Raw genomic sequence first — 144,179 nt, forward strand, 5'->3', positions numbered from 1 at the left:
GTTAGTTAGTTAGTTGGTTTGTATTATTTATTCGGACCCTCCGTTGAGAGGGCGAATTTTGTAATAAGTGTGCGTGCGTGTGTGCATGTCTTCCAAACCCTACGCCTTTCTCCATTTTACTTAACCGCTTTCAATGGTTAGTTTTAGGGCATGTTTCAGTTAGCATCCTTATGCTATGCATGTTTGCATCATTCATCTGTATTGCATGCACCAGGCTCAGCGCATCATACTAACCGCGTTGTACTTTCAATACATTACTTGAATACATGTTCAACAACATGTTATCAAGTCGCATTTCATATGCCATCGTAGAATAGCCGAGCCTATTTCTAGTCGCATTTTGCATGTGTTGCATTAGCCATCTCAACATGAACTAGGATCATGCATTGATTTCTAACTAGTTCTTTATTTTGGCTCGGAGTACGCTGTGAGTGTTTACGCTTTAGCATACTGCATGTGTGTTATTGATTGCCATGAAAGCATGCTTGCCATGAGGCTAACTGCTTAGTTGATATAACTGCCTGAATGCCTGTGGGTGAAGGTTAGATTGCTTGAATTGGAACAATTCATTGAAATCCTCGATTTAGCCTACTTACGAGTAGCAAACTTCAAACCATTTTCCAAACAAAAATGTAATGCTTTGTTTCAAATTAGGTGATCTAGTCTATACTTGTTTTGCTGTGCGTATCACATAGTAATTCTAGCTAATTAACCGGAATAAGAACGCATGTGTTTTCAAAAACAAGATATCATGTTTAGTACAGGCCGATCTTTGATCGGGCGAGCGGGGGTGCTCATAGATGACCTTCCCCAATCATACCCAAGTTTCCGAGCCGAGACAACTTTGGTGATGACGGAAACGTGGCCTTAGGCACGAGTCAGGGTTTTCTAAATTCTTCCAAAATAAAATATTTAGGTGGCGACTCTGTATCTGGCAAAGCAGTCCATGTTTGGTACTTCTTTCTAAAAAATCAATTTTTCAAAACGATTTGCCGGATTTGGACTCTTTGGTGATTTATCAATCTCACATTGCACATTGTGAGATCAGATTAAGATCCGTGACATTATTTGAGTCCGAACTGTAGCATGAGGCCCAAGGGCGCGTCTAAAATATGTTCCATCACCTCAGTTTGCCGAGGTAATAGAACCTAGAAGGCAGTTGTGGGGACATATTTTTAGGTAGTCCACGTGGTCGAGGTTGTTAGTCGAAGTGCCACGTGAGCGGACCATGGTGCCGAGATATGGTGCGATAATACCGAAATTTGAGATATTTGGATAGAGGACTAGAGTCCTAGATGACATCAAGCTACCTATTTGGATAGAGATGGGGCTCTTAAGGGAGTTCATCTTAATCTGAATAGCCTGAATTGTGATAAATGTTATCCTTGTAAATGATAGAGTCCTATGAAGTAAGACTTCTAGAAGAAGTTGGACACTGATCATTATAAAAGTAAGGCACCCTCGTGGGTCTAAGGTATGCTTTATTTGAGATGCTTTTATGCTTTCATTGTTGAAGTTTAAGTACTTGTATTGATATCTGTGAGAGATAAGATTACTGACTTGATCGTCAGAGTGCCCCCGGGTGAACGAATCACCGCGGTATTCTCATATTCTTATTGGCAGGTGTTCGGGCTTAATCTATTCTGCTGGTGCTCTCCAGCTAAGTTCCCTGTTTGGTTATGTGGTCGAAAATTAACACCCACAAGTTTTTAGGCCTATATTCTTTTGTCTAATCTTTTTAGGCCTATGTTCTTTTATCTAATCTTTTGTGATTATATAGATTTGCTACCAAGTGATTTGGTTGTTAATTTTTTTAAGGTTGTTAAAAAAACATTTTCCAAATTCTCGATATTTGAAAAGAATTTTTTGTGGTTGTTAATTAGTATTGCTAATTTTTTTTTTCTTGGTGTCTAAAATTATATAACCAAACACTTTTAAGTAGAAACACAAGGACAATGTCACTATTATATGTAGATAAGCACGACCGTAAAAGTGAATCTCATTAATTTTTAAAAACTAGTCTGAGTCAACTCATTGAACTGCTCTATTGTAAATTAGGTGGTTTCATCATATATAGTTAAATTTGTAAATGGTCTTGGGTTAGGTCTTATTAAAGTGTTGATCTTGATTTCATATTTGTTTTGTTTCTATACTACAGTTTGAATTTTTTTTTTTTTTTTGATTCAACTGAAATAAGAGCAAACACAAGATAAAGTATCCTTACAATACAAGAAATTCAGTCCCTTACAAGACTTACTCCAGTCATGTCATTTATGACTAGAGATCTCACTTCTTCAGGTGGATTTTCTAATACTACCACATGAACATCCTGGGCTACTCTCAAATTTGCTACTTTGTCAGCAACTCTGTTCCCCTCACGGAAGGAGTGGCTGAGGGAACAGTTGCATCTCTTCAGGAGGAACTTTGTGCCTTCAATGAGGGCCTTATGAGGTGAGTTGTAGTTTGATCCATCTTGGAGTTGGATAATAGCTTGTTCAGAATTTGTTTCAATTTCTACATTCATGGTGCCTTTTTAGAAGAGGATGGTGAGTCCCCTATATATGCCCCATATTTCAGCTTCCAAACTTGAATAGTGGCCTAGTTTGCCATAGTATCCCCATAGCCAAGTGCCAATTTCATCTCGTAGCAGTCCTCCATATCTAGCCTGGCCTGGGGTTTTTGACAACATCTTGAATCCCATTCAACCCAGTCTTAAGAACATAAGGTTTTATGTTCCAGAGATTGAACAACCTTCCATTTCCCTCTCCACCCTAATCCTTCTCAACCTAGACTAATCCACTGGTCTTTTCCACCTGCAGGTAAACTCAAACTTAACACAGATAGATACTACAGTTTGATTTTAATTAGTCTACATTATGCTACAGTTTGATTTCATATTTGTTTTTTTAAATTAATCATCACCACTTTGTTTAATTTTAATTTTTAAATTAGTCCATATCTATTTCGGCTTTATTTTTGTCAAATTTAAAAATAAATAAAGTCTAAAAATGAAATTGAACAGTGTGAGAGTATGGGTCTGTTTCACATAGGATGGCCCAAGTCATTAGAGATGAAATTGATGGGACAAAATCTATATAATATTTATTTTTTATTTGTTTCAATTTTGAGTTAAGGCTTTTTTTTTTTAATTGGTATACATATTTATCAGTCCATAAATCAGTAGTTTTTATCAAAAATATTATGTCTTGTTTGGTTGGTGATAAAGTGGGAGAAATAGTAAAAAAAAGTAAAATTTGGGCGACTGCCATAAATATTTATTAGCCTCAAATATTTTTTTTTTTGGGGGGGGGTTTCCTTAGGCTAATCATAGATTACTATGTGATTTTGGGTTTCCTTTGACTAATCATTAGTTTATGGAATTCTATCATTTTTTATTGTTATTGGATTAAATGGAATTAGTTTTTAGGCCTATGTTCTTTTGTCTAATCTTTTTAGGCATATGTTATTTTATCTAATCTTTTGTGATTATATAGATTTGCTATCAAGTGATTTGGTTGTTAATTTTTTCAGCTTGTTAAATTTTTTTTTTTCCAAATTCTTGAAATTTGGAAAAAGAATTTTTTATGATTGTTATTTAGTATTGCTAATTTTTTGTTTTTGGTGTCTAAAATTATATAACCAAACACTTTTAGGTTGAAATACAATACTTATGGACAATAACTATTTTTGGTCAAGTAAATTTTTTTTTTTTGGTCATACAAATTTAAGTACCTCTCTTATAATGTAAGCCCTATTATTTTATTTCTTTTTAACTTATCATATCTGATTTTTTATAGATGGATGGAGACTTACACCAAACTGTAATATCAACTCCCTTTACTAATTTTCTTATTTATGTGTATAAAGTTTTATTTATCACTCTAAAGCTTTTGTATATATAGGTTCGATTTCTTCAAGAAAGAAATGTTGATATTGTTGTCCGTGATGAGCGTGTCCTTAGTACCATTTGCATTCGTGAGGTAAGCCCAAAAGTCACTTTGAACACTGGACATGCATTTTCTTATTATTTTAAAAATAATTTATAAATATATTCTACTTATTTTTCATAGGCAAAGGCAAAGGAAAAAGATAAGACAATATCAAAGGAAACAGAAAAGGCTACTCCTTTTGGCAAAAGAAAGGAAAATGCATATTCCATGGTATGGTTCCTCAACATTTTTTAAACTTCTCTTTTTTATGTACAATAATGAAAAAAATACACAGTGTATAATGAGTTTGAAGTTTTATTCAATTCTTTTGACTTTTTGTGAAATGTTTTTCTGAAACATGTTAAAGTAAACATTTGTATGAACATTAATATGAATTTTTAATTTGTTTATGAACACATGCTGCATTTACAACATAACATAATAAAATGGAAAGGAAGAAGAAGGAATAAATAATATTTACCTTTTGTACAATAATATAATTTTTTATTTTTATTTTTACTGCTCTTATAAGAAGTTCACATGGAAAGAAGAAAAAAAGGAAAGAGGGAAGAAGAAAAAGATGGGTAGTGTATTTAAATTGATAAGTGCATAGTGAGTTTGCGGTTGGTCAGTTTTGTATTTACAGATTGAAATGCTTCATTGTGTACTTAATGTGTTTTTAAACTATTTTTTCTCCCTTTTTAAATTGCATCAACACATGCATTCGTTCTTATATGACTAACAACTCAATCGAGTGAAGAGGAAAAGTTAGTTACATGAAAGAAAAAATACATGATAAAAGGGAAGCAAGAGAGGGGATAAAGTTTTATAAAAACTAAATTACAATAATTAAAAGAAACAACAAAAATAAAAGAAACGATAGAAAATGGCAGGTGATAATCTTCACATTTTACGCACCTAATTATATAATCTTCTCATTTTAGGCACATAATGATAAGTGTTATCAAAAGCTACATTGGCCTAACGTGCAAGGCGAGAACGTTAAAAAAATCAAAAAAATTATTCTGCATACCAATTGGGACAACGCCTGCCACGAGAATGAGAGAGATCAAATGAATGTATTAACCAAAGACAACCTTTTTTAACACCGAATTGGTAAACAACTGTGTTTAATTCTTAAAATATATACTTTTACTGTTACCACTTTATTATATAGATTTTAATTTGTTCACACAACCCATTTCTGTAGGCCTACTCCTACAACCCCATCTACAAATATTGGTGTAGTCATCCGTGATGAACACGACCTTGATGTTATCCATGTTCGTGCGGTAAGTACAAAATCAAATCAAACATTGAATGTGTTTTATTTATAAAAGATTTTTTTAATCTTTTGAATATTTTATTTATATTTTATATGCAAAAGAAAAAGAAAAGGTTAACGAAATGTCTAAGAGAAAAGAAAAGGTGGCTCATTCTGACAAGAGAATGACAAATGCATGTCAAGTGGTATAACTTCTTCGACATATATAGATTTTTTAAAATGTGAAGCAAAGTTAATCAAATTTTGAATAGTTAAAATTTAAAATTTGTGAAGAATTTCATAATGCCTTGCAAGTTATAAGTGTATAAAATGATTGTGAAATATTTTCCTGTAACTTGCTATTATTTGTATGTGTTTTCCAAATTGATTTTTTTTTTAATTTGCAAGGATACATGTGCATTTATAATGTAGCATCCATAAGTTGCTACTTATATGACTATAAATGAAGCGAAAAGGAAAAAAGAAGCGAATGAAGAAATAAATGATATATAATGAAAAAAGAAACTAAATAAGACAGTGTTTTAATTCTTATTTATTTTTTTTAATAAAAATCAAAATGCAGGAGGAAAGAAAGAAATAAAGATAACAAAATTAAAGGTATAAAATAAATAAAATAGAAAACAAGAAGATGCAACAAAACGTGAAGATGCAACAAAATAAGTACAAAATGTTAGACAATAATATTCACCTATTAAGCACCAATGATAAAATATTTTCATTTTAGGCACAAAATGATAATGTAATATCAAAAGTTGTGCATTGACCTAACGTGCAGGGCGAGAGTGTGAAAAAAAATAAAAAGTCATACTTTGAATTTAAATTTGCAACGAGAACAAGAGAGATCAAAAGAATGTATTCAACCAAGACAACCTTCCTTAACACCAATTTGTCGCAATTGCGCTTGCCTGGAATGGGAAACAATAACTAAAGATTCTCATTTGGCACAAAAATAAACAATGGCTACCCATTATTCTATGTCAAGCACATCTTTAGCTTCACAAAGGAATCGGTAAACTACTATATCTGATCTTCAAATACATACTCTTACTGTTTGTTTTCTAAAATTTTATTTATACACAAATATTCGTAGGTCTACTCTTATAAATCGATTTGTTCAAGAAGATCTATGTACTGATGATAAATTAGAAGATATGTCTATGAGTATATCAATTAATACCCGGGCACACAAAGATTCTTGTCGCCATTATCTTGGCAAGATGGATGTATTATGTCCTCATTGTTCAATCTTACATTGAATGGATGAAAAATTGACAAAATCATCTATGAAGCGTCCCTTATTCAAAACTTGCTATTTAGAAGGAAAGATCAGGCTACCTTTACTTATTACACCCCCTCCACCACTTTAGGCATTGTATAATGGGAATAATGATCAATCAAAATCCTTTCAAAGTTATACTCGAATGTACAATGCAGCTAATGCTTTTATGAGTCTTGGTGCTATATTGGATCCTAGAATACTCAGTGGAAGGGGCCCTATATCATTCACAATTCATGGGGAATTGTGACATCGAACACGGTCACTACAACTACAACTACAACCAGGGTAGGATGCGAGTTATGCTCAATTGTATATCTATGACCCTGATTCAACTTTAGAAATTTGTAATTGTAAAAATCCTAACTTGAAAAGGGATGTTCTCAAAACTATTCAGGATAGTTTGTTGCAAATCAATGCATTTGTAGATAAATTTCGTAGGGCTCATGCCATTTTACATCAATTAGACTCGGCAGGACATAATCTACCTGCTCTTCTTTATTACAATTCAACAATTGATTAACGTTAGTATAACCTACCAACTGTAGATGAGATTGTGATTGTAATACCAGGTGATAGAACAGAAGTAAGTGGAATCAGAGATATTATCTTACATTTTCGAGGAAGTAATAAGTTGATGCAAATTAATGAATGTCACCCAACATATTTGTCATTACATTATGTTCTATTATTTCCATATGGTGAGCTTAGATGGGAAATTGAGTTGAAATTGTGGAACGTTCAGTATGATCAACCTTCAACTGATTGACTTACTCAAATGAATTTTTATAGTTATCGTTTGTTTGAATGACCCACAGAGTATTCAACAATTTTGAGAAGTGGGAAACTATTTCAAGAGTTTTTGGTAGATGCTTGGGCCGCAACTGAATAAAATCGATTGACATACTATAAGCTTAATCAAGGAAAACTTTGGGTTGAGCATTACCAAGAGTTGTCAGCTATTGATCTAGATTATGTGCGACCTAGTCAAATTGGTCAAAGGTTTGTTTTGCCATATTTATTTACTAGCAGTCTTAGACATATGTTTGAAAACTTTCAAGATTCAATGGCTATTATGCGATACAACCAAATGAATTTTTATAGTTATCATTTGTTTGAATGACCCACAGAGTATTCAACAATTTTGAGAGGTGAGAAACTATTTCAAGAGTTTTTGGTAGATGCTTGAGCCACAACTGAACAAAGTCGATTGACATAATACAAGCTTAATCAAGGAAAAATTTGGGTTGAGCTTTACCAAGAGTTGTCAGATATTGATACAGATTATGTGCGACCTGGTCAAAAGTTTGTTTTGCCATCTTCATTTACTGGTAGTCTTAAACATATGTTTGAAATCTTTCAAGATTCAATGACTATCATGCGATATAACCAACACCAAATATTTTTCTTACCACGATTGCAAATCCCAATTGGCCAAAAATTACTTCAGCATTATTACCACATCAAAAACCTATTGATTGTCCTAATTTAATTGCCCGTGTTTTTGAGTTGAAGAGAAAGTGTTTGATGAAGGAAATAGAAACAAATAAAGTATTTGGAAATAAAGTTGCACATGTTTTTACAATTGAATTTCAAAAACAAGGCCTCTTTCATATGCATTCACTTTTATTTCTTAAAGGTCCAGACAAAATTCGGACATATGCTCAAGTAGACAAATTGGTCTGTGTAGAATTTCTAGACCCAAAAGATGATCCTATGCTTTTTGAAATTGTCAAATGTTGTATGGTACATAGACTATGTGGTGCTCGAAATCTACAAGCACCATATATGGAAAATGGTAGATGCACTAAGAGATACCCTCAAGCTTTCACAGAAACAACAATTATGGATCAAGATGGATACTCTATTTATCATTATCGCAATAATTGTCAAGTACATACTGCGAGGGGGCAAGAAGTTGATAACAAGGATGTCGTACCATACAATATTGCATATCTTTCTAAACTTTTCAACTGTCATATAAATGTGGAAGTTTGTGTCGGAATGAGATGTGCCAAGTATATACATAAGTACATTTACAAGGGTTATGATCGTATAACGATGGTGTTGAGATTGATAAATGAGATTCAACAATATCTCGATGTAAGGTATATTGGACCTCCAAAAATTGTTTGGCGAATATTTGGTCATCTTTTGCATACAAAGATGCCAACAGTTGTACAATTGACACTTCATTTACTTGAAATGCATTGTGTTGTTTTTAACTCGGAAGAGTCATTAGAAACGATTCAATTTAGAGTTGGTCAACAAATGTCAACTCTTACTAGTTTCTTTGCATATTGTGCTACCAGTGAAGATGAATGTCTATTCACTTATCAAGAATTTCCGCAACATTTTATTTGGCTCAAATCGGAAAACAGATGGAAATCAAGAGAAAAGGGATATGCAATTGGTAGAATGTACTTTGTTAGCCCTAATTGTGGTGAAAGATTTTATCTGCATTTGTTACTAACTGTTGTTAAGGGACCAAAGTCGTTTCAATCTTTATGCATGGTCGATAATGTTGTGCATGATACATTTAAATTAGCATGTGTTGCAAGAAGGCTTTTAGAAGATGATGAATAATGGATACAATGCTTGAAAGAGGCTACAATTATGAAAACTGGATACTAATTGAGAAAATTGTTTAGTATTATTCTCACTCAGTGCTCTCCACTAAATCCATATGCATTATGGAATCAATTCTCAACGTATATATGTGATGATCTTGCACATAAGATTCGTACATTGTTTGTCATTTCTAACCTAACTGACGCTTAAATTAAAGATTATGGTCTTCATCTTTTGAATCAAATGCTTCTTGAATTATGCAAAAGTTTAATTGACTTTCCACCCATGTTAATTGATATTCGAACATCAACAACTGTAGAGTGATGCACAATAGGCAGATCCACAAATTACTAATGATTATCTTAACAATGGACATCGGAATGCTTATAACACAATCACTTCTTCAGTTTTTCAAAATAAAGGAACCGTTTTCTTTCTGAATAGGGGTGCTAGAACAGGAAAAACATTTTTGTACAATACGATTGCATTAAAATGTCGCAACCTTAGGCATATCGTTATTACTGTGGCTTCATCTGGAATTGCATCATTATTATTGGTAGGAAGTCGCATTGCACATTCAACATTTTCCATTCCATTAGATGTCTTGGAAAATTCACTTTGTGAGTTGAGTAAACAATCATTACAAGCTGAGTTGTTTAGAGAAACAAAACTCATAATTTGGGATGAAGGTCCTATGCAACATAGACATTGTGTTGAGGTGGTTGATCATATACTGAGGGATATTTATGATAATGAAAATCCATTTGGGAGTATTACTATTGTTCTTAGTGAAAACTTTCGACAAATCTTACCAGTTATACCCAAAGGAGTTCGTGAGCAAATTGTGAATACATCATTAAGACACTCTGCTCTATGGAAGTATATACATATCTTAACTTTGGATTTGAAAATGCGCGTGAATTATGAAGGCCATGAAAATGCTAATTTTGCAAATTTCTTGATGGAAGTAACACTATTTTAACCTTTTTATTTATTATATAGATTATTTTAAATTAATAAATCGTGTTTACACTTCTATTTTTTTTATTTATTATTTATTGATTTCACTTATTTTATATTAGGACCAATCCTCAAGAAATTGTCAACCTTCTATCAACAATACATAAATATCAAGATTTGAATGAATTACTCTCTACAGTTTACCCACAATTGAATATGGTAGAGACGTTGACCCTAACATTTTTAACTGAACGCACAATTCTATCTGCGCGTAATGATGATGTCAGTGACATCAATACTACTGCGTTGAATATCTTTCCAGGGAGATTATATACTTATCTTGCAGCAGATAAAATGTCTGAAGATAATGAAATTGATCCTACCATTACAAATAGATATTCTAATGAATATTTAAATTCATTAGATCCTCTTGGGCTACCAACTTTTAAGTTAGAGTTGAAAGTGGGTTGTCCTATAATATTGTTAAGAAACATTGCACCGAAAGATGGACTATGTAATGGTACAAGATTGATGGTTACTAGGCGCGACACTCGCGTAATTGAAGCTCAAATTTAACTACAGAAAAGTTTGGCAATTTGACATTCATACCAAGGATATCTTTGACACCATCTTCTTCAGAAATGCCTTTTTAAATGACAAGACGTCAATTTCTAGTTCTATTGGCATATGCCTTGACCATTAATAAATCTCAAGGACAATCTGTGAAATTTTTTAGGGTTGATTTGCGCATACCAGTATTTAGCCATGGGCAATTATATGTGGCATTGTCCAGATGTACATCCTTTGATCGTATAAGTATTCTTCTCCCTAAAGATAGCTGTGATTCTACTACAAATATTGTTTATCCTAAAGTTTTGCTGTAGCGTTCCATGTAGATTGAATCACGTTTTATCAAAAGGTAACCATTTGTTAATTAATTTATTTCTATTGATTGTATAACTTTTTATAAAATTTCAATTTAATAATAATTGGAAATATGGACTTTTGTAGGATTGGATTGAAAAATCTATGGAGCTTAAAAGGAGAAATATGACTAGCTTGCTTCGATGGGGATGTAATAAAGTAATTTCAATCTCAAAGTGTTTTGATATGTATATTTTCAACAAATGTACCAATCTATATTTCTTTTGTCTCAACAAATTACCAGATTGTCATGCATATTCCTCATTGGGGATACATACAAGTTGATACAAAGACTTTTTGAAAAGTAATAAGGAGGAAGTTTGGGCAAACACATGTTTGAAGACATGTTATTGGCACATCTTTTGTAAAACATACATATTTTGAAAAACTTTAATCCACTTTTTATAAAGCATATATACATATTTTGTAAAGCTTTAACCCACCCTTTTGATGTATGGCAATATAATGTTTGTGTAGCACTAACTGATATGCATTTTAATTTTAATTTTTTTAAGATTGTAGAGCACTGACTGGTGTGCATTATTTGATATTTAATTTTTTTTTATTTTTATATTTGATTTGTTTAGAATTGTAGAGTACAGACTGGTATGCATTATTTGATGTTTAATTTTTAATTTAATTTGTTGAGATTGCAAAGTACTTACTGGTGTGCTTTATGTGGTGTTTAGTAATTTTTTTTTTCTTTTTATTATAGAACGTTAACAAGTATACAATAGTTTTGATTTTTGTATTTTGTTTAGTGTTCACAAATTTTTTTTTTACTTGCTCCTATATTTTGATCTGCAATGTTAGTGAACATTATAAATCTTATATGTTTGTTTCTTAATTTGCATCAAGGCTAGGGGAAGTTATTATTTTATTTAATTTTATTTTTGTACAACGTGTAATACAAGGAAAATTATTACAAGTTCTTTAAGAAGAAAAATATTTTATTATATTTTTCAGTATCTTTATCAAAAAATGACACAGACTCCACAAATTTCAACATGATACGTATTGTACGGGAAAGAAATAAACCTTCTCGTATAATCCTGCTGATCAAGTTTGAGCTCCTCCGTATGACGTCGCTTTACTCCCTGAAAACACAAACGTCAGCTAGCTGGCAGGTATGTGCCGGATACTTCTCCGATGCCTAAGTCAACGAAATAGACAAATAGACAAAAGCTCTGTGTATTCGAGAATCAAAGCTGTGTTACCTCTCTGAAGGTGATGCTATGAGCTTTTATAGGTTCCGCGTGGCATAATCCTAGTAGGACTTTTACTCCTTCATGTAGAGTCCTCCTAGGAGTCATACTCCTGAAAGATAATGTTTATCCTTCAACACCCCCCTCACTGCTTAAACCAAGTGAGATGGTTTTACCATGGTCGGATTCCAATATGACCGAGGTAAGCATGGCCATGCTAAGCCGCAGAGTAGACCAAACTATGCCTAGTTTGGTTCTTCCTTTCACTGCTCTTACCTCGGTTTCCCCTGTACAAACCATGGTGTGCTTAGACCGAGCTAACTAATAGCAAGGTTCCGGCCGAGCTAACAATAATACACCATGACCGGGCTAACTCTGAGCGTGGCGACCGTGCTAACTCTTGGACCGGACTAACTTGAAGGCCATTTTGGACTGGGCTAACTCCAAGGCTACCTTGGGCCGGGCTAACTCCAAGGCCTTTGTACTCAGCCCTTCTTACCGTGGCTCACAACGGCCCACTATTCAGTTAGGGCCCAATTTAGATATAAATTTTCCTCTCAATTGCCCTTTAATTCCATCTGCGCAGCATGATAGGGATTACCTGTTACTAGCCGAGCTAAGAAAAATTGGGCCTTCAAACCGGGCTATAAAAAAAAAGCTTTTAGCCTTCCAACCGAGCTAAAAAACCTTTAGCTTCCCAACCGAGCTAAATTCAAACTGAGCTCTGTCTGTCTGGTCAAAACGTCTCTTCAATCACTGTAACTGAATCGCTTCTCATCCCTAGGACACGTGGCACATTCTTATTGGCCCAGTGCAGCTGTCACGCCGTCTTCGTACTTCGCAAAATTTGAACAGTCCCGCTCTTTTTGTCCTTCCTTCTACACAAAACAAACCCTTGTTTTGAATTACTCACTTCACTATTCATCTCCCTCTCTCTCTTGTTTGAGCTTCTACTTCCCCATTTCTTCACTGCATAAGCCCGTGTTCTTGCTGCTGTTGCTCTCACCTTCAAACTCTTCAACTTTGAACTGGTGAGTGGCTCGAATCCTCTTCTTCTTTGTTGTTTTCGCACTTTGTTTTGTAACACATAGCATGTTTTATTTGTATGTTTTTCCAAAGCACATTCTGCTTTTGCTTCAACATTTCTGGGAAAAACCATGTAGTAGAACCTCAGGTACTCCATGAGTAACCTGAGAAATACTGATTTTGATCCAAAATCATATTTCAACCGAACTAGGAAGTTGTTCGTATTTAGGTACGAACCTAGAATCACTGTATAACCGGACTAAAACTCTACTTTATTGTTTGTAATCTCAACAAGTCTTAGTGCTGCCTGCTTAACTTGGCCGAACTAGTGAACCGCACTAGGTTTGCGCGATACTGTGCTAAAAAACCTCAAATGACCGACCGAGCTAATACCTGGGGCTAAGCCAGCTCCCTTAGTTTGAACCGAACTAAAAAAAAATGCTGTCCCGAAGGCTCAACCGGGCTAATGCCTCTAGTTTTAACCGAGCTAGGACTCGGTAGCATCTCACATAGCCGAGCTAGGATTTCAGTTATCTTGCCTTTGTTTCTTTTAGCACGGTCCAGCGATCTGTGCTTAACACTTTTGTTGTTCACTTTGCAAACTTAGGTTACCCAGGCACTCCTTTGAGTGCTCAACCGAGCTACTCAGCACCATTCTTCGATCGAGCTTACACCCAGTTTAATCTGTACATAACTTAAACCATAAATTGGGAAGTATAGATTTTTAGTAAACTCACCAGGGGCCATAGCCGAATTTCGTAAGGACTACCAAATTCCAGATGATGTCCACCTTTCCCTGGCCGAACCAGAATCCGTTCCTTGGGGAAAGCAAGGCTTTGTCCGTTTTAATGTTATTTTAATCGTAGAGTGCGGTCTATGTTTCCCCATACAGCCCCTCCTCTGTGAATTCCTTAGGCAAACCAAACTCTGCCCTACCCAACTTTCTACCAATTCCTACCGTATAATAAACGACATTGCCGCGCTAAACGACCGGGCTGGTCTTAACCTCGGCCTAGCCGAGCTCTTTCATCAATACTCCATAGTAGTAGCTCTGCCAACTCACCAGCCTTCGTCATCGTGGCCAAGCAAGCGTGCTCGGATTTCCTCAACTGAGCCACGCCTCGTTGATGAAGACGAAACCGTGGTTCCACAAACAACTCCGCCGAGCTCTCCACCGAGCCCACAACCAGAGCGCTCTGACCGAGCTACCTCTTCCAAGTGGGCTCCAAAAATCACCTTTCAGAACCGTACTATCACGGATTCTGACTCAGTGGTCACAGAAAAAGACCACTTGATGGCATTCAACCTGGCTAAAGGTGTTTGCCTTCCAGCCGACATGAGGCACCACGACCACCTGACCGAGCTGAAGGCCCTTTGCTTGTCCACTAAATCCATGGTGCTGGTAAGTTGCCCTTTTACTTTATTATTTCTAAAGAAAATTTTCCAACTTTCAGCTCAGTTATATTGAGAAAGTGTCTTACCATCCTTTTGCAGGCCATACAAAAAAACCACATCGCTCACAAGCGAGTGTTGGAACTTTGAAAAACTACCAGGAAAGTCATGGCCGAGGAAAATGAAAAGGCAACCGAGCTGAACGTGTCCCAGCAGAAGGTGGCCAAGCTGGAGACTGAGGTAACGCGTCTCGCTGGGCTAGTTACCTCGGCTGATGCTGATAAACAGAAGGCCTTCGCCGTGATGAAAGACAAAGACTTGCGCGAGTTGGCCAAGCTTGACAGAAAAAAGAGTGCCGAAATAACAAAGCTTGAGAAGAAGTTGGAAGATACGGAAGACCGCAGTTTTAAAGAGGGCGAAGCCCTGTGCATCAAGCAGTGTGAAGCTACGAAGGACCTGTTCTTCAAATGCGGGTGGAGGGGTGCTGCGGTGCAGCTCGGTTATGGGCCTGAGACCGAGGTCTTCAATCCTCCTCCATACTTCATACCGAGCTCACTGGCGGAGTATGCTGCTACCACTCAGCAACAATTTCTCGAAGCTTCAGATGATGAAGAAACCGTGCCCAACGATCCCCCGGTCGTCAATGATCCTGCCCATCAGTCAGCTCGGGCGGAGCCAACGGTGGAAGATCTGACTAACGAGCTACCAACTGAGACCGTGCTCCCAACTAAGACCGTGCTCACGACCGAGACCGTGCTCCCGACTGAAACCGGGCTCAGAGTTGAATTGGATGCTGATCTTGATAACCTATTTGCCTGATTTTGTTTTTTTGTCCTGTCTGTTTTTGGACAAGAATTGTAACCGGGCTACGGCCCCATGCCCTTGTACTTTGATTTTGCATGATCAATGAAATCTCTTTTTGTTCCAACTGTTATCTCGGTTTATTTCCATGCTTGTACTTGCTTTCTTACTGAAACCTGAACATTCTTTTGGTCGAGATACTTATCTCGGTTTTGGCTTTGTAATCGATCTGGTCATTCCTGCCAACCTCTTCAGCCTAGATCCTTATCTCGGCTGAAGAACAATAAGTGTTGGTTTTTTCAGCCAACCTCTTCAGCCTAGATCCTTATTTCGGCTGAAGTATAATAACTGTTGGTTTTTTCAGCCAACCACTCTTTTAGCCTTGATCCTTATCTCGGCTGAAGAGCACCAAGTGTTGGTTTTTTCAGCCAACCTCTAAGTTGGTTTTTCCTACCAACCTAGAGTAAAGTGTTTGGTTTTTCCTGTCAAACTTCCTGCAGCCTGGATCCTTATTCTGGGCTTAGGAGGGGTGTTGGTTATTCTAGCCAACCTCTAAGTTGGTTTTTTCCTGCCAACCTAGAGTAAAGTGTTTGATTTTTCCTGCCAAACTTCCTGCAGCCTGGATCCTTATCCTGGGCTTAGGAGGGGTGTTGGTTATTCCAGCCAACTTCTAAGTTGGTTATTCTTACTAACTCAGAAAAAAGTGTTTGGTTATTTCGACCAAACGTCCTACAGCCTGGATCCTTATCCTGGGCTTAGGAGGGGTGCAAAGTTGGTTATTCCGGCCAACTATGCTTACAATGTCCCTAATTCACTAAAACAATCTTTTAAAGAATGAAACAACTGTGCTGAAAAGTGGTTACTTGTGTTATTGAGAAAAAAGAAAATTACAAATACTTAGAAGAAAAGCTAAAAATAAAATAGTTTGAGATTGGCAGTGTTCCATGGCCTGGGAATGGCTTTGCTATCCTCATCTTCCAAGTGGTATGCCCTTTTTCCTGCTAATCCAACCACTTTGTATGGTCCTTCCCAATTGGGCCCTAACTTGCCATCTCCGGGTACCAAAGTGTTTCCCATTATTTTGCGAAGTACCCAATCTCCAATCTTGAATTGCCTTGGGTGCACTGTCTTGTTATACTTTTTGAACAATTCTTGCTGGTATGAAGCAATGTGAACCAGTGCTCTTTCTCTTCTTTCCTCTGCAAGGTCGAGCTCCAATGCTATGGCTTCTCTATTTAAGTCTGGATCAAAATTTTCGCTTCTGATGGTGGGGAGGCCAACTTCCAGTGGTATTTTACTGCTTCCATGCCGTAGGCCAAGGAAAATGGTGTTTCGCTAGTTGACCGTCGTGGCGTGGTGCGGTAAGCCCATAAAACATGGGGGAGCTCCTCCGCCCATTTGCCTTTTGCTTTTTCTAGCCTTTTCTTCAATCCATCCAAGACAACTTTGTTGGATGCTTCTGCTTGGCCGTTTGCTTGGGGGTATGCTAGTGTAGAATTGTAGAACTTTATCTTGTACTCTTCACAAAAGCCTCTAAAAATTTTGCCGTCGAACTGGGTGCCATTGTCTGATATTAGAGCTTTTGGTATGCCAAACCGAGTAATGATATTCTGTCAGACAAATTTCTTCGCATCTTTCTCCTTTATTGATGCTAGTGCTTCTGCCTCCACCCACTTTGTGAAGTAGTTTGTTGTTGCTAGAAAGTACTTCCTATTGTCGGGTGCTGTTGGGAGTGGTCCTACTATGTCCAAGCCCCACATTGCGAAGGGCCATGGGCTAGTCAGTGGTAGGAGCTCTCTGGCTGGCTAATGTATTTGGTGTGCGAACTTCTGACATTTCTCGCATTTCTTCACATACTTCTCCGAGTCTGCTTGCATGTATGACCACCAGTATCCTTGCGAAATGGCTCTATAAGCTAACGATCTTCCTCCTTGGTGGCTTCCGCATACGCCTTCGTGTATCTCGAATAAGAATGCTTCCATTTTGCTGGGGTGGACACATTTTAGATAAGGTCCTGTGAATGACTTCTTATACAATGCCATAGATGGGGAGAGCCAAAATCGCTGTGACTTTGCTCTAATTTTGTTGGCTTCTTTCTTTTCTTCCGGTAGGATGCCTTCTTTTAAGAACATTATGATGGGATCCATTCATGAAGGGCCTAGCTCGGCGCAACATACCTCTTCTGCTTCGGGGTCTTTAATGCTTGGTCTTGGTAAGTAGTCAATAAGTAACGGATGAGGGATGGATGTATCTGCCATTGAAGCAAAGCCTGCTAGTTCGTCTGCCCTGTTGTTTTCCTCCCTGCCAATCTGTTCTATCCGCACTACTTCAAATTTCTTGATCTCTTTTCGGACTAAGTCTTGGTACTTGGCCATCCTGTCATCCTTTGCCTCGTAGTCGCCTGAAATTTGGTTTATCATCAACTGTGAGTCGCTGTAAACCATTAGCTCGGTGGCCATCATGTAGGACGCTGATTTTAAGCCTGCCAGAAGCGCTTCGTACTCCACTTCGTTGTTTGATGCGGGGAAGCCAAGGTGGACTGCTTGCTCCATGACTAGGCCGTCTGGCGAGATGAGGACTATGCCAAGTCCTGCTCCATGCCTATTGGGTGCTCCATCCACAAAGAGCTTCCACATCTCTCCGACGAACAACTTCCAGCAAGTGGAGGGATCAGATGATGCCTTGGGATCAAAAGTGTTGCTGGTGTTTTCTTCCAAGTCTATGCTTGCTGTTTGCCCCTCTTTATCTGATTGTACCAAGTCTTCATTTGCTGGTGAATCTTTGCTTGGTGTAGCATGGTTTGCTTTTTTTTCCCCTATTTTACTCTGGTCTGCCTTAGGGTCTGTCTGGGTATCCTGCACTAGGGGTTGCGCTATTCCGGTGTCAACTTCTAACCTTATTTCGGTTGTATCGGTCAGGTCGACCGGGTAGATATGATGACTTCCTGGGGTGAATTCCGCGACAAAGTCTGCTAAGGCTTGGGCTTTTATCGCGGTTCTTGGTTGAAACTTGATGTCGAATTGTCCCAACTCTACTGCCCACTTTAAGATTCGCCCAGAAAAGTTCGCCCTCTCAAACAAAGCTTTTAATGAAAAAGCTGTGAGGACGATTATGGTGTGGGCGTGAAAGTAATGCGATAACTTCCTTGAGGCCATCATTAAGGCCAAGGCCAGTTTTTCCAGTGGCAAGTACCTTGTTTCAGCGCCCAGCAATGTCTTGCTGACATAAAAGATGGGCAGATGTTGGATTCCTTCCGCTCAGACCAACACTGCACTAATTGCGTGCTGTGAAACTGCTAGGTACAGAAAGAGTTCTTCTCCGGGTATTGGGGTCACAAGTAGTGGTGGAGAAGATATGTATTCTTTCAAGTTTTCCAGAGCGCGATCACATTCTTCGTCCCACTCGAACTTGGCTTTTAATGCTTGAAAAAATGGTCGTAGTCTGTCTGACGACCAGCTTATGAATCGGTTGAGTACAACTGCCATGCCGGTGAGATGCTGCACTTCTTTTATAGTGTTTGGCCTCTCCAGATCTTGAATTGCTTTGATCTGAGAGGGGTCTGCTTCTACACCCCGATTGGTCACCAAGAAGCCTAGGAATTTGCCAGATCCTACTCCGAATGCACACTTAGACGCATTGAGGTGTAACTTGTGCTTCTTAAGGATTTGAAACATCTCACCTAGGTCCTTGAGATGGTCGTTCTCATCCTTGCTCTTGACCACCATGTCGTCGATGTAAACTTCGATCGTTCTGCCTAACAATGGTTCAAACATCTTGGTGACCATCTTTTGGAATGTTGCCCCTGCATTCTTCAGGCCAAAAGGCATGACCTTGTAGCAGTATAGTCCTCTTGGTGTGGTAAAAGATGTGACCTCCTGGTCTGGTTCATACATAGCGATCTAATGGTAGCCTCTATACGCATCAAGAAAGCTAAGCCGGTTGTGCCCCGCCGTTAGGTCTACCAGTTGGTCTATCCGTGGGAGGGGGAAGCTGTCTTTTGGGCATGCCTTGTTGACTGTTTTGTAGTCAACGCAGACACGCCATTTGCCATTCTTCTTTGGCACCACGACTGTATTGGAGATCTATCTGGGGTAGTGCACTTCTCTGATAGCTCCTGCTTCTAGCAGGTTTTCGACTTCTTCTGCCACTATCTCGGCATGGTGGAGTGCCGATCTATGAGTGCGTTGAATGATTGGTCTGGTGGTTGGGTGGACGTTCAATTGGTGACAGATGAAGCTTGGGTCAATGCCTGGCATGTCGTATGGCGTCCAGGCGAACACTTCGATGTTGGAGATCAAGAATTCCATGACCTTCAATCTCTCAGTGCTAGACATAGATGAGCCAAGCAAAAAGAACTTATCCGGGTTCTTTTCATCTATTCTTACCTGTACCAAGTCTTCCACTGCCTTCTGCTCAGCGGTTTTGCCAACATCTGCGAACAATTCATTGCTTTCTGGTTCTTCTACTATTTGAACAAATCCTTTGGCAGCACGGCTGCCATTTACAGTGACGAAGCATTGCTTGGACATAATTTGGTCTCCGAAGACCTCTTCAATTACTTCGGCTTCGTTGAGGAACCGCATTACTTGATGGTAGGATGATGCTACTGATTTCATGGCATGCAGCCATGTTCTTCCCAAGATTATGTTGTAAGTGGAAGGGACTTTCAATACCCAGAATTCCACTTGTTTTGTTACACTTCCTGCTCTGACTGGGAGGATTATCTTGCCAACTGGCCATTCTGGCATTGAGTTGAATCCGATCAGGGGAGATACAGCAGGTGCCAAGTCTTTGTCTTCTAGTTTCAATTGTTTGAATGTTTCGTAGTACATTATCTCACATGAGCTCCCTTGGTCAATCAAAATCCGCTTGACGTCAAAATCCTTGACTTGGAGAGTGACGACCAGTGCATCATTATGAGGGCAGTATATCTTTGCCAAGTCTCTATCTAAAAAAGATATGACGTTCGTGGCTTCTGTTCTCCCTTTTTTGATGGTAAATTGGGCGCTTAATACCTTCCTTAAGTGCTCAGCCTTCCTTATCATGCCCCTGAGCTCGTATATGCGCTCAGGTTCGAATACCCCATGGATTACGTTGATCACGCCTTGAGGTGGGCGTCGATTGGCATTCCGTTCGGGTGGTTGTCATTCTGGGGGCTGGCTGCGCCCCTCCTTCAATGTACTTGTCCAGATGACCGGCTGCCACCAACTCCTCCAGAAGTTGTCTCAACGGTGCGCAATTTTCAGTGTGGTGTCCCTTTTCTTTATGGAAGGTGCATCGAGATCTTTCGTTGTAGTCCTTCTGAGCCTCTCCCAATTTAGCTGGCCATTTGACGAAAGGTTCATCACGTATCTTACTGAGAATTCGGTAGATTGGTTTCTTGAATACCGTGGTGATGGCAGTGCGGACTCTCAACCATCTTTTATTTTGGTCCTCTTCGTTGTCTCGCCTGCCTTGTCCATTTTTGCTTTGACGTTCTACCGTATTGACCTTTGCCATAGTCTTCTTTTCTGGTGTTGCTGTCGCACCAGATTTTGCCTTGGCACGGGCGCCATCCTCCTCCACCCGAATATGTTGGTACACTCTTTCCATCAAGGCTTCCATCGTGAGGGGTGGAGTCATTGTAATCGAATCCCTCAATCTGTTTCCGATTGGAAGTCCTCTTTTGTATTGTGCGATGGCAAGATTGGTGGGGCAGTCCCCTATCTGGTTGAACGTCTCCCAGTAGCGACTGTTGTAGGACCTTAATGTTTCTTTGTCACCCATGTCGATGGAGAGTAGCTGATTAATCTCCACTGGCGTCTTGGTGTTCGTTCTGAATCTCGTCACGAACGCCTCCACTAATTGCGTCTAGGAGGCTATGCTGCCTTTTGGTAGCCTTTCGAACCAGGTTAAACCTAGGTCACCAAGGCTAGATGGGAATAGGATGCACATCAAAGCTTCGTTCTGCCGGTATACTGCCATAACCTAGCGAAAGTGGCTTAGGTGCATGTAAGGGTCTGTCTTCCCTTCGTACGTGGTAAATTAAGGCTGGATGAAGCCTGAGGGTAATGGTGCGTTCTCAATCGCCGGAACGAACGGCGAGCTATGTAGTCTTGCCAACGCTTTATCTGTTGGTTCGTAGGCAAGGTGCGGTATTGGCATTCCAACCTTGACGCTTCCATGCATCCGAGGAGCCAACCGCTGAAAGGCTGAAACTCTGTGCGGGTCGCGTGCCCTGGCATCCTCCTTCTGTCACGCCCTTTCTTCAAGCACAGTCCGTAAATCGAACGATCTAGGCAACTCCGTTTGCCTGGATGATGTCTGGTACGTGTGTGAGGGCCGATAGGTACTTCCCTCAATGTAAGACCTCAATGATCTCGTTCTTTCAGACCTGAAGTAACGAGTTCTGGAAGTCCTTGGTTGAGTGTCGCCCGTCCCGAGGCTTCTACTCTCTGCTTGCGATGGCGTGGTATGCCTACCACGATCTTTTGAGTGGCGAGGAGGCGTATTGCCTTTGCGCCCCTCTCCTGTCGCCACCCATTTCCCTTTTATCTGGCGCTTCATCAATTCCATGTCTGCCGCCATCTTTCTGATTAACTCATCCTGCTCCTTTACCCGATCCTCCAAAGCTTGAGGGTTGATCCTCCTCCTCTGCCTATCGGGACTTAATGAGCGACGGGGGCTGTTACCCCGCCTTCCCCTTGCATCCCTCCGGGGATTCTGTCACTGGGGCTCCAGATCTGCCATGGTTTCGCGCCTTCCACCTCCCTCCGGGGTTTGCCCGTCAATGGCAGACTGTGGCAAATCCTCATTGTGTGCCATTGCGTCTAATCTGGCGAGCAAAACTTTGATCAAGAGGTTTTGTTCTTTCTGTGATTCCCACAGACGGCGTCAATTGTACAGGAAAGAAATAAACCTTATCGTATAATCCTGTTGATTAAGTCTGCGCTCCTCCGTACGACGTCGCTTTACTCCCTGAAAACACAAACGTCAGCTAGCTGGCAGGTATGTGCCGGATACTTCTCCGATGCCTAAGTCAACGAAATAGACAAATAGACAAAAGCTCTGTGTATTCGAGAATCAAAGCTGTGTTACCTCTCTGAAGGTGATGCTATGAGCTTTTATAGGTTCCGCGTGGCATAATCCTAGTAGGACTTTTACTCCTTCATGTAGAGTCCTCCTAGGAGTCATACTCCTGAAAGATAATGTTTATCCTTCAACACCCCCCTCACTGCTTAAACCAAGTGAGATGGTTTTACCATGGTCGGATTCCAATATGACCGAGGTAAGCATGGCCATGCTAAGCTGCAGAGTAGACCAAACTATGCCTAGTTTGGTTCTTCCTTTCACTGCTCTTACCTCGGTTTCCCCTGTACAAACCATGGTGTGCTTAGACCGAGCTAACTAATAGCAAGGTTCCGGCCGAGCTAACAATAATACACCATGACCGGGCTAACTCTGAGCGTGGCGACCGTGCTAACTCTTGGACCAGACTAACTTGAAGGCCATTTTGGACTGGGCTAACTCCAAGGCTACCTTGGGCCGAGCTAACTCCAAGGCCTTTGTACTCAGCCCTTCTTACCGTGGCTCACAACGGCCCACTACTCAGTTAGGGCCCAATTTAGATATAAATTTCCCTCTCACGTATAAATTACAACTGCATTTTGATCCCAATACTATTTACACCGTGCCTTTAGACATGGACATATACTAGTATTATATATTATACATATATCAAAATTATATTATATATATAACATAATAGAAACTCAATAATATATTGTATAGATATTATATATATATTTTATAGGGTAAATTACAAATACACCCTTTGAAATTTACTTAAAGTACATATTGCCCCTATGATTTGCAAAATTACAAATACCCCATTGTCATAATTTTTTATTTAACAGAATTAACTAAAAAAATGAAATTCATAATTGTTCTCCTATATAATAATAAAATTACTTAAATGATTAATTGAAACATATTTCTAATTTCATTAAAAATTATTAATTGACTTGATAATTTATTAATAAAAGGAGTGATTTGTTATAAAATTAGAAATCTTAAAAGGTGGAATGTAATTTCCAGAACTATAGGGGACGATTCATATTTTAATCTAACCTCAGGGGGTGTATTTGTAATTTATCCTGTTTTATAAAAATTCAACAATATATTATATGTGTATGTAATATTATTATTATTTATTTATTACTATATTTGTTGGTCGGGTAAGGTTCGGGGTAAAAAATATTCACTCTCGCCCTCGATCCGAACGCAATTAGAGTTTTCAAAAGTTTCTCCAAACTCGATCCTACGCTATTCAATCACCACTGAACATCCCATTAGGGTTGGGGAGAGTTAGAGACCTAGCGGATTGGATTATTTTGCCATTCCTATCCATGGGTGAGTAGTGATGCGGTTAGGACTGGACAAATATTCATCTGATTTGTTAAAATTGAATTGTTTGGACTAATTTTAAAATTCATAAGATGAATGGTTTTAATCGTCCAAGCATAGATGTGAATACATTTTTTTTCAATATGTCTAAGTTTGGACATATGATGGATGGGAGACTACATGACCCAACCCAATCTATCAACAACTTAAAAAAATAATGTTATGTTTGTATACTTTGTATGTTAAAAAAAAATCTTTTATTTAGTAATTATATTTGTTATTTATGAAATATGAAAGTTGGACTTTATCTTTATTATAAAATATGAAGAATAAAAATTTTGGGTCAAAATTGTAAAAAAAATTTGAACAATAGTTTAAAATAGTAAAATTCAATTCACCAAACCGATTCGTATCCACCTACCAACCTACATGACCCGCTTAATCTATAGATAGATGCAAATTGATATTTTTCAATCTGTCTGGATGACAAATGAAAGGCCACTTGACCCAACTTGATTTGCGAGCACCCTTAGGTGAGGTCACCATTTTTATTATTACGAATCTCGGAGTGCAAATTTTAGTATAATGGTAATGCTATATCATCAGTAACAAGTAATATTACCAACTAATAATAAACCAATATGATGTCATTGATATCACCATTATATTGATTTTTTTTTTACGAACTTTACAAGTCATTGACAAACCCAAAATTTAAAATAGTTAGATTTCTAATATAACTATTAACTCCACTAACTAAATATGTGAAATAACTATAATACCTTTAAGGCCTATGTCTTTTTAGTTATTTTATTTCTATCTCATCTCTTATACACATAATTTATAATTCTTAACATTAATTCAATTAAATCATAGTTAATTATAACTTCTTAATTATTACTATAATTCCTAACATGTTAATCTAGTTATATTTTATTTAATTAACATCTTAATTGAATTTTAAATTTGGAGAAGATTGAGTAAAATTATATTTTTGTTGTGTTAATTTCATTTTATTTTTTCATAAAATTAGGCTCTCTCTAAAAAATAGTGTGTAATATACTTTACATTAGTTTGAATAAAAAACTAATGGTGACAATTTAATTCAAAACTACATTATGGCATTTTGATTATATTTGAACCATAAGAAATAGAAGACTCAAGCCTCTTGTCCTACAATTTTTACATATCTCAAATTATATTTTAATATTTTTAATTTTTTAATATTTTTTAATATACAATTTTTATATATTTTAATATTTTTTTTTTGCATTAACTATCAATGTTAATAGTTCAAATGGTTGTCATTGGCATTTTTATTGATCGGAATATCATTACATTATTAAACAGAGAGATGATCATAAAATTTTGAACGCAGTTAGACTTTTTTATTTGACATTTTAAAATTCTATAATTTTACTCCCATACGTTCATTTTTCACGAAATTTATCATATTTTTAGATTTTATTTGAGGAGGCCTATCAAATTTAATCTATATTTAATTTTGAAAAAATAAAGTAAAAAAATTTCACTTTTATCTGATATTTTTTTAGTTACATAATTTTAAACATTTTTTGTAAAAAAAAAAATGAAATTTCACAGTTTCTCAAATGCAAAGAGAAAAATTTTACAACTTTCAATTGAAAATTTTCACAGTTAATAGAAAATGACAAATTTCTTAGTTCTCATAAAATTTCAATTTATGGACAAAAATGAAATTTCAAAATTACTTTTAGCAAAAATTTGGTTTGAGTCAAGTCGACAGAGAAGATTCAACAGAGAAACCAAAATTTTACAAACAACAAATAGATCAAGCAATTGTGGTTGGTGTCCTATGCCTTGACAGATTCAAGAACTTCTTTAGAGGTTATCAATAGAAAAACAAACTAAAAACTGATATTGTATTGCTGAAATTGTTACTTGATACAAAGATGTGAACAATAATAAAAACAAATTGCAAAAGAACCAGAAAAAAGTTTACTGATTACAAGAATCAAAAAACCATCACAGAAACACTAAATTAAAACTACTCCTAAAGAGAATAAACTCCTCCTATGATATGTTAAAGTAATCTACTCTTAATTGAACTCTTGTTGATTGTTGATGATTGATGATATCTCTCATCTCTGCAAATTCTTGGCTTTTATATCTTCTTTCTCTTTCTTTGGCCCATGATCACATGACTCCTTCAAACTTGCAACTTCTTAACTGCTTAACTATCTCCTCACTTTCAAGCCTTCAAACCTTACCAAACCTTTAACTCTTCCTGTCGAACTAACTCTCTTCCATGCTGCCATGTGTCCCTTATCACTCTGAGAACTACATCAATAGAGAATAAGCCCCCAGTTGCAAGCATCATCTCCTACAAACCAGCCCTCTAAGCCACAAACTGGTTGGTAACTACTCCAAGGTTACTTCTACCACTTCATGCACACGATCACCTTCTTCATGCCACATGTCCCTCTGATCAATGGAAGACTTTCACTCTGACTCCATTGCTACGTGTCATTACTCAATTGGTCCACCTATCAATAGGAAATTTACGAAAATGGATGCAAACAATGCCCCTTTAACTCTTTAAGAATGAGACTTACTCGAATTCTTGAAGAGTTATAAAATTAAAATTAAATTGACAACAAACCTTTCAACAAACGAACATATATAAAATATACCCCTAGGGCCAAAACAATTTGGTGATTAAACACCACTTATGCCAAAATAGCATTGTCGATAAATTGATGTCACTGTTATTAATGATTATATGCCATTTAATTGGCAAAATTACAATAACACTCAATCCAAGTTAGGTACATTATTTCGACAGAGCAAATTGGCAAAATTTCAAGTATGTGATCTTCAGGTGGCTAATGAGAACCACCTTCCATCAACAGAACTTTGCTCTTTGGTCTTATATTATTCAAACAATGTTGGATCTTTAGCTAATTCACCAAAATTAAGTTTTGGTGTGATTCACAAACCCAAAATGGGTGTTGAATGCCATAATCCATAGTTTTGCATGGCTCAAAAATTCTGAAAAATTCAACCTTTTGATTAATGTCAAAAATATTAAATTCATCATGGATTGGTTGTTCATAATTTCCAGTCATAGTTGGTTGTTTTGGCCATGATCAACAGAAAAAATATATACTTTTTTCCCCCCTTTTTCTGTCGATTCATACAAAGTATAATAAATTGGCCATTAGCCCTTAAACTAGCCTTTTGTCGATGCGTCGACATTAAACAACTGGCCATTAAACTGGCCTTCATGCAAAGCATAAATAATTGGTCATTGGCGATTATTGGTTGGTCAGGGTTGTTTTATATGATCATTTTTTATTCTATCAAACTTACAAGAAAAAAATATTATTTTCGTTAACCAATTTATCAAAATCATTTTTTGATGTGAACCACAAACCCATGGTGGTTGTTGGATAATAGAAACCATAATATCAAATAGTTTTAGAAAATCAAAACTTTTGACAAAATTAACATTGTCAAAAATTTCAAATTCAACAAATGTGGGTTGTTCATGATTTTCAACCATGTTTGGCTTAAAATCATGCCCCCCAAGTAAATCTTCACCATCATTTTGTGATAGATTTTCATCATTTTTTGTCAAAAGGGACTGTTTTTCTTTTTTAGCCATTAATGGCTTGTCACTCTTTGCCATGTTTGGCAAAAAACGATGCCCCACAAACATATTTTCACCACCATTTTGTGATGAATTTTTAACATCTTTTGAGAGTATGGGCTGTTTTTCTATTTTAGCCACTATTGGCCTATGAAAATTCTCTAGAATCATGTTATCTTCATGACTTGGTGTACGAACCCTTCAAGCCACATACCTTAGCTTTTCATGAATAATTGGCTCCTTAGGAATACGGGTATTAGCCTCCCAAGCCACATTATTTTTATGCTTTAATTTTTTCTTGGCCACTAAGCCTTCTAAATTATGCTCCCAATATCGAATTTCTTCATCAATTAGGTAAATTTGGCTTTCAAGTTGATGAATTTTTTCATCAAAATCATTTAAATCTCTTTGAATCAAATAATATGGGGATAATGAAATTATTTGAAATCTTTGTCGATAAAAAGAATTAATTTCTCTTCTTATGGCCAAACTTTCACTCCTATGCCAATAAATTTCATCTTTACAATACCGAATCATTCTTTCCATATCATTTATCATACCATTATGTTGGCAATAAATGTTAGAATCATTTATCAAACTAGATTTTTGCTAACAATTTTTGACACACTCAGTGGGACTTGTCTAATTTGAAGTTATGGCAATGAAGAAGCAAACTAATGCTTATGGAATCATGCCTTCAAGTGGCATGTCGAGGTTTTATGCACCCATGGATGCAAACCACCAATGGAATGGCAGTATTCCCATGGGTATAAATTATCAATGGAATGTTTCATCTTCCATGTCTCAAGATTGCCAATATTATGGCAATGATTCTAACATCTATTGCCAACATAATGGTATGATAAATGATATGGAAAGAATGATTCTGTAAATTTATTGACGTGGGAGTGAAAGTTTGACCATAAGAAGAGAAGTTAATTTTTTTTATCAACAAAGATTTCAAATAATTTCATCATCCCCTTATTATTTGATGCAAAGAGATTTAAATAATTTTGACGAAAAAATTCATCAACTTGAAGGCCAAATTACCTAATAGATGAAGAAATTCAATATTGGGAGCATAATGTAGAAGGCTTAGTGGCCAAGAAAAAATTAAGGCATCAAAATAATGTGGCTTGAGAGGCTAATACCTGTATTCCTAAGGAGTCAATTATTCATGAAAAGCCAATGTATGTGGCTTGAAGGGTTCCTACACCAAGTCGTGATGATAACATGATTCTAGAGAAGTTTTATAGGCCAATAGTGGCTAAAATAGAACAGCGGCCCCTTCTCTCAAAAGATATTAAAAATTCATCACAAAATGGTGGTGAAAATACGCTTGGGGAGCATGGTTTTTTTTGCCAAATATGGCAAAGAGTGACAAGCCATTAATGGCTAAAAAAGAAAAATAGCCCCTTTTGACAAAAAATGATGAAAATCTATCACAAAATGATGGTGAAGATTTACTTGGGGGCAAGATTTTACACCAAACATGGCTGAAAATCATGAACAACTCACATTTGTTGAATTTAAAATTTTTGACATTGTTAATATATATATTTTACACTTATTTTTACTTGTTCATCCTTATGTTCACCCATATATTCCACGAGATTTTTCTCAATTGACTCAAGGTCTTGATTCAATTATTTGATTTCTTCTATAAAATCGGCTTCATTATTTTTTATGCTTTGAAAGAATTTTATTAATAATGTTGAAGCATATTCTCTTACTTGGATAATAATTGTATCAATAGTTGTTACCAAATTAAATTTTGGTTGAGTCATGGACTCATTGTCTAATAATAATTTTATAATACCAATTTAATCCAACATATAGGAAGGTGCTACCAAATTAAACCCTAAATCACCTTCCTCTTGTCAAAAGCCACCCCATAAATGTCAAACATCCATGGAAGCATTCATTTTTGTTATTGAAGATATTTGCAGTAAAGCATGTAAGAAAATTGGAGGTACCACCTCCATTAAAGCAAAGGAAGTGTCCCGCAAACATTTTGGATATGTTTAGATTATGAATTTGAAAAGAAAAATATATTTAACTTATGATGTGACTTGTGTCTAGTTTGTAATCGGATTAGACCGTACTATTGTACTTCATCCTTACAAAAAAATCACGTTGATCGAATATCGATAGCCACTTGTTCAGATCACATTTTTGTCAACATTCAATAGGATTTAAAAAAAAAATTGTTAACAGAAATGTGATCTAATCAAGTAACAATTGATATCTGATTAATGTGATTTTTTACAAGAATTAAGTACTCAATGAACCCTACACATTGAACGGTTTGAATAATTGATATGGGCTCTATTGTGGGCCCACAGAGGACCAACAGTATGGTCCAATCCAATCCAATCCAAAACCAAACTGGAGACAAACCTTACCCTTAACATATATTTTATTCACGTTTCTCTTACCTTTTCATTTTTCTTTCCAAATCCTTACCCAAATTTACAATTCAAAAGACAACCTTAGCTCCGCAAACAATTGACACATCCATGACTTTAGTAACTACTAACTTCATGTTGAAGAGGATAAATAGGCAATTTCACCCTCAATCAACATCAACGGCTTCTTAAGCTTTTTGAATTTGGCTTCATAAAAGCATCTTCAATCTTGCTCCCCTAAATTGTATTAATACTATAATTTATGATGATAAACATAAACACAAACGATCAACTGCTTCATAAGCTTTTCAATTTAAATTTTAGAAGAGCATCTTCATTGTTGCTCTCATAATTGTATTAATACTATAATTTAACACGATGAATACAAAAAATCAACTTTAACGATATATTATTCTAGAAATATTTGGGATCCCTTTTTTGGGAGTTTCATGACCCCCCAATTTAATCTTGGCCCTTGATGTGTGTGTGAAGTCTACTCATGTATGTGTGGCCCCACATTATGAGTGGTTAGACTGAGAGCGGGGGTTGTAGAAGTCATGCATGTGTGGGGGTTTCTATCACATATTATTCATTGTGCTAAATTTATCAAGATGCTCTACATCATACCAAATTTTACATGAGGGAAACAAAATACCAAGCTTTAATGTGATCAAAAAAATACCAAAGATTCTCCATCTCCGATTCCCTTTCTCCCACAATCCTAATATAGTCTCAACAATATCACGTGAAAATGTCAAGGCACATAAATCTCAAGTATGATCTGATAGTTGAGAGTGAATTGAAACAGGAAGACAGAAATTTAATAATAGAACATCCCATGCCATAAAAAATTAATGCACAATCCTAAACAATGATCCCAATCCCCCAAGGTAAATCCCCCAAGCACCACACCTTGGGGGCATTGGGCACTGCCCAGGACTCAGGCAGCAATAATACCTAATGTGTATCTTTCGTTGGGGGTATCCTAGAAAAAATTGTCATGTCTTCCTGCAATTTCCTATAAGAAAGACTCAATCTGTCATAATCAAGATTAAACGAGGATATTTATGCTCCTGGTCCTCTTTATATGGAAATTCTTTCCCAATATTATTCAAGCTGTACATGAAGAAATCATCATGAGAACCATGATTCATAGAACATGAAGCGAAGCAAAGCAACACACAAAGCAAAGACATGTTCAGAGACAAATATCAGAAGTGCACTATCATTTTGTCCTGTTTAAATGACCACTATGCATAATATTTAAATGAGACCTAATCTACGAAAACAACCAGACAATAACTGTCACTGGCGGATTCCAGATGGTGCATGAAGCCTCTCAAACTTTCTACAAGCCAAACATGTTATTATCTGTGTGAAAAATAAAATAACTGCAATCCTTTGGATCAGTAACGTGACCTGAGGCTTCTCTGTTGCAAATAGATAGTGATGGACGGAGCTGTTTCAAGAGAAAAGACATGAGTAAGCAAAAATGATAACATTTACTCGGGGGAATACCCATAATTTATTTGAGGTCACACGTAAACTTTTTAAAGACTGGAGTGAAAATATAATTCCATAGTTTCTTTTCTTTTCTTTTTTTTGTTTTGTTTTTTAGTGCAAAATTTTGAAATATATATCTCTTTGCACTGTGGGTCAACTAAGCAATTTTATATCCTCTCTATCCATATATACTACTCTATGTTACATGGGACTTGGAATCAGATATCAAGTGTGGGTGCATATATAGAGATCAGTCCTATCAAATCTCAAATTTAAGGGTATGCAGACTCAGGAAAAAAAGACTATATTTTCATATTTTAAATTTATTATATGAGATAAAATCGAGTTATATGTAATACATACAATGTCGAAAATGCATTTTACTAATTTTATAGTCATTATATACAACAATATATATATATAATTACAGGGTTAAATACAAATATAATAGAAATGTCCAATGGAAAGTATTGTACACATCCCACACCCTTGACCAAGTGTCAAGTATCCAACACGGATATTTGATTTATTTTGAAGAGTCCATGTAACATAGGTATTGCCCTGCCAAAGAGAAGAAAGTAAAAAGAGGTGGGACTTGTGAGTGAACTATGTATATATAATAAAAGGATTACAACAAATATTCCAAGACTAATATGATGAACAGAAAGCCTGCCAAAGATTCTTTAATGACAATTCCCAAGACACAACATACAGAGAAATTTTGAAAACCTGTTAGCCAGCAACATATGGTGAGAACAAATTTCTATGACACAGCAATTGTGGTGTTTGAATCTTACAAATTCTTTAACAACAAAATTAACCATTACCTCCATTATCTTCAACACTTTATAGTTCATGCGAGCTATTAAACCCATCAACCAAAATTGTATGGAGATGATGAGCCTGAGGAAGATGGAAGTGGCCTCCTAACATATGGATGATCCAAGAGATCAGCAGCAGTGGGACGATCATTAGGGTTAACTTGTAGGCATCTAAGGATGAAATCCCGTGCATCGCTAGAAAGAGAATCAGGAACAGGTGGTGGCACACCCCTTCCAATCTGGAACAATGCCTGGATCTGCTTAATCACAGAGTAAACATATTAAAATAACAAATAAAAATCGCTGTAATGTTGCGATTTCCTGGAATAACTAATGGAGTATGATATAATATACCAAACCAATATAGCTGTCATGTGACCACAATGATTTTGGTCAAGTAAACATTGGTTATGTGAGGAAAGAACAGCTAGAAACAGCAGATGTAAAAAAGCACACTAATAAATTCTCAATGAATAATCCATTGAGCAAGTCAATTAACCACATAGCATCTAATTCCTCATCCCCTGCTCTCATATGTTATCATTAGTGGATCACAAAGTATACAGGGAGTATTTTTGGCCTTCACAATAAAAATAAAAATAATAATAAAAAAAATAAAATGTCTACAAGAAACAAACTTTGTGTCATTTCCATCCAAACCAACTCAAAACATTAGCATAATACTGAAATTTTAATGTTTCCACCGAAACACACTGACACACTACAAAACATATAAAAATATAAGTTGTTTTGGATGCCTATTAGGAACATCAAACAATATTGATTTCCTAAGAAGCAGACATGGAGAAGTGACACAACAACAAAATTTTCAACCAAAAAAAAAACACACAACACATGGGGAACACACATTGTGCACTATGCCAAAGGTAGGTGTGTACTCAATCTTTCTCTCCCAAACACACATTAATGTGTATTAATTAGTCGTTGTTTTTATATATATTTATCATATGACATATATATGAATATATCATTTAAAGATAATTTTATTTTTATTTTAAAAATGCAACATAGCAGTTTCTATAAATCTTCATAGTCTTCTTTTATCATTGTATCCTAAGCTAAGTAGCACAGACATACACATAACACAAGGACAAGTCAACACAGTAATATTCAAAAAATACAGGACACGATATGCCTAGGACACATTAAAATTTTATATTTCTATAAATTAATTATGTCAAAATAATTTATTCAAAGGTAATGAAAAAAATAACGTAATAGATAATACTAATTAAAATTAAAAAAAAAAAAGTCATATATTCTAACTTCAGGACTTAAACATCAAGGTATTATTCACGTAACAATTTGCATATAATGTAAAATAATTGTAAAACATTGAAATACACATGATATATTCATCATATAAATGTTTCAAAATAAATTTAGAGTGCACAAGTTGCATTTTGAAGAATGCATAAAATTGTTATTATGAAGAGATTTATCACATAGATCATGTTCAAAAGGTTCACAAAGTGTCTACAAATTATTTGTATGCCCGCTATTATAAATTTAAAACTTTAATAAGACACATTGAAGAAGTGCCGTACACTCTTTTAGGAGTGTCTATAAAGTGTCAATGTCCAACGTGATAACGCTCCCTCTATACAAAGTGTCCATGCTTCTTAGAACATACTAAAGCAGTTGTACTTCAAAATGATAGGGTGTTTGGTTCCACTTTCCAGATTATCAACTTATTTTCTTTTTCAACTTAAAAAGCTCAAAAAACTAACTTTTTAAAGTTGGCTTTAGATACGTTTTTTAATGTAGTTTTTTTTTTTAAATTTTTAATTTTTTTTTTTTTATCTATTATTAAAGATAAAATCACCCTATTTAAATGTTACCAAACAGAGCCTTTATCTTCTTCTTTTTCCCCAAAATACAAAAAAGACAAAGAAAAAAAAGTAGTTATTGTTTATAAAGTACTGGTTTATATTCACACTGTTCATATCCACCAAACTGTATCACAAAGATTAGATATAATCAAGTAAAAGAAGCTGAGTTCTGTTGAAAGTACCAGATCTCACCAAGTGAACATCGCAAACTACTAAACATGAATCCGACATAGAACCACAAGAATAAATCAGGTCATATAAATTTTCAGTTAATGAATGAAACATCAAAATTCAGAGGAACCTAGTTCAGGCTAGCTTCTTTTAAGAATTTAGTCCATGCAGAATGACCTAGAAGCCTTCAGTTCTAGTCAGGCAAAGAATAATACAAACCAAAATGAAATGAAATGTGGCATAACAAAAAAATCTACTCTAATACACAATATCAAAGTTGTGCAGATTTCTCCATAAAGCAAAGGCATGGAAGAGCTTTTTAGAAGAAATTATAACAAATGTGTTACGTACAGATTCTAAATAAGCATATGGAATCTAACGGGTCAACATCTCTAAGACAGTGCACCCAAGTGTCACGCCCCGAGAATTTCTGTGACACGAGGAGCAACATTTGAAGTGGCCAAATGCGCTGGAAGGTTCCGGAAGGTGTGAGAACGGGCTAGAGTATGCTGGAAGACTCTAGAACGTGGTGGAAGGGTCTGGAGTGGCCTGGAAGATTCCGGAATGTGGAAGAACCTTGGAGTGTCCAGAGGAGTCTGGATGGGTCTGGAACATCCTAGAATATCCTGGAGAAGCCTACCATGTACTACACTAGTATAGAGAGTTGTAGAATGTAGTAGGAAGGGTAATTGTTCTAGATGAGAGTTTGTAGCCCTTGAATCAAAATGATCCTAGCCATCCATGGAGGAGGGGGATGGCTATATAAGGGTGAGGGGTCTCATTTGCTAGGCACCTAGAGACCTGGAGATCCAAGAGAGCTCTAAGAGTGAAGCACTTGTGAGTGTGAGTGTGAGTGTGAGTGTGAGAGCCTTGTAAGCTTTGTACACGACTATACTTGTAAAGTTAACTTGTATAGTGAAGGCATTCTTCCACCTAAACTTTGTGTGTGTTAGTGTGGTTGAGTGGGTAAGGCTGACTTAGGTGCAACCAAGAGGGTTGAAAAGCATCTAAGGCCGCACGGTTGGCTTGCGAAGTCTAAGGCCGTGACACAAGGCTCCATATATCTGCTGGAAGCCCGTACCCTTGGTCGTTCCGTTTAACAACCTGCAAAGGTAAAAACTTCAATATTCAGAAAGGATTTTTCGTCTGTCTGTTTGCCTCTCAGTCTACATATGCATATATTATAGTTTAAATCTGTATATAAGTAGATACACACATAAATATATATCTAATATCTACACATGCATATTACCATTTTCCATTTCTGTTCTAGATGGTTTGTTAAAATAATGATCATACCTTACTTTCACTTCGTATGTCATCAAAGTTACCATGGTAACCACTATATAATATAAATCAATAAACATACTTTATTTTATCTCTTTTCACGCTGCAACTTATTATTAGTACCTATTACGTCCCACACAACATTCTATTCAATTTATAGACTTCGCTCAGCATTAATTTCCACTCTGCCTCAACAAATAATTTAAAACCACAAACTTCGTATTTCTTTATAAGTAAAATAATAGTTATAACTACAAACTTCCCATTAATTATGCATATACTAATCTCATTTTTCACCCTTAGAGCCTGAGACCAGAATAGTAATTATATCCTACATAAAATCTATTATATCTTCCCTTCTCTCTAATCTTATACAGAACAAGGACCTGATATGAATTCTATATTGGTATCACAATCAATAGTGCATTGAGCCATTGACCTAGTTGAGTAAACACAGCTTACACACTCCTATAAGCTAATATTTAGAACCATTTTTCAATGTGATGATGCAGCTGTTAATCATCAATCCAACTGGGACCCATGTTTAACATGTATGCATGAACCCCCTAATCTAATCTAATCTAATGAGGAAAAGAAGGGGTGGCAGTTTAAGGCAAACCTCAGGTGCCATCCAATGTGGACTGCAAGATTTGATATCATTTAATTCAGTCGCCTGCACAAGGGTATCAACCAAAAGCATTAGCAAGGAGAAGCAAATGGAAGTAAACAACATCAGGAACTATAAGAAAGAAGATGATATCGCAATCCAAAATGGGGAAGGGAGCACCTTTGCCAATCCAAAATCTGCGAGTTTAACAGATCCATTAGCATGCACCAATATATTAGCACATTTTATGTCCCTGGAAGACAAGAAAGGAAAAGATAAGACTTTGGGAACCTATCTTTATATCCATGAGTTCATAGGCATATAGAGAAATTGAAAAATGGAGATGAAAAAAAGTTTGTCTAAAATCTGTAAGATTGGTAACATGATAAAAATACATAAATTAAAAATTAAAAAAAGGCAAACAATTAAACAAATTAGCGAGCTTTAAGGAGGAATGCTGGAAATTTGTGTTAATGTATATAATATGATAGTGGTGTTGGTGGTAGATAGTGGCATGTATAGAATATGATAGTGGTGTTGGTGGTAGATAGTGGCATGTATAGAATATGATAGTGGTGTTGGTGGTAGATAGTGGCATGTATATAATATGATAGTGGTGTAGGTGGTAGATAGTGGCATGTATATAATATGATAGTGGTAGATAGTGGTAATATATAATATGTAAGTGGCATATAATGGGTTATAATGATGTTTGTAATATCTCCTATATAAGGAGTGTCATTTGGTCTTGTAAGATAAGAAGTTTTGAATATAACAGAAATATATTCCTTCTTCCTCATATTTTCGGAGTTTTTCTTCCTCATATTTTCTAAGTTGGTATCAGAGCAACAAAAAACACAGCAGCCCTAAAACCGTCCTAGCCATGTCGGAAGTCACGTCTGAAACCACTTCAACCCCTGCCGCTGCCATTCCGATGAAAACGTCCAACTCTCACTCTGTCCAAATCACCACCATCCGCCTAAATGGTGATAATTTTCTCCGCTGGTCACAATCTGTCCGGATGTATATCCGTGGGCAAGGAAAGATCGGTTACATCACTGGTGACAAGAAGGCTCCTGCTGTTAATGATCCGCTATTCGACAATTGGGACGCTGAAAACTCCATGGTTATGACATGGTTGGTCAATTCTATGGAGGAGGATATAAGCTCTAATTACATGTGCTATACTACTGCACAAGAATTGTGGGATAATGTTAGTCAGATGTATTCTGACCTAGGAAATCAATCTCAAGTTTTCGAATTAACTTTGAAGTTGGGAGAGATTCGTCAAGGAGATGATTCCGTCACCAAATATTTCAATTCATTGAAAAGGTTGTGGCAGGATCTTGACATCTTCAACACATACGAATGGAAATCGGTTGACGACTGCAACCACCACAAGAAAACTGTGGAAGACAGCCGTATTTACAAGTTTCTTGCCGGCCTCAACATCGAGTTCGATGAAGTGCGAGGAAGAATTATTGGCAGACCTCCTCTCCCATCCATTGGCGAAGTATTTGCCGAAGTCAGAAGGGAAGAGAGCCGAAGGAGCGTCATGCTTAAGAAAAAAGGTACTGGTGAATCAATTGAAATTTCTGCTTTAATTAGCGATGCTGCGGCCAACAAGGCTGCAAATTACCAGCGCAGGTTTGAAGATAAGCCACGGGTCTGGTGTGATTTTTGCAACAAGCCTCGCCATACACGCGAAACGTGTTGGAAGATCCATGGCAAACCTGTCAACTGGAAAAGCAGTAAACAAGGAGAGAAGAATCGTGGCTTTCCTACCGCTAATGAAGCCGATTCAGGTCCCTTCAACAAAGAGCAGATTGATCAACTCTTAAAGCTGATAAAATCCAACTCCTCAGCCGGTACTCCTAGTGTTTTGTTGGCACAAACAGGTAGAAATCCTAAAGCCTTCTCTTGCCTAAACTTCTCTCCGTGGATCATAGATTCCGGTGCCTCCGATCACATGACTAGTTTTTCCCATTTATTTAGTACCTATTTCCCTTGTTCTGGTCATGACAAAATCAGAATAGCCGATGGTAGTTTTTCACCTATTGCAGGAAAAGGATTTATTAAACTAACTGAGAAAATTAATCTCAATGCTGTTCTTCACGTCCCCAACTTAGCCTGTAACCTTTTGTCTGTCAGTAAACTATCTAAGGATTCTAATTGTCGTGTTACATTTTTTGAATCCCATTGTGAATTTCAGGACCAGGACTCGGGGATGATGATTGGGCGTGCTAGGATGCTTGAAGGTCTTTACTACTTTGATGAAGTACCTGTTAGTAATAAAAAAGCTCAGAGCTTTCATAGTACTAGTTCAATCTTTATTCGAGAAAAAATAATGCTATGGCACTATAGGCTAGGACATCCTAGTTTTCTTTATCTGAAACATTTATTTCCAGAATTATTTAAAGGGATTGATTGTTCTTCTTTTCATTGTGAAAGTTGCATTTTTGCAAAATTTCATCGCTCTACTTATTTGCCAAAACCTTACCAGGCTTCCAAACCTTTTTATTTGATTCATAGTGATGTTTGGGGCCCTTCTAAAATCACTACTCTTTCTGGTAAAAGATGGTTTGTTACATTTATTGATGACCATACCCGCTTATGTTGGATTTATTTGATGAATAAAAAATCTGACGTGAAAAATTTATTCACAAATTTTTACAATATGATTGAAAACCAATTTCAAACCAAAATTGGTATTTTACATTCTGATAATGGAACAGAATATTTCAATGAGCAGTTGGGTGAGTTTTTGGAAAAAAATGGGATTTTTCATCAATCTACATGTCGGGATACCCCTCAACAAAATGGCATTGCAGAACGAAAAAATAAACATCTCCTTGAAGTAGCACGTGCTATAATGTTTTACATGCATGTTCCTAAATATCTATGGGGTGAAGCAATTTTAACAGCCTCTTATTTGATAAACAGGATGCCTACAAAGGTGTTAACATACAAAACACCTTTTGATTGTCTCAAAACTTTTTTTCCTGACACGAGGTTGTTTTCTGATTTACCCGCCAAAGTTTTTGGATGTACTGCCTATGTTCATGTTCCCAGTCAATTTCGTTCAAAACTTGAACCCCGTGCTATAAAATGTGTTTTTTTGGGTTATTCCTCAAACAAAAAGGGGTATAAGTGTTTCGATCCTCAAACCAAGAAATTTCATGTGAGTATGGATGTGTCATTTGTGGAAACAAAATCCTATTTCCCCAACACTTCTCTTCAGGGGGAGACAAGTGGGGTAGAAGATCGTTTTTGGGATATTTCTATCCCGCTCCCCAATGTCATTTATCCTACACAAAAACCACATCTGTCTGATAATAATCACTTAGGAGAACCAAGTTCTATGGTGCCTAGTCAAGAAGATTCTTGTTTAGGGGGAGAAGTACTACAAAATGATCTAAATCCTGAGCTTCAGGTTTATACTAGGAAGCGATTTCATCTGAGGAATAATGACCCGAATGTCCATCCTAATAACCCGAATGTCCACCCGAGTTCTGGCATCGAAATTTTAGGTAATCCTATTCCTTCTATTTCCGACCTTGATGTTCCTATAGCAATTAGGAAAGGTGTCCGAAATTGCATTAAACATCCTATTGCAAATTACCTCTCCTATCAAAGACTGTCTAAAAACCATAGAGCTTTCACATCTAGGATTTCACACTTGTTTGTTCCAAGGAATATACAGGAAGCATTGGATGATCCGAATTGGAAATTAGCAGTCATGGAGGAGATGAATGCTTTAAGGAGAAGTGGTACTTGGGAGATAGTTGATCTACCCAAAGACAAGAAAATAGTTGGGTGTAAATGGGTGTTTACGATAAAATGTAACGCAGATGGAAGCGTTGAGAGATACAAGGCGAGACTGGTGGCTAAAGGCTTCACTCAAACTTATGGGATCGACTATCAGGAGACGTTTGCTCCTGTTGCTAAAATAAATTCCATCAGAGTACTGTTATCTCTTGCAGTAAATTCAGATTGGCCTCTACATCAACTTGACATTAAAAATGCATTTCTCAATGGTGATCTTGAAGAGGAGGTGTTCATGAGCCTACCGCCGGGATTTGAGCAGAGACTTGGAAGCGACAGAGTATGCAGATTGAACAAGTCATTATACGGACTCAAACAATCACCAAGAGCGTGGTTTGAACGCTTTGGGAAGGCAGTTATCAGTTGTGGCTTCTCGCAGAGTCAAGCAGATCACACAATATTTTATAAACATTCAAAAAACAGTAAAATTGCAATTTTGATTGTTTATGTTGATGACATCATTTTAACTGGTAATGATGAAGCAGAGTTAGCAGCCCTCAAAGAGAAACTCGCAAAAGAATTTCACATTAAGGATCTGGGAGCCCTCAAGTATTTCCTCGGAATGGAATTTGCAAGATCCAAGGAAGGTATATTCGTTAATCAGAGAAAATATGTTCTTGATCTCCTTGGAGAAACAGGTATGCTTGGTTGTAAGATGGTGGAGACTCCGATCGAGCCTAACTTGAAGTTACAAGCTGCTAAGGCTGAAGAAGTCAAAGAGAGGGAACAATATCAGCGACTTGTAGGGAAATTGATTTACTTGTCTCATACGCGGCCTGATATTGCCTTTGCAGTCAGCATGGTAAGTCAGTTCATGCACTCACCAGGGGCAGAGCACTTTGAGGCCGTTTATAAGATCTTAAGATATTTGAAAGGAACTCCAGGGAGAGGCTTACTGTTCAAGAAACATGGACATCTTCAAGTTGAAGTATACACAGATGCAGACTGGGCAGGAAGTGTTACAGACAGGAGATCAACATCCGGATACTGCTCCTTTGTAGGTGGGAACCTAGTTACATGGCGGAGTAAAAAACAGAATGTGGTAGCTAGAAGTAGTGCAGAAGCAGAGTTCAGAGCTGTTGCCCATGGAATCTGTGAAGTAATGTGGATTAAACGAATTCTTGAAGAATTAAAGCTTTCTCACCCGACACCTATGAAGGTCTATTGTGACAACAAAGCAGCTATATCTATAGCTCATAATCCAGTTCTACATGATCGCACAAAACATATAGAAGTGGATAAACATTTCATCAAGGAGAAAATCAATGCTGGCATAATCTGTATGACCTACCTTCCAACAGGTGAACAAATAGCTGATGTGCTAACGAAGGGACTACACAAGAAGCAATTTGATAAGCTGACTAGCAAGCTGGCTATGGAAGATATCTTCAAACCAGCTTGAGGGGGAGTGCTGGAAATTTGTGTTAATGTATATAATATGATAGTGGTGTTGGTGGTAGATAGTGGCATGTATAGAATATGATAGTGGTGTTGGTGGTAGATAGTGGCATGTATAGAATATGATAGTGGTGTTGGTGGTAGATAGTGGCATGTATATAATATGATAGTGGTGTAGGTGGTAGATAGTGGCATGTATATAATATGATAGTGGTAGATAGTGGTAATATATAATATGTAAGTGGCATATAATGGGTTATAATGATGTTTGTAATATCTCCTATATAAGGAGTGTCATTTGGTCTTGTAAGATAAGAAGTTTTGAATATAACAGAAATATATTCCTTCTTCCTCATATTTTCGGAGTTTTTCTTCCTCATATTTTCTAAGTAGGAAAGAAGTAGATATGACTAGACTATTACAATAAAGGTACATGTTTCATACCTTGACCAGCTGCATTGAACTCTGTTTAAACTTAATATTTGGACCACAATCTCACTAACATTTTTTCCCAACTTAATCTAGTGATTTAGAAAGTTCATTATCCTTACATCGTTTGCTGGGAAAAAGCACGAAGACAATCAAATTCAAACTACAGATTTTGAGACAAACATAGACATGCATGGCAGGTCAAGAAACCAACAATTTAGGCATGCCAGGTTTAGTTGTATCACCTGTGAACCACATTTCGCTCATGAAGATACTTCAAACCATGCAAAATCTGCCTTGTGTACGAGGAGACTATAGAATCTTGAAGATTATACTTCTGATAGAGACTTAAAAGGGAACCTTTGGTTACCAGCTCGACAAAGATATACAGATTTGATTCATCCTGCAAAGGCCATTTTTGTAGAAAATAAAATTTAGATGTTATTATCCATTAGTTGCAAGAGAAAGACATATATGTATTTGCTATCCAAGATTTGCTAGGTGTAATATTTGAAAACAAAGATCTACAGCAAGCGTAACTACTACCAAACAAGTACCATAATTAATCAGAAAATTGATGTGTAGGAGGCCTTAAATCTTACAAATCAAAATAAGGCATCAAAAAATGGACTTGGCTAGGTTGTTCGCAAACTCAATGTATCATCTAGTTTGTATATGAGAAACCCATGATCTGTGTGAGAATATATTGTGCATATTCTATATTTGGCATGATTGTGGTTGTACATAATCTAGGCGTGATTGTATTTTCTTTTTTTGGTGTAGGAGTTAGGACTATATAATCTAGGGTCTTGTTGTAATCAAAGATACAGTTGAATATACAATATTCTTCAAAAACTTACATGGTATCAGAGCCGCATTCGAAACCCTAGTCCTCATCTGACTTTGAATCATCAATCTCTGGTTCGTGGCCATTAGACGACCTCCCTCTAAAATCGCAACCGTGGTCACGACCCTTCTCTCTCTCCAGAGTCACGATCGTACTTGCCTTCTCTTTCCCGACTCACGTTCGTCATTGCTACTGAAATCGCAGCATGATCAGCCTCAGCATCCTCTAATTTTGTCACTGTTCTACACTCGTAAGAGGTGTCTCTCTCTGGTTTTGGAATCGTGACACCTCTTTGGCTCTGGTTGTGCTTCGCAACTTCTTCTGGTCTTCTCTGCTTGGTTCTCCGACTGGTTCTCTCTCTATTTCTATATGTTCGTGACTTTGACTCTCTTAGTACTGGTATTTGGTTAAAAACTCTAATTTACAATTGGCCCACTTGTTATTTATTATTATACTTCAACCTGTTAATCTTTAGTTTATTACAATGACAGACACTAAAATCCAAGCCATCAAGTGCAAACTTATTGGTGACAATTATGTCTATTGGGCTAGTGTTATGAAGAATTTTCTTCTTGGTTAGAAAAAATGAGATTATGTATCTAGTTCTGTTCCTCATCCATCGAACCCGAAAAATGAAGATTATTTGACTTCCTGTGACACTTAGGATTGTGACAATGCCCAAGTTCTAACCTTGTTTCATAACTCTGTGGATGACCGAATTGGGGTGATCATGTCCAAATATAGTACTGCAAAAGACATGTGGGAGTATTTACAGGATGTTTATCAGAATTTTGTCAAACGGTATGAATTAGAAATAGCTATTTAGGGTGCTCGCCAGCGAGATAAATCTATTTAGGACTTCTATATTGAGATGACAGGCCTCTAAGATTAGTTGGCTCTCATGGAATCGTCTCACCTTAAGAGTCTCAATGCTTATGTTGAGTTTCGGGAGCATGGCCGTTTAGTACAGTTCTTAACAGCTCTCTCTCTTCAACATGAGGCTATCCGTGGTGGCATCCTTCATCGGTCTCATCTTCCTTCTGTAGATGTTATTGTTCGTGAGTTGCTCTCCGAGGAAACCCATCTCAAGACGGCCAATCAGACCGTGTCCCCTACGGTTTTCTTAGCACCTATGGAGCCACCCCTACTGGCAACTCCTTCTCAGCTTCAATCTTCTGCCAAGCCAAAAAAGGGCCCTTAACATCAGATGAGTGTTTTTTTTCCATCAGAAGAGTCATTGGAAGTACAACTGTCCCAAGAAGGGACGTTCATCTTCTCAGCAGTCTCAGTCCCGAGCTCCTACTCAGAGTCCATTCCAGTCTCCCGCTGCTTATACTGCATTCACTCTGGCCCTAGGTCTTGATTTGCCTTCCCTGAGTACTCAACTTGCTTAACTTCAACAGATCTTGTCCACCTCTCAGTTATCTTCATCTACCTCTGCTCTCACCTCTCTTCATTCAGGTTTGCTTGGATCCTCTTCAAGTATTTCTTCTTTTATCTGGCTTTTTGATTCTGGTGCCTCTCATCATATGACTCCTCACCTTTCCTTACTCCAAAACTGTATCCATCCCCCTTCTCCTATTACTATTAATACTGCTAATGGATCTGGTATGTCTGTCTTATCTATTAAGTTTATTTTGACCCTCTGCCATGTTTGCTATTGTTATTCCCTCTGTTCTTTATGTTCCTCAACTATCTGTCAGCTTGATTTCTATCAGTTAGCTTGATTCTTCTGGTTTTGATGTTATCTTTTCTTTTTCTGCTTTTTGTGTGCAGGATCGAGTATCCAAGAAGCAGATTGGGACCGACCGTAAAGTTAGAGATCTCTATGTGATGGAAAGCTCGCATCTTCCTCTTTCTATCTCTCTCGTTGCACTTTCATCATTTCAGTTAGATTCTCAATCGAGTCGGTTTTATTTATGACATTCTCGCCTTGGTCATTAGTCTGTCGACCGCTTATGGTCTTTAGCTCAATCAAGATTGTTGGGTAAAGTTTCTCCTGGTCAAATTAATGAATGTCAAGGGTGTAAACTTGCTAAAATGGCAGCTTTACCTTTTAATAAAAGTTCCTCTATTTCTATTTTCCTTTTTTCTCTTGTCCATATTGATGTCTGGGGACCCTTTCCCGTTTTCACTAAAAAGGGTTCTGCACATTATGTGTCATTTGTTGATGATTGTACCCGCTATACTTGGGTTTATTTTATGGCTCATAAATCTGACTTTTACCCGATCTACTGTACCTTTCAGTCTATGATCACTATACAGTTTGGGGCTACAATTAAAATGCTACAGTCTGACTTGGGTGAGGAATACTTTAAAATTGAATTCTATGAGTATTTGGCCAATTTGGGTACCCTTCATCAAACTTTCTGTACTAATACATCTGCCCAAAATGGTCGTGCTGAGCATAAACATCGTCATCTCCTCAAGACAGCTCGATCTCTTGTTCTCGCTGCCTCTATTCCGGCACCATTCTGGGGTGAGGCCATTCTTACTGCTGCTTTTTTACTCAACCGCATGCCGACTCCCCTCCTCTCTGGACGATCTCCTTATGGGATTCTACATTCCCAACCTCCTAATTATTCCCTCTTGCGTGTTTTTGGGTCTGCTTGTTTTGTCCTTCTTCCTAGTAAAGATAGGTCCAAACTAAGTGCCCGGTCTGTCCTATGTACTTTTTGGGTTACAGTATTACTCAAAAAGGCTACCGCTGTTACGACCCTGTCTCTCATCATTTTTATGTCTCTCGTCATGTTGCCTTTCTCGAACGTCTGTCTTACTTCCAGCTTCCCTCTCTCACTGCTCTAGTTTCAAAAGAGGATTTGGTTCATATTAACCCATTTCCTTCTGAGGTCCCGTTTGATAAGTACATCTTCACTGTTCAACCTAAGCTTGTTCCATCTTTTGCACCTTCCATCCCTCCTGTTGAGTACCTCTCCACTGACCCCCCTGAGGCTATTCCTATTTCACCTCTGGCTTCTTCTCCTCCTTCGGCTTCTTCTCCACCTTCATTGTTGGTCTATTCTTGTCACAATGCTCCTCCTCTGCCAGTTGTCTCTACCACGGCTGCTCGTTCTTCTGCTTCTAAAGACTCTAATCCTGTTGGACACTAATATCCTACTCGCGTACGTCGTCCTCCAAACAGGTTGGGTTGGTCTAATACATGTTTTTCTGCTTCCTATCGTACTTTTTTGTCTATTATTCATTCATTTTCAGAACCTTAGTCTTACAAAGAGGCCTATCAGGATCCCAATTGGGTTTGAGCTATGGAGGCTGAGTTGTTTGCCTTGCAGAAAACTAGTACTTGGGAGTTGGTTCCTTTGCCTGCTAGTAAGAATCTGGTTGGTTGCAAATGGGTCTACAAACTCAAAACTCATTTCGATGGTTCTCTTGAGCGCTATAAGGCTCGTTTGGTTGCCAAGTGTTTTTCACAGAAGTGTGGTATTGATTATGAGGAGACCTTTGCCCCTATTGCCAAAATGACTACTATCTGTACTTTGATATCTGTCGCTGACTCGTTGTTGTTCGCCATTGACCTCTTTATCAGATAAATGTTAAGAATGCTTTTCTTAATGGTCATCTTGCTGAAGAGGTTTACATGCGTCCTCCCCCTAGCTTTCACCATTCCTTTGGACAGGTTTGCCGTCTTCAGCATGCTCTGTATGGTCTGAAGCAATCCCCTCGTGCTTAGTATAATCGCTTTTAAACTGCTGTTACTGAGCTTGGGTTTCATCCTTCTGCTTCCAACGCTACTTTGTTTCTGAGATGTATCTCGACTGATTTTGTTGCTCTCTTACTCTATATGGGTGATATGATCATCACTGGCACTAGCTCTGACTCCTCTGCTATCTCTGAGGTCAAGCAGTATCTCTTCCGCACCTTCGAAATGAAGGATCTGGGTCCATTGCGATATTTTCTTAGTATTGAGGTTGCTTCTTCTCCAAAGGGCTATTTTCTATCTTGGGCTAAGTATGTTAATGAGGTCATTCACCGTGCTAGTCTTATTGATACTAGAGTTTCTAATACACCTATTGAACTTAATGTGAAGCTTAACTCTACTGATGGTGTTTCTCTGGATAATAACACTTTATATTGCGAGCTTGTGGGTTGTTTAGTTTATCTGACTGTCACTCGCCCTGATCTTTCACATGTTGTTCATGTGATTAGTCAGTTCATTTCTGCTCCTCGCTCTACCCATTAGGCTACTTTGGTTCGCATTCTTTGCTATCTCAGGGGTACCATCTTTTAGAACTTACTGTTGTCCTCTACTTCCTCTTTGGACTTGGTGGCCTATGCTGATTCTGATTGAGCTAGTAATGTTACTGATCACAAGTCTACGTCTGGTTTCAGTACTTTTCTTGGTGATTCCTTGATCTCTTGGAAAAGCAAGAAACAATCAGTTGTTGCTCGCTCTGCTGTCGAAGCTGAGTATCGTACGATGGCTCATGCCACTGTTGAGATTGTTTGACTTCGTTGTCTCCTGTCTGATTTTGGTGTCCCTTAGTCTTCTCGAACCCCTCTCTATTGTGACAACCGCAATGCTATTCAGATTACCTACAATACTGTCTTCCATGAATGGACGAAACACATTGACATTGACTTTGTTCGACAACATCTATAGTCTAGCTCTATCTCGTTGCCTTTTGTCTCTTCAGCTTTGCAACTTGCAGACTTCTTCACCAAGACTCACACTACCACTCGGTTTCAGTTTCTTCTTAGCAAACTTTCAGTGTTCTTTGCTAAAACACCTTGAATTTGAGGGGGGGTGTGAGAATATATTGTGCATATTCTATAATTGGCATGATTGTGGTTATACATATTCTAAGCGTGATTATGTATAGGCGTGATTGAGGCGTGATTGTATTTACCTTTTTTGGTTTAAAAGTTAGGACTATATAATCTAGGATCTTGTTGTAATCAAAGATACAATTGAATATACAATATTCTTTAGAAACTTACACTGCGAACACTGGCATGAGATTACAATTGAATATACAAGATTCTTCATAAACCTACACTGCGAACACTAGCATGAGTGCCATGGACTAACATAATCAAAAGGGTGTTTAACTTTAACACATTAACTCCATAGTGACTAGAAACAGGTTCACCGCTATATGTTTTTTAATAAAAAAGAGGAAATTCTATTTATGCAGAGAAAAAGAAGATAAGGAATTCTTCTAGCCCCAGGAAACTAAAAATACGGCATAGTAGTGCCCCAAAAGACAACCCAAGGGAGCACGCAAATCTTGGATATTTTGGAAAGAATATGAAGCTATGGGTAAATTTGTCCTTTTACCTTATATTTTCAATTTTGAATTAATTTTTGGATAAAAGACAATTTTAATCCCTAAAGTATGCATTTTTTTCATTTTAGTCCATTAAGCTTCAATTTTGTCATTTTAGTCCTCAAAGTTATCAATTTGAGTCAATTTGGGCCTAAGTCTAACATCCGCCTACATTGATAACAAAAATATGTATAAAAAACAATTTTGGTCCCTAAAGTATGTGTTTCTTGTCATTTTAGTCCCTCAAGTTTTTAATTTTGTCATTTTAGTCCTCAAAGTTGTCAATTTGAACCAATTTGGTCCTAACTCAAATCAACAACTTTGAGGACCAAAATGCTAAAATTTAAAACTTGAGGAGCTAAAATGACAAGAAACACATATTTTAGGGACCAAAACTATCTTTCACTTAATTATAAGATATTTTTCCCATTATCAATGCAAACGGATGTTAGAAATATGATCAAATTGATTCAAATTGACAACTTTGAGGACCAAAATGACAAAATTGAAACTTGAGGAACTAAAATGACAAATAATGCATACTTTAAGGACTAAAACTGTCTTTTATCCTTAATTTTTTCTCATGTCAACTTTAATTTTTGGAGCGTGTAACACAAATTCTGTCGATTTGGACGAAATTATTGACAACGGGAGGTAATTGCAAAACAACTAAAATCTTGAGGGGTAATTGGCTATATTAAAATGACAGCGGTGAAATGCTCAGGTACTAAACCATATGGGGGTAAAATGGATTTTGCCCTTAACTATTTTTGTTAACCAAAATACCTGCTCTTTATCTTAGCATTTCCAAGCCTTAATAGATATACAACATGGCCCTATGTATACTATGATTGTTACATGGAGGGCAACGGAAGGGAAGAACAAATTTTCTTGGTCACATTTCGAAGTTTTGACAATTCATCTCCGATTCCATGAATCTCAAAGGAGATGGAGAAACACCATAAACTAGACTCGACCTCATATATGTCATGGCCAACTGCCCCAGTTAAGTTTAAGAAGAGACAACACGCCATATATATTTGTGAAATCGTTTTACTAAATAGTGAATCGTGAATTGCAAGATTCATTTTATTTATTATGATATCTAATTATATATATATATATATATATATAAATACACAGTGTTTAAAATAAAGTAAATTATCAATATGTCTACATTATATATATGTATATACACATAAAATCATGTATATCGGTATCACTAATTAATCTCTTCTATATATCTTCATAGTTTGGCGAAAACGATGTCATTCCATATATTATGTAAACAAAAATATAAATAGAACTGAATCGCAGTGAATCGTAAATTGAATCATACGATTCACTCAATTTTCTAATTCAACAACACGATTCGAATTGTTTTTGTTAAAACTCGTATCGAATCATATGAATCGAATCGTGAATAAAACAATTCTAACAACCACATAGGTTAGAAAAATCTAAGAGAGCATCAACCACAAGACAACATGAAAAGTAAGAGCACCTTATCTGTGCCATAATATCGAACTATGTTCTCATGCTCAAAGTGACTAAGAAGAGCAATCTCCTGAACAAAACATAATAAAACAAAACACAGGGGATGAGAAGAGTCTCCACAGAAATCATTTATCAAAAACCTGTAGTAGATAAATTAAGGGAAAGCACATTGACAACATCCACTAACATAAAGCTTAGATTTTTCTCACCTGTTCAAGTTGGGAAATACTTTGCCTTCCCTGGTCTCCTTGTCAAGCAAAGAAACTTCCTTCACAGCCATAAAGAAACCTCCACTGCAAGATGACACATAATAAATCATAAGTTTAACGGGTATACACAAGTCTAGTTAAAAACATTGATGTTTATGAAGGTACAAAGAGAACTTAGGAATTAGCATTAATCAGAAAACATGGTGATGTAGCACCAGAGGGCAGTGAAGTAGAAAAACAACAAAAGAAAAGAGGGAAAAAGGGGTCACAAACCCAAATCAAATATCTTAATCTCAATTAATCAATTATCAATATCCATTGTCAAGTCTGCTAAAGCATCAAATAAAGGCCATATATATTGGCAAACCAAACTAATCCTAGACAAACTCAACTTCCTAACTAAAAGCTCCTAAATAAATAAAATTTCTAGATAAATAAATTCCTAATCTTATCCTTATCTAATTCATAAGTTCCTATCATTTCTCCCATGGTGTAACAAAATTCTTCTTCAGAGGGTTGTAATTGCTTAGAGTCATGCATGAAGTGGAACGGCTGGCTTTATGAGCAGAGCAGAAACAACAGTTGTGGCTTTGAGGGTACTCACCGCAGCGAAGATCTTGTGTGGCATAATTGTTGTCAAATCGCAAATCGAATAGTTAATCGTAAGACTCATTTTATTTAATATGATATATATAATTCTATATATTTGTATACATATAAAAATACATACAATGTTTAAAATAAAATAAATTATCAATATGACCAAATTATATATATGTATATACATATAAAATCACGTATAGCAATATAACTAATTATTTTCTCCTATATATCTTCATGTTTTGGTGAAAACAATGTTATTCCATGCATTATATAAACAAAAATAAAAATAAAACTGAATCGCAATGAATCGTGTGAATCGTAATAAATTGTAGTGAATCACAATGAATCGTAGTAAATCGTACAATTCACTCAATTTCCGATTCAACAACATGATTTGAATCGTTTTTGTTGAAACTCGGGTGGAATCGTATGAATTGACTAGTGAATGAATCATACGATTCTAACAACCATGGGGATAAGGATACATCCAGACTAGCGAACTTCATTGGGCTTTGTTCCATGGTACAATTGCGAAGATTATGAGGCGATGGTGGACTTAATTTTTTTTTCTCTCTGCTGGACTTGCTTCTTTTTTTTCTTCTTTAATGCTGGTTAGCTAAGATCTGGATTCAGTTCAACGGATTGGTCACAGGTTGGGCTGTGAAGGTCTAATAGATTCATTTCCAAAGTCACTTATCATTTCTCTAATGTTTTTGAAATGTTTCCATTTTCAAGCTAATTGAAACAACATAGCAAAATGAAATTTTCATCCTTGCCCTAATCCACATAAGGTGGCTTGCTTGAGCAACAAAACTTTAAAATTCATAAAAACTGTCTCCTTGCCCCATATACTAGGTCACTTGATGTCGAACAATATGGTGTTTAATATCTCAAATTCTCTCACAACCATCAGTGTCCCCTTTCCCACATACTAGGAAGGTAATATGAAGCCTACCATAATAAAATAAATAAATTCATTTTGCATCCAAGGGAATTCAAGCTGATGGCAGCTTGAGATATTCCAGTTACAATAGAAGAGAACAAGAAGTTCCCTCTTCTTTGGCATATTAATTAGGTCTAAGCCTGATAAGAGGGCATCAAGTTTTACAAATACAAGAAAAATGATATTGAAACCATCGCTTGATTATAGAAACACACTACTCAAATAAGAAACAACCAAAATCAACCCTTTGTTAGAAATGTGTTGCCATTCTCATTAAGTGGTATACATACAAATAAATGGACTCCAACTCTCTGATATGATAGACATTCTCTGTGAAAATTTTCTTGTACAGAATTTAGAAGGAAAGCCTCCAACGAGAAAGAAATCCATGCAAAGTCCAAATTCACATGCATATTCAATTAAAAGTGATAACCATGAATACTGAATAATGGGTTGCAATTTCGCAACTCACGCAATGCATGTGCAACTAGAGGTGTGCGCGGTGCGGGTCGGTGCGGTTTGAGAGAAAAATAGAAACTGTATAGCGGGTAGCGGATTGATAAAAGTGTCACTAGAATTTTCCATTTTCCTTATCAAAAACCGGTGGTTTGGTTGGCAAATAATGGCGGATTTGCCTTGGCGGTTCGGGCGGATTGGCGGTTTATAAAAAAATATAATTCAAATTACAAAACTTAAATCAAAGAGTAAAAAAAAGGCGAGAGATACCGTGATGTTAAGCATCTTGCGAAGCTTTCTTCTAATGCAGCAAGTGTAGCAACAACATGATAATATCAACGACTATGCCATCAGTTCATTACAAGCGTTTGTGGAAGTTACAATGATCAAATACAATATATAAAATTAATTTCATTCCAGGTTTACAATATATTGAAAATATTTACTGTTGAAAAGTATTTAGATTGAAAAGTGAGCTAATGCAAGTTTGCAACATAGCCAAAAAAAAAAAAAAGATTAAAAAGTGAATTGGAATCCAACTTTATTTTGGATTACTGACATCTTAAATTCCCCTCGAGCAGTAATGTAATACTATATTCTAAGGTATAGAACAACAAGCAAACTTAAGTAAAAAAGAATTTTTAGAATCTTATAAAACATGATTTAATAGCGGTGCGGGTCGGTACGATTTGAAAGAAAAATAGAAACCGGCGGATTGATAAAAGTGTCACTAGAATTTGTTATTTTTCTTACCAAAAACCGGCAGTTCGATTGGCAAATAATAACAAATTTACCTTGGCAGTGCGGCTCGATGCGATTTTGGCAGTTTCAGCGGTATTATGCACACCCCTATGTGCAACACATATAATGTCTAATAAATGCAAAAGAAAGGAACTCTTTTATATCCACACACCTGTCAGTAAATTTATCCTAAATTTTCAAATTTTCATTGCCTCTAAATTCACTTAAAAATCAAATTTGTCAAAACCCAGAAACAAATTCACATCCAAATTCAAAGTCTCTCACTCAACAGTTAACACATTAATCTCAAAATGCTAAAATTACTAATAAGGAAAATAATGTGAATATCACTTACTCAGCAATGCCTTCGTACACGGATCCAAACGACCCACGGCCCAGAAGCTGACCCTTTACCCAGTCCCCAGTGGGACTAAATCTATCATTTAGCGAAACTATCTCTTCTCCATCATCGTCAGAAGAACTGTACTCTCTTGCAGAAGACAAATCAATATTAAAATCCGGAGCAAAAGACTTCAAAATATCCCAAGTTGAGCACGAATTGTCCATACTTGGCAACGAAATTGACGACGGCGGAGCAAGCACAGGTGGGCGAACACCCTCAATTCCGCCTCCGCAACTCCGAGAAGTCTTAGCAGTAATCGGATTATCCATAACTTCACAAACCCTGACACTGTCTCCAAATTTATCTGACAATTCACAAACAGCGAAGTGTTCGAAGTGATTTTCTGTGGAAGCTGTAAATTTGTGAGAAAATTTCGAGAATATGACTAGATCCAGAGGACGAGAAGGGGGACCCAGTTGGAGACGAAATAATGGAGGAGAGAGGGAGAGAGAGTCGCGTAAGACTGACAGAAGACTTGGAAAACGCCGTCGGAGGAGAGAGAAACGTTGGGAATACAAGAAAAATCTAATGGAAGTGTGAGGTTACATTTTGAACTTAATTTTATTTTTTAAATTTTTTTAATTTTCTGCCGTACAATTAAAACTTAGGTCTCGTTTGTGTACCTTTTTTTTGGTCAAAAAGTTATTAAATTAGTTAAAAAGTCAACAATTCATACCAAAAGGTTAAAAATTCTCTTTTCTCTCTACTTTTTACACATTTTTTCATAAAAAGTCAAAAAGTCATCCCAAACATACTAGTTTTTTTTAGCTCATATTTTAGCCAAAAAGTTACTAAATTAGTCTGTTCCCAAACGATGCCTTAGTTAAAGTTTTAAAATTAGAAGAATATCAAGTGTGTTTGGTTTGTGTTTGTAGAGTAGTTTTTGAGATAAAAAAATATAAAAATTTGTTTGGTTTGTCTTTTTTTAAATATTCTCTCCAAAATAATTTTGTTTTTTTAGAGTAATTTTGAGATAAAAAGTACAAAAATTTGTTTGGTTTGTTTTTTTTCAAATATTCTCTCCAAAATAACTTTGGTTTTTTTTTTAAGAGTAGTTTTTGAGATAAAAAAAAGTATAAAAATTTGTTTGATTTGCCTTTTTGTAGAGTAATTTTTGAGATAAAAAATACAAAAATTTGTTTGATTTGTCTTTTTTACAAACATGTTTCAAAAGTAATTCTGAAAATTAGATAACCAAACATATTTCTGAGAATTTTTTTGAAAAAATCTATTTAATTTGATTACTCTTAAAAAAAAGTGTCTATAGAATATATTTTCAAAAAATTTCTTCCAAAATCAAACTAAGGTCAAGTTTGGCATGACCTAAATAATACAAAAAGTTAAAAAATCACTATCCTATTTAAGTCACATCATCTTATTTAAATTACATCACCTCTCTAACACATCACATCAAACTCAACCCAAACCCAACCCATATAAGCCAATAAGTAAAAAAGTGCACTTTTTTAGAACATCCCAAACCAACCCTAAACAAAGCCGCTTGTTATTCTACAATACAATTGCTGGGAAAATTACTATTACCAAGTAAAAATACAGACATAGGTAAGTGGTGAAGTCATCAATGGGTACGATAGCCACACCTGTAACGTAGAGTCTGGGTCGGAGGCTCCTTATTAGGACTGCAAATGAACCGAGCTGTTCATGAACAAGCTCGAACTCGGCTCGTTAAGGCTCGTTCGAACTCGACTTAATTAATAAACGAGCCAAACTCGAGCTTACTATTGCTCGACTCGAATAGGCTCGCCAGCTCAAAAATATAAATATTAATTTATATTTTTATATTTTAAATATATATATATAATATAATATATATATTATAATAAAATATTTTTAATTATATTATATATTATATATAATATAATATATATATATATATTATACATATCAAAAATTTTGAACTTTTTATTTTTTATTTTTATAATATTTTATGTTTTATATATTTATATATATATTATATTGTATGTTTAATATATTTTATGTTCAATATATTTATATATTATATTGTCCTTAGAATTTGGCTGCCACTAACGTTGCCAACAGCTCCATTTATAAGCAGCGAACCTTAGCATGCTTCTTCCTTTGAGCGATGTGGGACTTTTGGTGCACTTGACAAAACGACGCCGTTTGATAAGTAATGTTTCAAACAATTGGGAGTCTCACATCGTTTACTTATGTATTTCAAAGACAAACAAATCTCTATTTAAGTGTAGTAGCTGCTAGCCTTTGTGGTTTCACTTGGCTAACGAGCCATAACGAGCCGAGCCCGAGTTACATAAATTTTAGGCGAGCCGAGCTCGAGCTCACATATTTAGGCTCGTTTCGAGCTCGAGCCGAGCTTGAACACCTCTGTAATAAATCGAGCCGAGCTCGAACATAGTGAAACTCGGCTCGGCTCGATTACAGCCCTAACTCTTTATCCAACTTCGTCCAATTTTTGCCGCTTGCTCTCTCGACTCAATTCTTGTGTAACTCTCTCTCACTCTCCCTCAAACTCGTAAATTTATACTTCGTTAAACTCGCAAACTTCGTCAAACTCGTAAATTTAGAGATTGTTTGGAATGAATTATATAAATGTATTTTTTAATTTTTTTATTAAAAAATAGAGAAAAAATATATATATTTGGAATAATTTTTTAATTTTTTACCAAAAATATGTATTAAAATATTTTATTAACTAACAAAATTACCAAAGTATCCTTCTAAGCACTGGCGCACACTGTGCTGCTGCACTGCTTTTTTCTTCTTCTTTTTTTCAATTTTTGTGCATGTCAGCAAGGGTGTTTTGGTCTTTTTGCCCTCCGTATATGTTGACTTTTTGACTAAATAATTGATTAGTGAATAGAGTTAACTTTTTTGTTTTTTTAGTAATTTTTTAATTTTTTGTCTATTTTAGAGGATCTTAGGCCTCGTTTGGGAACAGGCTAATTTAGTAACTTTTCGGCTATTTGGCTAAAAAGGTAGGTAAAAAAAACTTGTATGTTTGGGATGACTTTTTGGCTAATTACGAAAAGATGTGCAAAAAGTAGAGAGAAAAGAGAATCTTTGACTTTTTGGTATGGGTTGTTAGCTTTTTGGCTAATTTAGTAACTTTTTGGCTAATTGGCTAAAATAGCCTCTTGCCAAACGAGGCCTTAGACTTCGTATAAAAAATTGAGTTGATTTTTTAACTGTTTTAGCTTCGGTTAAAAATTTTATTTAGGTTTCCTTTGAAAACATATTATTTTAGTAATTTTTTAACTTTTTATAAAAAAATGTGTAGAAAAATAAAAAAAGTGATATAACAACTTATAATTATTTTTTAGTTTTTTGGCTAAAATAGTTACTCCCCAAACAAAACCTTAGTTTGATTTTTTTATTTTTTTTGTGAGAGAAAAATAAAATGATTATAATTTGAATGTGACATTTTAGGATGGTTTGGAATGTTCTAGTGTACTTTTTGACTTTTTATAAAAAAAATGTGTAGAAAAGTAGAGAAAGTGGGTAGAAAAGTAGAGATGAGATGTTGATTGATGTGACTCAAATAAGTGTATGTATGTAAAAAAATACACTTTTTTAGTGCATGCCAAACAAACATTTTGTTTTATTGACTTTTTAACCTATTTTATCTTTGTGACTAATTTAGCCAAAAAATAAAAAAAGCTCACATCTCAACCGACTCCATAATCTCCACTCCCGACCTTACCACATCCGCAACATGGTAAAAACTTTAACAATAATATTAAAATTTAATAATTAAAACTAAAAATGCTATTTATAATTTTAAAAAAAAATATCTATATAATATGACAAGAGGGTTTTTGAAAAGGAAAATGTTTGAGGGCCACAATTTTTGTGGCCACAATGGCTCAAAACTACCAAAATGACGTCGTTTTGGGTGCAAAACATGCCAAAACGACGTCGTTTTGGCAGTTTTGAGCCATTGTGGCCACAAAAATTGTAGCCCTCTAGCATTGTTGTTTGAAAATGTCCAAAATGTATTAGATGTACATTTGGTTTCAATGGTATGGTTGGAATGAATCTTAAATGTATATCAATGGTTCAGATTAATAGATGGTAACCGCCCAAACACCCCTCTCCCTAAGCATCACAAATGATTTGCCTCCCCACCATTCTTTTCTCTCTCTCTCTCTCTCTCTCTCTCTCTCTATTTAAACATTTTTTATCTTCCCTCAGCTTTTGCCTCTCATTTCTCTGTCTACCTATTTCTCTCTCTGGCTTCATCAGACCTCACTCTGACCACTCCGGCTGCTTGGTTGTAAGGTTGGTTTTCTATAAGGTTTGATCTTTTTAGGTTGGTTTCCTGTAAGTTTTGATCTTTTTGGGTTTAAAATGGGTTTGATCTTTAAGTGATAAAGTGTGTTTATTGGGGCTTAATAAACCTAGAAACTGAACATTTTTTTTCAGAGCATCTTTTTTGCTCTGAGCATCTTTTTTTCTTTCTATTTCACTCAAATGCATAATATATATCATAGACCATACTCTATTTTTTCAAAGAGTTATTGTTGCTCAATGGTTCTGAAAAATCTAGAAATCCCCTAGATGTTGATTTGTGATTATGTATCAATTTTAAGTAGTAAACAACAATCCCAATCAAACAATCAAGACAAAACAACACAACGATTTTAACGTGAAAAACCCACAATTGGACATCTCCAACTGTGATTAAAAAATCACGGGCAACGGCCACAAAATAATCCACTAAGAAGATTTAAAGGAATTACACAGGTATACTCTCAATTACCTAGCGAATCCACGCCTAATTGAACCAACCTCTATGTGCCTCTTCCAACCCCGTCTTCACCTTAGAATTGTCTTTACGATGAGCCACTCCAGAATCCACTGAAGCTTCAGGCTCGAATTCTTCAAAATCCACCGAAGAACAACTCTCTCTCTCTTGTGTATAGCAAACAAAACCTTTGATGTACTCTCTTTAAATCATGAGTTGAATACTCAATAAAACATCAAAGAAAACTAACAAAATATTCCCAGATATAAACCTTAAGAACCAAAAAGAAGATCTGGAGGAATTAAATAGTTTTGGGAGAAAACCAACTATTTATAGAAAATCCAAAAGTAATCTTAGTTTTGGAAGAAATCCAATTACTTTTGGATATCCTAGTTTTGGAAGAAAATCTTAAAGAAATCTTTGTCAAACGGGATTGCCAATAATAAAACCTAACAATCTTCCCCTTTGGCAATGCCGTGACAAAACACATCTAACAAATAAAATCCTAAACACCCCAACCCATTACAGCCAACAAAAACCAACTTCTTTCTCAAGGTCATGACCTGCAAAACAGCTATTAGTGCCACAATCTCCAAAACAACTATTAGTCCTATAAAAGTATAAGAAAAAACAATAAACATAGGACAAGATTATCTTGAAACATGAGATGGAAAACATGAATAGATGAAAACTAAGACTCATGAAAAACAACTCTCAAACAACAAAAGCAAGATCATAAACCAACAACAAAAGCAAGATCATAAACCAACCCAAGTCAAGATGAACCAAACTCCCCATCACTAAAAGCAACCACAAATACTGAAAACAGTGAACAAAAAGAAAACGACAAAAAATAATATGGTGGAGCAAGCAAGAAATTTCAGATTTGTACCTTAAAACACACAAGATTATCCAAGAAGCGCAATTACTAGTAAACACAATGTGCACAGTTTGTAGAAAATTCCTCATTTCAGATTTGTACCTTAAAACACACAAGATTATCCAAGAAGCGCAATTACTAGTAAACACAATGTGCACAATTTGTAGAAAATTCCTCATGAAAGAAAGTGATGCATTATGTGAAAAGCATAGATCCCATGAGAAAAATGTGTGTGTGATTCTTGAAGTTCGACAAACACTAGATTCAATCCTAGTAGTGATTTGAAAGCTGGACCTCCGACAAGAGAATCTTAAGCACGACAAAGGAAAGTCAAACCACTAGGAATCAATGGGTATTTGGTGAGTAAAGGCGGAGGCTCCTCCTCAATCAATGAATCTTTTTTCTTTTCTTTTTTTCTTTCTTTTGCATATTTTGTCTTCTTCTCTTTCTTTTTCTTTTTCTTTTGCACAATCATTGGTGGCTAACACGCTCAAGAGTATGGAAACCGAACCAGAGAAGCATGGATATAATAAGGATGGCCTAGTTGGTGACTCTGAGGTAGCCTTTTCCTCATGGCTAGACTGCAAAGAATTAAGGGGAAAGCCATGGAGATGCAAAAGGATGGTAGGTGGTTAAGAGACTCAACATCACCCAAGATATGCTAGTATAGGTCAATTCCTCTAGAAAAGCAAAAGATACAATGCTAGAAGTCCAAAAAAATAAAAAATAAAAAAAAAAATAATCACTAAGGCTGAAGACTCCAAAATTTGCTAATCCAAGAGTGTGTACAGAATGAGACATACTAATCAAAAAACACACACTCCAAAATGAGTAATGACCACAGAAAGCACACATATATTAACATGTAATGGATATTCTCATCAAATCCAATATGCACCAAGGACCACTTAAAAATTTCAAGCTTTCAAAACCATACTAAGAAAATCTTTTTTGGTTTTTGTTCTTTTTTTTTTTTCAAAAATAAAGCAAGACAAAAAAAATGAACAAGCACACATTTTTTTTTCTTTTTTTTTTTCATTAAAAACAACACACAAAAACCCAAAAGCTAAAACAAATAAACAAATTAACACAAGTCAAGTTTTCTCACCCAAACTACTTTAGTACGAACAAAGTTGTGAGAATTGCAGTTCTTGGGTGGTGTCTTGACGTTGTGGTTCCTTTCCCCTGCAATAGGAGCCCGTCTCGACATGATTTCCAACTTCCTATTCCTAGGTTTAGGCAAATACACTTTTCCATACAACTTATAACAATAAGGGCGAATATGACCATGCATATCACAATGATGACAAATAAAAACAGGGTGTACCTTTTTTTCTTTTACCTTATCAACTCTAGGAAGTTTAAGAAGTCCATCCTTATGTTGAATTTTTTGTTCTCCCTTTCCTTGAGTTCTTGTATCATGAGATGTTGAAGCACTCTGTTTTTGCTCTTTCTTACCACCAAAGCCAATGCCATTCTTGTCATTTGTTGAGACCCAATGATATCCTCCAAAGTCTTTGATCCTTTGTTCCAAAGACCAATGGTAGCCATAGCACACTTGAGCTCTTCCTCTTTCTTGATCATTAGTTCTTCCAAAGCAACTTGTGACATCTCGAGAGATTCAATCTTTTCTTCATACATGGCATGGGTTTCCAGTAGCTCATTCCTCTCTGTCTCATAAGTCAATAGTTTTGCACAAAGAGCTTATCGATCATCAGCTACATTGATGGTATTAATCCTGGCCTCGGAAATCTCCTCATTAAGTTTGACATTCTCACTTTCACATGCTTTGAGTTTCTTTGTGAGTTTGTCATTCAATTTAAATAAGTTAAGAGATTCCTTATACAACTTTTCATAAGCTTGCTTAAGCTCTTCATGATCACTTTCCGAGGATTCATCATCAGTGATATTCTCAACTGACATCTTCGGAGAATCTGTCTGTCCTTCAGCTTCGAAAGCTGCCATGAAAGTAAGGAATTGTTTATGTCCCTCTTCGTCTTGATCTTCGTTGTCACTTTCATCTTCATCAGATTTTGATTTATCATCCCAAGTGATGGCGAGGGCTTTCTTCTTCTTCAAACGAGTGGGGCATTCTTGAGCAAAATGGCCAAATCCTTGGCATTCATAGCATTGGAGTCTTTCAGAGTTCCCTTGTATCTTTCCTTTCTCCTTCTTGGCTATAGAATTAATTTTGAGTTTATCTTTGCCTTTAGATTTAGGAGTATGAGTAGATTCCAAAAGATTAGGATTCTTTTTCAAAAAAGATTTTTTAAATTGTTTAACAAAAGCAGCCGTAATCTTGGAATCTATCTCATAATCCTCATCAGAATCCTCTCTAACTTTATGAGCACTACTAAACGCTATATCTTTTTGTTTCTTTTTAAAATTCCTGTGTGCCTCATAAGTTTGGAGATTTCCAACCAACTGATCCAGCTTGAGGTTGTCAACATCTTGAGCCTCCTCAATAGCCGTAACTTTTGGTTGGAACCGATCGGGCAAGGATCTCAAATTTTTTTCCACAACTTTGGATTCTGGTATTTTTTCACCTAAATTGAAGTTGGAATTTACAATGTCACTCAACTTCGCATAAAATTCATCAAAGGTCTCATTATCTTTCATTGAAAGGTTTTCGAAACTAGACGTGAGCCTTTGAAGTTTTGAGCGTTTAACCGAAGGAGTACCCTCATGAATAGTTTGTAAGACATCCCAAGCCTCTTTTGCGACTTCACAATTGCAAATACGACTAAACTCTTCAGGTGTGACAGCGCAAAAGAGAGAATTGATAGCTTTACTATTCCAGCTACTATTTTGGTAATCAGTTGTGTCCCACTTATCAATTGGTTTGGGGAAAGTTACTCCATCAACAGTAATTGTTGGTTCAGTCCACCAATTCATGACGGATTGCCAAACGTTTTCATCAATAGATTTTAAAAACGATCTCATCCGAGCTTTCCAAAAAGAATAATTGGATCCGTCAAGTAGGGGTGGTCGAACCATCGAATTTTCCTCACGAATTGAATCCATTATCACAAATCAAACAAGATCTCATTCTAAAAGAATTTCTTTTTTTTTAAAAAAAATAGAACGACCTGCTCTGATACCAATTGAAAAATCTAGAAATCCCCTAGATGTTGATTTGTGATTATATATCAATTTTAAGTAGTAAACAACAATCCCAATCAAACAATCAAGACAAAACAACACAACGATTTTAACGTTAAAAAATCACAATTGAATACCTCCAACTGTGATTAAAAAACCGCAGGCAACAGCCACAAAACAATCCACTAAGAAGATTTAAAGGAATTACACAGGTATACTCTCAATTACCTAGCGAATCCACGCCTAATTGAACCAACCTCTATGTGCCTCTTCCAACCCCGTCTTCACCTTAGAATTGTCTTTATGATGAGCCACTCCAGAATCCACTGAAGCTTCAGGCTTGAATTCTTCAGAATCCACCGAAGAACAACTCTCTCTCTCTTGTGTATAGCAAACAAAACCTTTGATGTACTCTCTTTAAATCATGAGTTGAATACTCAATAAAACATCAAAGAAAACTAATAAAATATTCCCACATATAAACCTTAAGAACCAAAAAGAAGATCTGGAGGAATTAAATAGTTTTGGGAGAAAACCAACTATTTATAGAAAATCCAAAAGTAATCCTAGTTTTGGAAGAAATCTAATTACTTTTGGATATCCTAGTTTTGGAAGAAAATCTTAAAGAAATCCTTGTCAAACGGAATTGCCAATAATAAAACCTAACAGGTTCAATGTTCTAAACCTTAAGAGTGATATGATTTGGGATTATTGGGGCTTAATAAACCCATAAACTAAACCAAATGAAAGAGTTTAGAGTTTTTGTTGCTCAATAGTTCAATGGTTCGCATGTTGAATCATGTATATATATACACACACACAAGTTTTTGTTGTTGGGTGTATGTAGGCACCATTACCAGAAAGTGAACTAGTTTGGTGATTTGCATTTTGATTCGGGTTTTGTTGTTATTTTCATAATATCTAGCTTTTTAGCGTTGAATTTTTTGTTGAATAATGCTTGGGACCCCCTTTTGGGGGTCACCCCCTCACCCCATTTGTCACGTGGCGGGTGGTGATTGGAGGAGTAGGAAAAAAAAGAAAAAGAAAAAGAAAATGTAACCAATGAGAGAGAGAGGGGGTGGGGGAAAAAGGGGGGATGAATCATTGTTGTTTTTTGTTTTTACATTGCTATTTAAGGTAATTTCCTGAAGTGTAGATAAGTACGATCACAAAAGTGAATCTCAGTTATTTTCAAAAATTGGTATAAGTTAACTCATGAATTGCTCTATTGCTAGTAAATTAGGTGGTTTCATCACATATAGTTAAATTTGTGAATGTTCTTGGGTTAGGTCCTATTAAAGTGTTGATCTTGATTTCATATTTGTTTTGTTTCTATGCTATAGTTTAATTTTAATTAATCTACATTATGCTACAATTTGATTTCATATTTGTTTTTTTAAAATTAGTCTACGTTATCATCACCACTTTGTTTAATTTTAATTTTTAAATTAGTTCATATTTGTCTCAGCTTTATTTTTTTTTAATTTAAAAATAAATAAAGTCTAAAAATAAAATTGAACAGGGTGAGAGTATGGACCTATTCGGGACAAAATCTATATAATATTTATTTTTTTGTTTGTTTCAATTTTCAATTAAGGCTTTTTTTGAATTGGTATACATATTTATCAATTCATAAATCAATAGTTTTTACTAAAAACATTCAGTCCTGTTTGGTTGGTGATAAAGCGGGAGAAATAGTAAGCAAAGTGAAATTTGGGCAACTGTCATAAATATTAATTTGCCTCAAAAAATTTTTATTGTTTTTTTGAGTTTCCTTTGGCTAATCATTAGTTATGGAATTCTATCATTTTATTATTATTATTAGATTAAATGGAATTAATTTTTAGGCCTATGTTCTTTTGTCTAATCTTTTTAGGCCTATATTCTTTTATCAAATCTTTTGTGATTATATAGATTTGCTACCAAGTGATTTGGTTGTTAAATTTTTTAAGGTTGTTAAATTTTTTTTTCCAAATTCTCAATATTTGGAAAAAGAATTTTTTATGATTGTTAATTAGTATTGTTAATTTTTTATTTATTAGTGTCTAAAATTATATAATCAAACACTTTTAGGTTAAAGTACAAGGACAATGTCACTATTATATGTAGATAAGCACAATCATAAAAGTGAATCTTAAAAAGTGGTGTAAGTCAACTCATCAACTGCTCTTAGGTTGTTACATCATATATAGTTAAATTTGTAAATGGTGTTGGGTTAGGTTCTATTAAAGTGTTGATCTTGATTTTATATTTGTTTTGTTTTTATATTACAGTTTGATTTTAATTAGGTCTCGTTTGGAAATAAGCTAATTTAGTAATTTTTTGATTATTTCACTAAAATATGAACTAAAAAAAACTAAGGCTCTGTTTGTTTGTGCTCTGAAAATAGTTTTCAACACTTGAGTTTGAGCATAATGTTTGGTAAGAGTTTTGGAATTAATTTTCCAAAACTCTACCGGAAGCTCTGTCTATATGTCAAAGCATTCTGTTTGTTGCAGAGGGGGCGTTTGAGGGAACGGGACGTCCGGCCGGTCGTCCGGCCGACTGCCCGAAACACTGAATTTTTTTTTTTTTTGCAATTGATTTATATAATCGGGAAAAATATTTTCTGAAAATTTTTAAATTTTTTATATGCTTTAAAATAATTTTGAGTTGTATGTTTAGTTATGAGTTGTAAATTTTTGTATCACATATCAAATGTCACATCAACAATTCCCCACTCAAATCAAACCTCTTTTCCAAAACTATTTTCAAAACTCTTTACCAAACAAATTTTCTACACTCAAATCATAATTCTACAACACACAAACTCAAAATATAACTCATACTCTCAAATCACATTTACAAAATACAACCAAACGCAGGCTAATATGTTTGGGATGATTTTTTGACTTTTTACGAAAAGATGTGCAAAAAGTAGAAAGAAAAGAGAATATTTAAATTTTTGGTATGGATTGTTGGCTTTTTATTTTTTTAGTGACTTCTTAACTTTTTGGCTAAATGGGTCGCTTCCCAAACGAGACCTTAGTCTACATTATGCTACAATTTGATTGCATATTGGTTTTTTTAAAATTAGTCCACATTATCATCACCACTTTTTTTAATTTTAATTTTTAAATTAGTCCATATCTATTTCGGCTTTATTTATGTCAAATTTAAAAATAAATAAAGCCTAAAAATGAAATTGAACAGCATGAGCGTATGGAACTATTTCACATGGGATGGGCCATGTCATTAGAGATGAAATTGAAGAGGCAAAATCTATATAATATTTATTTTTTGTTTGTTTCAATTTTGTGTTAAGGCTTTTTTTCAATTGGTATACATCTTTATCCGTCCATAAATTAGTAATTTTTGCCAAAAATATTATGTCTTATTTGGTTGGTGATAAAGTGGTGAAAATAGTAAACAAAGTGAAATTTGGGCGATTGTCATAAATATTTATCAGTCTCAAATTTTTTTTTGGAGGGGGTCCTTAGGCTAATCATTGATTACTATTTAATTTTGGATTTTCTTTGGCTAATCATTAGTTTATAGAATTATATCATTTTTTTTATTGTTATTGGATTAAATGGAATTAGTTTTTAGACCTATGTTCTTTTGTCTAATCTTTTTAGGCATATGTTCTTTTATCTAACCTTTTGTGATTGTATAGATTTGCTACCAAGTGATTTGGTTGTTAATTTTTTTAAGATTGTTAAAAAAACATTTTCAAAATTCTCAAAATTTGGAAAAAAGAATTTTTTTTGTCTACAAATGTTGGTATAGTCATCCACGATGAGCATAACCATAACGTTATTCATGTTCTTGCAGTAAGTACAAAATCAAGTCAAACATGTATGTGTTTTATTTATATAAGATTTTTTTAATCTTTTGAATATTTTATTTATGTTTGCTAGGCAAAAGAAAATGAAAATTAAGGTTAACCAAATGTCCAAGGAAAAAGAAAAGCTGGTTCCTTCTGACAAGAAAATGACAAATACATGTCAAGTAATATACCTTCTTCGACATATATAGATTTTTTTAAATGGGAAGCAAAGTTGATCAAATTTTCAAAAGTTAAAATTTGAAGTTTGTGAAGAATTTCATAATGCCTTAAAAGCTATAAGTGTATAAAATGATTGTGAAATATTTTCCTGTAACTTGCTGTTATTTGTACGTGTTTTCCAAATTAATTTTTTTTATTTGTATGGATGCATGTGCATTTATAATGTAGCATCTATAAATTGCTACTTATATAACTATAAACGAAGCGAAGAGGACAAAAGAAGTCAAGGAAGAAATAAATAATATATAATGAAAGGAAAAACTAAATAAGACAAGTTTTTAATTCTTATTTATTTATTTAATAAAAATCAAAATGCAGGAAAAAAGAAAGAAATAAAGATAATAAAATTAACGATATAAAATAAATAAAATAGAAAACATAAAGATGCAACAAAACAAGTACAAAATGTTAGACAACAATATTCACCAATTAAGCACCAATGATAATGTAATATCAAAAGCTGCATTGGCCCAACGTGCACGGTAAAAGTGTAAACAAAATGAAAAGTCATTGTAACAACTCAAATTTTTAATTATTCTGTAGAATTTATACTAATATTATTTAATCTCAGTTCGGAAAATATATAATTTATTATATATTATTATGCGTAATTTTATAAAATAATATAATTATTAAAAGTTTAGGGTCAAAATATAAATAATAATAATATAGATAATATAAATAATAATAATAATGGGTGTTGTACTAAAATAAATAATTATTTTTTTATTGATATCTAATAAAATGTAATTTAATTAAAAATTAAATTATTTATATAATTATATTAAAATATTGAGTCAAAAGGTAATTATCTTAAATATTTATTAAGGATAAAAATAAATTTTTATAATTATTATTGAATTTGGGAGACAGTGGCGGCCCGGCCACGTGTTGGCCAAGCAATGGTCTCACCTCCTTACAAATAGGAGGTGATTCGGCTGGAAAGAAAAAAAAAGAAAGGAAGAAAGAAAAAAAAAGGAAGAGAGAAAGGAAAGAAAAAAAGAGAGGAAGAAGGAAATAATTGTGAAAGTTAAAAGAGTTTTTGGTAGTGGAAAGAAAAAGTAAGGTATTAAAGTTAAGGTGAGTTATATTATGCCTTGAGTCACCAAAATGTATTTTACGTATGTCTTAACTTACCAAAATCTGTTTTACACAAATTATGTTTTTAATAAAAGTTATGTTTTATAAAGGTATCAGTTACGTGGTTTATCTTCTGAATCCTATTTATTTTAAAGGAAACCCATGGATATATTTGTTTTATTTTTAAAGAATATTTGGCTATAACCTTATATAAAATTATGCTTTGTAAGTACCACCACGGTAGTCCTACACTTTTGGGGACTTAAATAACCATTGGCTTCTGTTTGACCACTTTGTAATCCTCTGTTTGTCATGGATCCATTGACCTCTATTCTGTGCGGACCAAAGTGCTGTGCGAAGCTAAGTGCTACACTATTGTGGGAGTCACCTCTAGAATCCGTACGAGCCACCTCTTGAATCCGTACCTCTGTTCTGTGCGGACCAAAGTGCTGTGCGGAGCTAAGTGCTACACTATTGTGGGAGCCACCTCTAGAATCCGTACGAGCCACCTCTTAAATCCGTACCTCTGTTCTGACTGTCACTTCTGTGACTTCTGTTCTGTTCTATTCTGTACCGTGGTTATGGTTATATATTTACATAATTTATGTATTTTAGTTCTGCTACTTAAATGAGCAATTTCTGCTACTCAAATGATTTGTTTATGTAAATGTTTTGGTCTAACTAACTATCCAAGGTTATTTCGTGTCCCTTATACTCTTGGTATAATATTTCTCACTCTGCCATGTGCTTATAGTTGTTTACCAATTTTCAGGAAACAATGCAATTCAGAAATAGCTTATGGAAAGTCTTAGATGCGGGACTGCGGAATAGACACACATAGCACTTTTATTGACATTTTTATATGTAAATATCGGCCTTTTTGGTCAATAAATTTTGTAATAAAAATAGAAGCTCCAATGATTATTTTCGTACCCTTATTTAAATATTACTTTTGCTTGCGTTTATTGCTTTGTTTAAGAGTTGGCCGTAGGTAACCTCAGTTACTGGCCATCACGATGCTTCCTTGGGTACGGGGAGCGGGTCGTGACAGTCATACTTTAAATTTCAATGCTTTGCAACGAGAACATGAGGGATCAGAAGAATGTATTCAACCAAGAAAACCTTATTTACTAATTCGTCGTAATCGCGTTTGCCTGGAATGAGAAACAATAACTGAAGATTCTCATTCAGCACAAAAACGAACAATGGTTACCCATTATTCTATGCCAAGTACATCTTTAGCTCTACAAAGAAATCGGTAAACTACTATGTTTAATCTTCAAATACATACTCTTACTCATACTGTTTTGTTTTCTAAAATTTTATTTATACACAAATATTCGTAGGTCTACTCCTATAAATTGATTTCTTCAAGAAGATCTACGTACTGATGATGAATTAGAAAATATGTCTATGAGTACATCAATTGACGCCAGGGCACACAAAGATTCTTGCCGTCATTATCTTGGCAAGATGGATGTATTATGTCCTCATTGTTCAACCTTAAATTGGATAGATGAAAATTTGACAAAATCATCTATAAAGCGTCCCTTATTTGGAACTTGTTGTTTGGAAGGAAAGATTAGGCTACCTTTACTTATTACACCCCTTCCATCACTTCAGGCATTGTGTAATTGGAATAATGATCAATCAAAATCCTTTCAAAGTTATACTTGAGTGTACAATGCAGCCAATGCTTTTACAAGTCTTGGTACTACATTGGATCCTAGAGTACTCAGTGGAAGAGGCCCTACATCATTCACAATTCATAAGGAATTGCGATATCAAATAGAATCACTACAACCACAACCAGGACAGGATGTAAGTTATGCTTAATTGTATAGCTATGACCCTGATTCAGCTTTAGAAATTCGTAATCGTAGAAATCCTAACTTGAGAAGGGATGTTCTCAAAACTATTCAGGATAGTTTGTTGCAAGTTAATGCATTTGTAGATAAATTTCGCCAGGCTCATGCCATTTTACATCAATTAGACTTTGTAGGACATAATCTACCTACTCATCTTTATTACAATTCAACAACTAATTGATATCGGCATAACCTACCAACTGTAGATGAGATTATGTTTGTAATACCATGTGATGGAACAGAGCTAAGTGGAATCAGAGATATTATCTTACATTTCTGAAGGAATAATGAGTTGATGCAAATTAATGAATGTCACTCAACATATTTGCCATTACATTATGTTCTATTATTTCCATATGGTGAGCTTGAATGGGAACCTGAGTTGAAATTGTGAAACGTTCAGTATGATCAATCTTCAACTGATCGACTTACTCAAATAAATTTTTATAGTTATCGTTTGTTTGAACAACCCACAGAGTATTTAACAATTTTAAGAGGTGGGAAATTATTTCAAGAGTTTTTGGTAGATGCTTAGGCCGCAACTGAACAAAACTGATTGACATACTGCAAGCTTAATCAAGGGAAACATCAGGTTGAGCTTTACCAAGAATTGCCAAATATTGATCCAAATTATGTGTAACCTGTCAAATTGGTGAAAGGTTTGTTTTGCCATCTTCATTTCCTGGCAGTCCTAGACATATGTTTGAAATCTTTCAAGATTCAATGGCTATCATGCGATACAATCAAAACCCAAATATTTTTCTTACTATGATTGCAAATCCCAATTGGCCAGAAATTACTTCAACGTTATTACTACATTAAAAACCTATTGATCGTTCTAATTTAATTGCCCGTGTTTTTGAGTTGAAGAGAAAGTGTTTAATGAAGGAAATAGAAACAAATAAAGTATTTAGAAATAAAGTTGCACATGTTTTTACAATTGAATTTAAAAAATGAGGCATCTCTTATATGTATGCACTTTTATTTCTTAAGGGTTCAATCAAAATTCGGACATGTGCTTAAGTTGACAAATTGGTCTGTGCAGAATTTTCAGACCCAAAAGATAATCCTATGCTTTTTGAAATTGTCAAATGTTGTATGGTACATGGACCATGTGGTGCTCAAAATCCGCCAGCACTATGTATGAAAAATGGTAGATGCACTAAGAAATATCCTCGAGCTTTCACAGAAACAACTATAGATCAAAATGGATACCCTATCTATCGTCGTCGCAATAATGGTCAAGTACATACTGTGAGGGGGCAAGAAGTTGATAACAGGGATGTCGTACCATACAATGCATATCTTTCTAAACTTTTCCACTGTCATATAAATGTAGAAGTTTGTGCTGGAATGAGATGTGTCAAGTATATACATAAGTACATTTACAAGTGTAACAACCCCGATCTGTAATTAATTACTAATCTGTAATTAAGGATGTTAATTAAGTGATTAAAATAAATTATGTATTTATTGTGTATTTTGCATGCTATTTGACTTTCTATTTGTTAATCGTAGTAATAGTTGTTGTGAAATCTGCTTTAATATGGAAATTAAAAACCTTATCGGCATCTGAAATTGAAATTGGTTACATTAATATGTTATTCGAAATTTTTAGAATCATTACCTTAATGCTATTAACTCGATTTTAGCTCACTATGCGTATATATATATGTATAGGTGAGCGTTTTGGAGATCAGACCTGAAGACTTTTTTCTGGATCTGTATTCTGTTGTAAGCCAACCATTGCGCCTCCCATGGAGGTTCCGAATACGTCACGTGTTCAAGGCCTTGTGATTGACTTAGCTCTTGTTTTCTTTGTTAACGTACGTTTAAGACAAGTTTTTGTATTTAGGGTTTAATCCCTTCTTGCTTTGACTATAATGTGTGTAGGTATAATGTAAGAATGACTTTTAGACATAGTATATAAATTTAAAAGCCTCTATTTCATATAAGTCAGCACAGCTCATTGGACAAATTTATTTTTGATATTTGTTTCCGTTGGCTCCTTATTCTGTAATTCTACTTTAGAGGCCTTCAGTAATCTCACGATTACTGGCCGGTTATGACACTAAACCTATAGGGGCGAGTTTAGATCGTGACAACAAGGGTTATGATCGTACAACGATGGTATTGGAATTGATAAATGAGATTCAACAATATCTCAATGCGAGGTATATTGCACTTCCAGAAACTGCTTGGCGAATATTTGGTCATCCTTTGCATGCAAAAATGCCAACATTTGTACGATTGACACTTCATTTACCTAGAATGCATCACGTTGTTTTTAAGCTAGAAGAGTCATTGGAAATGATTCAATCTAAAGTTGGTCAACAAATGTCAACTCTTATTGGCTTCTTTGCATATTGTGCTGCCAATGAAGATGAATATCCATTCACTTATCAAGAATTTCCACAACATTTTGTTTGGCTTAAGTTAGAAAAGGGATAGAAATCAAAAGAAAATGGATATGCAATTGGTTGAATGTACTTTGCTAGCCGTAATTGTGGTAAAAGATTTTATCTGCATTTGTTACTAACTGTTGTCAAGGGACCAAGGTCATTTCAATCTTTATGCACGGTTGATAATGTTGTGCATGATACATTTAAATTAGCATGTGTTACAAGAGGGCTTTTAGAAGATGATGAATAGTGGATACAATGCTTGAAAGAGGCTGCAGTTATGAAAACTGGATACTAATTGAGGAGATTATTTAGTATTATTCTCACCCAGTGCTCTCCATTAAATCCGTGTGCGTTATGGAATCAATTTTCAACACATATATGTGATGATCTTGCATATAAGATTTATACATTGTTTGCCATTTCTGGCCTAACTGAGGCTCAAGTTGAAGATTATAGTCTCCATCTTTTGAATCAAATGCTTCATGAATCAAGCAAAAGTTTAATTAACTTCCCACCCATGTCACAACCTACTGTAACTTGGAGTACAGTAGTTGGTAATTAACTGATATTCAAACATCAACAACTGCAGAGTGATGCACAACAGACAGATCCATAAATTACTATTGATTGTCTTAACAATGGACAGCAGAATACTTATAATACAATCACTTCTTCAATTTTTCAAAATAAAGGAACTATTTTCTTTCTGAATAGGGGTGCTGGAATAGGGAAAACATTTTTGTATAATACAATTGCATTAAAATGTTGAAGCCTTGGGCATATCGTTGTTACTATGGCTCCATCTAGAATTGTATCATTGTTATTGGTAGGAGGTCGCACTGCACATTCAACATTTTCCATTCCATTGGATGTCTTGGAAAATTCACTTTGCAGGTTTAACAAACAATCATTATAAGCTGAGTTGTTTAGAGAAACAAAACTCATAATTTGGGATGAAATTCCTATGCAACATAGACATTGTGTTGAGACAGTTGATCATACACTAAGGGATATTTATGATAGTGAAAAGCTATTTGAGAGTACTACTGTTGTTCTTGGTGGAGACTTTCGACAAATCTTACCGGTTATACCCAAAGGAGTTCGTGAGCAAATTGTGAATGTAACATTAAGACACAGTTCTATGGAAGAATGTACATATCTTAACTTTAGATTTGAATATACGGATGAATCATGAAGGCCATAAAAATGCTAATTTTGCAAATTTCTTGATAGAGGTAACACTACTTTAACCTTTTTATTTATTATATAGATTATTTTAAATTAATGAATTATGTTTACACTCCTATTTTTTTTTTTATATATCTATTTATTGATTTCACTTATTTTAGATTGGGACCAATCCTCAAGAAATCGTCGACCTTCCATCAACAATACACAAATGTCAAGATTTGAATGAATTACTCTCTACAATTTACCTATAGTTGAATATGATAGAGACGTCGACCCCAACATTTTTAACTGAATGCACAATTTTATTTGCACGTAATGATGATGTCAGTGACATTAATACTACTGCGTTGAATACCTTTCCAAGGAGATTATATACTTATCTTGCAGCAGATAAAATGTCTGAAGATAATGAAATCGATTCTACCATTACAAATAGATATCCTAATGAATATTTAAATTCATTGGATCCTCCTGGGCTACCAACTTTTAAGTTAGAGTTGAAAGTGGGTTGTCTTATAATATTGTTAAGAAACATTGCACCGAAAAATGGACTATGTAATGGTACAAGCTTGATGGTTACTAGGTACGACACTCACATAATTGAAGCTCAAATTTTAATTGGTGAAAAGTTTAGCAATTTGACATTCATACCAAGGATATTTTTGACACCATGTTCTTCAGAAAATATCTTTCCAAATGAGAAGACGTCAATTTCTAGTTCAATTGGCATATGCCTTGACCATCGCTAAATCTCAAGGACAATCTGTGAAATTTGTTGGGGTTGATTTGTGCATACCAGTATTTAGCCATAGGCAATTATATGTGGCATTGTCCAGATGTATATTCTTTAATCGTATAAATATTCTCCTTTCTAAAGATAGCTCAGATTCTACTACAAATATTGTTTATCTTGAAGTTTCGTTCGTTGCATGTAGATTGAATCACGTGTTATCAAAAGGTAATCATTTGTTAATTAATTTATTTCTATTGGTTATATAACTTTTTATAAAATTTCAATTTAATAATATAGACTTTTGTAGGAGTGGATTGAAAAATCTATGGAGCTTAAAAGGAGAAATACGACTAGCTTGCTTCGATGGTGACGTAATGATGTAATTTCAATCTCAAAGTGTTTTGATATGTATAATTTCAACAAATGTACTAATCTATATTTTTTTTGTCTCCACGAATTACCAGATTGTTGTACATATTCCTCATTGGGGATACATATAAGTTGATACAAAGACTTTTTGAAAAGTAATGAGGAGAAAGTTTGGGCAAACACATGTTTGAAGACATGTTATTGATACATCTTTTGTAAAACATTCATATTTTAAAAAACTTTAACCCACTTTTTGTGAAGCATATATATGTTTTGTAAAGCTTTAACCCATTTTTTTAGTGTATGGCAATATAATGTTTGTGTAGCATTAGCTGATATGCATTTTAATTTTAATTTTTTTAAGATTGTAGAGCACTGGCTGGTGTGCATTATTTGATATTTAATTTTTAATTTTTTTTTTTACATTTGATTTGTTTGGAATTGTAGAGTACAAGTTGGTATGCATTGTTTAATGTTTAATTTTCAATTTAATTTGTTAAGGTTGCAGAGTACTTACTGGTGTGCTTTATGTAGTGTTTAGTAATTTTATTTATTTATTATAGAATGTTAACAAGTAGAAAATAACTTCGATTTCTGTATTTTGTTTGGTGTTCACAATTTTTTTTTTCACTTGCTCTTATATTTTAATTTGCAATATTAATGAACATTATAAATCTTATATGCTAGTTTTTTAATTTGCATTAAGGCTAAGGGGAGTTGTTATTTGATTTGATTTTTGTACAGTATGTAATACAAGTAAAATTGTTACAAATTCTTTAAGAAGAAAAATATTTCATTATATTTTTCAATAGCTTTATCAAAAAATGACATAGACTCCACAAATTTCAATATGATACATATAAATTACAACTGCATTTTGATCCCAATATTATTTACACCGTGCCTTTAGATACAGGCATACACTAGTATTATATATTATACATATATTAAAATTATATTATATATATAACATAATAGAAACTCAATAATATATTGTATAGATATTATATATATATATATATATTATAGGGTAAATTACAAATACACCCTCTAAAATTTGCTTAAAGTACAGATTGCTCCCTATAATTTGGAAAATTATAAATATCCCCTTGTCATAATTTTTTATTTAACAGAATTAACTAAAAAAATGAAATTCATAATTGTTCTCCTATGTAATAATAAAATTACTTAAATTATAAATTAAAACATATTTCTAATATCATTAAAAACTATTAATTGACTTGATAATTTATTAATAAAAGAAGCGATTTGTTATGAAATTAGAAATCTCAAGAGGTGGAATGTAATTTCCAGAACTACAGGGGCGATTCGTATTTTAATCAAACCTCAGGAGTGTATTTGTAATTTACCCTATTTGATAAAAATTCAACTATATATTATACACATATTATATGTATATGCAATATTATTATTTATTTATTACTATATTTGCTGGTCGGGTAGGGTTCGGGTAAAAAATATTCACTCCCGCCCTCAATCCGAACTCAATTAGACTTTCCAAAAGTTTCTCTAAACTCGATCCTACCCTATTCAACTACCCCCAAACCCATCCCATTAGGGTCGGGGAGGGTCAGAGACCCAGCGGATTGGATTATTTTTCCATCCGTACTGATGGGTGAGTAGTGATGCGGTTAGGACTGGACAAATATCCATCTGATTTGTTAAAATTGAATTGTTTGAACTAATTTTGAAATTCATAAGATGGAAGGTTTTAATGGTCCAAGCACGGATGTGAATGCATTTTTTTCAATACGTCTAAGTTTGGATGTATGATGGATGGGAGACTACAAAACCCAACATAATCTATCAACACCTTAAAAAAATAATGTCATGTTTGTATACTTTGTATGTTAAAAAAAAAAAACTTTTATTTAGTAATTATATTTGTAATTTATGAAATATGAAAGTTGGATTTTATCTTTATTATAAAATATGAAGAATAAAAATTTTTGGGCCAAAAATAGTAAAAAATTTTTGAAAAATAGTTCGAAAAATAGTTTAAAATAGTAAAATCCAATTCGCCAAACCGATCTGCATCCACCTATCAACCTACATGGCCTGCTTAATCTGTAGATGGATGCAAATTGATATTTTCCAATCTATCTGGATGACAAATGAAAGGCTACCTGACCCGACTTGATTTGCGAGCACCCTTAGGTGAGGTCACCATTTTTATTATTACGAATCTTGGTGTACAAATTTTAGTACAATGGCAATACTATATCATCAGTGACAAGTAATATTACCAGCTAACAATAAACCTATATGATGTCATTGATATCACCATTATATTAAAAATTTTTTGATGGACTTTACAAGTCATTGACAAACTCAAAATTTAAAATAGTTAGATTTCTAATATAACTATTAACTCCGCTAATTAAATGTGTGAAATAACTATAATATCTTTAAGGCCTATGTCTTTTTAGCTCTTTTATTTCTCTCTCATCTCTCATCCACATAATTTTTAATTCTTAACATTAATTCAATTAAATCATAGTTAATTATAAATTCTTAATTATTATTATAATTCCTAACATCTTAATCTAGTTATATTTTATTTAATTAACATCTTAATTGAATTTTAAACTTGGAGAAGATTGAGTAAAATTACATTTTTGTTGTGTTAATTTCATTTTATTTTTTCATAAAATTAGGCTCACTCTAAAAAATGGTGTGTAATATACTTTACATTAGTTTGAATAAAAAACCAATGATGACAATTTAATTCAAAACTACATTATGGCATTTTGACTATATTTGAACCATAAGAAATAGAAGACTCAAGCCTCAAATCAGAGGATAAATTGAATTTTGCCCTACAATTTTTACATATCTCAAATTATATTAAAATATCTTTTATATATTTTAATATATTTTTTTGCACTAACTATCAATGTTAATTGTTCAAATGGTTGTCATTGGCATTTTTATTGATCGGAATATCATTACATTATTAAACAGAGAGATGCTCATAAAATTTTGAAGGCAGTTAGACTTTTTGATTTGACATTTTAAAATTCTATAATTTTACTTCCATACGTTCATTTTTCACGAAATTTATTATATTTTCAGATTTTATTTGAGAGGTCTATCAAATGAAATCTATATTTAATTTGGAAAAAATAAAGCCAAAAAATCTCATTTTTTCTGATTTTTTTTAGTTACATAATTTTAAACATTTTTTTGTAAAAAATAAAAAATTTCACAGTTTTTCAAACACAAAGAGAGAAATTTTAGAACTTTCAAATGAAAATTTTCAGAGTCAATAGAAAATAACAAATTTCTTAGTTCTCATAAAATTTCAGTTTATGGACAAAAATTTGAAATTTCACATTTTGGACACACTAATTGAAATTTCTAAACCACTCAAACACAAAACAACAAAATTTCTTTTTTCTTTTTTACGTAATTACACACTTAAAAGACCACGTGACTGTGTCCAAGATGAACCAATAATTTCTTAGGATGAGACAACTTTTTAACTCCAACGAGCTTCAAATCTGGCCACTATAATTGTCATTAGAGTTTAACGGTTGGTTTATTAAAATTAAAAATGGGTTAATTATATTTTAACTTTTTGTGATTTGGTCCAAAAATATATTACCTTTTTGTAATTTAAAAATATATATTTTTGAAATGTTCTAAATAAGTGTACTTTTTAACTTTTTATAAATATAGGTTGGGTTTGAAGTGCTGTGATAGAAAGATGATGTGATTAAAATGACGTGACTTAAATAGGATAGTGACTTTTTGACTTTTTAATTTTTTTAGGGGAAGACAAATAAGGCCTTAATATCTTTGTGATGTGGAGTGAAGGATAAGGACAAACTGGGAAATTCTATTTCCACACACTTACTTATCTCAGTGTACACCATTTCTCAGTGCACACACTTATTAATTTTATTATTAATTATTTTTCTCAATCCACACTCTAAATATTTCAATTATACCCTTCACTCATACAATTGTATACACACCACCCCAATCCTCATTCCACACACTTGTTGAAAATTATAGACCACTACTACGGTTCCATTCCAAACAAAGAAGACCACAGTCAAAGTACACAATCCACAGTTTTCCATTGAAGACCACAGTCCTCTTCTTCAATCTCCAATCGATCCATAGTAATCACATTGGCTGGAGAACCATCGTCGGAGATCCAAATCAAGGTCCCCTCACGGCGGAGCAACAACGTGATCCACCCTGCCGATGTAGAGACTCCGCCGCTGCCTCCTCCTCCAGCCACGGCGGCGATGACGACGACTTAGAGTTTGATAATGTACCAAGAAATCAAGCAATCAAAGAAGTGATTTTCGTGGTTGAACTTGAATACTAGGTTTCGTCTAGTTTCAGATAGAGAGATGTGACATATGATGGTATGAAGCTTTGTTCATGGCAGTTACTAGCATATACTCATAGCCCAAAGGTTTGGAGGTTTTGAAGCTTTAAAAGACAAAAACTGATTCCTCTGTGTCATTAATTTTCTGTTATGTTAGCTGATGAACTTGATGCAAGGCTAAAAATTAAGTAATCTGAGGCCAGTATCTTTCTTTGTTCTTCACAAATTGCCCTATTCTTCACAAGGTATAGATTGAGATTTTTTTATTTTTAAAAGATGTGTACAGAGAATATTTTCATATAATATTATGGGTGCTAATGGATGTCTATTATGATCATTTTTGACATGGGCAAGCCCATAAAGGTTATAGCCCACCACTTAGGGCCCAATACATAACTCAAATACTAAAGCCCAGCGTTTCTGGAGCTCAACATGGCATCAAGAACTAATGACACCTAGACACGTGGCAAGTGAAGGACGAGCCACATAAGCAGACAAAGATCCTGCAAAATTACTGCACTGTACATTAGCCATTAATGAAGGTCCATACAACATTTATTGCGATAAACCCTCCCCGTCGAGACAGAACAGCGTCACCATGAACAAGGCAAGCTAGAGTATAGACTTTCGGCCATGGCGACAGGTTGGAAGGGACAACGAAATGATTACCAGAGGATATAAGCAGACGTTGAAGACAAAAAGAAGGTTAAGCTTTTTATCTCTAATCTATCTCTACATTCCATCTCTTTTTTCTAACTTGCTTGTCGGAGGGTTCACTGGAGGACTTCCCGTTCCCCGTTGAACTCTTGTGCAGGTCTCTACGTGGGCTTTGTACCTCAGGCTCCAGTTTGAGAAGCGTGGATCAGTCCGACCCGTTCTATTCGGAATACGCTGTATTATCAGTTGGCGCCGTCTATGGGAAAGTCCTTTTGTTCCACGCGCTAGTTGTGCTCATTGTCGCCGGAGACCCTTTCCCGATAACCCTTTCCTGCCACCCACCAAGGTGGATGGTCACGACTAGATCCATGGCTTCTCACCACAATGTTGCCGACCACTAAGCCGACTCTTTCAATCCAAACAACCCACCACAGTGTTTCACCGAGCTCACCATCAGCATTAATCGCCTGGCCGAGTAGAACCAAGCCGTAATTAACGCTCTACTCCAAAGAAACCTTCCTATGCCCCCTCCGCCACCTCCAGATATCCCACCCAACCAAGAACGAGCCCCGAGCCACACTATCCAGCAGCCCCGTCCACCCAACTTAGAAGGCTTGTGAGCCCTTCCCCCGGATGTAAACCAGCCACCCCGGGCTCCGCATCCATCGGTCCTGGTACCAACCCCCGAAGGAGAGGCCAGTAGCGTTCAGCCCTCACTGCCTTCTGGTGGTGACTACATTCCTCTCTGGGATGCAGAACTCTGAGGTATGAAGCTCCAGCTCCAAAGAGTCATGCAGAACATACAACATAAACCATCTACCACAGTTAACTCCCTATTTGTTGCCTCTATCAGGGACAAACCTCTACCCCCTAAGTTCAAAATGCCCACGATCGACTCTTTTGACGGTACAACGGATCCAGTCGATCACTTGGAGACCTATAGAACCCTCATGATCCTCCATGCATTTCCTGATGAAATCATGTGTCGGGCTTTCCCCGTAACACTCAAGGGGTCAGCTCGACTCTGGTTTAGTCAACTGCCAGAGACTCTATTTCCACTTTTTAGCACCTTAGTGACTCCTTTCTTAGCCATTTCATTGGAGCCCAGCGCCAGCGGCGTCCGGCAACCCAACTCCTCAACATCCGTCAGACCGAGGGGGAGTCGCTGCGCAGCTTTGTCACCTGCTTCAACACCGAAGCCCTGCAGGTAGCGGAAAACGATGACAAGGTCATCCTCCTGGTGTTCATGGCCGGCCTCTGATCATCTGATTTCCTTTTCTCCCTCTCCAAAAATCCCCCGACCTCCATGGCAGCCCTATTTTCCAAAGCCCAAAAATACATGAATGCCGAAGATTCCCTAGCCGCCTGACAAGATCCTACAGCCAAAAACCTGACCCCCAGAGAGAAGAGAAAGGACTCAGAAACCAGAAACACCCAGTACAATCACCAAACACCTCAGTATACTGACTGACCACCCCGAGCCGACCGGCCGGGGCCAGTCTGACCGCCCGACCGGTTCGAATGGTACACACCCCTCAACTCTCCCATGGAACAAGTCTTGAACCAGATTCAATGTGATTATCCCCTGAAATGGCCCCAACTGTCACGGTCTCCTTCCAACCGGCGAGACCAGTCCAAATACTGCCACTTTCATCAGGACCACGGCCATAACACGGAGGAGTGTGTTAACCTCAAAGGCCAAGTCGAGGGCTTGATACGTCAGGGACGTCTCAGTCGGTTCATGGAAGCTCGCCCTCAACAGAGGAAAAGGACTGAACCTATCAGAAACAACCGTCGGCGCACCCCTCCCCGGCAACCCGCACAACCTAATCAAGGTCATGATCGCCCTCCACAGCAACCCCGGGCACAAGGTAATCCCACCCCCCCTGTGGGAGAGATCAAAGTTATTGTTGGCGGGCTTGCTTGTGGAGGACCATCCCTCTCGGTTCAGCGGGCAGAGCTCAAAAAAATAAAGCAGGGCTTCGACAAAGAAGTTGTCACATTGGACTGACCCTCCAAACAGCCCAAGCAGTGGACGGAGCCTATCACCTTTATGGACGCCGATTGCATAGGCATCCGTTACTCCCATGACGACCCTCTCGTCATCTCTGCCCTCCTCTCCAATTACACAGTCAGACGGGTTCTCGTCGACAACGGCAGTTCTTCAGATATCATTTTCCTAAATGCCTTCCGCTAACTTAAGATTGGGAAAGAAAGTCTGTCCCCTCTCCAAACCCCATTGGTCGGTTTTATCGGAGATCGGATGACCTCCATCGGCTCCATCGATCTTCCTATCACAATCGGAGAATACCCAAGGCAAACCACAAAGTTGCTCACCTTCCTCGTCGTCGACTGTCCTTCTACTTACAACATTATCCTCGGCCGCACCGCCCTAAATGCTTTTCAAGCTATCATATCCACTTTCTATTTTGCCGTCAAGTTCCCCACCGACCTTGGGGTTGGCACAGTCAGGGGAGAGCAGACCGTGGCCAGGGAATGTTACGTCGCTTCACTTAAAAAGGTCAAGTTAAAGGAGGCTATGATCATTGAAGGACTCGACGTGAGGGACGAGGATGAGCTGGTTAGAGAGGAACCAATGGAAGAGCTTGTCGAGGTCTCCATCGATCCCATCAACCCGACAAAAACTGCCAAGATCGGCAGCCAACTATCCTCCCAAGCCAAGGCCGACCTTACGGCCCTCCTGACTGAGCATAACGACATATTTGCCTGGACCCACTCCGACATACTAGGTATTGACCTCTCCTTCATCACCCATTGTCTCAGCATTGAGCCTCATTTCCGACCCATCAGCCAGAAACAGCGCATCTTTCACCCGGAGTGCAATAACCTTATTGCTTCTGAAGTAGATAAGCTCTTTGAGGCACAGTTTATCACAAACGTGGACTACCCCAGATGGCTGTCGAATGTGGTTCTAGTTCGTAAAAACAACGGTAAATGGTGACTCTGTGTCGACTACTCCGACCTTAACCGAGCTTGCCCCAAAGACAGCTACCCTCTTCCTCGCATAGATCTACTTGTTGACGCCACGGCAAGTCATCAAATGCTCAGCTTCATGGATGCCTTCTCTGGGTACAACCAAATTCTGATGCACTCGTCTGATCAGGAACACAACTCCTTCATCACCGACCGAGGAACCTACCATTATCATGTCAAGCCATTTGGGTTGAAAAATACCGGAGCCACTTACCAACGGATAGTCAACACCGTCTTTCATCATCAGATAGGCCGGAACATGGAAGTATATGTCGATGACATGCTAGTCAAAAGCAAACTTTCCACTGATCATCTGGCCGACCTGCAAGAGACCTTCGGCACCCTACGAAGGTACCAAATGAAGCTCAATCCGGAGAAGTGTGTCTTCGACATAGGATCTGGGAAGTTCTTGGGTTTCATGGTCAATCAGCGGGGCATCGAAGCTAACCTCAAAAAAATAAAGGCCTTAATAGAAATGTAGTCACCTAAAACAGTTAAGGAGGTTTAGAGGCTTAATAGCAGAGTCGCCGCCCTCAACCGTTTCATTTCCCGCGCAACGGACAAAGTCTCCCCTTCTTCAAAGTGCTTCGGCAAAATTTTGAGTGGACGACCGAGTCTGAAGAGACTTTCCAACAATTGAAGCAGTGCATGGCCAACCCTCTCTTACTCTCTTAGGCGCTCACAGGTGAGCCCTTTTTTCTCTATTTAGCCGTCTCCAACACCGCAGTCAGTGCGGCCCTCATCCGGGAGGACAGTTCAGTATAGCGCCCGGTTTATTACATTAGCCGGACTTTCAGGGGAGCAGAACAGAACTACCCATTGCTTGAAAAAATGGCCTTAGCCTTGGTCATAGCCTCAAGACGACTTCGTCCTTACTTCCAAGCCCATTCCATAGTGGTCCTCCCTGACGAACCCTTGAAGAAGATAATGTAACAACTGGAGCTGTCCGGCAGACTCATGCAATGGTTGGTTGAGCTTAGCCAGTTTGACATCTCCTACAGACCTCGAACGGTGATCAAAGGGCAGGCTGTTGCTGATTTTATCCTGGAATTCACTAATCTCACTCCGACCACAGCCCCACCGCCCCCGCGACCCCAGACTGAGGCGGAAGACCCCCATTCTTGGACCCTCAACGTTGACGGATCATCCTGCAAAGAAGGCAGTGGGGCTAGTCTCATCCTCATCACCCCCGAGGGTGGTTATTTCAAGTGTGCTCTCCATTTCTTGTTCGACGCAAGCAATAATGAGACCGAATATGAGGCATTGATAGCAGGTCTCCGCCTAGCCAGAGACATTGGTGTTAACCATATCCAAGTGTTTAGCGATTCCCAGCTCATTGTCGGACAAATTACGGGGGAATTCGATGTCAAGGAAAATACAATGCGGGCTTACAGGGATATTGCACTCCCCCTTGCTCGCCTCTTCAATATTTTCCACATTAAGCACATCCATTGGGCAGAAAACTCCAAGGCAGATGAGATGGCTCAATTAGCTTCTGCAGACCAGTCAAACCTCAGCCACGGTGTTCGCCTCGAGTACCTGGTCCACCCTGCCATTTCCCCAAACCAGCAGCAAGTCTACTTCCTCCAAAATGAACCTATTCCATGGGCGGCCGACATCTTTCTATTTATGACAACAGGGGAACTGCAAGACAACAAACAACAGGCCGCCAAAGTCAAGGCCCGATCGTCCAACTACATTCTTGTCAGCGGCCTCTTGTACAAACGTGGCTTTTACGCCCATATCTGCGATGCCTCAATCCAACTTAAGCGACCTACGTGATGAGGGAAGTCCATGAGGGTATATGTGGTAATCATTCGGGTGCCAGGTCACCAGCCCACAAAATACTTCGCACTGGTTATTTCTGGCCTACTCTCAATCAAGATGTGGCTGACTTCGTGCTTAAATATGATAAGTGCCAACGTTTTGCCAACATCCCCCATGCTCCTTCTACAGAGTTGATCACACTTTGCAGTCCTTACCAATTCGCCAAATGCGGGATCGACCTAGCTGGCCCATTGCCCACTGGCCGAGGCCAAACCAAATTCGCAATCGTTTGCCATTGATTACTTCACTAAATAGGTGGAAACGGAACCCCTTGCCACAATTACAGAACGGAACACGACCAGATTCATCTGGCAGTCAATCATGTGCCGATTTGGTATCCCTCAAGCCATCGTCTCCGACAACGGCAAGCAATTCGACAATGCGAAGTCCAGGAAATTCTGTGTAGAACTTCAAATCCAGCCATGTTTCTCCTCCCCAGGTTATCCCCAAGCCAACGGCCAAGTTGAGGTTACCAACCGTTCTCTTCTGTAGATCATCAAAACTGAACTAGAAGTTGCTAAGGGACTCTGGGCTGAGGAATTACCAAATGTACTCTAGGTCTACCGCACTACCGCTCGAACCCCCACTGGGGAGACCTCTTTTCGCTTAACATACGACTCTGAGGCAGTCATTCCAGTGGAAATCGGTCTGCCTACGCCCAGGGGTTCTACACCTGAATCTAGAACTAACTGAAGAGTTGCGTCGGGCAGACCTAGACCTAATTGAAGAGCTCCGAGAGACCACTGCTGTCAGGCAGGCCTCATACCAACAGAAAATGAGAACACACTACAACCGCAAAGTCCAACCGAGGGAGTTCGCTGTGGGGGACCTTGTTTTGCGTGAAGTAACTATTGCCACCAAAAATCCGGCTGAGAGCAAGCTGGCAGCCAAGTGGGAGGGACCTTACGTTGTTAAAGCCAGACCTCATCCGGGTATTTACCGACTTCAGGACATGGACGGCCGAGACTTTCCCCATCCATGGAACGCCGAGCACTTGAAGCATTATTTTCAATAAAAGCTGTATCTTTTGTATTGATCAATTGCTATATTTTCTTTTTGACAATCTACACACTTGAATGTTCTTGTTCTTCTCTCATATGGTGTAAGTTTCTGATCAAATGGCTACACTTTAAATGACAACAATTTTATATCTCAGTTATCTGTATGGTATTTCAATAACGTCCTGATTGCAGCACTCAGTGAGATTGAGTTACTCAAAGCCTTAGCCAGATTGAGCATGAAAAGCCTCAGCTAGACTGAGCATGAAGACCTCAGCTAGACTGAGTTACTCAAAGCCTCAGCCAGACTGAGCATGAAAGGCCTCAGCCAGACTGAGCATGAAGACCTCAGCCAGACTGAGTTACTTGAAGACTCAGCCAGACCGAGTTAATCATGGCTCAACCCAAACTGAGCACGAATGAAAAGCTCGGCCAAGGTCGCTCTTGCAACTTCATGATTGTGGCATAGTTGCCATACTTAGTCAAATTCCAGGACCATGTTTTTACGTCTCTTCACACTCTTTACATTTTTTAACTTACACTTCCTAACCCAACCTATCATTTATCAACACTCTTACAACATGATTTAAAACTTCACATTTTAGACCTTTGTAGTTCAACGTTTTCCAAGTCAGACTAGCTCCCTGCTGGGTCGTGATTCGAAACTTCACGTTTTTAACATTCTCACATTTTAAACTTCACTTTGCGTTGTGGTTTTCTTACATTTTTAAACTTCACTATGATTTATACACAAGCCCTATGTGAGTCACCATTCTCATCCTTTGCAGATCCACAAACAATAAAGACAATAACATAAAAAAAAACCCAACTCATAATTTTATTTATTCACAAACTTATACATAAGTTTACTACAGAAGTTTCACGCCCAACAAAAAAACAACAAACAAAACAACAAGAAAAATTTCATTTACAAACAAAGTACGAAAATTTTACATTCATCAATCTTCCTTGCTCGACACAAGGTCTTCTTTGTTAACACCTTTGTCTAAGGGGGTCTGGACCACATTGTCTTCATCTATTCTAACACTGTTGAATTCTAAGTCTGGGAACAGCTCTTCTGCTTTGCGTTTAAACATCTTCCAGCCGCTGTCCCAGAACTCAGCCATCTCATGCTTGTAGAAGTTTGATTGCTGGATGCTCTAGATCACTTCTTCTTCACTCCTGCTCCCAGCGGCCGCTCCTAACTGGCCAGCCCCCCCAGACCTCTCTCTTGCCAAGTTGTTGGCGATTGCGGCATCGATAGCTATCTGGAAGTCAGCGGACCCCTTGAACTGCTCAACCGCTGCAACACATAGGTCAGGGTATGCCGCCCTCTCATATGCCAACTTAGCCCTTTCTTCCTCCAAGGTTTTCTCCCGCCCCGCCTTCTCCGCCGCTGACTTGGCGCGCTCTTCTGCCAGCTCCCTCTCCACCCCAGCGATCTTCAGATCTGCTTCTTCTTTTTCCTTGATCGACTGGGTACGCAGATCCTCATTACAAGTCATGGCCTCGTCCCACCGTTCGTTGGCGACGGTGCAGGCTTTCTGCGCCTCCTCCAGCTTCTTCTGATCGCCAACCAGCTAGAACTCGAGCGATACTACCTTTCGGCGTTCCGTCTCTAGCTCCAACTTGGCCACGAGCAGCTCAGCATGGGTACGGTCGGCAACATTGCCCTGCACCACCGCCAATACCTCCATCTTCTTAGCCTTCTGGGCCTCTTCCAGCCCTCTAACACACGCACTTCGCGCGGTCTTCCTCCACCCCGTAGTCTCCCTTCTTAAACTTTCAAGTTGGGCCTTCACCTCCCCAAGCTTGGCCTTTAATGGCTCAACTTCGCCTTTTGCGTAAGCTACTTTCTTCAGCAAGCCTCCTGCTAAGGTCGTCGCCTCCATCTGGGCCAAGCAAAGCCCCTTTAGCAGTTCGGCCTCTGTAAAATTCTCCATGGAGCACACTGTCGCGTCCTCCACTACGCCCAAGAGCCGATCGGCAACGGTCTTGGCTGGGCCTCCTTCTCCTTCCAGTCGCCCAAACACTGCTGGAGCGTAGTAGATGGCAGTCTTCAGCTTCACCCTCTCTCCTTCTCCTTGGGGCGCAAGACCCCTCTTGGGCTGCTGCTCAGCCCCCTCCTCAGAGCTAGTCGCCTCGCTTTCCACTTGCTTTTCAGGGGCAGTCGCCCCACTCTCCACTCCCTTCGCCGCCTCCCTAAGTCCCACATCGGGGGTCTCCTTTGCCATCACCACCTTCATTCTCTTCAGGGCTGGCCCCTCCTCCCTCTCCCTTACTCTTTTCTTCTTCTTCACCACAACTTCCATCTCCTTGTTGGCCCTTTTTTTCAACGGATCAATTGGGGGCGGTATCAGCTCAAAATCACCCAAGTCCTTTTCCCCCAGCGGTTTGGGATGCGGTCAGATTCTTTCCCTCGGGATCGCCTTCGATGGACAGTCTACTTGTGTCTCTTTGTATTTATTAACCTTGGCAAAACTCGCCCTATCCTACGCCTCCTGCGTCTTCCTCTTCGCCTCTAATTCTGTCGGTGCAAAATCTCCACCGGTTGGCTGAGGGCCCAGCCTTGTGGCAAACAAGGCTGAGGGTTGAACGAGGTCATCCCACTTGGCGCCCTTCTTCTCTCTCCATGCCTTCACCTTCTTCACTCTTTCCTCTGCCGCTGCCCCCAGCTTGGCTCCACCGACTTGGTTGGCACTCTCTACACGGTGCGCACCCCTGCTCCCCCGTTGGCGGACACATAGAACCACTGCGGCCTCCACCCCTTAATTGACGACGGCAACCCCGCTACCAGACCCTTCCCTGCCGCCGCTTGTAAAGTGACCCAAGTTTCTTGCTGGCCCGAAGCCTTGTTGTGATAACCCTGTCCCTTATTATGTTAATTGGTCCTTAATACGAATGTGATTATGTGTTTTGATATGACTTCGTGTGCCATTAGGTGAAAATATGTGTGTAGACGCGCCCGCATGGGGGGGCCTCGCTGCTACAGTTCGGACTCGATTTGTGTCACGGTTCTTAATCTGAACCAAAGAGTCCAAATTCGGCAAATCGTTTTGAGAAAATAGATTTTTAGAAAAGAAGTGCCAAACATGGACTGCTTTGCCAAATACAGAGTCGCCACCTAAATATTTTTTATAGGGAAATTTAAGAAACCCTGACTCGGTGCCGAAGGCCACGTGTCTGTCATCACCAGAGTTGCCTCGGCTTGGGAGCTAGGGTACGATTGGGGAAGGTCAGCTATGAGCACCCCCTCTCGCCCAATCCGAAGATCGGCCTCTACTAACCGTGATATCCGTTTTTGAAAACGTTATGTGTTCTTATTCCATTTATTAGCCTAGAATTACTATGTTATGCGCACAGCAAACAAGTATAGACTAGATTGCCTAATTTGGAAATAAGCATTGCATATCCATTTGTCTTGGAAAAATGTTTTAGAATTTGCTACTCGCAAGTAGGCTAAAACACGGATTTCGACGAGTGTTTCCAACTCAGGCAATCCAACCTTCACCCACAGGCATTCAAATAGTTTATCACATAAGCATCTAGCCACATGGTAATCATGCTGTTATGGCAACACTCACAAGCATGCGGTATGCTAAAGCATAAAATACTTACATCGTACTCCAAGCCAAAACAATAAACTAGTTAGCAAACATGCGTGATCCTAGTTCATTTTTAAATGTCTAATGCAACACATACAGGATGCAATTAAAGTAGGCTCGGCTAACCTAAACATGGCATGTGAAATGCAATCAATTGATGCACGTATTGAATTTGGAATTGAAGTACAAATGCAGTTAGCATGACGTACCGAGCCCGGTGCATGCAAGACGAATGCATGGATGCACGCATGCGCAGCATAAGGTATGCTAATTTAAACCTGACCTATTACTAACCATCAAAGCAGGTAAGTAAAAGGGAGAAAGAAGTGGGGGTTGGAAGACATGCACACACTCACCCACACTTATTACAAGTTTACCCTCGCTCGGAGGGACTGAAAGAATAATACATTTCGAATAATGAATTAACTATCCTAGCTAATTAATTATTACAAATTACCTAATCTGTTAACAAACTAACTAAGCTTGGAAAAACAGTAAACTGCCTCGGGAGGAGAGCTCGATGCAATGCATGCTCGGTCTTGCTCGAGAATTCACTGCCATGCGCAATCTGCCTCTGTTTTCCCTGCTCTGCTCCTCTGAAGACTGTCAAAGTCTCAGAGTTGCTTCTCTGGACATTGGGAAGCACCACCGGCTGAGTAGAATGGTCACCGGCAGTAGTCTGGTGGTCATCGGCACATAATGAATCCATCGGCTGCCAGTTTATTCCCGGTCGGCACTCTATGAAGTCGATCGGCAGAGAATGCCTGCAGAACCTGTTTGACAGCAGCAGAGGGCAGGACTTTGCATGGCAATACAATTCAAGCCATATATGCACCAATCATGTTCCTTATCATGTGAGTGAGTCAAAGGGATATGCTCCTTGGTTCTCGGACCACCAATCGCGCATTTCGATGCGTGATGGCCCAAGGGACCAAGTGTGCACATTTTGATGTCAAATGCAATACAAACCAACAAACCAAAGGGGTCCAATCCCTATCACTAAATCAAGGGACAAGATATGCATGTTCAATGCAACCTAAGCATGTTAGCTAGGGATGCAACATGGCAATGCAAACAAGCAAGCGATGAACAAGCATGCAAGCTAGTGGACATGCAAGACATAGTGCAATCAAAGCATGCAAAGTGTGAGATATGTAACAATATGTAAAGATTGGACTTAAACATGATTTGGGCAGCTCTAATTAGGCCCAAAACAGTGGCCATAAGTGCCCAAAATGAAGGACTAAAACACACACACACATGCATGCAAAGGATGTCCAATACTTCAAGCATTTAAAAGCAATTCTCAAGCACATTTAAGAGGATGCAAACATGGATAAATGACCTGCATTAAGCTCTGAAAATTATGCAAGAATATGGTGCTAAATCAAGCAAACAAGATAGGCTAAGCATGCAATAAATGGCCCAAGTACTTGAAGCAAGTCAAAGGGACTTGAACCATGGCTAAGCCAACCAAGCCTCACAAGGCCTAGAGGGCTTGAAACAGGTCCAAGGCAGACCTAGACCATGCAAAAGGAGGCCCCCTAGATGGCATTTAAGTGGCTCAAATTCAAAGGTATGTACAATGGCCAAAACATGGAGCATATAACACAAGCTCATAAGGCATCAAAGAGACAACCAAAGCAAGCATACAAGCATGCAAAGGGGACTGAAATAGTGCTACAAATGATGCCAAACCATTAAATCAAAGCAAGTAATGCATGCTATACCCTCAAATACTTAAGGCCAACAAGCCAAAAATGCAAAGGGGCTATACAATGCATGCCATGGCCGACCCAAACAACTATGGACAGACCTTAAACATGGCAAAATAAGTATGAAAGATTCACAAGGCTAAGCCCAAAACATGCTAGAATAAGGGTTTACAACCTAAGGCATGTTAAGGCAACAAAGTGGCATTACAAGGTAGCTATGCTAAGCATGCATGGTGTACCAAAACCAACAAAAAACAGAGGCATATTATGATATAATAGGCACAAAAAACAGCCAAGGCATGGTCAACAAGAAGCCTAGCTAGGTGCTCCCTTAAGAGGCCAAAAATGGTCCATTTCAAGGACAACAAGGAGAGGGGGTGGCCCTCTCCTTCTTGGGACTTCAAGGCACCATCTTTACCATTGAAATCCCTCAAGATTTCAGTGGTGAGGAGGCCCAAACACCAAAGTCTCAGAGCTTACACAAAACAGCCCAAAATGGGGCCTCTCAAGTCCTAAGAGGGGTCAAACACCTCCAAACCACAAAACACCCTAAACAAACTATTTAGAGGGCCTAAAAACAGAACTTTTTTGTATTATACACTAAGCACAAAAACAGTTCTAAGATAGGCAAAACAAGTATGCAAGAATGGGGAATAAAGGGACTAGTTTCTTACCCTTGAAGACCCCTTCAACAATGGTGGACCAGCAGCTTCTTTTAGGTTGAAACCAGCTTCAAAACCTCAAAAACAACCCTCAAGAGGTTTCAGCTCCAAGGGATGGTGTAATGGTGGGTGCTTGTGAGCAAAAGTAAGACAAAACACACACACTAAGGCTAAATGAGAGGGAGGTATAGAGATAGAATATATATCAAACCCTAAACCTAAAACCAAAGCACTCACAATGTTTTTCTCTCTCAAGTGTCTAACCTAGAGCCAAGAGAGGAGGGCTCCTCTTATAGAAGAGCCAATCTTGTAAAGCTTACAAGGTAAGCTAACAAGGAGTCCATCCCTCCATACACGTGTATGAAGGGGAACAAAATGACATACAGCTGTCATAAAATATCTGCAAAAACAGATGAACAGTAGTCGGCTGCTCAAAATTGCCATTTTGACAAAATGGGCTGCCGACCGGCAACAAAGAATGCCGACCGGCAATATACATTGCCGATGGCAACAAAACACCAGCCGGTGGCCTCTGGCCATGGCCGATGATGTGTGGAGATGCCTCACAAGGCATTCCCTACCCCTCCCAGGTAAAACATAAGTGTTTAGTGCAAAACCAAACACTAAGCAGTCGAGTTCAGAGATCCTGAGGCAAGGTGTGTAGCCGAGACCTCCGGGAACTCCAAACGAACACAAACAAGGGTAATCACCAAGTGTTCCAATGGTGACGTCCAAGTCTTGAGGACGGGCAAAAATGGGGTGTCTACAATGTGGTTTTGAATTTCTATCTGTTCACCGTAGGAATATCTGTTTAATTGTCTGTTTTAGAAATTAAATTGAAGGCCTTATCGGCCACAGAACCCAGAATTGATTGCGCCATTGTGATTAGCATGATTTTTAGAGCCTACGGTGAAATTTAATTGAAAACTGATTCGGATCAAATTAAATTGATTTAATTAGTGACTTAGTGCTCTATTATTTGACACTAAAATAATATAACAAGAGGGGCTTTTAATATGGGCACTACACACCCAATTTCTCTCCTTTAAGCTTTACTTGACTGATCATAAACACTAAGAAAAGGAGAGGGTCAGCTAGAGGGAGAGAGGGTGAAGGAAAATTGAAGTTTTGGCCTCAAAGCTTGGTGATCTTGAAGGCACACTCAAGAATTTACCATAGATTGTAAGGATTAAGCTCCTAGGTGAGTAATCATCCCTTGATTCATAAGTTTGGACTTGTGATTTTGTGTATTCAAGCTAGTTGGGTAATCAAGAGTGAGAATTGACATAATTTGAGTTGTATGTGTTGAATTTAAAGTCAATAGATGCATGCATGTAGGAAATTACGATGAATTTTCATATTTGAACACAATGTGTATGATCTATGTTGAATCTTGTTTGAAATCCATGTATTTGATCATCTCTTCACCAATTAAGTTGATATGAATGGATATTTCTCACATGCAAGAGTAGATCATGGGGGTATGAGCTTTGCATGCTTGAATTTGATGTATTGGTGATGAGTTTGGGTTAATTTGAGGCATGTATGTAAGTAATTCAAGAAATGGAGCTTCATTATGTTATGATTTGGTGTTGGTATCATGTGGGTATATGTATGTGTGAAATTGGAGCCATAATATGCAAGAAATGTGGTTGAAATGTCGAAATTGAACTCAAGAAACCATTCTGGAAAACCCAGAATTTATGATGTCCGCTCGAGCGGGGGAACCGATGTTCGAGCGGGGAATTCATGCTCCCAGTATTTTTTTGCAGGCATGGGTCCGCTCGAGCGGGGAAGTCCACGCTCGAGCGGGGGGCTATGTAGACAGACCTTCCGCTCGAGCGCCCGAGTTCACGCTTGAGCGTGAATTTGATGCAACAAGCACTTTTGCAGACCAATAGGGTCCGCTCGAGCGGGGAAGTCCACGCTCGAGCGGGGACCTTGTTTTCTGAAATTTTGTTTATGCGTTCTGTGTTTCGTTTTCTGTTCTCCTTCACTTCTTAGTACTCTTAGGCATGCATTGAGCATTGTAATTGAGTTAAAGAGATAAGAATAAAGCCTAAAGAGGAAAATGTGAATTTAAGAACGGATTGAATTGTTGGTGACCCTTTTGTGTTCATGGACTGTGTAGGGTCGAGCTCCAGGGCAAACCAACCAACCGATCACTGCGAGTAATATCGATATTTGGAAGCTTGTCATTTGTCCAATTGCTTATTTTCTTATAAGCCTTATGCCTTATGATTTGCTAGTTTGAATTGTAGACAAATGTCCGATAAGAATGAATGGGCCAGAGGCCGTTTTGACAAGAAAGAATGGATGAGCCAGAGGCCGTTTTGACATGAATGGATGGGCCAAAGGCCGTTTGGGCATAAATGAGTGGGCTAGAGGCCGTTTTGACAGGAATGAAAGATAAATGGGCCAAAGGCCAGTATGTTTGAAACCATAGTCACTCGACTTAAATTGTGTATATAAATGTTAAATGAAAATGTGAATTGGGCCCAAGGCCGTTCGGAGTATATTGTTCTACATATCGTTTGTATCTACTTATTTGATATTATTCGCTGAGCTATCGCTCACGCTCATTCATGTGTTTGGTGGTGAGCCAAGAGAGGTCCAGACCCAGCCCCAGTGAAGTCTGTGTGGAACAACCGAGTTTTGGAGAGTCAGCCCTAATGTCTCACGCACGAGACTCGTCTTTGCCTTTCTGCTATGCTAAGTTATTTTTGTCATGTTGTAGACACCCCATTTTTGACCGACCTTAAGACTCAGACGTCACTGATTGAGCGCTTGGTGATGTTGCATAATGTGCTCGTTCAGGAGTTCCAGAGTCACGGCCGTGAGCCCTGCCTCCGGACTTCCGAACCCTCTTTTGTGCTTTGCCTCGGTTTGTGAACCAGGCTCGGTTTTCACGGTTTCTTTTCCTAAGGGAAGGGAGAGGTCCCGTAGACCATCACTCAATGTCCGTAGGCTACATTTCGTGGTCGTAGGCCATTTTGCCCATTTCGGAGTCCGGTTTCCGGTTTTTCGGGACCGTTGGCCGTGTGCCTCGGTTCGGGACCGCCTAACCATCTCCGTTTGCTCTGATTTTTGGCATGCATCTTATTTAATCCCTTTTGAGGGACACTGGGGTCTGAGAAACCCACTTCGAGGTCGAATACCATTCTCGGTGTTTAACGGGCAGTTTCCGGGGCCCCGAACTGCGTGTTTTGGCCCCCGAAAATTCATTTTGCAACGGTTTTCGTTCATTTTTGGCAGGTACCTCTGTTTTATCACTAGGAAGGTCACTGAAAGATGGAAGGCCAGTAATTGTTGCAGCAACCAGCTATACATCCTCCGACGCCCTCCGACGCCCGTTTTTCACACTTCTGGGCTAATGTTGAACACTTTGGGCCCACTTTCTTGAACTTTGAACCACATATTTGTGATGTACACACTTGGGAGGACCCTAAAAGTTGGTGGCCGGCCAGTAATTCCATTTGACCCTTTTGAACCCCTCCTTCCGGGCTACTGTTGAACACCTTGGGCCCACTTTCTTGAACTTTGAACCACATATTTGTGATGTACACACTTGGGAGGACCCTAAAAGTTGGTGGCCGGCCAGTAATTCCATTTGACCCTTTTGAACCCCTCATTCCGGGCTAATGTTGAACACCTTGGGGCCACTTTCTTGAACTTTGAACCACATATTTGTGATGTACACACATGGGAGGACACCATCATGTGGTGGCCGGCCACTAAATCAGCTTGACCCTTTTGACCCCTAGCCGGCCGGCTAGGGGGTGTGGCCGGCCGGCCACCTGCAACCAAAATAACTGGCCGGCCGTAATCTTCACACTGTTCACTTTACAGCTGTATGGCTTTATCCCCCAGAAAATATCAATATCCGGGGGATATTTTGTGGGGGAAAGCTTGTTTCCTTTTCCCCCACCTTTACACCTCCTTTTTGGTCCATATAACCAGCTGGTGGCATCACATATAGGGGTTAGAAAATTTGTTCTTCAAGCCTCAAGATCCATATCTCCCTCCATCCTTCTCATTTTCCTAAAAAACCTTAAGTCCTACACCTTGTTTTCTTCATCACCACCAAGCTCTACCATCATCACTTCATTTCCAGCAACAAGGAGGGCTTCTCAAAGGCTAAAGGAGCTGCAAATTGGTCCAAGAAGCAACAAAAGACTTGTCTCCAAGGGTGAGTTACCATTTTCTCTTTTTTAAGCTTTTCTTTGCAATATTTCTTAGCCTCTCCTTCTTATACATTTGAGCTCCGACCAAAACTGAAAGTATCTTTTTTTTTGAGCTCATTTTCATGTCTCATTAAGGGCTCAACCCTGTTTGAGCCCTCCATCTTCCACTTGCTTCATTATCCCTCTAAAAGGTCATTTTCTTGCATGATATTTTTAGCTTGTGTGTGATTTATTTTGGAGCGTGTTGTAAACTGATAATAGGCTTATTTTGAGCCCCTCTTCAACATTGAAGAAGGGCTCAACACTGTTTGAGACTTCCATGTTATACTTCCCTTTATACTCCTTTTCTTGGTCCCATTTTTGCATGCTATGGCAGCCTACCATGCTTTTGTTTTTGGCCATTTTACAGTTCTGGAAATAGTCTTATTTTGGTCCATTCTTCATGTTTCATTTAGGGCCTTTCATGGTTTGGGACCTCCATATGCCACTTCATGTTATATCTCTCTTTTATTCCCCATTCTTGCATGTTTAGTTAGCCTATCATGCTTTTGTTTTTGGCCATTTTACAGTTCTGGAAATAGTCTTGTTTTGGCCTATACTTCATGTTTCATTAACATTTTTTTTTCTGTTTGGTGATTATTTTGTATACTTCACGTTATAGCACCTTTTGAGCCTCAATCTTGTGCCTTTTTTTTAGCATGTTTGTATATTGATTTGAGGTTTGCCATATACTGTAAACATTCATATTTTTGGTCCCTCTTCAATGTTGTAGAAGGAAATTTTTCAGTTTGGATTTTGCTTATATCACTAGCTTCATTACCCCTCTCTTGGCCCCTATTCTTGCATGCCATTTTTGCCCTACCTATGCTTGCTGTTTGGCCATGTTTATAACTGTGAAAGTGCCTTTTTTGGGACTGCCTAGCTTCTGTCTTTGCATTACATGTCCATATTGTGCATGTTTGGCATAGCTATAGGCCATTTCGGGTGCCTGAATTCGCATTTCGGGACAATTCCATGCATTTAGTGTCATTTCGCCTCATTTCGGGACTGTTTTCCCCAATATTTTAGTGCTGAAATTCTATTAGAATGATTGTTTTCCATTTCTATGTCATTGCATCGCATTTTGTCATCGCCTCGGTTTGCGTGCCCGTGCGCACGCATTTCGAGGCGCCTCATTTTCATCCATCGGCATCCTATGTGACTGTGGCTGAGGCTCTCTCATGTTGGTATAAGCCCATATCATGTTTCCATGTCATTTGCATTGCGTATGCCATTGCCTCAGTTTGCGTGCCCGCGTGCACGCATTTCGAGGCGCCTCATTTTCATCCACCGGCATCCTATGTGAGTGTGGCTGAGGCTCTCTCATGTTGGTATAAGCCCATATCATGTTTCCATGTCATTTGCATTGCGTATGCCATTGCCTCGGTTTGCGTGCCCGTGTGCACGCATTTCGAGGCGCCTCATTTTCATCCATCGGCATCCTATGTGAGTGTGGCTGAGGCTCTCTCATGTTGGTATAAACCCATATCATGTTTCCATGTCATTTGCATTGCGTATGCCATTGCCTCGGTTTGTGTGCCCGTGTGTACGCATTTCGAGGCGCCTCATTTTCATCCACTGGCCTCTTATGTGAGTGTGGCTGAGGCTCTCTCATGTTAGTATAAGTCCATGTTGCATTCTATATGCCATTTTTGCCATATTGCATTGCATATGCCATTGCCTCGGTTTGCGTGCCCGTGTGCACGCACTTCGAGGCACTTTATTTTCATCTACCGGCTTCTTATGTGAGTGTGGCTGAGGCTCTCTCATGTTAGTATAAGTCCATGTTACATTTTCCATGCCATTTTAGTCACTTGCATTGCATATACCATCGCCTCGGTTTGCGTGCCTGTGTGCACGCATTTCGAGGCCTCTCATTTTTTACGGCATAGTGCATACTAGATTGTATCTTAGATTGCATTATGTCATTTTCTCAATTTGCGTGCCCGTGTGCACGCATTTCGAGACATCTCATTTTCATAGCATTGTGCATACTAGGCTGTATCTTAGTTGCATTCATGCATATCATGCATACTGCATCGTGTTCGGGATAGGAGTTAGCCCGGGCACGGGAAACGAGGTGCATTTCGTACTCCGAGTGACGGAATGTGTCTCAATTTTGCCAGTCACCGACACTCTGGATCATCCATGATGGAGTTAGGTTTTGTTGTGTTTTCATGTGCATTCATCCTACATTAAATTGTGCAATTTGACTCCTCGGCCATCATGCCTCAGTATGCGTGATTGGTGGCACGAGGATCGAGGCATGCATATATTTGTGAAAATACACTGCTATGCCCCTTTCCTGCTCTCTGTTGCAGCAAAATCAGGAATCAGCAACTTTCCGGGACTTGGCACGCTTTTCAAGAATAATTGTAAAACAGAGGCTAATCGGGGCATCCCGGTGGATTTCCGCGCAAAGCAGCCTAACATACATCATCCATCAGAAGCAAGGCAGTCCCTGGCTTGCATGCCAGTTTTATTTATTTTCTTAGTTAATTTGATTAATTAGGAATTTGTACATTATTCGGACTGTAATATTTGGACTGTAATATTCTTTTATTCGGGACTGTATATTTATTCGGACCCTCTGCGCGAGGGCACAACTGTAATAAGTGTGCATGTGTGTGTTGTATGTCTTCCAACCCCACGTCTTTCTCCCTTTTATTTATCCGCTTATGATGGTTAGATTAGGGCATATTTAAATTAGCATACAGTATGACAGCATGTTTGCATTCATTCATCTGTTTTGCATGCACCGGGCTCGGCGCATCATACTAACTGCATTGTACTTTCAATTTCAAAGTTGAATACATGATAGTTGTAGAATTCCATATGCCATGTTTAGAATAGCCGAGCCTGCTATAGTTGCATTTTTGCATGTGTTGCATTAGGCATTTCTGTATACTTTGGATTCATGCATGATTTCTAACGTAGTTTCTATTTTGGCTTGGAGTACCCGGTAAGTTTTATGCTTTAGCATCCTTGCATACGTGTGAGTGACTGCCATGAATAGCATGCTTACCATGAGGCTATGTGCTTACATGATATATCTGCCTGAATGCCTGTGGGTGAAGGTTGGGTTACTTAAATTGGAATAAATCATCAAATGTTTTAAGCCTACCTGCGAGTAGCAAACCCTCTTTCAAAAACAAACATGAAATGTTTCGTTCCAATTCAGGCGACTTGGTCTATACTTGTATGCTGTGCGCATCACATAGTAACCTAGGCTAATAACCGGAATAAGAACACACAAAGTTTTCAAAAATTGATATCATGGTTAGTAGAGGCCGGTCTATGACCGGGCGAGCGGGGGTGCTCACGAAGCGACCTTCCCCAATCGTACCCAAGTTCCCGAGCCGAGGCAACTTTGGTGATGACGGACACGTGGCCTTTTGGCACCGAGTCAGGGTTTCCTAAATTTCCCAAAATAAAATATTTAGGTGGCGACTCTGTATCTGGCAAAGCAGTCCATGTTTGGCACTTCTTTCAAAAATCTGTTTTCTTAAAACAATTTGCCGGATTTGGACTCTTTGGTTCAGACTTAGAACCGTGACTACAAAGTCGAGTCCGAGCTGTAGCGAGGTCCCCCGCAGGCTTGTTACAGTTTCTGGCGACTCCGCTGGGGATTTAGAGAACTTGACTCGAACTCATGATATCTGTTTTTGACTACGCTTGTGTGTTTCTTTGCATTGCATTTGCATTGGTGCGCCTAGGACACCGTGTTTGCCATCTGCTATTCCTGAACGGTTTGCTGGAGGCTTGTCTTGTCAAGGCATGACCATAAGGCTGACCTGTTGTGGGCTTTGCCAGTATGGGAACACAAACCCCGATTTTACCGGGGCACCCTCTTTGACCTTTCGACCTAGTGCATATTCGGATCCATAGTGACCATTCCAAATTAGGACAGGTTGCCTACCCGTTTATAGGTTGTTTAAAACCGCTGTGTGCGTAGTGAAACCCTAGCTCCTGACAAAATAGGACAGGGAAACCCTACCCCAACATAGGGGTGTTTTGGCTCTCACTTATCTGTTATGTGCTTTAGAGTGTGTCTCTACAGGAATGCACGTATCAGTATATGAGTTTGGGCATCAGGCCTGCGGGCATCAGTTCACCATTGTCTGTATCAGGCCTGCAGGCATCAGTTCAGTATTGTCAGTATCAGGCCTGCGGGCATCAGTTCAGTACATGAGTTTGGGTATCAGGCCTGCGGGCATCAACTAGTATTTGAGAATCAGCTATCTGCGGGTATCAGATTCTGTTTTGGGGAACAGTGATACAGAGATAATGATCAGTGTTTGAGGACAGTGTGTATTCAGCTTATTGACTGTGTGTTGTTATGCCCGGCTGTGTGTCATGCATTTTATTTTAAGCTGTTATGCTGTCCGTTTATTTGTTTATTTATTTCCTTTTCGCTTTATTTATCTTTTGCTAGGTCAGTTCTAGCACAATTGCTTCCAACCCAGCAGGCATTCCCCAAGCACTTTGGACACGAGGTCGTCGACTCAATCGATCTGAGGATCTAATCGACGGACAGCCAGTGTTCCATTCTCTACCCCCTGTTACCAGAAGAAAGCAGAAAAAGCGCAGTGTATCTGAACAGAGATCACCAGAACAGTGGTTTCCCCCATCAGTGGACAGTCGGATTGAGATCCCCATTGAGACAGATCTGCCAGTAGTTCAGACAAATCAAAACAGTATGACGGCACCAATAGGAGTTGAGGAGATGATGCGCCAAATGCAAGAAACCATGCGGGCCATGCAACAGGATGCCGTTCGCCGGGATGAACTCGCTAAGCAACAAGCTAAGATTATGACCCAGCAGGCTGAGCTGATTACCAGGCTGCAACAACAGAATACAGCATCCGCTTCACATCAAGTCCCTCATCCGGCAGGGGCTCCATTACCTGAGCAGGCACCTACTGTTCAGAACGCCCCACCAAATGCCCAGAATACCCTGCCGAATATCCAAAACTTACAAGAGGACACGAATCTTCCAACGGGGCCAGCTCCGCCCCCGCTTCCACCACAACTGTCTAAGGTCCATGTACCCAATCGCCCCGACTCTCCCTTCGAGTTCGAGGTTGATCATACAGCTCTGAAATTGAGCAAACTGGAGAAGCTCTTTAAGAAATCCCAAGGGGTCAAGGCTATGCCGGATATCGAAGACGGATATACCGAGGAGGCCGTAACACTCCCCGATAGGTTCAAAATGCCACAAATCGACCGCTTTGACGGGTCCGGCGACCCCATGGTCCATCTCCGACTGTTCGCAGACATCTTGCGGCCAATGGGCCTAACACGACCACAGAAGCTTTCACTATTCGGCCGAACCCTGTCGGGTGTGGCCGCCCATTGGTACGCAAAGTTACAAGATGAAGTGAAAAGGAATTGGGATGAAATGGCTGAGGCCTTTGTCACGCAATATTCATATAACACTCAGATCGAGATCACAACCCGTGATCTTGAAACGACAAGGCAAGAGCCCAAGGAAACTTTCTCGGACTTTGTAATCCGATGGAGGGCAAAGGCGTCAATGATGACTTTAAGGCCCACTGACAAAGATCAAATCCGGATGATTGTGCGCAATCTCCACCCAAAGTTGATGCAGAGAATGATTGTAGTCCCCTTCCCTACTTTCGCAGATTTACATGAGATGGGGGTGCAAATCGAAGATGTAATGAAACAAGGTCTGTTTGACCACGACAGAGAACAACCGAGGAGGACTTTCAACCGCAACAACAATGCGGGCCCGAGTGGCGCTGCAAATACGAGAGCCTCGGAAGTTAGTATGGTCACCACCACTCCCCCTCCCCCTCCAAGGCCCATGGCTGCCACACCCTTCTCCGGCGCGTCCGGAAGCAACACACAAACCAACAGATTCCAACCGCGAGGCCAAAGAACCTTTACCCCACTATATATGCCCCTGACCAAAGTTCTGGGAATATTGATCAGAAAAAATCATTTGAAACCCCTGGAGCCAAAGCCATTACCGAATCCACTCCCCCCCTCTTATGACCCAGCAAAATACTGTGCGTATCACCAACAACACGGTCACGGCACCGACCGTTGTTACAGATTGCGTCATGAGATCCAGGATCTTATTGACAAACAGGTGATCGCGCCTCCTGATAAACCCAATGTCACAACCAACCCTCTCCCACCACATAACCAACCTCCCCCTCCCAACAGAATTAATTTTATCCAGACTGGGGTCGCATCTTACGATCCTAGCATCTATATTACGCCCACCCACCTACCCAAGCCGGAGGTGCTCCTCCCCGACGGCACTGATTTCTTGTGCATGGTGGACATCTCCAAAACCCAACCAGAACCGATGGTGGTGACCGTCGAAGACAGGGCAGGGCAGATTTTAGGAGAGAATGAGATTGTTGAATCTGGGACTGGACAGAGTTTTGCTGGGGGAGCCTATGATCCAAGCAAGTACATCCTATCAACGAGCCGAATTGGGCTAGGTATAGAATTGCCAGAGACAAGAGAGCTATGCATGATCCGGGGGGATGGATCTGGGCTATGGGCAGATGATCTGACAGCCGTAGAGGAGGGCTTTGCCAACCTGCAATTTTTCGATGACCAGGAACTGGGGGATGCGTCAATCAACTGGTATGATTATGAGGGATCAGCGGAGGCCACTGGATGGCTCGAGGATCAACCAGATGCAGTGGGGGAAGCCCAACCAGAACAGAGCCCGGCAGGGGCGGAAGTATCAGTTGTGGCCGGAATGGCCGAAAGTCAAGTTGTATCGCCGGAGAGTGCCGGTGCTAAGAATTCCGCTCGAGATTTGGGCATTATGGATACGGGAATTGTTGAACAAACAGCTGTACTGATGCAGCTGGAACGAGAAAAGTTTGAGGAGGCTGAGAGAATTAGGAAAGCTAAAAGCCCTGAGGGGACTGAAAGTGCTGTGTGCACGAAGATAGAGAATGCTGCGAGCATGTGGACAAGGAGTACTGCGAGTGCAACTAAACCGGAGCCAGACAGGTGTCTGTTGGCTCCCGATGGAATGTGGTGGGAAGACGATGACTTATGTCTTGCCCACACGGATGAAGACTGGGGGAATAATCAACCGGATGACACTTGGTACCTCGATGAGGTTGACCACATGACGAGAAGTGGGCGGTACTTCAAACCCCCACACCTGGACCAACCCGAGGCATCCGGGAAGGATAGAGAAGCGGAGAAGCAGAAGGAGAAGCAGATTGAAGAGGAAGCTGTGCTGAAACAGTTGAAAAAGATACAAGCAGACATCTCCATCTGGGGACTGCTAATGGCATCACGAGTACGTAGGGAAGCTGTCCTATCTGCTATGGACAAGTCCAAACTCTCCATAGACACCACGCCTGAACAGCTGGTTGGGCTAGTTTTTCCGGGAGGAGGTTCCCCGGCATTAACCTTTTCGGACAAGGAACTACCGCCTGAGGGCACAAATCATAACAAACCTCTCTATATTTCTGTGGAATGTAGAGATAAGTGGATACCGGTGGTACTTGTTGATACCGGGTCTGCAATTAATATCTGCCCGACCAGAACGGCATATGCAATCGGGTTGAAGCCCGTGGACTTCGTCCCAACTACCCAAGTGATCAGAGCATACGACAATACCAGCAGAGAAGTGATGGGGACTGTTAAAATTCAAACCAAGGTTGGTCCAGGACAACACAGCATTGAATTTCATATCTTGGACGTTCCCGCAACCTTTAACCTACTTTTGGGGCGACCGTGGTTGCACCAGGTCAAAGCAGTCTCTTCCACTCTACATCAGATGCTAAAGTACCCTCACGGGAAAGGGGTAGCGATCGTTTTTGGGAATTCATCAATCCATCCGCCGCCGGAAGTGTCCACACCTGTCTTGGAGATCGAGCACGGCACGGAGGATGTGTTTTTGTCGGGGTTCACTTTGGCCGAGGCTCAAGTGGTGCAGAATGTCATGGCTGTGAATGAGGGTATGTACGTTAGTGCTCAATCTATCTACCTCATGAACAAGCTAAAACATACCCCTGGGATGGGATTAGGGAGAAGCGGCCGGAAGGGCGTCTCAGTGTTGGCCGAAGTGCCACACAACCCTCACGCCTTTAGACTGGGTTATCTGCCCACCAAAGAGGACTGGGTGAGGAAAGGGAAAGAAATGGCTGGAAGAGCCAAGGCAAAGAAGGCTGGGAAGCCATTTGAGTTAATGCATAGGCCCATCTGGGGTACCCTAAACGGACGCTTCGTCCGGGAGGGGGAAGATTTTCCATTCTGCGGCTTCCCAGAGCCATGGCTGAACGCGGAGAAGAAGCGCGTGCCTGGTTTTGAAATCTTCTTCGACATACAATTACCTGGGGATGACGTTGCCGAAGCGCAGACAGACCCACCAACTGAGGTTGAGTAGTGTAGAACAGTGGATCCTGAGAGCACAGAGCTTGAAATGGGGGTAGCACTGGCGAGTCTACTATCAGATCCTCTGATCGACCAAGAGTTCTTGGGGGATAACTCTTTGGTTTCTATGATTGGAGATGAAATAGCTGCGGGCTTTCCAGCGCCGATTTTGGATGCATCTATCGCACCTTCTCTCATCTGGCAATATGAAGAAGGCTTTTTATCTAGCAGCTCCAGGTCAGGTAGTGAGCCAGAATCTGATTCCACCGAATCTTGTGTGTCGGAATCAGATTCCAGCTCGACTGAGTCTGAGTCCGGTATTCCTGGGGGTGATAACCCGGATGCCACAGTCCTGTCTAGGTCGTCATTTTCATTTTCTTTTGAGTCTGTTGTAACAGAGGAATCTGACGGCTTGGAAATATTTAATGAGAATGATGTGGATGTGGTTTTTGAGTATTTTTCTGTGCCTGTGATTTATTGCTTAAATCAGGATTTTCAAAATTTTGATGAAAACAACGAGGGAGAAATTCCCCCAGTTTTGCAACGGTTAATTGATCAAGAGCAGGAAAGATTTGTTAAACCTTTAATGGATGAAATCACTACTGTGAATGTTGGTAATGAGAAGGACCCGCGGCTAGTCCAGATTGGGTCCACGTTGTTTTCGGAGGAGCGCGAGCGCTTAGTCGCTTTATTAAAAGATTTCAAAAATGTTTTCGCGTGGTCCTACGAAGACATGCCTGGAATCGATCCTGAGATTGTACAGCACCGGATCCCTCTTGATCCCGAGGCCCGCCCTGTCAAACAGAAACTCAGAAGGATCCGCCCGGACTGGGCTCTCAAAATTAAGGAAGAGGTCACCAAGCAAATTGACGCAGGGTTCCTGCTGGTATCTGAATACCCAACTTGGTTGGCCAACATTGTTCCGGTGCCAAAGAAGGACGGCAGAATTCGGGTTTGTGTAGACTTCAGAGATTTGAACAGGGCCAGTCCGAAGGACGACTTTCCCTTGCCACACATTGATGAATTGGTGGATTTCACGGCAGGACACGCCTTGCTTTCGTTTATGGATGGTTTCTCAGGCTATAATCAGATAGTAATGGCACCCGAAGACCGGGAGAAGACTGCGTTCACTACCCCGTGGGGTACATATTGTTATAGAGTGATGCCATTCGGGTTGAAAAATGCTGGAGCTACGTATCAACGGGTAGCAACTACAATATTGCATGATATGATCCATAAAGAGGTCGAGGTGTATGTGGACGACATGATTGTCAAGTCCAAAGAAAGAGAGGGCCACTACACCGCCTTACAAAAATTCTTTCAAAGGATCAAAGAGTTTCGGCTGCGACTGAATCCCCAGAAATGCACGTTTGGTGTTACAGCGGGGAAGATGCTAGGGTTTCTGATTACACAAAGGGGCATCGAGGTCGACCCTTCCAAAATCAAGGCCATCTTAGAAATGCCACCACCAAGGACTGAAAAGGAGGTGCGAGGCTTTCTGGGTAAAGTGCAATTCATAAGACGGTTTATTTCTAAATTAACCTTGACTTGTGAACCACTTTTTGGTCTCCTGAAGAAAGGAAAGAAATTCCAATGGGACGGCCGATGTCAAGCAGCTTTTGAGCAGATCAAAGAGTATCTACAGAACCCGCCCGTGTTGTCACCACCAGAGCCGGGGAGACCGTTGATATTGTACCTTTCGGTAACTGAGACTACCATGGGCTGCATGCTCGTGCAGGAGTCAGAAGACAAAGTGGAAAGAGCCATCTACTATCTGAGCAAAAAGATGCTGGATTACGAGACCCGCTATACACCGCTGGAGAAGGCTTGTTTGGCCTTGGTATGGGCAACCAGGAAGCTGCGGCACTACCTGTTAGCTCACTCTGTAATGTTGGTTTCGCGTTTGGATCCCATCAAATATCTTTTCGAGAAACCAGCACTTACGGGTAGGCTAGCTCGTTGGCTGCTGTTGCTCTCCGAATTTGATTTGAAGTATGTAACGCGCAAGTCAGTAAAAGGGATAGCGGTAACGGAGTTCCTTGCCGACCACCCGGTTGAGGGGGATGAAACGGTTGAGTATCTATTCCCAGATGAAGCCATTCTGCACGTCGAAGATGAAACTTGGACGATGTACTTTGACGGAGCGTCAAACCAGTATGGGTACGGGATAGGGGTGTTGCTGATAGCGCCTGACGATTCTCGTATCCCTTTAGCATTCAAGCTCCAGTTCAAAGTCTCGAACAATGAAGCAGAGTATGAGGCATGTATTGCTGGCCTGGAAGCAGCCCTAGAACTGGGGGTAAGACGGTTGGACGTCATTGGGGACTCGAACCTTGTTGTGTCTCAAGCAAAAGGAGATTGGAAAGTCAAGGAGGAAAGGATGATAATTTACCACCAAACCTTGGATTTGCTAATTCCTCGATTTGAGAAGCTAAATTTCACCCACCTCGTAAGAGAGAACAACAGGTTCGCAGATTCACTAGCAACTCTATCTTCTATGATAGACATCCCGTCCGGAGTCCGGATGCGTCCAGTCATTATTGATCAAAAGTTTGCGCCAGCATACGAGTCGATTTCCGCCATAGATGAGGTTCAAGACGGCAACCCCTGGTATTACGACATCTGGAACTTCTTGGAAAAGGAGACATATCCACCAGGGGCAAATGCCAAGGATAAGAGGGCCATCAGAAGAATGGCTGCTCAGTTCATTATCTGCGGGGGTAAGCTGTACAAAAGGGGTTATCTGGGAATGCATAAGCTCTGTGTAGAAGCTGAAGAGTCGAAACGCCTGATGGAAGCCATCCATGGGGGGGAGTGCGGTGCACACATGAATGGAGTAATGCTGGCCAGAAAGATCCTCAGACAGGGCTACTACTGGTCAACCATGGAGGAGGATTGTATTAGTTTTGTTCGGCGATGCCACAAGTGTCAAATTCATGCAAACCGCATGAACATCCCGCCGTCAAAGCTGTACAACATGACTTCGCCATGGCCTTTTTCAGTCTGGGGAATTGATGTGATCGGAGCTGTTACCCCGAAGGGGTCAAACGGGCATGAGTTTATCCTAGTAGCGATAGATTATTTTACAAAGTGGGTCGAGGCCCAATCATACGCAGTGTTGAAGGCGTCGCACGTCGCAAAGTTCATCAGAAACAACATCATCTGTCGCTACGGGGTGCCAAACGAGATAATTTCAGATAATGGTTCCCACTTCAAGAAAGAAGTGATAGACTTGTTGGAGAAATACAATGTGGCTTTCCATAAGTCATCTACATACCGGCCGCAGACCAACGGAGCGGTTGAGGCCGCCAACAAGAATATCAAGCATATACTGCAGAAGATGGTGGGAACCTATCGGGATTGGCCAGACAAGCTGCCATTTGCTCTGTGGGGCTACAGGACTTCAATCAGAACTTCTACTGGAGCAACTCCATATTCATTGGTCTATGGAATGGAGGCTGTTCTACCCATTGAGATTGAGGTTCCGTCGTTACGAGTATTGGCTGAGTGCCAAATAGCCGAAGCAGATTGGCAGCAAAGCAGATTCGAAGAACTCATGCTCTTTGATGAAAGAAGACTGAAAGCACTATACCACATCCAAGGCTATCAACGCAGAATTGCCCGGGCTTTCAACAAGAAGGTTAAGTCCAGGAATCTGAAAGAAGGAGATTTGGTGCTCAAAGACAACCGAGCTCCCATCCACGACCCAAGGGGCAAGTACAAACCCAATTGGACTGGTCCTTACATCATCAAAGCTATCTGGTCAGGTGGAGCTGTGGTTCTGATGGATCTAGATGGCTTGGAGTTCTCACAACCGATCAATATGGACAAGTTGAAGAAATACTATCCTTGAGAGGCTCGCTAGGCCGAAAACCCGAAAGGGCGCCCTAGGCAAAAGTCAGAGCACAAAAAAATTAGAAAATTTAAAAACTGAGCTCGCAAGGTTGAAAACCCGCAAAGGGCGGCCTTGGCAAAAGTTAGAGCGCAAAAGGAGAGTGAAAATACTCGAGTGAACCTTGGCCTGAACTACGTAAGGCTTGATTCCCATCTTTGGGATACGTAGGCAACTTCACCTTGAAGTTCAGCCATAAACTTTTCCCCGATCAACTCTGTCCATTTCGATCATCTCAGTCATCTTTATCCATCAGCATTTATCGCGATCTCCGGTACAGTGCTGTTCAAACTAGGGGCAACTTTCCGTTGCCGCGACGGTGCAAAGTTACTCAGACAAGGGGCAACTTTCCGTTGCTATGAAGTGCCGCATTGTTCTTCAGACTAGGGGCAACTTTCCAGTTACAGGGATCTGGGGTTGTGCATCTCAGTGACAGATCTTCGGCGTGTCCAGTTCTGATCCACATCGAAAATAGTTTTGAAAAGTTTTAATAAAAGTTGACTTTGTTCAAATCAATCTTTTTACGACTAAGACCATTTTTGGACCAAAAGCGAAAAATTTTCAGTACCATAACCTTCAATTTCATTGATTTCAAAACTGAGTTCTCCTGCTCTTGCATTACAATCGAGGTTGCTTTTTTTAGTACATTCATAAAGAAAACTTGAAAACGCTAAATAAGCAATAAATTTGGGGCATAGTTGAATCAAGTATCTCTGCGTCCCCTCCCAGAGCTGGACGGAGCATCTGATGCCAAGCTAGGCCCAACCTGTGCCTCCTCATTGAGCCAATCCAAGCACTCATCGGACAAAGTGCAACTGAAAGTAGAAGCAGGGGCCAGGAGCTCTCTAGTCCTCCATGCTGTGGCATATCAGGCAAGCTGCGCACCCCGGATCGGGAAAGCGGCTGGGTACTCAATCCCCTCCGGTGGGCAGGTTTGATCATGACCAAACTGACGCAGGAACCGGAACGGTTAGACCAATCAATTGGATCCCAATCAGTCGGGACATACTATAGCTCATTGCCGGGAGGTTGAGCCAAGGACAACGCCAAGCAATGCCGTCTGCGGACAAATTGCACATCCAATCAAACCACCACCTTTCGTCAAGAGCATTGACTAGGCGCTGTCGAAAGAAGTAGCCTCGAGCTGAATAGGTCGGGCAAGAGTCCACAACCTGCAACTTGTCCATTAACCATACCTAGGAGAGGGATGGAAAATGAGAGAATAAAGAACAGAGAGATGTACGATGAGAGAAAAGTAAGACAAGGGTTTTGTGAGAAAAACCGAGCCTGAGGGTCGAGTGATGTGAGCAAATATATGTGAGGTCGGGTGGGAAACATTACCTGCAGCAGCAGTGGACTCCCGGCAAACCTAGTCACCTCCCGGCGATAGACAGAATCTAAGCCCATCAGTGTCTCGGCCAAGGTCATGGCAATACAGCTCTTCCCTTCTCTCAAGCCTTGGGCGACTTCAATCAGGCGAATGCTAGCCCCGCCGAAGCCCGAGGAAAGCAGAAAGTGAGACAACAAACATAAGCAGAGGGCGTGTTGCTGGAAACCCTGCCAATAATGGTTGCTGCGGTCACCGGCGTCGGAAAAACGATGGATCAAGCCGAGGATGTCCAGTTCCCCACTGCAGATCAGAGATCGAGCATCATGCGCCGTGAGCCCACACATCCGCCCTAAAGCCTGAGCATGGCCAAAACGGAGCTGGGGCAAGATCACTTCAGAGCATTCAGACTCCATCAAAACCTGAAAATCTTCAAAAGTGGGGCACATCTCTTGGCCGCCAAAGCTAAAAACGTGCGTCACTGGATTCCAGAACCTTGCCACGGCATAGAGAAAAGGGAGCTGTAGCGGAGTACGGCTCAGCGTGAATAGTGCATTCAAACCGAAACCCCGAAAGTTCAGCCTTTCCGAACCATCTAGAGAAGAGATCCAAGATGTGAGATTTTCCGCGAGAAACGCCTCCATCTTTGTCTAAAACTAAGATGAAATGAATGTTCCCGAAGTTGAGGCTTTTATAGAGGGAAAAACACTATTCACGGGGACACGTGTCAAAAATCAGGTGGCTGCAGGAATAAGTGGCCGGCTGGCCACCTTTTCTGGCTGGCCAGCCATTCTCTTTTTCAAAAAAGGCCGGCCAGCTGTCTCTCTCCACAAAATTGGCCGGCCGGCTCCCAAAGGTGGCCGGCAATGCTGCAGTGTGTCTCCTTGGCCCTGTTTTACTCTTCGAGGGAAAGTTTCAAGCATTTCCATGCAACGGGAGAGTCAAAGGCCTTCATCTCCCTCCGTTTCGGATGCGTTCCGGTGCCCAGATTGTCCGAAGTACACTCTGTTATTGCTGAGTTTTGTTTATCGAGTTGTTGTTTTGCTTATCGAGTTGTTTGTCGAGCGGACGTGTTTCATGTTTTCGAGCCATTGTTCTATGTTTAAACAATCTTTGTTTAAAGTCTTGTTTATTTGCGTTGTCAACGTTGTTGCATTTTGCTTATCGAGTTATAAACTTCCTAAGGTTCTGTTATATCTTAGTAGGTTGAGTTGCTTAGTTTGTTGCGTCGGTTCACTACCTGACTTGGTGATTACACAATGCACATTCCCATTCAAATTCTTTTTTTGTGCGAAATAAAATGATGCGATACGATGCTAAAAGCTTAAAATACAAACACCTTTTCAAAAGCTATTTCATTCCATCATGCTTTACAACAAACAAAGGTACAAATTTTACAAAAAATAAAACTGCCTAACAATGTGCAAAGTGCTACAAACTACTAGTAAAAGAAAAATAAAGCAGGAAACAACAGCATCAATGTCCTTGGGAACGGGAACGAGAAGCACTCCTCATCCTCTTCTGCGGGACAACCTCTGCACCATCATCATCATCTGAGTCGGAGCTGTCATCCTCAGGATCCCCCTCAGCCTCGCCTCTGTTCCCCGAACCAAGACCGGAGCCCCCCTCCTCAGCAGATGTCTCTGACTGACGGTCGGTAGCCTCCTCCTCCTCCTCCTCAGCATCCTCCTCCTCCTCATCAGGCTCCGCCTCTACAACGTGAGCCCTGCGTCTGCGGATAGGCCCTCCTCGAGCTCCTCGAAAAGGTCTAGATGGCCCGGCTCCTCGGAAAGGCCGGGATGGCCCCGCCCCCTGAAAAGGCCCGGGTGACCCAACTCCCTGAAAAGGCCCAGATGGCCCAGCTCCCCAAGAAGGCCCAGGTGGCCTGCCCTGCGGCTGACCGGACCATGAAGGCATCTGAAAACAAAAAGTTCAATTCAAATACATCAGTCCGAATATATACATCAGATGCAGATACAAGCAAAGGCTACGTGAAGTGGATGCATGTAAATACAGTGTACAAGTGGGGTGTGTGTCAGATGTGCTCTACACAAGTAGTCTATCGATGCAGTAGAAATCAGCATGTCATCAGAAGTATGATAAATGCCAGAAAACTGAAAGGTACCTGAATGCCCGCGACAGACAACTGTGCCTCCCTACGCAGGACCATGCCTTCGAGTGTGGCCACCAGTCCAACCACCTCCTCCATGTACCCTCGTGGTGGCTGCAAATATGAGCTCATAATCATCAGTGAACAAAAGAATGTCTAAACATCTGAATGATGAATGAAAAACAGTGGAGCATACCAGCGGTGAGTCAGGATCAATGGCGTATCGATCACTGGGCATCGGAGGCTCTAGCGGGATCGGGATCGAAGAGATAGCCCCATACTGCCACGCCATCAACTCAGTCGGCATATCTGGCCATCCAGGATGAGGATAAGTCGACAGAATCGGAGGAACCGGTCTACCCCCACCTCTAGATGTACCAGCCCTACTAGTAGAAGGGGCGTCTGCAGCCCGAGCTCGGGCCTGGCCCGAGGATGACATACTGGCAGGCCTCGTCATCGGGGTGCGAGCTCCCGTCAATGGAGGCATCAAATATATGTGACGGTAAGTGGCATAGTCCCCCTCCTCAAGATATAGTAAAGCATCGCTACCCAGCATAGCGCCGACTACCTCCGAGTAAGAGAGCCTGTCAGCAGTCCGCATACTGACTGGGGGTACTGCGGGAGGATCCTGAGAAAGATACCCCCATACCTGACGCAGAAAGCGTTCCCCCAGGAACCATGCCCTGCCAACCGGCCCTTCGAGCAGGACCCTATACTGGGAGATGTCCGACCCTCCGGTATACTGAAGTCGGAGACCATCACCCAGGGGCGCCCAAGGCTGCCATGAGATCTGCGGATGATAAATGCATAAACCAATCAGAAATCGGGAATATACAGAGCAAATCAAAGATGAAAATGAAAGGAACTGAAAGTTCTGAAGTACCTCCGAATGCCGCACAGTGTCAAAGTACTGTCGCAAGTAAATGAGGGTCTCTCGGGGTCTCGGCCGGTGCGGGCCCTCGAACACTAGTGAGTATGGGGTCATGGGAAGCCCTGCCACCTCCAACTCTGGGGCTAATGCTGGGAAGTATACATAGACCCATAGCTGAGAAAAACAGTGCAGAATGTAAGTACGAAATGCAGAGAGCAAAATACAGACTGTAAAAGTGCGCTGTGTGTGCAATATACAAGTAATGAAGAGCAGAAATGTAAATCAAGGGGACAGAAAAGTACCTCCCAGGCTCTCCAGTAGCCGCCAAGTAAATCTCCCCGCCCGCGGGAGGTCGCGCTCATATAAAAGTAAAGGGTAGCCAGGCTGGCGCCACCCCAGTCATATCGATGGACCTGTGATAGGTCAACCAGAGCGCTCAGCAGGTATAGCCCGACTGTGTTCCCTCTATCGGCGAACAGGGTAGTCCCGAAGAGGAACATAAGGAAACCACGGGCGTACTGCTCCGTCTCCTCAGGAGTCTCGGGCACCATCTCCGCCCGCCGGAAGTGGGAAGAGAACCAAGTATATCGGACTCTCCCAGAAACCCTGTCAACAGGCGGGCGAGCCCCCAATAGATACATCCAAGCGGCCTTCCACTCGCCCATATCCTTATCATAAGGGATGGGCCAACCTCCTATGTCTAAGCCAGTCAACACAGCGAAGTCTAGAGGCGTCATGGTCATGTCTCCAGTGGCAGAGAAATGAAAGGAGTTGGTGGTGTCCCACCATCTCTCTACCAAGGCTGCCATCAGTGTCCTCCTGGCGGAACAACGTGACAACCCAACGCAGAAGGGCTCGAACCCTGCCAAGTCTATCAAATCTCGGACACCCTCCGGGAGCTCAGCGTACCAGTCCCGCGCGGCGGTGGAACCGTATCCCCGTACACTGCGAGAACCAACCTGCATTCAAAATGAATACATGTGTCAATAACGAAATGAATGGGCTGTGTGCCAATGAGATGAACTGGGCTGTGTGCCAATGAGATGAAATGGGCTGTGTGCCAATGAGATGAACTGGGCTGTGTGCCAATGAGATGAAATGAGCTGTGTGCCATGTGTGCCAATGAGATGAAATGGGCTGTGTGCCAATGAGATGAACTGGGCTGTGTGCCAATGAGATGAACTGGGCTGTGTGCCAATGAGATGAAATAGGCTACGTGCTGATGAAATGAAATGGGTTGTGTACCGATGAAGTGAAATAAGCTACATGCAAATTCTAATCTGGGCTGCGTGTTCAGAAAATTTAAAGTTTGGGCTGCGTGTTCAACTTTCTATCAGTGTGGGCTGCGTATTCACTATTCTAATCTGGGCTGCGTCTTCAGAAAATTTAAAGTTTGGGCTGCGTGTTCAACTTTCTATCAGTGTGGGCTGCGTGTTCACTATTCTAATCTGGGCTGCATGTTCAGAAAATTTAAAGTTTGGGCTGCGTGTTCAACTTTCTATCAGTGTGGGCTGCGTGTTCACTATTTAATCTGGGCTGCGTGTTCAGAAAATTTAAAGTTTGGGCTGCGTGTTCAACTTTCTATCAGTGTGGGCTGCGTGTTCACTATTCTAATCTGGGCTGCGTGTTCAGAAAATTTGAAGTTTGGGCTGCGTGTTCAACTTTCTATCAGTGTGGGCTGCGTGTTCACTATTCTAATCTGGGCTGCGTGTTCAGGAAATTTAAAGTTTGGGCTGCGTGTTCAACTTTCTATCAGTGTGGGCTGCGTGTTCACTATTCTAATTTGGGCTGCGTGTTCAGAAAATTTAAAGTTTGGGCTGCGTGTTCAACTTTCTATCAGTGTGGGCTGCGTGTTCACTATTCTAATCTGGGCTGCGTGTTCAGGAAATTTAAAGTTTGGGCTGCGTGTTCAACTTTCTGTCAGTGTGGGCTGCGTGTTCACTATTCTAATCTGGGCTGCGTCTTCAGAAAATTTAAAGTTTGGGCTGCGTGTTCAACTTTCTATCAGTGTGGGCTGCGTGTTCACTATTCTAATCTGGGCTGTGTGTTCAGAAAATTTAAAGTTTGGGCTGCGTGTTCAACTTTCAATCAGTGTGGGCTGCGTGTTCACTATTTAATCCGGGCTGCGTGTTCAGAAAATTTAAAGTTTGGGCTGCGTGTTCGACTTTCAATCAGTGTGGGCTGCGTGTTCACTATTCTAATCTGGGCTGCGTGTTCAGAAAATTTAAAGTTTGGGCTGCGTGTTCAACTTTCTATCAGTGTGGGCTGCGTGTTCACTATTTAATCTGGGCGGCGTGTTCAGAAAATTTAAAGTTTGGGCTGCGTGTTCAACTTTCTATCAGTGTGGGCTGCGTGTTCACTATTCTAATCTGGGCTGCGTGTTCAGAAAATTTAAAGTGTGGGCTGTGTGTTCACTTTCGAATTCGGGCTGTGTGTTCGACAAATCAGTGTTTGAGCCGTGTGTTCACCTCTAAACTAATGTGTACTGTGCGTTCGCAATTAATTAATGAACCAAGTGTTCAGAAATTCGAATGTTTAAACTACATGTTCAGGATGCAAGCAAAGTACTATGTCATAAGCTAAACTGCGTGTTCAAGCATGGCAAAGGTGCGAAATGTACGAAAAATGCAGAAAACGAAGTAAATACCTCTCGAGCCTCATGGGAGAGGTGATGCTCTGGCTCTCGGAGAAGCAAATCCCCAGGTGCTCGCTCGTCAAAGCTAGTGAAGTGACGGAAGACGGCACAAGGGAAAACATGTGCTGGCGGATTGTACCTCCCGGGAATAAAAGGTCGGGTCCTCGGGGGTAGAGTCATGGGATCAAAATCGTCTCCGGCACCTGGAAAGCCTCCGCCGTGGGGAGAATTGCCCGCCATTTTCAAAGAATCTGCAAAAGGAGCAAAAATGAGCGAAAATGAGCCAAAATTAGAAAAAGTCAACAAAAGTCAACTCTCGGGAAATGAAAAAGTCAACAAAAGTCAACTCCCGAGAAAATCATCCAAATATTGAGGCAAACTTACCTCAAGTGGCGAAAATGAGAAAAGAAGCTCCGAAACCGGAATTTAATCGCTTCAAAGTGTTTAAAACTGAATGTTTTTGCGGAAACAACTTGCGTGGGGCGTTGGAAAACGCGTATGGAACTCAGATCTGGAAAAGAAAGTGTTGTAGGAGGCAAGAAAGGAAGAGATCTCGGCTGCATTATATAGGCCCCAAGTCTTGGATTGAAGGAGCATCAAAAAGGAGGTGAAAATACCAAAATGCCCTCGGATTTGGGCATATGGCCGGCCGGTCACCTTTTCTAGCCGGCCAGCCATTTCTTTTTTGGAAAACCGGCCGGCCAGCCAATTACTTTTTGCAAAAGTGGCCGGTGGCCTCCCCTTGGGAAGATAAACGGCCGGCCATGTCCCTCACAGGCTTACTTAGCTCCCTGCAAATTTTGAGGAAGATCGGAGTTCCCGGGACCTGAAAAAATTCAAGAAGAGTACACTTCCGGTCGTGAAATTGCTCCGCCGGAACTTCAGCTTCAAGATCTGACATGTGTCTCATCATCATTCATCAAAATCAAAGTGTATCCTTTTTGAAAGAGTTGTAGCCTTTCCGGGAAGCGGATCGGAGGCCGTGATCGAGGTACCTTCGCCGAAACACGCATTTCCGTGCTCGTTGTTTCGTAACAAACGGGCACGTTAACTTATGCTCGCTTTGTACTATCATGCACATAATTCGCATTCTCATGAGCATACTCACATTTTTATGCACATTTCTTGATATTGGCATACCTCTATGTTTGAGCATACGTTGTCACGCATGTTCCACTCTTGCATTGCGATGCATTCACTCACCGGCACTGCGTGTGTCAAACTTTCGGAATCACATTAAATGTATGTTGGTAGCATATTGTACTTGTTGCAATTTCTCTCTTTTACAGGCACGATATTGTATGTACGGTTCAATTGAGGCTGGTGCGACCAGACGAATCGCGCAGGTATCGTATCTTCTCCGAGTGAGACGTGGCGGGGATTGAATAATTCTCCGCATTCTTAACTGCATGAAATGTAGATGTTGCTTTGCATTCTTGCTTAAAACTGTTGCATCTATTTGCGAATACTTGCTTCATTACAGCTTGCTGCATTTGCATGATCATTGAGTTATGTTGGGCTTCTTGCATATTGCTTTGCATTTTGCCCCCCCCCCGCCTGCGGGCACATCTCTGTTTACTTTGTACGTTTGTCTAAGTCTTCGGCCTTGTCAAAAATGGGTCGTCTCTGGGCTTTGACATTCACTCCCGTCACTTGTGACTTCCGAGTTCTGTCAAAGAGGGGCAACTGTAGACACCCCATTTTTGACCGACCTTAAGACTCAGACGTCACTGATTGAGCGCTTGGTGATGTTGCATAATGTGCTCGTTCAGGAGTTCCAGAGTCACGGCCGTGAGCCCTGCCTCCGGACTTCCGAACCCTCTTTTGTGCTTTGCCTCGGTTTGCGAACCAGGCTCGGTTTTCGCGGTTTCTTTTCCTAAGGGAAGGGAGAGGTCCCGTAAACCATCTCTCAATGTCCGTAGGCTACATTTCGTGGTCGTAGGCCATTTTGCCCATTTCGAAGTCCGGTTTCCGGTTTTTCGGGACCGTTGGCCGTGTGCCTCGGTTCGGGACCGCCTAACCATCTCCGTTTGCTCTGATTTTTGGCATGCATCTTATTTAATCCCTTTTGAGGGACACTGGGGTCTGAGAAACCCACTTCGAGGTCGAATACCATTCTCGGTGTTTAACGGGCAGTTTCCGGGGCCCCGAACTGCGTGTTTTGGCCCCCGAAAATTCATTTTGCAACGGTTTTTGTTCAGTTTTGGCAGGTACCTCTGTTTTATCACTAGGAAGGTCACTGAAAGATGGAAGGCCAGTAATTGTTGCAGCAACCAGCTATACATCCTCCGACGCCCTCCGACGCCCGTTTTTCACACTTCTGGGCTAATGTTGAACACCTTGGGCCCACTTTCTTGAACTTTGAATCACATATTTGTGATGTACACACTTGGGAAGACCCTAAAAGTTGGTAGCCGGCCAGTAATTCCATTTGACCCTTTTGAACCCCTCCTTCCGGGCTAATGTTGAACACCTTGGGCCCACTTTCTTGAACTTTGAACCACATATTTGTGATGTACACACTTGGGAGGACCCTAAAAGTTGGTGGCCGGCCAGTAATTCCGTTTGACCCTTTTGAACCCCTCATTCCGGGCTAATGTTGAACACCTTGGGGCCACTTTCTTGAACTTTGAACCATATATTTGTGATGTACACACATGGGAGGACACCATCATGTGGTGGCTGGCCACTAAATCAGCTTGACCCTTTTGACCCCTAGCCGGCCGGCCACCTGCAACCAAAATAACTGGCCGGCCGTAATCTTCACACTGTTCACTTTACAGCTGTATGGCTTTATCCCCCAGAAAATATCAATATCCGGGGGATATTTTGTGGGGGAAAGCTTGTTTCCTTTTCCCCCACCTTTACACCCCCTTTTTGGTCCATATAACCAGCTGGTGGCATCACATATAGGGGTTAGAAAATTTGTTCTTCAAGCCTCAAGATCCATATCTCCCTCCATCCTTCTCATTTTCCTAAAAAACCTTAAGTCCTACACCTTGTTTTCTTCATCACCACCAAGCTCTACCATCATCACTTCATTTCCAGCAACAAGGAGGGCTTCTCAAAGGCTAAAGGAGCTGCAAATTGGTCCAAGAAGCAACAAAAGACTTGTCTCCAAGGGTGAGTTACCATTTTCTCTTTTTTAAGCTTTTCTTTGCAATATTTCTTAGCCTCTCCTTCTTATACATTTGAGCTCCGACCAAAACTGAAAGTATCTTTTTTTTTGAGCTCATTTTCATGTCTCATTAAGGGCTCAACCCTGTTTGAGCCCTCCATCTTCCACTTGCTTCATTATCCCTCTAAAAGGTCATTTTCTTGCATGATATTTTTAGCTTGTGTGTGATTTATTTTGGAGCGTGTTGTAAACTGATAATAGGCTTATTTTGAGCCCCTCTTCAACATTGAAGAAGGGCTCAACACTGTTTGAGACTTCCATGTTATACTTCCCTTTATACTCCTTTTCTTGGTCCCATTTTTGCATGCTATGGCAGCCTACCATGCTTTTGTTTTTGGCCATTTTACAGTTCTGGAAATAGTCTTATTTTGGTCCATTCTTCATGTTTCATTTAGGGCCTTTCATGGTTTGGGACCTCCATATGCCACTTCATGTTATATCTCTCTTTTATTCCCCATTCTTGCATGTTTAGTTAGCCTATCATGCTTTTGTTTTTGGCCATTTTACAGTTCTGGAAATAGTCTTGTTTTGGCCTATACTTCATGTTTCATTAACATTTTTTTTTCTGTTTGGTGATTATTTTGTATACTTCATGTTATAGCACCTTTTGAGCCTCAATCTTGTGCCTTTTTTTTAGCATGTTTGTATATTGATTTGAGGTTTGCCATATACTGTAAACATTCATATTTTTGGTCCCTCTTCAATGTTGTAGAAGGAAATTTTTCAGTTTGGATTTTGCTTATATCACTAGCTTCATTACCCCTCTCTTGGCCCCTATTCTTGCATGCCATTTTTGCCCTACCTATGCTTGCTGTTTGGCCATGTTTATAACTGTGAAAGTGCCTTTTTTGGGACTGCCTAGCTTCTGTCTTTGCATTACATGTCCATATTGTGCATGTTTGGCATAGCTATAGGCCATTTCGGGTGCCTGAATTCGCATTTCGGGACAATTCCATGCATTTAGTGTCATTTCGCCTCATTTCGGGACTGTTTTCCCCAATATTTTAGTGCTGAAATTCTATTAGAATGATTGCTTTCCATTTCTATGTCATTGCATCGCATTTTGTCATCGCCTCGGTTTGCATGCCCGTGCGCACGCATTTCGAGGCGCCTCATTTTCATCCATCGACATCCTATGTGACTGTGGCTGAGGCTCTCTCATGTTGGTATAAGCCCATATCATGTTTCCATGTCATTTGCATTGCGTATGCCATTGCCTCAGTTTGCGTGCCCGCGTGCACGCATTTCGAGGCGCCTCATTTTCATCCACCGGCATCCTATGTGAGTGTGGCTGAGGCTCTCTCATGTTGGTATAAGCCCATATCATGTTTCCATGTCATTTGCATTGCGTATGCCATTGCCTCGGTTTGCGTGCCCGTGTGTACGCATTTCGAGGCGCCTCATTTTCATCCATCGGCATCCTATGTGAGTGTGGCTGAGGCTCTCTCATGTTGGTATAAACCCATATCATGTTTCCATGTCATTTGCATTGCGTATGCCATTGCCTCGGTTTGCGTGCCCGTGTGTACGCATTTCGAGGCGCCTCATTTTCATCCACTGGCCTCTTATGTGAGTGTGGCTGAGGCTCTCTCATGTTAGTATAAGTCCATGTTGCATTCTATATGCCATTTTTGCCATATTGCATTGCATATGCCATTGCCTCGGTTTGCGTGCCCGTGTGCACGCACTTCGAGGCACTTCATTTTCATCTACCGGCTTCTTATGTGAGTGTGGCTGAGGCTCTCTCATGTTAGTATAAGTCCATGTTACATTTTCCATGCCATTTTAGTCACTTGCATTGCATATACCATCGCCTCGGTTTGCGTGCCTGTGTGCACGCATTTCGAGGCCTCTCATTTTTTACGGCATAGTGCATACTAGATTGTATCTTAGATTGCATTATGTCATTTTCTCAATTTGCGTGCCCGTGTGCACGCATTTCGAGACATCTCATTTTCATAGCATTGTGCATACTAGGCTGTATCTTAGTTGCATTCATGCATATCATGCATACTGCATCGTGTTCGGGATAGGAGTTAGCCCGGGCACGGGAAACGAGGTGCATTTCGTACTCCGAGTGACGGAATGTGTCTCAATTTTGCCAGTCACCGACACTCTGGATCATCCATGATGGAGTTAGGTTTTGTTGTGTTTTCATGTGCATTCATCCTACATTAAATTGTGCAATTTGACTCCTCGGCCATCATGCCTCAGTATGCATGATTGGTGGCACGAGGATCGAGGCATGCATATATTTGTGAAAATACACTGCTATGCCCCTTTCCTGCTCTCTGTTGCAGCAAAATCAGGAATCAGCAACTTTCCGGGACTTGGCACGCTTTTCAAGAATAATTGTAAAACAGAGGCTAATCGGGGCATCCAGGTGGATTTCCGCGCAAAGCAGCCTAACATACATCATCCATCAGAAGCAAGGCAGTCCCTGGCTTGCATGCCAGTTTTATTTATTTTCTTAGTTAATTTGATTAATTAGGAATTTGTACATTATTCGGACTGTAATATTTGGACTGTAATATTCTTTTATTCGGGACTGTATATTTATTCGGACCCTCTGCGCGAGGGCACAACTGTAATAAGTGTGCGTGTGTGTGTTGTATGTCTTCCAACCCCACGTCTTTCTCCCTTTTATTTATCCGCTTATGATGGTTAGATTAGGGCATATTTAAATTAGCATACAGTATGACAGCATGTTTGCATTCATTCATCTGTTTTGCATGCACCGGGCTCGGCGCATCATACTAACTGCATTGTACTTTCAATTTCAAAGTTGAATACATGATAGTTGTAGCATTCCATATGCCATGTTTAGAATAGCCGAGCCTGCTATAGTTGCATTTTTGCATGTGTTGCATTAGGCATTTCTGTATACTTTGGATTCATGCATGATTTCTAACGTAGTTTCTATTTTGGCTTGGAGTACCCGGTAAGTTTTATGCTTTAGCATCCTTGCATGCGTGTGAGTGACTGCCATGAATAGCATGCTTACCATGAGGCTATGTGCTTACATGATATATCTGCCTGAATGCCTGTGGGTGAAGGTTGGGTTACTTAAATTGGAATAAATCATCAAATGTTTTAAGCCTACCTGCGAGTAGCAAACCCTCTTTCAAAAACAAACATGAAATGTTTCGTTCCAATTCAGGCGACCCGGTCTATACTTGTATGCTGTGCGCATCACATAGTAACCTAGGCTAATAACCGGAATAAGAACACACAAAGTTTTCAAAAATTGATATCATGGTTAGTAGAGGCCGGTCTATGACCGGGCGAGCGGGGGTGCTCACGAAGCGACCTTCCCCAATCGTACCCAAGTTCCCGAGCCGAGGCAACTTTGGTGATGACGGACACGTGGCCTTTTGGCACCGAGTCAGGGTTTCCTAAATTTCCCAAAATAAAATATTTAGGTGGCGACTCTGTATCTGGCAAAGCAGTCCATGTTTGGCACTTCTTTCAAAAATCTGTTTTCTTAAAACAATTTGCCGGATTTGGACTCTTTGGTTCAGACTTAGAACCGTGACTACAAAGTCGAGTCCGAGCTGTAGCGAGGTCCCCCGCGGGCTTGTTACAGTTTCTGGCGACTCCGCTGGGGATTTAGAGAACTTGACTCGAACTCATGATATCTGTTTTTGACTACGCTTGTGTGTTTCTTTGCATTGCATTTGCATTGGTGTGCCTAGGACACCGTGTTTGCCATCTGCTATTCCTGAACGGTTTGCTGGAGGCTTGTCTTGTCAAGGCATGACCATAAGGCTGACCGGTTGTGGGCTTTGCCAGTATGGGAACACAAACCCCGGTTTTACCGGGGCACCCTCTTTGACCTTTCGACCTAGTGCATATTCGGATCCATAGTGACCATTCCAAATTAGGACAGGTTGCCTACCCGTTTATAGGTTGTTTAAAACCGCTGTGTGCGTAGTGAAACCCTAGCTCCTGACAAAATAGGACAGGGAAACCCTACCCCAACATAGGGGTGTTTTGGCTCTCACTTATCTGTTATGTGCTTTAGAGTGTGTCTCTACAGGAATGCATGTATCAGTATATGAGTTTGGGCATCAGGCCTGCGGGCATCAGTTCACCATTGTCTGTATCAGGCCTGCGGGCATCAGTTCAGTATTGTCAGTATCAGGCCTGCGGGCATCAGTTCAGTACATGAGTTTGGGTATCAGGCCTGCGGGCATCAGCTAGTATTTGAGAATCAGCTATCTGCGGGTATCAGATTCTGTTTTGGGGAACAGTGATACAGAGATAATGATCAGTGTTTGAGGACAGTGTGTATTCAGCTTATTGACTGTGTGTTGTTATGCCCGGCTGTGTGTCATGCATTTTATTTTAAGCTGTTATGCTGTCCGTTTATTTGTTTATTTGTTTCCTTTTCGCTTTATTTATCTTTTGCTAGGTCAGTTCTAGCACAATTGCTTCCAACCCAGCAGGCATTCCCCAAGCACTTTGGACACGAGGTCGTCGACTCAATCGATCTGAGGATCTAATCGACGGACAGCCAGTGTTCCATTCTCTACCCCCTGTTACCAGAAGAAAGCAGAAAAAGCGCAGTGTATCTGAACAGAGATCACCAGAACAGTGGTTTCCCCCATCAGTGGACAGTCGGATTGAGATCCCCATTGAGACAGATCTGCCAGTAGTTCAGACAAATCAAAACAGTATGACGGCACCAATAGGAGTTGAGGAGATGATGCGCCAAATGCAAGAAACCATGCGGGCCATGCAACAGGATGCCGTTCGCCGGGATGAACTCGCTAAGCAACAAGCTAAGATTATGACCCAGCAGGCTGAGCTGATTACCAGGCTGCAACAACAGAATACAGCATCCGCTTCACATCAAGTCCCTCCTCCGGCAGGGGCTCCATTACCTGAGCAGGCACCTACTGTTCAGAACGCCCCACCAAATGCCCAGAATACCCTGCCGAATATCCAAAACTTACAAGAGGACACGAATCTTCCAACGGGGCCAGCTCCGCCCCCGCTTCCACCACAACTGTCTAAGGTCCATGTACCCAATCGCCCCGACTCTCCCTTCGAGTTCGAGGTTGATCATACAGCTCTGAAATTGAGCAAACTGGAGAAGCTCTTTAAGAAATCCCAAGGGGTCAAGGCTATGCCGGATATCGAAGACGGATATACCGAGGAGGCCGTAACACTCCCCGATAGGTTCAAAATGCCACAAATCGACCGCTTTGACGGGTCCGGCGACCCCATGGTCCATCTCCGACTGTTCGCAGACATCTTGCGGCCAATGGGCCTAACACGACCACAGAAGCTTTCACTATTCGGCCGAACCCTGTCGGGTGTGGCCGCCCATTGGTACGCAAAGTTACAAGATGAAGTGAAAAGGAATTGAGATGAAATGGCTGAGGCCTTTGTCACGCAATATTCATATAACACTCAGATCGAGATCACAACCCGTGATCTTGAAACGACAAGGCAAGAGCCCAAGGAAACTTTCTCGGACTTTGTAATCCGATGGAGGGCAAAGGCGTCAATGATGACTTTAAGGCCCACTGACAAAGATCAAATCCGGATGATTGTGCGCAATCTCCACCCAAAGTTGATGCAGAGAATGATTGTAGTCCCCTTCCCTACTTTCGCAGATTTACATGAGATGGGGGTGCAAATCGAAGATGCAATGAAACAAGGTCTGTTTGACCACGACAGAGAACAATCGAGGAGGACTTTCAACCGCAACAACAATGCGAGCCCGAGTGGCGCTGCAAATACGAGAGCCTCGGAAGTTAGTATGGTCACCACCACTCCCCCTCCCCCTCCAAGGCCCATGGCTGCCACACCCTTCTCCGGCGCGTCTGGAAGCAACACACAAACCAACAGATTCCAACCGCGAGGCCAAAGAACCTTTACCCCACTATATATGCCCCTGACCAAAGTTCTGGGAATATTGATCAGAAAAAATCATTTGAAACCCCTGGAGCCAAAGCCATTACCGAATCCACTCCCCCCCTCTTATGACCCAGCAAAATACTGTGCGTATCACCAACAACACGGTCACGACACCGACCGTTGTTACAGATTGCGTCATGAGATCCAGGATCTTATTGACAAACAGGTGATCGCGCCTCCTGATAAACCCAATGTCACAACCAACCCTCTCCCACCACATAACCAACCTCCCCCTCCCAACAGAATTAATTTTATCCAGACTGGGGTCGCATCTTACGATCCTAGCATCTATATTACGCCCACCCACCTACCCAAGCCGGAGGTGCTCCTCCCCGACGGCACTGATTTCTTGTGCATGGTGGACATCTCCAAAACCCAACCAGAACCGATGGTGGTGACCGTCGAAGACAGGGCAGGGCAGATTTTAGGAGAGAATGAGATTGTTGAATCTGGGACTGGACAGAGTTTTGCTGGGGGAGCCTATGATCCAAGCAAGTACATCCTATCAATGAGCCGAATTGGGCTAGGTATAGAATTGCCAGAGACAAGAGAGCTATGCATGATCCGGGGGGATGGATCTGGGCTATGGGCAGATGATCTGACAGCCGTAGAGGAGGGCTTTGCCAACCTGCAATTTTTCGATGACCAGGAACTGGGGGATGCGTCAATCAACTGGTATGATTATGAGGGATCAGCGGAGGCCACTGGATGGCTCGAGGATCAACCAGATGCAGTGGGGGAAGCCCAACCAGAACAGAGCCCGGCAGGGGCGGAAGTATCAGTTGTGGCCGGAATGGCCGAAAGTCAAGTTGTATCGCCGGAGAGCGCCGGTGCTAAGAATTCCGCTCGAGATTTGGGCATTATGGATACGGGAATTGTTGAACAAACAGCTGTACTGATGCAGCTGGAACGAGAAAAGTTTGAGGAGGCTGAGAGAATTAGGAAAGCTAAAAGCCCTGAGGGGACTGAAAGTGCTGTGTGCACGAAGATAGAGAATGCTGCGAGCATGTGGACAAGGAGTACTGCGAGTGCAACTAAACCGGAGCCAGACAGGTGTCTGTTGGCTCCCGATGGAATGTGGTGGGAAGACGATGACTTATGTCTTGCCCACACGGATGAAGACTGGGGGAATAATCAACCGGATGACACTTGGTACCTCGATGAGGTTGACCACATGACGAGAAGTGGGCGGTACTTCAAACCCCCACACCTGGACCAACCCGAGGCATCCGGGAAGGACAGAGAAGCGGAGAAGCAGAAGGAGAAGCAGATTGAAGAGGAAGCTGTGCTGAAACAGTTGAAAAAGATACAAGCAGACATCTCCATCTGGGGACTGCTAATGGCATCACGAGTACGTAGGGAAGCTGTCCTATCTGCTATGGACAAGTCCAAACTCTCCATAGACACCACGCCTGAACAGCTGGTTGGGCTGGTTTTTCCGGGAGGAGGTTCCCCGGCATTAACCTTTTCGGACAAGGAACTACCGCCTGAGGGCACAAATCATAACAAACCTCTCTATATTTTTGTGGAATGTAGAGATAAGTGGATACCGGTGGTACTTGTTGATACCGGGTCTGCAATTAATATCTGCCCGACCAGAACGGCATATGCAATCGGGTTGAAGCCCGTGGACTTCGTCCCAACTACCCAAGTGATCAGAGCATACGACAATACCAGCAGAGAAGTGATGGGGACTGTTAAAATTCAAACCAAGGTTGGTCCAGGACAACACAGCATTGAATTTCATATCTTGGACGTTCCCGCAACCTTTAACCTACTTTTGGGGCGACCGTGGTTGCACCAGGTCAAAGCAGTCTCTTCCACTCTACATCAGATGCTAAAGTACCCTCACGGGAAAGGGGTAGCGATCGTTTTTGGGAATTCATCAATCCATCCGCCGCCGGAAGTGTCCACACCTGTCTTGGAGATCGAGCACGACACGGAGGATGTGTTTTTGTCGGGGTTCACTTTGGCCGAGGCTCAAGTGGTGCAGAATGTCATGGCTGTGAATGAGGGTATGTACGTTAGTGCTCAATCTATCTACCTCATGAACAAGCTAAAACATACCCCTGGGATGGGATTAGGGAGAAGCGGCCGGAAGGGCGTCTCAGTGTTGGCCGAAGTGCCACACAACCCTCACGCCTTTAGACTGGGTTATCTGCCCACCAAAGAGGACTGGGTGAGGAAAGGGAAAGAAATGGCCGGAAGAGACAGGGCAAAGAAGGCTGGGAAGCCATTTGAGTTAATGCATAGGCCCATCTGGGGTACCCTAAACGGACGCTTCGTCCGGGAGGGGGAAGATTTTCCATTCTGCGGCTTCCCAGAGCCATGGCTGAACGCGGAGAAGAAGCGCGTGCCTGGTTTTGAAATCTTCTTCGACATACAATTACCTGGGGATGACGTTGCCGAAGCGCAGACAGACCCACCAACTGAGGTTGAGTAGTGTAGAACAGTGGATCCTGAGAGCACAGAGCTTGAAATGGGGGTAGCACTGGCGAGTCTACTATCAGATCCTCTGATCGACCAAGAGTTCTTGGGGGATAACTCTTTGGTTTCTATGATTGGAGATGAAATAGCTGCGGGCTTTCCAGCGCCGATTTTGGATGCATCTATCGCACCTTCTCTCATCTGGCAATATGAAGAAGGCTTTTTATCTAGCAGCTCCAGGTCAGGTAGTGAGCCGGAATCTGATTCCACCGAATCTTGTGTGTCGGAATCAGATTCCAGCTCGACTGAGTCTGAGTCCGGTATTCCTGGGGGTGATAACCCGGATGCCACAGTCCTGTCTAGGTCGTCATTTTCATTTTCTTTTGAGTCTGTTGTAACAGAGGAATCTGACGGCTTGGAAATATTTAATGAGAATGATGTGGATGTGGTTTCTGAGTATTTTTCTGTGCCTGTGATTTATTGCTTAAATCAGGATTTTCAAAATTTTGATGAAAACAACGAGGGAGAAATTCCCCCAGTTTTGCAACGGTTAATTGATCAAGAGCAGGAAAGATTTGTTAAACCTTTAATGGATGAAATCACTACTGTGAATGTTGGTAATGAGAAGGACCCGCGGCTAGTCCAGATTGGGTCCACGTTGTTTTCGGAGGAGCGCGAGCGCTTAGTCGCTTTATTAAAAGATTTCAAAGATGTTTTCGCGTGGTCCTACGAAGACATGCCTGGAATCGATCCTGAGATTGTACAGCACCGGATCCCTCTTGATCCCGAGGCCCGCCCTGTCAAACAGAAACTCAGAAGGATCCGCTCGGACTGGGCTCTCAAAATTAAGGAAGAGGTCACCAAGCAAATTGACGCAAGGTTCCTGCTGGTATCTGAATACCCAACTTGGTTGGCCAACATTGTTCCGGTGCCAAAGAAGGACGGCAGAATTCGGGTTTGTGTAGACTTCAGAGATTTGAACAGGGCCAGTCCGAAGGACGACTTTCCCTTGCCACACATTGATGAATTGGTGGATTTCACGGCAGGACACGCCTTGCTTTCGTTTATGGATGGTTTCTCAGGCTATAATCAGATAGTAATGGCACCCAAAGACCGGGAGAAGACTGCGTTCACTACCCCGTGGGGTACATATTGTTATAGAGTGATGCCATTCGGGTTGAAAAATGCTGGAGCTACGTATCAACGGGTAGCAACTACAATATTGCATGATATGATCCATAAAGAGGTCGAGGTGTATGTGGACGACATGATTGTCAAGTCCAAAGAAAGAGAGGGCCACTACACCGCCTTACAAAAATTCTTTCAAAGGATCAAAGAGTTTCGGCTGCGACTGAATCCCCAGAAATGCACGTTTGGTGTTACAGCGGGGAAGATGCTAGGGTTTCTGATTACACAAAGGGGCATCGAGGTCGACCCTTCCAAAATCAAGGCCATCTTAGAAATGCCACCACCAAGGACTGAAAAGGAGGTGCGAGGCTTTCTGGGTAAAGTGCAATTCATAAGACGGTTTATTTCTAAATTAACCTTGACTTGTGAACCACTTTTTGGTCTCCTGAAGAAAGGAAAGAAATTCCAATGGGACGGCCGATGTCAAGCAGCTTTTGAGCAGATCAAAGAGTATCTACAGAACCCGCCCGTGTTGTCACCACCAGAGCCGGGGAGACCGTTGATATTGTACCTTTCGGTAACTGAGACTACCATGGGCTGCATGCTCGCGCAGGAGTCAGAAGACAAAGTGGAAAGAGCCATCTACTATCTGAGCAAAAAGATGCTGGATTACGAGACCCGCTATACACCGCTGGAGAAGGCTTGTTTGGCCTTGGTATGGGCAACCAGGAAGCTGCGGCACTACCTGTTAGCTCACTCTGTAATGTTGGTTTCGCGTTTGGATCCCATCAAATATCTTTTCGAGAAACCAGCACTTACGGGTAGGCTAGCTCGTTGGCTGCTGTTGCTCTCCGAATTTGATTTGAAGTATGTAACGCGCAAGTCAGTAAAAGGGAGAGCGGTAGCGGAGTTCCTTGCCGACCACCCGGTTGAGGGGGATGAAACGGTTGAGTATCTATTCCCAGATGAAGCCATTCTGCACGTCGAAGATGAAACTTGGACGATGTACTTTGACGGAGCGTCAAACCAGTATGGGTACGGGATAGGGGTGTTGCTGATAGCGCCTGACGATTCTCGTATCCCTTTAGCATTCAAGCTCCAGTTCAAAGTCTCGAACAATGAAACAGAGTATGAGGCATGTATTGCTGGCCTGGAAGCAGCCCTAGAACTGGGGGTAAGACGGTTGGACGTCATTGGGGACTCGAACCTTGTTGTGTCTCAAGCAAAAGGAGATTGGAAAGTCAAGGAGGAAAGGATGATAATTTACCACCAAACCTTGGATTTGCTAATTCCTCGATTTGAGAAGCTAAATTTCACCCACCTCGTAAGAGAGAACAACAGGTTCGCAGATTCACTAGCAACTCTATCTTCTATGATAGACATCCCGTCCGGAGTCCGGATGCGTCCAGTCATTATTGATCAAAAGTTTGCGCCAGCATACGAGTCGATTTCCGCCATAGATGAGGTTCAAGACGGCAACCCCTGGTATTACGACATCTGGAACTTCTTGGAAAAGGAGACATATCCACCAGGGGCAAATGCCAAGGATAAGAGGGCCATCAGAAGAATGGCTGCTCAGTTCATTATCTGCGGGGGTAAGCTGTACAAAAGGGGTTATCTGGGAATGCATAAGCTCTGTGTAGAAGCTGAAGAGTCGAAACGCCTGATGGAAGCCATCCATGGGGGGGAGTGCGGTGCACACATGAATGGAGTAATGCTGGCCAGAAAGATCCTCAGACAGGGCTACTACTGGTCAACCATGGAGGAGGATTGTATTAGTTTTGTTCAGCGATGCCACAAGTGTCAAATTCATGCAAACCGCATGAACATCCCGCCGTCAAAGCTGTACAACATGACTTCGCCATGGCCTTTTTCAGTCTGGGGAATTGATGTGATCGGAGCTGTTACCCCGAAGGGGTCAAACGGGCATGAGTTTATCCTAGTAGCGATAGATTATTTTACAAAGTGGGTCGAGGCCCAATCATACGCAGTGTTGAAGGCGTCGCACGTCGCAAAGTTCATCAGAAACAACATCACCTGTCACTACGGGTGCCAAACGAGATAATTTCAGATAATGGTTCCCACTTCAAGAAAGAAGTGATAGACTTGTTGGAGAAATACAATGTGGCTTTCCATAAGTCATCTATATACCGGCCGCAGACCAACGGAGCGGTTGAGGCCGCCAACAAGAATATCAAACATATACTGCAGAAGATGGTGGGAACCTATCGGGATTGGCCAGACAAGCTGCCATTTGCTCTGTGGGGCTACAGGACTTCAATCAGAACTTCTACTGGAGCAACTCCATATTCATTGGTCTATGGAATGGAGGCTGTTCTACCCATTGAGATTGAGGTTCCGTCGTTATGAGTATTGGCTGAGTGCCAAATAGCCGAAGCAGATTGGCAGCAAAGCAGATTCGAAGAACTCATGCTCTTTGATGAAAGAAGACTGAAAGCACTATACCACATCCAAGGCTATCAACGCAGAATTGCCCGGGCTTTCAACAAGAAGGTTAAGTCCAGGAATCTGAAAGAAGGAGATTTGGTGCTCAAAGACAACCGAGCTCCCATCCACGACCCAAGGGGCAAGTTCAAACCCAATTGGACTGGTCCTTACATCATCAAAGCTATCTGGTCAGGTGGAGCTGTGGTTCTGATGGATCTAGATGGCTTGGAGTTCTCACAACCGATCAATATGGACAAGTTGAAGAAATACTATCCTTGAGAGGCTCGCTAGGCCGAAAACCCGAAAGGGCGCCCTAGGCAAAAGTCAGAGCACAAAAAAATTAGAAAATTTAAAAACTGAGCTCGCAAGGTTGAAAACCCGCAAAGGGCGGCCTTGGCAAAAGTTAGAGCGCAAAAGGAGAGTGAAAATACTCGAGTGAACCTTGGCCTGAACTACGTAAGGCTTGATTCCCATCTTTGGGATACGTAGGCAACTTCACCTTGAAGTTCAGCCATAAACTTTTCCCCGATCAACTCTGTCCATTTCGATCATCTCAGTCATCTTTATCCATCAGCATTTATCGCGATCTCCGGTACAGTGCTGTTCAAACTAGGGGCAACTTTCCGTTGCCGCGACGGTGCAAAGTTACTCAGACAAGGGGCAACTTTCCGTTGCTATGAAGTGCCGCATTGTTCTTCAGACTAGGGGCAACTTTCCAGTTACAGGGATCTGGGGTTGTGCATCTCAGTGACAGATCTTCGGCGTGTCCAGTTCTGATCCACATCGAAAATAGTTTTGAAAAGTTTTAATAAAAGTTGACTTTGTTCAAATCAATCTTTTTACGACTAAGACCATTTTTGGACCAAAAGCGGAAAATTTTCAGTACCATAACCTTCAATTTCATTGATTTCAAAACTGAGTTCTCCTGCTCTTGCATTACAATCGAGGTTGCTTTTTTTAGTACATTCATAAAGAAAACTTGAAAACGCTAAATAAGCAATAAATTTGGGGCATAGTTGAATCAAGTATCTCTGCGTCCCCTCCCAGAGCTGGACGGAGCATCTGATGCCAAGCTAGGCCCAACCTGTGCCTCCTCATTGAGCCAATCCAAGCACTCATCGGACAAAGTGCAACTGAAAGTAGAAGCAGGGGCCAGGAGCTCTCTAGTCCTCCATGCTGTGGCATATCAGGCAAGCTGCGCACCCTGGATCGGGAAAGCGGCTGGGTACTCAATCCCCTCCGGTGGGCAGGTTTGATCATGACCAAACTGACGCAGGAACCGGAACGGTTAGACCAATCAATTGGATCCCAATCAGTCGGGACATACTATAGCTCATTGCCGGGAGGTTGAGCCAAGGACAACGCCAAGCAATGCCGTCTGCGGACAAATTGCACATCCAATCAAACCACCACCTTTCGTCAAGAGCATTGACTAGGCGCTGTCGAAAGAAGTAGCCTCGAGCTGAATAGGTCGGGCAAGAGTCCACAACCTACAACTTGTCCATTAACCATACCTAGGAGAGGGATGGAAAATGAGAGAATAAAGAACAGAGAGATGTACGATGAGAGAAAAGTAAGACAAGGGTTTTGTGAGAAAAACCGAGCCTGAGGGTCGAGTGATGTGAGCAAATATATGTGAGGTCGGGTGGGAAACATTACCTGCAGCAGCAGTGGACTCCCGGCAAACCTAGTCACCTCCCGGCGATAGACAGAATCTAAGCCCATCAGTGTCTCGGCCAAGGTCATGGCAATACAGCTCTTCCCTTCTCTCAAGCCTTGGGCGACTTCAATCAGGCGAATGCTAGCCCCGCCGAAGCCCGAGGAAAGCAGAAAGTGAGACAACAAACATAAGCAGAGGGCGTGTTGCTGGAAACCCTGCCAATAATGGTTGCTGCGGTCACCGGCGTCGGAAAAACGATGGATCAAGTCGAGGATGTCCAGTTCCCCACTGCAGATCAGAGATCGAGCATCATGCGCCGTGAGCCCACACATCCTCCCTAAAGCCTGAGCATGGCCAAAACGGAGCTGGGGCAAGATCACTTCAGAGCATTCAGACTCCATCAAAACCTGAAAATCTTCAAAAGTGGGACACATCTCTTGGCCGCCAAAGCTAAAAACGTGCGTCACTAGATTCCAGAACCTTGCCACGGCATAGAGAAAAGGGAGCTGTAGCGGAGTACGGCTCAGCGTTAATAGTGCATTCAAACCGAAACCCCGAAAGTTCAGCTTTTCCGAACCATCTAGAGAAGAGATCCAAGATGTGAGATTTTTCGCGAGAAACGCCTCCATCTTTGTCTAAAACTAAGATGAAATGAATGTTCCTGAAGTTGAGGCTTTTATAGAGGGAAAAACACTATTCACGGGGACACGTGTCAAAAATCAGGTGGCTGCAGGAATAAGTGGCCGGCCGGCCACCTTTTCTGGCTGGCCAGTCATTCTCTTTTTCAAAAAAGGCCGGCCAGCTGTCTCTCTCCACAAAATTGGCCGGCCGGCTCCCAAAGGTGGCCGGCAATGCTGCAGTGTGTCTCCTTGGCCCTGTTTTACTCTTCGAGGGAAAGTTTCAAGCATTTCCATGCAACGGGAGAGTCAAAGGCCTTCATCTCCCTCCGTTTCGGATGCGTTCCGGTGCCCAGATTGTCCGAAGTACACTCTGTTATTGCTGAGTTTTGTTTATCGAGTTGTTGTTTTGCTTATCGAGTTGTTTGTCGAGCGGACGTGTTTCGTGTTTTCGAGCCATTGTTCTCTGTTTAAACAATCTTTGTTTAAAGTCTTGTTTATTTGCGTTGTCAACGTTGTTGCATTTTGCTTATCGAGTTGTAAACTTCCTAAGGTTCTGTTATATCTTAGTAGGTTGAGTTGCTTAGTTTGTTGCGTCGGTTCACTACCTGACTTGGTGATTACACAATGCACATTCCCATTCAAATTCTTTTTTTGTGCGAAATAAAATGATGCGATACGATGCTAAAAGCTTAAAATACAAACACCTTTTCAAAAGCTATTTCATTCCATCATGCTTTACAACAAACAAAGGTACAAATTTTACAAAAAATAAAACTGCCTAACAATGTGCAAAGTGCTACAAACTACTAGTAAAAGAAAAATAAAGCAGGAAACAACAGCATCAATGTCCTCGGGAACGGGAACGAGAAGCACTCCTCATCCTCTTCTGCGGGACAACCTCTGCACCATCATCATCATCTGAGTCGGAGCTGTCATCCTCAGGATCCCCCTCAGCCTCGCCTCTGTTCCCCGAACCAAGACCGGAGCCCCCCTCCTCAGCAGATGTCTCTGACTGACGGTCGGTAGCCTCCTCCTCCTCCTCCTCAGCATCCTCCTCCTCCTCATCAGGCTCCGCCTCTACAACGTGAGCCCTGCGTCTGCGGACAGGCCCTCCTCGAGCTCCTCGAAAAGGTCTAGATGGCCCGGCTCCTCGGAAAGGCCGGGATGGCCCCGCCCCCTGAAAAGGCCCGGGTGACCCAACTCCCTGAAAAGGCCCAGATGGCCCAGCTCCCCAAGAAGGCCCAGGTGGCCTGCCCTGCGGCTGACCGGACCATGAAGGTATCTGAAAACAAAAAGTTCAATTCAAATACATCAGTCCGAATATATACATCAGATGCAGATACAAGCAAAGGCTACGTGAAGTGGATGCATGTAAATACAGTGTACAAGTGGGGTGTGTGTCAGATGTGCTCTACACAAGTAGTCTATCGATGCAGTAGAAATCAGCATGTCATCAGAAGTATGATAAATGCCAGAAAACTGAAAGGTACCTGAATGCCCGCGACAGACAACTGTGCCTCCCTACGCAGGACCATGCCTTCGAGTGTGGCCACCAGTCCAACCACCTCCTCCATGTACCCTCGTGGTGGCTGCAAATATGAGCTCATAATCATCAGTGAACAAAAGAATGTCTAAACATCTGAATGATGAATGAAAAACAGTGGAGCATACCAGCGGTGAGTCAGGATCAATGGCGTATCGATCACTGGGCATCGGAGGCTCTAGCGGGATCGGGATCGGAGAGATAGCCCCATACTGCCACGCCATCAACTCAGTCGGCATATCTGGCCATCCAGGATGAGGATAAGTCGACAGAATCGGAGGAACCGATCTACCCCCACCTCTAGATGTACCAGCCCTACTAGTAGAAGGGGCGTCTGCAGCCCGAGCTCGGGCCTGGCCCGAGGATGACATACCGACAGGCCTCGTCATCGAGGTGCGAGCTCCCGTTAATGGAGGCATCAAATATATGTGACGGTAAGTGGCATAGTCCCCCTCCTCAAGATATAGTAAAGCATCGCTACCCAGCATAGCGCCGACTACCTCCGAGTAAGAGAGCCTGTCAGCAGTCCGCATACTGACTGGGGGTACTGCGGAAGGATCCTGAGAAAGATACCCCCATACCTGACGCAGAAAGCGTTCCCCCAGGAACCATGCCCTGCCAACCGGCCCTTCGAGCAGGACCCTATACTGGGAGATGTCCGACCCTCCGGTATACTGAAGTCGGAGACCATCACCCAGGGGCGCCCAAGGCTGCCATGAGATCTACGGATGATAAATGCATAAACCAATCAGAAATCGGGAATATACAGAGCAAATCAAAGATGAAAATGAAAGGAACTGAAAGTTCTGAAGTACCTCCGAATGCCGCACAGTGTCAAAGTACTGTCGCAAGTAAATGAGGGTCTCTCGGGGTCTCGGCCGGTGCGGGCCCTCGAACACTAGTGAGTATGGGGTCATGGGAAGCCCTGCCACCTCCAACTCTGGGGCTAATGCTGGGAAGTATACATAGACCCATAGCTGAGAAAAACAGTGCAGAATGTAAGTACGAAATGCGGAGAGCAAAATACAGACTGTAAAAGTGCGCTGTGTGTGCAATATACAAGTAATGAAGAGCAGAAATGTAAATCAAGGGGCTAATGCTGGGAAGTATACATAGACCCATAGCTGAGAAAAACAGTGCAGAATGTAAGTACGAAATGCGGAGAGCAAAATACAGACTGTAAAAGTGCGCTGTGTGTGCAATATACAAGTAATGAAGAGCAGAAATGTAAATCAAGGGGACAGAAAAGTACCTCCCAGGCTCTCCAGTAGCCGCCAAGTAAATCTCCCCGCCCGCAGGAGGTCGCACTCATATAAAAGTAAAGGGTAGCCAGGCCGGCGCCACCCCAGTCATATCGATGGACCTGTGATAGGTCAACCAGAGCGCTCAGCAGGTATAGCCCGACTGTGTTCCCTCTATCGACGAACAGGGTAGTCCCGAAGAGGAACATAAGGAAACCACGGGCGTACTGCTCCGTCTCCTCAGGAGTCTCGGGCACCATCTCCGCCCGCCGGAAGTGGGAAGAGAACCAAGTATATCGGACTCTCCCAGAAACCCTGTCAACAGGCGGGCGAGCCCCCAATAGATACATCCAAGCGGCCTCCCACTCGCCCATATCCTCATCATAAGGGATGGGCCAACCTCCTATGTCTAAGCCAGTCAACACAGCGAAGTCTAGAGGCGTCATGGTCATGTCTCCAGTGGTAGAGAAATGAAAGGAGTTGGTGGTGTCCCACCATTTCTCTACCAAGGCTGCCATAAGTGTCCTCCTGGCGGAACAACGTGACAACCCAACGCAGAAGGGCCCGAACCCTGCCAAGTCTATCAAATCTCGGACACCCTCCGGGAGCTCAACGTACCAGTCCCGCGCGGCGGTGGAACCGTATCCCCGTACACTACGAGAACCAACCTGCATTCAAAATGAATACATGTGTCAATAACGAAATGAATGGGCTGTGTGCCAATGAGATGAACTGGGCTGTGTGCCAATGAGATGAACTGGGCTGTGTGCCAATGAGATGAAATGGGCTGTGTGCCATGTGTGCCAATGAGATGAAATGGGCTGTGTGCCAATGAGATGAACTGGGCTGTGTGCCAATGAGATGAAATGGGCTGTGTGCCAATGAGATGAACTGGGCTGTGTGCCAATGAGATGAAATAGGCTACGTGCCGATGAAATGAAATGGGTTGTGTACCGATGAAGTGAAATAAGCTACATGCAAATTCTAATCTGGGCTGCGTGTTCAGAAAATTTAAAGTTTGGGCTGCGTGTTCAACTTTCTATCAGTGTGGGCTGCGTATTCACTATTCTAATCTGGGCTGCATGTTCAGAAAATTTAAAGTTTGGGCTGCGCGTTCAACTTTCTATCAGTGTGGGCTGCGTGTTCACTATTCTAATCTGGGCTGCATGTTCAGAAAATTTAAAGTTTGGGCTGCGTGTTCAACTTTCTATCAGTGTGGGCTGCGTGTTCACTATTTAATCTGGGCTGCGTGTTCAGAAAATTTAAAGTTTGGGCTGCGTGTTCAACTTTCTATCAGTGTGGGCTGCGTGTTCACTATTCTAATCTGGGCTGCGTGTTCAGAAAATTTGAAGTTTGGGCTGCGTGTTCAACTTTCTATCAGTGTGGGCTGCGTGTTCACTATTCTAATCTGGGCTGCGTGTTCAGGAAATTTAAAGTTTGGGCTGCATGTTCAACTTTCTATCAGTGTGGGCTGCGTGTTCACTATTCTAATTTGGGCTGCGTGTTCAGAAAATTTAAAGTTTGGGCTGCGTGTTCAACTTTCTATCAGTGTGGGCTGCGTGTTCACTATTCTAATCTGGGCTGCGTGTTCAGGAAATTTAAAGTTTGGGCTGCGTGTTCAACTTTCTATCAGTGTGGGCTGTGTGTTCACTATTCTAATCTGGGCTGCGTCTTCAGAAAATTTAAAGTTTGGGCTGCCTGTTCAACTTTCTATCAGTGTGGGCTGCGTGTTCACTATTCTAATCTAGGCTGTGTGTTCAGAAAATTTAAAGTTTGGGCTGCGTGTTCAACTTTCAATCAGTGTGGGCTGCGTGTTCACTATTTAATCTGGGCTGCGTTTTCAGAAAATTTAAAGTTTGGGCTGCGTGTTCGACTTTCAATCAGTGTGGGCTGCGTGTTCACTATTCTAATCTGGGCTGCGTGTTCAGAAAATTTAAAGTTTGGGCTGCGTGTTCAACTTTCTATCAGTGTGGGCTGCGTGTTCACTATTTAATCTGGGCGGCGTGTTCAGAAAATTTAAAGTTTGGGCTGCGTGTTCAACTTTCTATCAGTGTGGGCTGCGTGTTCACTATTCTAATCTGGGTTGTGTGTTCAGAAAATTTAAAGTGTGGGCTGTGTGTTCACTTTCGAATTCGGGCTGTGTGTTCGACAAATCAGTGTTTGAGCCGTGTGTTCACCTCTAAACTAATGTGTACTGTGCGTTCGCAATTAATTAATGAACCAAGTGTTCAGAAATTCGAATGTTTAAACTACATGTTCAGGATGCAAGCACAGTACAATGTCATAAGCTAAACTGCGTGTTCAAGCATGGCAAAGGTGCGAAATGTACGAAAAATGCAGAAAACGAAGTAAATACCTCTCGAGCCTCATGGGAGAGGTGATGCTCTGGCTCTCGGAGAAGCAAATCCCCAGGTGCTCGCTCGTCAAAGCTAGTGAAGTGACGGAAGACGGCACAAGGGAGGACATGTGCTGGCGGATTGTACCTCCCGGGAATAAAAGGTCGGGTCCTCGGGGGTAGAGTCATGGGATCAAAATTGTCTCCGGCACCTGGAAAGCCTCCGCCGTGGGGAGAATTGCCCGCCATTTTCAAAGAATCTGCAAAAGGAGCAAAAATGAGCGAAAATGAGCCAAAATTAGAAAAAGTCAACAAAAGTCAACTCTCGGGAAATGAAAAAGTCAACAAAAGTCAACTCCCGAGAAAATCATCCAAATATTGAGGCAAACTTACCTCAAGTGGCGAAAATGAGAAAAGAAGCTCCGAAACCGGAATTTAATCGCTTCAAAGTGTTTAAAACTGAATGTTTTTGCGGAAACAACTTGCGTGGGGCGTTGGAAAACGCGTATGGAACTCAGATCTGGAGAAGAAAGTGTTGTAGGAGGCAAGAAAGGAAGAGATCTCGGCTGCATTATATAGGCCCCAAGTCTTGGATTGAAGGAGCATCAAAAAGGAGGTGAAAATACCAAAATGTCCTCGGATTTGGGCATATGGCCGGCCGGCCACCTTTTCTAGCCGGCCAGCCATTTCTTTTTTGGAAAACCGGCCGGCCAGCCAATTACTTTTTGCAAAAGTGGCCGGTGGCCTCCCCTTGGGAAGATAAACGGCCGGCCATGTCCCTCACAGGCTCACCTAGCTCCCTGCAAATTTTGAGGAAGATCGGAGTTCCCGGGACCTGAAAAAATTCAAGAAGAGTACACTTCCGGTCGTGAAATTGCTCCGCCGGAACTTCAGCTTCAAGATCTGACATGTGTCTCATCATCATTCATCAAAATCAAAGTGTATCCTTTTTGAAAGAGTTGTAGCCTTTCCGGGAAGCGGATCGGAGGCCGTGATCGAGGTACCTTCGCCGAAACACGCATTTCCGTGCTCGTTGTTTCGTAACAAACGGGCACGTTAACTTATGCTCGCTTTGTACTATCATGCACATAATTCGCATTCTCATGAGCATACTCACATTTTTATGCACATTTCTTGATATTGGCATACCTCTATGTTTGAGCATACGTTGTCACGCATGTTCCACTCTTGCATTGCGATGCATTCACTCACCGGCACTGCGTGTGTCAAACTTTCGGAATCACATTAAATGTATGTTGGTAGCATATTGTACTTGTTGCAATTTCTCTCTTTTACAGGCACGATATTGTATGTACGGTTCAATTGAGGCTGGTGCGACCAGATGAATCGCGCAGGTATCGTATCTTCTCGAAGTGAGACGTGGCGGGGATTGAATAATTCTCCGCATTCTTAACTGCATGAAATGTAGATGTTGCTTTGCATTCTTGCTTAAAACTGTTGCATCTATTTGCGAATACTTGCTTCATTACAGCTTGCTGCATTTGCATGATCATTGAGTTATGTTGGGCTTCTTGCATATCGCTTTGCATTTTGCCCCCCCCCCCGCCTGCGGACACATCTCTGTTTACTTTGTACGTTTGTCTAAGTCTTCGGCCTTGTCAAAAATGGGTCGTCTCTGGGCTTTGACATTCACTCCCGTCACTTGTGACTTCCGAGTTCTGTCAAAGAGGGGCAACTGTAAACACCCCATTTTTGACCGACCTTAAGACTCAGACGTCACTGATTGAGCGCTTGGTGATGTTGCATAATGTGCTCGTTCAGGAGTTCCAGAGTCACGGCCGTGAGCCCTGCCTCCGGACTTCCGAACCCTCTTTTGTGCTTTGCCTCGGTTTGCGAACCAGGCTCGGTTTTTGCGGTTTCTTTTCCTAAGGGAAGGGAGAGGTCCCGTAAACCATCTCTCAATGTCCGTAGGCTACATTTCGTGGTCGTAGGCCATTTTGCCCATTTCGGAGTCCAGTTTCCGGTTTTTCGGGACCGTTGGCCGTGTGCCTCGGTTCGGGACCGCCTAACCATCTCCGTTTGCTCTGATTTTTGGCATGCATCTTATTTAATCCCTTTTGAGGGACACTGGGGTCTGAGAAACCCACTTCGAGGTCGAATACCATTCTCGGTGTTTAACGGGCAGTTTCTGGGGCCCCGAACTGCGTGTTTTGGCCCCCGAAAATTCATTTTGCAACGGTTTTCGTTCATTTTTGGCAGGTACCTCTGTTTTATCACTAGGAAGGTCACTGAAAGATGGAAGGCCAGTAATTGTTGCAGCAACCAGCTATACATCCTCCGACGCCCTCCGACGCCCGTTTTTCACACTTCTGGGCTAATGTTGAACACCTTGGGCCCACTTTCTTGAACTTTGAACCACATATTTGTGATGTACACACTTGGGAGGACCCTAAAAGTTGGTGGCCGGCCAGTAATTCCATTTGACCCTTTTGAACCCCTCCTTCCGGGCTAATGTTGAACACCTTGGGCCCACTTTCTTGAACTTTGAACCACATATTTGTGATGTACACACTTGGGAGGACCCTAAAAGTTGGTGGCCGGCCAGTAATTCCATTTGACCCTTTTGAACCCCTCCTTCCGGGCTAATGTTGAACACCTTGGGCCCACTTTCTTGAACTTTGAACCACATATTTGTGATGTACACACTTGGGAGGACCCTAAAAGTTGGTGGCCGGCCAGTAATTCCATTTGACCCTTTTGAACCCCTCATTCCGGGCTAATGTTGAACACCTTGGGGCCACTTTCTTGAACTTTGAACCATATATTTGTGATGTACACACATGGGAGGACACCATCATGTGGTGGCCGGCCACTAAATCAGCTTGACCCTTTTGACCCCTAGCCGGCCGGCTAGGGGGTGTGGCCAGCCGGCCACCTGCAACCAAAATAACTGGCCGGCCGTAATCTTCACACTGTTCACTTTACAGCTGTATGGCTTTATCCCCCAGAAAATATCAATATCCGGGGGATATTTTGTGGGGGAAAACTTGTTTCCTTTTCCCCCACCTTTACACCCCCTTTTTGGTCCATATAACCAGCTGGTGGCATCACATATAGGGGTTAGAAAATTTGTTCTTCAAGCCTCAAGATCCATATCTCCCTCCATCCTTCTCATTTTCCTAAAAAACCTTAAGTCCTACACCTTGTTTTCTTCATCACCACCAAGCTCTACCATCATCACTTCATTTCCAGCAACAAGGAGGGCTTCTCAAAGGCTAAAGGAGCTGCAAATTGGTCCAAGAAGCAACAAAAGACTTGTCTCCAAGGGTGAGTTACCATTTTCTCTTTTTTAAGCTTTTCTTTGCAATATTTCTTAGCCTCTCCTTCTTATACATTTGAGCTCCGACCAAAACTGAAAGTATCTTTTTTTTTGAGCTCATTTTCATGTCTCATTAAGGGCTCAACCCTGTTTGAGCCCTCCATCTTCCACTTGCTTCATTATCCCTCTAAAAGGTCATTTTCTTGCATGATATTTTTAGCTTGTGTGTGATTTATTTTGGAGCGTGTTGTAAACTGATAATAGGCTTATTTTGAGCCCCTCTTCAACATTGAAGAAGGGCTCAACACTGTTTGAGACTTCCATGTTATACTTCCCTTTATACTCCTTTTCTTGGTCCCATTTTTGCATGCTATGGCAGCCTACCATGCTTTTGTTTTTGGCCATTTTACAGTTCTGGAAATAGTCTTATTTTGGTCCATTCTTCATGTTTCATTTAGGGCCTTTCATGGTTTGGGACCTCCATATGCCACTTCATGTTATATCTCTCTTTTATTCCCCATTCTTGCATGTTTAGTTAGCCTATCATGCTTTTGTTTTTGGCCATTTTACAGTTCTGGAAATAGTCTTGTTTTGGCCTATACTTCATGTTTCATTAACATTTTTTTTTCTGTTTGGTGATTATTTTGTATACTTCATGTTATAGCACCTTTTGAGCCTCAATCTTGTGCCTTTTTTTTAGCATGTTTGTATATTGATTTGAGGTTTGCCATATACTGTAAACATTCATATTTTTGGTCCCTCTTCAATGTTGTAGAAGGAAATTTTTCAGTTTGGATTTTGCTTATATCACTAGCTTCATTACCCCTCTCTTGGCCCCTATTCTTGCATGCCATTTTTGCCCTACCTATGCTTGCTGTTTGGCCATGTTTATAACTGTGAAAGTGCCTTTTTTGGGACTGCCTAGCTTCTGTCTTTGCATTACATGTCCATATTGTGCATGTTTGGCATAGCTATAGGCCATTTCGGGTGCCTGAATTCGCATTTCGGGACAATTCCATGCATTTAGTGTCATTTCGCCTCATTTCGGGACTGTTTTCCCCAATATTTTAGTGCTGAAATTCTATTAGAATGATTGCTTTCCATTTCTATGTCATTGCATCGCATTTTGTCATCGCCTCGGTTTGCGTGCCCGTGCGCACGCATTTCGAGGCGCCTCATTTTCATCCATCGGCATCCTATGTGACTGTGGCTGAGGCTCTCTCATGTTGGTATAAGCCCATATCATGTTTCCATGTCATTTGCATTGCGTATGCCATTGCCTCGGTTTGCGTGCCCGCGTGCACGCATTTCGAGGCGCCTCATTTTCATCCATCGGCATCCTATGTGAGTGTGGCTGAGGCTCTCTCATGTTGGTATAAGCCCATATCATGTTTCTATGTCATTTGCATTGCGTATGCCATTGCCTCAGTTTGCGTGCCCGTGTGCACGCATTTCGAGGCGCCTCATTTTCATCCATCGGCATCCTATGTGAGTGTGGCTGAGGCTCTCTCATGTTGGTATAAATCCATATCATGTTTCCATGTCATTTGCATTGCGTATGCCATTGCCTCGGTTTGCGTGCCCGTGTGCACGCATTTTGAGGCGCCTCATTTTCATCCACTGGCCTCTTATGTGAGTGTGGCTGAGGCTCTCTCATGTTAGTATAAGTCCATGTTGCATTCTATATGCCATTTTTGCCATATTGCATTGCATATGCCATTGCCTCGGTTTGCGTGCCCGTGTGCACGCACTTCGAGGCACTTTATTTTCATCTACCGGCTTCTTATGTGAGTGTGGCTGAGGCTCTCTCATGTTAGTATAAGTCCATGTTACATTTTCCATGCCATTTTAGTCACTTGCATTGCATATACCATCGCCTCGGTTTGCGTGCCTGTGTGCACGCATTTCGAGGCCTCTCATTTTTTACGGCATAGTGCATACTAGATTGTATCTTAGATTGCATTATGTCATTTTCTCAATTTGCGTGCCCGTGTGCACGCATTTCGAGACATCTCATTTTCATAGCATTGTGCATACTAGGCTGTATCTTAGTTGCATTCATGCATATCATGCATACTGCATCGTGTTCGGGATAGGAGTTAGCCCGGGCACGGGAAACGAGGTGCATTTCGTACTCCGAGTGACGGAATGTGTCTCAATTTTGCCAGTCACCGACACTCTGGATCATCCATGATGGAGTTAGGTTTTGTTGTGTTTTCATGTGCATTCATCCTACATTAAATTGTGCAATTTGACTCCTCGGCCATCATGCCTCAGTATGCGTGATTGGTGGCACGAGGATCGAGGCATGCATATATTTGTGAAAATACACTGCTATGCCCCTTTCCTGCTCTCTGTTGCAGCAAAATCAGGAATCAGCAACTTTCCGGGACTTGGCACGCTTTTCAAGAATAATTGTAAAACAGAGGCTAATCGGGGCATCCCGGTGGATTTCCGCGCAAAGCAGCCTAACATACATCATCCATCAGAAGCAAGGCAGTCCCTGGCTTGCATGCCAGTTTTATTTATTTTCTTAGTTAATTTGATTAATTAGGAATTTGTACATTATTCGGACTGTAATATTTGGACTGTAATATTCTTTTATTCGGGACTGTATATTTATTCGGACCCTCTGCGCGAGGGCACAACTGTAATAAGTGTGCATGTGTGTGTTGTATGTCTTCCAACCCCACGTCTTTCTCCCTTTTATTTATCCGCTTATGATGGTTAGATTAGGGCATATTTAAATTAGCATACAGTATGACAGCATGTTTGCATTCATTCATCTGTTTTGCATGCACCGGGCTCGGCGCATCATACTAACTGCATTGTACTTTAAATTTCAAAGTTGAATACATGATAGTTGTAGAATTCCATATGCCATGTTTAGAATAGCCGAGCCTGCTATAGTTGCATTTTTGCATGTGTTGCATTAGGCATTTCTGTATACTTTGGATTCATGCATGATTTCTAACGTAGTTTCTATTTTGGCTTGGAGTACCCGGTAAGTTTTATGCTTTAGCATCCTTGCATGCGTGTGAGTGACTGCCATGAATAGCATGCTTACCATGAGGCTATGTGCTTACATGATATATCTGCCTGAATGCCTGTGGGTGAAGGTTGGGTTACTTAAATTGGAATAAATCATCAAATGTTTTAAGCCTACCTGCGAGTAGCAAACCCTCTTTCAAAAACAAACATGAAATGTTTCGTTCCAATTCAGGCGACCTGGTCTATACTTGTATGCTGTGCGCATCACATAGTAACCTAGGCTAATAACCGGAATAAGAACACACAAAGTTTTCAAAAATTGATATCATGGTTAGTAGAGGCCGGTCTATGACCGGGCGAGCGGGGGTGCTCACGAAGCGACCTTCCCCAATCGTACCCAAGTTCCCGAGCCGAGGCAACTTTGGTGATGACGGACACGTGGCCTTTTGGCACCGAGTCAGGGTTTCCTAAATTTCCCAAAATAAAATATTTAGGTGGCGACTCTGTATCTGGCAAAGCAGTCCATGTTTGGCACTTCTTTCAAAAATCTGTTTTCTTAAAACAATTTGCCGGATTTGGACTCTTTGGTTCAGACTTAGAACCGTGACTACAAAGTCGAGTCCGAGCTGTAGCGAGGTCCCCCGCAGGCTTGTTACAGTTTCTGGCGACTCCGCTGGGGATTTAGAGAACTTGACTCGAACTCATGATATCTGTTTTTGACTACGCTTGTGTGTTTCTTTGCATTGCATTTGCATTGGTGCGCCTAGGACACCGTGTTTGCCATCTGCTATTCCTGAACGGTTTGCTGGAGGCTTGTCTTGTCAAGGCATGACCATAAGGCTGACCTGTTGTGGGCTTTGCCAGTATGGGAACACAAACCCCGATTTTACCGGGGCACCCTCTTTGACCTTTCGACCTAGTGCATATTCGGATCCATAGTGACCATTCCAAATTAGGACAGGTTGCCTACCCGTTTATAGGTTGTTTAAAACCGCTGTGTGCGTAGTGAAACCCTAGCTCCTGACAAAATAGGACAGGGAAACCCTACCCCAACATAGGGGTGTTTTGGCTCTCACTTATCTGTTATGTGCTTTAGAGTGTGTCTCTACAGGAATGCACGTATCAGTATATGAGTTTGGGCATCAGGCCTGCGGGCATCAGTTCACCATTGTCTGTATCAGGCCTGCAGGCATCAGTTCAGTATTGTCAGTATCAGGCCTGCGGGCATCAGTTCAGTACATGAGTTTGGGTATCAGGCCTGCGGGCATCAACTAGTATTTGAGAATCAGCTATCTGCGGGTATCAGATTCTGTTTTGGGGAACAGTGATACAGAGATAATGATCAGTGTTTGAGGACAGTGTGTATTCAGCTTATTGACTGTGTGTTGTTATGCCCGGCTGTGTGTCATGCATTTTATTTTAAGCTGTTATGCTGTCCGTTTATTTGTTTATTTATTTCCTTTTCGCTTTATTTATCTTTTGCTAGGTCAGTTCTAGCACAATTGCTTCCAACCCAGCAGGCATTCCCCAAGCACTTTGGACACGAGGTCGTCGACTCAATCGATCTGAGGATCTAATCGACGGACAGCCAGTGTTCCATTCTCTACCCCCTGTTACCAGAAGAAAGCAGAAAAAGCGCAGTGTATCTGAACAGAGATCACCAGAACAGTGGTTTCCCCCATCAGTGGACAGTCGGATTGAGATCCCCATTGAGACAGATCTGCCAGTAGTTCAGACAAATCAAAACAGTATGACGGCACCAATAGGAGTTGAGGAGATGATGCGCCAAATGCAAGAAACCATGCGGGCCATGCAACAGGATGCCGTTCGCCGGGATGAACTCGCTAAGCAACAAGCTAAGATTATGACCCAGCAGGCTGAGCTGATTACCAGGCTGCAACAACAGAATACAGCATCCGCTTCACATCAAGTCCCTCCTCCGGCAGGGGCTCCATTACCTGAGCAGGCACCTACTGTTCAGAACGCCCCACCAAATGCCCAGAATACCCTGCCGAATATCCAAAACTTACAAGAGGACACGAATC

General features: G+C 40.7%; 1 pseudogene across 1 annotated transcript; it reads right to left on the reverse strand.

Moving 5' to 3' along the window:
* Positions 1-30,830: 30,830 nt before the first annotated feature.
* LOC114305726 (mitogen-activated protein kinase kinase kinase 1-like) lies at positions 30,831-53,183 on the reverse strand (annotated as a pseudogene). The gene is made up of 8 exons (XR_014333035.1): positions 52,624-53,183; positions 49,526-49,609; positions 49,324-49,386; positions 41,933-42,090; positions 36,216-36,288; positions 36,048-36,101; positions 32,124-35,245; positions 30,831-31,252 (listed from the first exon to the last, which is right to left on the reverse strand). The product of XR_014333035.1 is annotated as a mitogen-activated protein kinase kinase kinase 1-like (transcript).
* Between the last annotated feature and the right edge of the window lie 90,996 nt (positions 53,184-144,179).

Source organism: Camellia sinensis, chromosome 6 (assembly GCF_055761805.1).
Source record: "Camellia sinensis isolate YWXY chromosome 6, ASM5576180v1, whole genome shotgun sequence".
Classification (NCBI taxonomy): Eukaryota; Viridiplantae; Streptophyta; class Magnoliopsida; order Ericales; family Theaceae; genus Camellia; species Camellia sinensis.